The sequence below is a fragment of the Populus alba genome, chromosome 1 (assembly GCF_005239225.2).
Source record: "Populus alba chromosome 1, ASM523922v2, whole genome shotgun sequence".
In the NCBI taxonomy this organism is placed as follows: Eukaryota; Viridiplantae; Streptophyta; class Magnoliopsida; order Malpighiales; family Salicaceae; genus Populus; species Populus alba.
This window is the reverse complement of record NC_133284.1, coordinates 50,162,543-50,306,721: the sequence shown is the minus strand read 5'-3', so window position 1 is coordinate 50,306,721 and position 144,179 is coordinate 50,162,543. Positions and strand designations below refer to the sequence as shown.

At 32.0% G+C, this 144,179-nt stretch overlaps 8 protein-coding genes, 1 long non-coding RNA gene and 1 pseudogene across 19 annotated transcripts; 6 read left to right on the top strand and 4 right to left on the bottom strand.

The window, feature by feature from the left end:
* Window positions 1–31,252: 31,252 nt before the first annotated feature.
* LOC118037828 (protein MOR1) lies at window positions 31,253–50,608 on the top strand. Its single transcript, XM_035043935.2, has 54 exons — window positions 31,253–31,596; window positions 31,697–31,802; window positions 31,895–32,018; window positions 34,010–34,089; window positions 34,176–34,353; window positions 34,460–34,524; window positions 35,011–35,093; window positions 35,182–35,267; window positions 35,395–35,508; window positions 36,322–36,441; window positions 36,626–36,728; window positions 37,185–37,321; window positions 37,695–37,760; window positions 37,846–37,963; window positions 38,085–38,125; window positions 38,752–38,823; window positions 38,942–39,049; window positions 39,148–39,253; window positions 39,944–40,056; window positions 40,160–40,247; window positions 40,435–40,535; window positions 40,683–40,790; window positions 40,906–41,011; window positions 41,108–41,187; window positions 41,271–41,420; window positions 41,524–41,599; window positions 41,726–41,850; window positions 41,940–42,050; window positions 42,148–42,297; window positions 42,384–42,458; window positions 42,551–42,632; window positions 42,736–42,851; window positions 42,929–43,030; window positions 43,115–43,189; window positions 43,279–43,374; window positions 43,463–43,564; window positions 43,668–43,769; window positions 43,906–44,088; window positions 44,171–44,282; window positions 44,467–44,543; window positions 44,611–44,690; window positions 44,987–45,049; window positions 45,131–45,257; window positions 46,052–46,174; window positions 46,300–46,377; window positions 46,568–46,726; window positions 46,805–46,963; window positions 48,381–48,478; window positions 48,635–48,791; window positions 48,875–48,991; window positions 49,131–49,226; window positions 49,388–49,459; window positions 49,539–49,824; window positions 49,934–50,608. The coding sequence occupies exons 1-54, from the start codon at window positions 31,437–31,439 to the stop codon at window positions 50,203–50,205; spliced, it is 6,084 nt and encodes a 2,027-aa protein (XP_034899826.1). The 5' UTR covers window positions 31,253–31,436; the 3' UTR covers window positions 50,206–50,608.
* A 15,314-nt stretch (window positions 50,609–65,922) lies between these two features.
* LOC118037830 (uncharacterized) lies at window positions 65,923–70,281 on the top strand. 3 transcript variants are annotated; one of them, XR_012171276.1, is made up of 8 exons: window positions 65,923–67,039; window positions 67,298–67,682; window positions 67,790–67,840; window positions 67,934–67,978; window positions 68,425–68,511; window positions 68,812–68,925; window positions 69,037–69,854; window positions 69,993–70,281. It is a non-coding gene; the product is annotated as an uncharacterized lncRNA (long non-coding RNA). The 3 variants fall into 3 exon arrangements; XR_012171275.1 differs by having other exon boundaries at window positions 67,790–67,853; XR_012171274.1 differs by having other exon boundaries at window positions 67,790–67,978.
* Window positions 70,282–71,550: 1,269 nt separating this feature from the next.
* On the top strand, window positions 71,551–81,497 carry LOC118037831 (vacuolar protein sorting-associated protein 54, chloroplastic). Of its 3 annotated transcripts, none has more exons than XM_035043938.2 (19): window positions 71,558–72,493; window positions 72,818–72,880; window positions 72,974–73,053; window positions 73,767–73,884; window positions 74,250–74,324; window positions 74,821–74,977; window positions 75,138–75,226; window positions 75,615–75,871; window positions 76,844–77,015; window positions 77,095–77,178; window positions 77,273–77,697; window positions 78,017–78,170; window positions 78,565–78,646; window positions 78,789–78,868; window positions 79,115–79,276; window positions 79,724–79,791; window positions 80,579–80,659; window positions 80,778–81,030; window positions 81,246–81,497. In XM_035043938.2, the coding sequence occupies exons 1-18, from the start codon at window positions 71,741–71,743 to the stop codon at window positions 80,911–80,913; spliced, it is 3,036 nt and encodes a 1,011-aa protein (XP_034899829.1). In that variant the 5' UTR covers window positions 71,558–71,740; the 3' UTR covers window positions 80,914–81,030; window positions 81,246–81,497. The 3 variants fall into 3 exon arrangements, with proteins under 3 accessions (XP_034899830.1, XP_034899829.1, XP_034899828.1); XM_035043937.2 differs by having other exon boundaries at window positions 74,247–74,324; XM_035043939.2 differs by lacking the exons at window positions 79,724–79,791; window positions 80,579–80,659; window positions 80,778–81,030; window positions 81,246–81,497 and having other exon boundaries at window positions 71,551–72,493; window positions 74,247–74,324; window positions 78,796–78,868; window positions 79,115–79,253.
* A 1,177-nt stretch (window positions 81,498–82,674) lies between these two features.
* LOC118037832 (alpha-glucosidase) lies at window positions 82,675–86,528 on the bottom strand. The gene is made up of 5 exons (XM_035043940.2): window positions 86,194–86,528; window positions 85,067–85,779; window positions 84,470–84,700; window positions 83,685–84,331; window positions 82,675–83,598 (listed from the first exon to the last, which is right to left on the bottom strand). Exons 1-5 carry the CDS (start codon window positions 86,472–86,474, stop codon window positions 82,801–82,803), a joined length of 2,670 nt encoding a protein of 889 aa, XP_034899831.1. The 5' UTR covers window positions 86,475–86,528; the 3' UTR covers window positions 82,675–82,800.
* Window positions 86,529–88,296: 1,768 nt separating this feature from the next.
* Window positions 88,297–94,144, bottom strand: LOC118037818 (alpha-glucosidase-like; annotated as a pseudogene).
* A 3,728-nt stretch (window positions 94,145–97,872) lies between these two features.
* On the bottom strand, window positions 97,873–101,580 carry LOC118037833 (ACT domain-containing protein ACR10). 5 transcript variants are annotated; one of them, XR_004685674.2, is made up of 7 exons: window positions 101,088–101,579; window positions 100,586–100,804; window positions 100,069–100,174; window positions 99,257–99,590; window positions 98,801–99,085; window positions 98,313–98,531; window positions 97,873–98,214 (listed from the first exon to the last, which is right to left on the bottom strand). XR_004685674.2 is itself a non-coding variant. In XM_035043944.2 (7 exons), the coding sequence occupies exons 1-6, from the start codon at window positions 101,242–101,244 to the stop codon at window positions 98,391–98,393; spliced, it is 1,242 nt and encodes a 413-aa protein (XP_034899835.1). In that variant the 5' UTR covers window positions 101,245–101,580; the 3' UTR covers window positions 97,873–98,254; window positions 98,364–98,390. The 5 variants fall into 5 exon arrangements, 4 of the variants coding, with proteins under 4 accessions (XP_034899835.1, XP_034899837.1, XP_034899833.1 ...); XM_035043944.2 differs by having other exon boundaries at window positions 97,873–98,254; window positions 98,364–98,531; window positions 101,088–101,580; XM_035043946.2 differs by having other exon boundaries at window positions 98,364–98,531; window positions 101,088–101,580.
* A 17,128-nt stretch (window positions 101,581–118,708) lies between these two features.
* On the top strand, window positions 118,709–126,464 carry LOC118037834 (vacuolar protein sorting-associated protein 2 homolog 2). The gene is made up of 11 exons (XM_035043947.2): window positions 118,709–119,016; window positions 119,357–119,401; window positions 119,544–119,578; window positions 119,675–119,725; window positions 120,220–120,324; window positions 120,421–120,492; window positions 121,385–121,456; window positions 121,705–121,785; window positions 121,873–121,908; window positions 122,008–122,066; window positions 126,238–126,464. Exons 1-11 carry the CDS (start codon window positions 118,983–118,985, stop codon window positions 126,296–126,298), a joined length of 651 nt encoding a protein of 216 aa, XP_034899838.1. The 5' UTR covers window positions 118,709–118,982; the 3' UTR covers window positions 126,299–126,464.
* Window positions 126,465–128,691: 2,227 nt separating this feature from the next.
* On the top strand, window positions 128,692–132,943 carry LOC118037835 (protein LSD1). 3 transcript variants are annotated; one of them, XM_035043950.2, is made up of 7 exons: window positions 128,692–128,847; window positions 129,018–129,157; window positions 129,929–130,039; window positions 130,825–130,937; window positions 132,301–132,375; window positions 132,483–132,554; window positions 132,682–132,943. In XM_035043950.2, the coding sequence occupies exons 2-7, from the start codon at window positions 129,046–129,048 to the stop codon at window positions 132,721–132,723; spliced, it is 525 nt and encodes a 174-aa protein (XP_034899841.1). In that variant the 5' UTR covers window positions 128,692–128,847; window positions 129,018–129,045; the 3' UTR covers window positions 132,724–132,943. The 3 variants fall into 3 exon arrangements, with proteins under 3 accessions (XP_034899841.1, XP_034899840.1, XP_034899839.1); XM_035043949.2 differs by lacking the exon at window positions 128,692–128,847 and having other exon boundaries at window positions 128,891–129,157; window positions 132,501–132,554; XM_035043948.2 differs by lacking the exon at window positions 128,692–128,847 and having other exon boundaries at window positions 128,891–129,157.
* A 1,111-nt stretch (window positions 132,944–134,054) lies between these two features.
* On the top strand, window positions 134,055–135,043 carry LOC118037838 (CASP-like protein 1B2). Its single transcript, XM_035043958.2, has 3 exons — window positions 134,055–134,339; window positions 134,441–134,564; window positions 134,647–135,043. The coding sequence occupies exons 1-3, from the start codon at window positions 134,110–134,112 to the stop codon at window positions 134,890–134,892; spliced, it is 600 nt and encodes a 199-aa protein (XP_034899849.1). The 5' UTR covers window positions 134,055–134,109; the 3' UTR covers window positions 134,893–135,043.
* Window positions 135,044–135,418: 375 nt separating this feature from the next.
* LOC118037836 (G-type lectin S-receptor-like serine/threonine-protein kinase CES101) lies at window positions 135,419–138,875 on the bottom strand. The gene is made up of 7 exons (XM_035043951.2): window positions 137,495–138,875; window positions 137,260–137,367; window positions 136,986–137,164; window positions 136,685–136,895; window positions 136,328–136,565; window positions 136,067–136,217; window positions 135,419–135,973 (listed from the first exon to the last, which is right to left on the bottom strand). Exons 1-7 carry the CDS (start codon window positions 138,705–138,707, stop codon window positions 135,656–135,658), a joined length of 2,418 nt encoding a protein of 805 aa, XP_034899842.1. The 5' UTR covers window positions 138,708–138,875; the 3' UTR covers window positions 135,419–135,655.
* Window positions 138,876–144,179: the final 5,304 nt, after the last annotated feature.

Sequence of the window (144,179 nt, the reverse complement as noted above, 5' to 3'; positions counted from 1 at the left end):
AAGTTGTGATAATTACGAGGTTTCTTATTATATCAAAACATTTTTCATAGTGCTCCTAGTTAATGCTTTATTAATACTAGAAATTAATCAAAGTTATTAAGATGGATACATATTTTATTAAATTTTTTTTATAAAATGAAGCAATTGTTCTACAAGGTTGAGGTGTAAATGATATCTAAAATTAATATTTGAGTGTTTATTTAATGAAAAACACATTGAATTGACTTGTAAAAGAAATGTAGAGAGAATTTATTCTTGAAAGGAGTAGTGAGAGGAAAATAGAATTCGAAGAAATTCAAGAACTATAAACTGGCATCCAATTAGAACCCAAGCTCAAATATATAGCACTAGATGCTCAGCTTAAAGATCAAGAAACATAATAATTCCATAGATCTGATAAGAGATGTCATATACCAATGAGATATGGATTTTTCATAGAAGCTAAAAATGATAAGTTGATCATACTTAATGAGCCTACCAATTACATAAAAGCAATATCTAATATTGATTTCATGAAATGACTCAAGGATATAAAATTCTAAATGGATTAATTATAACTTGGTTGATTAACCTGAAAGGGTAAAATTCATTGGATGTAAGTGGATCTTTAAGAAATAGATTAATATTAATGACAATGTATAAAGCCAGATTAGTTGTTAATGGTTACAAGAAAAGACAATAATTGACTTTGATGAAACCTTCTTGCTATAGTTATATGCTAATATTATGAATTCTAGCAAATAAATGTCAAAAATGCATTCTTGTATAGGAATATTCATAAAGATATGCATATTACACTACCTAAAGGTTTTGAATCTAAATAATTTTTCAAAAAATTATGCAAGCTGTAAAAAATCTATTTATAGACTTAAACAAGATTCAAGGAGTTGAAATATCCATTTTGATAAGATAATTTAAAAAAATGATTTTATTAAAAATATTGATGTCCTTTAAGTTTATAAAAAATTTAGTTGAAGTTGAATAATTTTTCTAGTGTTATATGTAGATGACATATTTTTAATAGGAAATGATATATCTTTACTCTAACAAGGAAAGATTTGCTTCACCAAGAATTTTTTTTTTATGAAGGATATGAGTGAAACAATCTATATAATATGAATAAAGATCTATAGAGATATAAAAGGTTGTTTGGCTATCCCAATTCACACACACACATAAAATGTTGAAATGATTTAGCATGAAAGAATTTAAATGAGGATACTCACCTACTTCACATAAGATTGGTCCCTCTAAAGATATATACTCTAAAACATAAATTGAGAGAAAGGATGGAAAGGATTCTCTATGCTTCGACTATAAGATCCATCATATATGAAATGTTATGTACATGATCAAATTTGTCTTATATTTTGATCATAACGAGTAAATATTAATCTAATCCAAGTGAGGATCACTAAAAATAGTTAAAAATATTATCAAGTAGTTAAAAAGAACTAAGAATTTCTTTATGATCTATGAAGGAGATGAACTGGTAGTTTATGGATATTTGAATTCTAGATTTAAATTAGATATTGATGATAGCAAATCCTAATCTAGATATATTTTTACTCTAAATGGTGGTGATGTTATTAACCTGTAGAGTTACATAGTCATATTTTTATATATTTTGATGATAACAAAAGAAAATGGACTAATAATGTGCTTGGTTGAAAATAAGCTTTAAACATGTTTCATATGAAGAACACATCAATAAGCATGAATGATTTGATGAAAAATCAATCAAAAAGTCCAAGAAGGCAGCAAAGTGAAAACTTAGTTTAAGTATTCATTTTAGTTCTTAATTTGTAAATCTTTATATCTTACTTGATGGTACAATTAAAATGAACTCACACACATCACTCTGCATATATTAAATGATTGATATATGAGATGATTTAAGATAGATGGTTCTAAGAATTCACCTAGATTAAAATGGTTGAATATGGAATTATGCATGAACCAGACGACCTATTGTTCATCAATGATGAACACTTAGGAATTCTGCAGGAATCGGTTGATCGATTGGCTTGACTAATCTGAACTGGTTGATCGTTTTACTCATTATTGGGGTTCCAATGGATAGTTTTTCTTATAAACATTTATATAGCTTGTCTAATTGAAAAATTAGCAAGGGATTCCGATAAAAAATTCTACTCCAAGATCAAAATAACAACAAAATTATTAATCCTTAATCATACTCTAACTAGTGCTTTTAAACCATCATATTATAGCACAAAGAGTACACATTTCCATTCTCATTACACTTAAACACTTTTAAATCCAATAAGTGCTACTTAGTAAGTTATAGAGATACTAGAACTTCATTTGTACCATCCACTCTATTGAAAGAGTTTGTTGTAAACAAAACCATACTTGTAAAACTATGAGAGTTAGGTACAAACTCTTGGTATTAATAAGGGAATATCACCAAAGTAAAATCTTAAAGAGGGTATATCTTCAAGTGAGAAAAATCTTGAAGAGGATTTCAAGTGGTGTAAAAGTCTTGGTATGGATTCATCAAGTGGCTTTTGTACTCCTGAACTTAGACTAATAAAAAAATATATGTTAAACCTTGAAAACTTATAATTTAAATATGTGAATGTGTAAACTTCCATGTAAATTTAATACTGAAAGTGATATGATCTCGATGAGTGATGGAAACCAAGATAAGAAATAATATATAAATATGATATACAATGGAGGGGATGACCTCCATAAAATGAAATTTGGTTTAGAATTCATAAGGACAAATAAACTAGTAATGCGTCTTGATGGATAAAATAATGAGGAAAATGATATGTTTCTAAGGAAAGTGAGGTAATAAATAATAAATTATAATAAAAGACGGTACAATGAAAAGGGCAGGACTGAAGGTGCAAGCACCGATTAAAAATTAGTGACTTACTTTGAAATAATAATAAGTCTGATAAATAAATAAAGGTGAAAATTTTAAAATGAATATATTCAAAATTAATAAAATGACCTTAAGGGTTTATAATGATAATTTATATGACTTTATGTGAAGATTGAACAAGAAAATTTGGATTGTTGATGAAAAGTCATGAACTGGCCAATTTTACATTAGAAAGCAAGAGCTCTCAATCCAATCGTCGGATTAGGATGTAATTTTACATGAAATCTATTAATATGTTTTCCTACCTTGGTTAAAGATCTCATCCCAATCAGAGTTTGGTAAAGACTAGCGATTTAAGTAGAAAACAAATTGAATAGTTTACATGAAAAATAAAATAAAATACATAAAGGCATAAATAAGGGATAAAATTGTAATGAATGGAAAATATACCTCTAACACAACAAAGAGCCCACCAGCCCAGACAAAAAAAAAATGAAGTGAGAGATAATAGAGAAAATTCAGCTAGAGATAGAAGTGCAAAATTTGGAGGAGCCAATCCAAAAAAAAAAAAAAAACAATAATGCTTCGGTGGCCATATCTCTTGTATCCACCATTGGATTGTGCTGTGTTTTCTATATATTGCTCTTTGCACAAGCCTATACTAACTGACCAAAGGGATCGAAAAGCACATATTCCATTTGTCAAAAATCATCATTAAAAGTTTATTGGAAAACAAAAGGAAATACACCTACATAGCAGTTTTGGTCACCAACTGATTTCTCTCTCTTCCACAGTTAAATCATGTTTATTTTTGGATATGTGGTATGCCTAAATGTTTCCTTCATTATGGATGGGGTAGATCGGAAAAACACTCTCTGGTAAGGTGTTGTTCATGTTGAACAGTAGCTTGTCAATGTTCAGGTTAGCTTGGTTTTATTCAGATCTAGGGAGATTTAATCAATGGAGCATTCTGATTTTGAGATATATTATGCATGACTCTAAGGACTATATTCTGATCGTTGGGTTTGAAAATAAAATCTATGGTGGATGACTTATTGCTTTTTGAATCTATTGCTAGTTTTGGCAAAATTTAGGAAACTTGATTAAATACATGCTTTGATGAAATTAGAATTATGTGGGTGTTAGGGTTTATGAAAGATGTAATGATAAAATATGTTCTTGTTATTAATATTGTTATAGATTAATTGTGTCTTCTTTATATGAGGGGAAGAATGATTATGGTGTAAGAATGGGAAGGAACATTACTACATGAACTTGTTGATTGAATAAAAGGGTAACTTGTTGGTTTTGTGGATATGAATGGGGTGAAACATGAAGAAATTGAAATGAAAGAAATTTGGAAAATAAAACATATTTAAGGTTGGCCATAAGTATATTTTTGGCAAATTGACTAATTAATAAAGATTATCAAGGATTCCAACTAGTAGGGTGAAATTATTATTGTGATAATGATATAAGAATATTAATTGTTAAGGTTTGTCGCAAATATTTAATTGCACAATGAGAAAGTAAAAGAAAATGAATGGTTTATTGTTTTGTTGTATTAATAATGCTAAACAAGATAATAACATATATAGTATGTGTAAAAAAAAAATGAGAAATTCCAAAGGGATGAGTTTCCTTATTTTGATCTAATCTTGCTATATTGTAGAGGTTTGAAAATTGTTTGAATGTTTTGTTTTAGAATTGGTTTAAATTTATGATTTAATGATGTCAAATGACCTTGGATGATGTTGCATATGCATGAAAATAAGTTTGAAGTTGAAAGGGATTTCCAAGGGATGAAAATCATCATTGTCTAAAATTTTAGCTATGAAGGAGGGGCTATTATGATTGTTGATTTTTAGCCTTAAAACAAAATAATTTGGAGTTGATTTCTTTCTAAAAGTTGTATTTCTATGTTTAAGCATTTCATAGAGACAAATCACGCCCGAAACTGAGTTTTATACTTTAGTTATGATTAAAACACTAGTTAGTGTTCTAGGTTGGTTAAGCTAAATTGATCAGAATTAGACAATTTTTAATCTTTACTTGGAATTGTTGTTAAGTGATGGTTTTAATAACAAAATTATAAGATTGAATATGAACATGAAAATGGGTAAGAGTATTAGATTCTAAGGAAATTCCTCGTGGTTAGTTTGAGAATCCTAGTTGAATGAGAATTAAATAAAGTTGTGATGTTAGTTGTATTTTGATAAAAACTAAATCCCTAGTGGTACAACAGAAGATGTGGGGACTAGACAATTTCATGGAGTGGTAGCACGCACATACTCTAGGTAGGTGCATCGCACCTTGCCTTTTTAAATTGTGTAAACTTATTGATAAATTTTAAAATTTATTGTTTTATTGCTTCGATAATATTGGAATGAATATGAGTACCTTGCGTGCTTTGATGTGTATTGACTAGTTATAATATAATTAAAATGGATATGAGTACCTTACGTACATTGATATGTATCAAACTTGTGATGATATTATTGGAATGAATAAGAATACCTTACGTACAATGATATACCTCTAATAGTTAGGATAATGTTTGAATGAATATGAGTACCTTGCTTGCATTGTTATGTATCAAATTAATTATATTATTATTAGGATGGATGCAATTACCTTATATTGATAGGTATGGAATTAACCATGATAACTATAGAATAGACGTAATTATCTTACATACCTCAATATTAATTGGGTATACATAATGACTTGAAGATTGAAGAAGAAGTGATAGATAATTGGTCACCATAGTGTTAGTGGCTAAGGATACATTACAATGATACTTAGCACCATAATAAAGGTGGCTAAAGGTATAAATTGATACTTGGCACTATGATGAGGGTGACCAAGGTTATGTAAATGATGTTTAGTGACTATAGTGTTGATAATTAAGAATGTGTGCAAATGATACTTGACAACCATGGCTACAATGCATAAGATGTTAATAACAAAAACAAAAAGGGATCGGTATGAATGGAAGATTCAGATGACATTGATTAGCTATCCAATTTTTTATTGCTAATGGTATCAATGGAGTTTCATTGGTACCAGCATTTCAAATGACATTGATTAGCTATCCAGGTTTGGATAAATAATGGTATCAATGGGGTTCCATTGGTACCGGCATTTCAAATGACATTGATTAACTATCCAGGTTTGGATAGCTAATGGTATCGATAGGGTTTCATCGGTGCCGACATTTGTTTAATTGATTAGTCGATTCTGAGCAACTAGGTGACTAATGATGTTAGTAAATATTACTAACATTGTCATGGTTACTCCTGGTTAAGTGAAAAGAATAAGTTGATTAACTATTCCAGGTCAAGAATAATTAATCGGGTCAAGAATAGTTAATGATATCAACGGATCACATCGATATCAGCAATCATTTCTAGTGTGATTAGCTACTCCAGGTAAGAAGGCTAATGATGTCAAGGGTTCTTGACATTGGCAACTTTGATGGTAAACCACATATGAATAAGATTTGATTAACTATTATAGGGAAGGAATAATTAATGATACCAATCGGTTGTATTGATATCGGCATATGAATGTAATTGATTAGTTTAACCCAGTATTGGGAGACTAATGATACTAATGAGATTCATTAGTATCAACAATTACCTCCCAGGAAATGAGAGGGAAAATATTAATTAGTTATTCCAAAAAAATGACATAAGCTATTGATACCAAGAGAGGAATATCTTGGTATCAAATAAGAATTGATTTATAAGGAGATGGTGTTCAAAAATCATTGAGTTGTGTTGAGATTTTTAAGATGAAATTATTCTCGACAAATGGGATAGGATATTTGATGGATATTGGTAATAAATGGAAAATGTATGTTGTAAAAGAGGTTTATGCCTAATTTTATGTATCAAAATAAATTTCATGGAGATTATTACCTGTCATTGTTATTGTTTGTTACTACTTTTTTATATTTATGTGTACATATTAATTTCTATTTTTACGTCCATCAAGCTCTTCATCAAGAATGATATTGGTTTAGTTACCTTTTACCTTTGACCATGTAATTATTTGTAAATTAAGAGATTTATCTCCTAAAACTTGAAATGTAATATTAATCTGTAAATTTGAATGTATAACTTTAATCCAATGTTTGCAACTCTAAGTACCTATTTAACCATACATATTTATAGTTGAAATCAAATCTTTCACTTGAATTATATTATATGAAATTCTCTCCAAAAAAAAAAAAGTATTCAAAGGAGTAATACTTAATTGAATTAAGGACCCTCTCTCCCTCTTGCAAGGATCAAACTAGAGCTAGCATCTAATAGTAACTTATGACTATCCTTATGATATTATCCATTAAAGCTAAAAGAAATTCTTTACTTTAAATTTGATTTGCCAAAGAAGGCCAAAGCTAAAAAATATTCAAACTAAAAGGGATCTTGTATTTCAAATTTGATCTACTTTCATTTTTTTTTCTTATATTAACATATAAGGCTAAGGGCTTGATGAATGGATCAGCAAAAATAAAAATATCAGCATATATAAAACATATTTTTATCAAAAAGAAATCAACCTTTCAAATCAAACATGAAATTTCTAATAATAATAATAATAATAAGTTGCAACTTGAGTAAATAACTTCATCCTGGATAGAAGTACACTAAACAAGACATAATAAACAGTTATTCTATCTAGATTTTGTAGATAGATAGATAAATAGAGAGAGAGAGAAGGATAAATTATTGTGTTTTAGAATAGTTCATTAAAATATTTGGATTAATATTTATTTCATGGTCACGATTCTTGTGTAATATTTTATATATTATTAAAAGGTGTACACTCTATTTTGGATTAACTAGGGAATTTATAAGAATTTTATTTCTCATAGACTAACCATACAATTGAATAATTAAAATATACGAAAAGGTCTTGAATTTTCACTATAGCAATGAATAGTGAAATGATGTGGCCCTTTTAATTTAATCCTCAAGTTTTTTTCAAGTTCAAACTTTTGTTTTTGCAATTTCATCATTCAATGTTGGGTTTAATAGTTATTGGATTTCGTAATTTGGTTCAATTACTTCTTCTAGTCTCATTACCCAAGTTTGGTAGATTAATTTAGGTTGATTCGAGTCATTTTTTGTTGTTTTTTTAGTTGATTTTCTTTTTAACTTCATCCTTCAATTTTAGGTTAATTGAGAATTGGGTTTCATATTCATTTATTTTTACTAAGAAATTATCATAGTTTCATGACTTAGGTCGCAAGTTTTACATGTTAGCCAAGTTAACTTGGGTTTTTTTAACCTTTTTTTATTTAATTGAATATTCTTTTTCAATTTCATCCTCCAACATTGGGTTTATTGAGAATTTGACATCATAATATTTTTTTTTCTGTAGATTTATCTCGGTCTTAAGACCTGAATTTGACAGGTTAACCTGAGTTGACCCGAGACATTTTTTAATTGACTTTTTTTTCACTTTATTCCTTAACATTGGGTTGATTGGGAATTGAGCTTTTTAAATTTTTTATTTATTTTCTATTAGTTTATCATAGTCTCACAATTCTAGTCGCGGGTTAGCCCAGTTGCCTTATTGTTTCTTTTTTTTTTTAATTTCATCCTTCAATATTGAGTTGATTGAAAATTAGGCTTCATAATTTTATTTTATTTTTTTTCTTTCTTTAAGGTTATTACAGCCTCATGACTCGGGTCACGGATTTGGTTAGTTAACTCGGGTGGTTTTTTGTGTCCTTTTTTAATTGATTTTTTTTTTTCAATTTCATCATGCAATATTATTGAGTTGATTGGAAATTAGGCTAATAATTTATTTATTTTCTATAGGGTTATTAGAGTCTTATGACTTAGGTCAAAGACTTGGCAGATTAACCTAAGTTGATCAGAGTAAATCCAAGTCAATCCAATATATTATTGTCTTAATATTTTCTTTTAAAAAAATAACATTGTCTTAATTTTTTTAGTCATGTTATATTCTTACCACTTATTTAGATTGTCTTTGGATCTAAATCTAACTAATCACACTTTTCTTAAATTTACTTTGCTCAACCCCTACATCGTTTTTTTTTTTGCTAAAAAATATGTTAAGTGTGTTTAGATATTTTTTAAAAAAAATTAATTTGACTCACAGCGTCGCTCAAGAAAAAGGGGACATTTCTCTTAACATCATACAAATTCTTGTAGATTTATAGTATTTAGAATTTAAGAGGAATTATGAATATACAAATACGCTTAGCCTTGCAAATAATTACATAATAGCTTCATTTATTGAAGATGATTTGATTAAAATGACTCTAATTTCTGTAAATTTGAATGTATGATTTTAATTTAATGTTTGTAACTCTAAGTATATATTTATAGTTAAAATCAAATCTTTCACTTGAATTATATTATATGAAACTCTCTCCCCAAAAAAGAAAAGTTTTTTTTGTATAGAATAAAAAAAGGAGTCTTCAAAGGAGTAAATAATTAATTGAATTAAGGACTCTCTCTCCCACTTGCAAGGATCAAACTAGAGCTAGCATCTAATAGTAACTTGCGTATGACTATCCTTATGATATATCCATAAAAGCTAAAAGAAATTCCTTACTTTAAATTTGATTTGCCAAAGAAGGCCAAAGCTAAAAATATTCAAACTAAAAGGGATCTGCATTTGAAATTTGATCTACTTTCATTATTTTTTCTTATATTAACATATAAGGCTAAAGGCTTGATGAATGGATCAGCAAAAAAAAACATCAGCATATATAAAACATATTTTTAGCAAAAAGAAATCAATTTTTCAAATCAAACATGAAATTTATAATAATAATAATAATAATAATAATAAGTTGCAACTTAAAGTCATCCTGGATAGAAGTACACTAAACAAGGCATAATAAACAGTTATTCTATCAAGTTTTATAGATAAATAGAGAGATAGACAGGCGGAGAGAGAGAGAGAGAGAGATTATTGTGTTTTAGAATAATTCATTAAAAATGTTTGGATTAATTTTTATTTCGTGGTCAGGATTCTAGTGTAATATTTTATATATTGTTAAAAAGTCTACACTCTATTTTGCATTAACTAGGGAATTTATAAGAATTTTATTTCTCGTAGACTAACCATACAATCGAATAATTAACATATAATAAGAGGTTTTGACATTTTACTAGAGCAATGAATAGTAAGATGCTTTGGCCTTTTTCAATTTAATCCTCAAGTTTTTTTTTTTAGTTCAAACTTTTATTTTTTAATTTTATCCTTTAATATTGGGTTTAATGGGTATTGAATTTTATAATTTGTTTCAACTTACTTTTTATTGAGTTATTCTAGTCTCATTATCTGGGTTTTATAGGTTAATCTAAGTTCATTTAAGTTATTTTTTTATATATTTTTTGTCATTTCTTTTTTCTGAACTTCATCCTTCAATACCAGGTTGACTAGGAATTAGGTTTAATATTCATTAATTTTTTCCTATGGAATTATCATGGTTTCATAACTTAAATCACGAGTTTTTTTAATTGATTTTTTTTTCAATTCATTCCTTTAACATTGGGTTGATTGAAAATTAAGCTTCATAATTTTTTTTTATTTGCTTTCTATGGGTTTGTCATGGTCTCATGATTCTGGTCACATGTTAGCCAAGTTGCCTTAGGATTTTTTTTTTTATCCTTTTTTCAATTGAATTTTTTTTTAATTTCAACTTTTAATATTGGGTTGATTGAGAATGGAGCTTGAATTTATTTTATTTTTTTTTATTTGAGGTTATCTCAGCCTCATAACTCGGGTCACGAGTTTGGTCGGTCAAATCAGGTAGACTCAGGTCCAGGGTTTTTTGTGTCCTTTTTTTCTAAAAAAAATTCAATTTCATCGTATAATATTGAATTGATTGGAATTTTAGGTTAATTTTTTTTCTTATTTGTCTTCTATAGGATTATTAGGGTCTTATAATTTAGATTGGAGACTTGACAGGTTAACATAAGTTGATTCGAGTAAATTCAAGTCAATCTAATATGTTGTCGTCTTAATATTTTTTAAAAAAATATATCTTCATGATTTTTTTTAGTTAAACTATTATTTTACCACTCATTTGTATTGTCTTCAGATCTATAAAATCAACTAAATCACTCTAACTCCCACAGTTTTTTCCTGCTAAAAAACATGTTAGGTACACCTAGATATTTTTTTTACTTTTAAAAAAATTGATTGGACTCCCAACCTAGAGCAGAAAATTTCGTAGTGTTGGCTAAAAGGGAATATTTCTCTTAACATCATAGAAATCCTTTTAGATTTATAGTATTTAGAATTTAACTGGAACTATGAATATAAAAATACGCTTAGCCTAACAAATAATTACATTGTAGCTTTATCTATTGAAGATGATTTGATTAAAATGACTCTAATTTCATCAGTTATTAAGTAATGGGAAGGTCTGTTCTTACTATGAATTTCGTGGATTTTTGGGCTTTCCAATAAATAAAAAAACCATAAGTGATATAATAAAGAAGAAGAAGAAGAAGAAGAAGAAGAAGAAGAAACGATGGTGTAAAGATCAAATTAGGGTGGTGAAAGCTAGCTATGCACTGATAAATCCAACTTTTACAAGAGTACTATTATTTAGACCATTACCCTACTTTAATCCACCAAACACAAAGAAATTTTATTCTTGTGAATTTGTAGCTTTTACATCCGTATCAAATTTAAGGTAAAAGTTCAAAATGTTAGTTATCAAGATTAAAGTCTTAATTTAATTTTATATATGTATTATTAAGAAGATTTTAAAACTAATTATTTTTCTATTTGACTAATAAATTAAAACATCATAATCTTTTTAATAATGGGTATTTGATCTGTATTTACAATTATTTAACCCCACAACAAGATAGACTTCGATATAAACTTGCATACAGAAATTGAGTGAGTCTGGTAGGAGAAAATAGAGATTAAATTGAACAAATATTTCACTTTCTTTCTTCATGAACACATAATAATATAATATAAAAACAAAAACAAATAACACAAGAATGAGTAGAAATACACACCTTGTAGTCGAGACAGGAACGATCGGAAGATTCACGATCACGGAAATATAATGTATGTAGTGGTGCTATAATTATGATCTCTCAAGGTTTTTTTTTTTTTTTTTCTTTTTGAAAATGATGATTAGGGGAAAATAACGAAAGGAGCTGAAAAGAAGACAACAATTAATTAAATGAAGAACACTCTCTGGCACTTCCAAGGATGAAACTCGAGCTATATGATTGTCCCTATATCCCACTCAAGGAATATGATTTGCCCATAAAGAAAAGAAAAGAAAAGAAAAGAAAAGAAAAAAGACATTCGTTGCTTTAAATTTGGTCTACTTTTGAAGTAAGCTACTGACATCAACATTTGCAGGCTAATGGCTTTAAAGAGACATTCTCATTTCATTTTTTTTTTTTTTTTTTTTTGGGTGCATGCAGGCCAATGGCTTCACGGGTAAGCGAAAACATTACTGCTGCATGTACAATAAAATACAGAGGAAATAAGAAAATTAAAAGCACACAAATTAATTAGACGTCTGCCCCTGTATTATGGAAGTGAAATAATTTTGATTGTTTAACTATTTATATATTATAAATTGTTTGGTAATTTAATTATATTATCGTAATTGTAGATGTATTAATTGTTAATTATAATTATTTCTGTTTACATTGTTTCTATTGGGTTTAATCAAAAATAGTAATATATTTACAGAAAAATTAATTGCTAGTTATTTTACAGTTGCTTACAAAACAAAAAGGTAGGTTTTAGGGTATTTTTAAGTGAGAGAAAAGAGAGTTCGATTAGTGGTGGTTATAATTAATGGCTATTTTACTCACTCTTTGCTAAGGACCGGGTATTTTTTTATCAACAAAAAAAATTAAACATATAAAAGTTTTTGATATATTTTCTTACATAAAAAAAAATCAAGTGTAAATTAAAAAAAAAATATATGCATCTAATTAAATAAATTAAGAACCATCTATTTCAACAAATAAATAAATAAAACATTAACAATAACTAAATACAAATCTGGAAAAGTCAAGGGGCGGATGTAGATTAAGATATTTAATCTCGTAATATGGTTCATTTACCTGATTGTGTTTAATGACTTTGATTATTAAAATTAATTTTTTGTTTAATCAAGTGATTGTAAAAATAAACATACATAAAATTGATTGTATTAAATTAAATAAAAAAATATATCTTGCAAGGTTGCACTCATTAAAAATATTATCCAAAAATAAATATTTTTATTCTTAAAAATAAAGATAAATTAGAAAAATCTCTTTAAAAATTAAATACTTACAAAATACTTAAAAAAACAAGAAAATTAAAAAGGCGATTTAAAAAAAGGCTAAATGAAAAAAATTCAAAGAGAAGTATTAATATTTTAAAAAATAACATTAACCACATTTCTAAATAGTCCCAAAATATTTTAAAATAATTATTTGATAATTACTATAAGTAAACACACCATAACCCCCCATTGCTATCAACATTTTCAAACTTAATTTATAAATGCCACTTCATCAAAACTTTATTTGTTTGTATTAGAATGTGTTTGTTTTTTAGGTAATTTTTGTGATTTAAAAAAAAATAAGTTTTAAAAAAGTGTGGTTAGCTATGACTAGTTGGGTTTAGATACGTGTTTGGTAAGTTTATGTGTAGCAAAAAAATATGTATAAAATATTTGATACAAATGTGGTTGCGGTTGCTTTTCAAAGTGTTTTGTACTTGGAAATGCACCAAAATAATTTTTTTTATTTTTAATATCAGCATATCAAAATAATTTGAAAACACCAAAAATATATTAAGTTGAAGCGATAAAAAAAATTTTAATTTTAATTTTTTTCAAAAGCTGATGAAAAACAAATGCAGCCTTACAAGATAATTTTGTGTTAAGATAACTCTTTTGTATTAAAAAAATGATGTAATTAAAGAAATTAAAAAAAATCATGTAAAAATTAATTAATTTTAATTAATTCGGTGTGCAACATGTTCTTAGAATGTACTCTTATTTTTTGTTACATGGTAATATTTTTAAAAACAATTTATATCTTGACATATATGTATCTATTTGATATTGTGTTTTTAAGTGTATTTGAATGTGCTTTAAAAGTAAATTTATTTTTAAAAAAATTAATTTAATGTTTTTTTCTAATGTTTTCTGAAGATTTAAGTTAAAAGTTTGCAATTAATCATTATAAATTTTTATGGTGATTAACAAACGATGATTTTATTTTGATTTTTTTCAAGTTCTAATGGAATTTAAATACAATTATATTTAATATTTATTTAAAATCTAAAAAACAATATTTTGATATATTTCGAAATAAATTATTTAAAAAAAAAATATTATACATTATCATATGAACGCGTATGTAGTTAATGGAAAAATATCAGTTATTTAGCGCACATTTAACAAAAACAAGATTTAAAAAAAAAAATTGATGTTTTGTTAGTAAATGATAAGTAACTCTTAAATCATTTATTTAATAAAAAAATTAATAAACTTAGATTATTTTTAAAATACATGAATTGTTTTAATTAGTTTACTCCAAATAAATTTCTCATGATATAGACAAATTGCCTAAAGATTTTGATATCAAATTAAAGGAGTTGAGTTGATCTATTCAAGGGAGCAAATTCATAAATATAAACGAAAATAATTTTTTATATATATGTCATAATTTACTCATTCCAAGTCCCTAATTTTTTCTCTTTTTTTTTTCAACAAACTCCCTCTTTCTTTGTTGCTATTGGCTTCTCTTTTGATATGTTAGTCCCAACAGATATATATATATATTCAAATAAAGAGCAGCGCTCTCTTTCAACGACAAAACAATTTTAAAAAAATGCCACAAGAAGTGCCGGCTAAGCCAATGAAGGTTTTAAGAAGTGTTTAATACATCAAATTCTTGATCAAGGCACGGTTAAATGAACTTCAAGATCAACCATGGATCACCAACTGCTGATCACAGCCATTTAATACATCGAATCATATCCTATCAACGGGTCCAAGAATGTTCAGCAATGCCGTCCCTGTGAAATGTGTCGTAGAGAATCATCCATCATCACTTGTATTTATAATAACCCGCTCCCGCAGTGCTTATATCTGGGACCCACATTTCAGGTCCCTACAAGAAACACTGCTCAACAACACTGTCCAGGTCCAGAACAAACCCAATCCCACGCGCCCACGAATTGAAATTACGCTTTTGCCCACATCTTGAGACTTGTGCTCAGTTTGTCTGCACAATTTTTTTTTCTTTTGGTTTCTGGCTCATAGATGATTGTTTTTATTATGAAAAATCTTTTAAATGAAAATGGAATTATTATTTATAATTTTTATATTTAATATTGTAGAATGTTATCCTAATACCGAATTAAAAGGGAATATATGTGGTAATAATTAATTTGAAAGAGAAAAAATGACGCTATTTCCAATTCTTTCATGACTATCATCATAATTTCTGAAATGATTTGAGCTTTAGATATCCAAATTCATTTAACTGTAAAGTAATGTGAATAACATGATATGAATGCTTTTCCTGTACAACTTCGTGTATCTTGCATTTAACTTCTGGTATATCACTAGATAGTTGTTTTAAGCTATGTTGAAGGCTAGATTATTATTTTTTAAAAATATAAAAAAAAGTCATGCATAGCTAATATTTTGTAGTAAAAAAAACTAAATTGAATGGGAGCTGGTCCGATGTAATTCAGTCAACTTGAGGAGCTCAAAAATAACTTAGACAACTGTGCGAAAACATAGTTTGACTAAAAATGATTCAAGACGACATCCTTTAAAAAAAACATTGAGACGACAACATATTGGATTGATCCACGTTAACCTTTCAAATCCATGACCCGATCATAAGATTATGTTAACCCCATGTAAAACAAATTAAAATAAAATATAAAGTTTAATTCTCAATCCACTTACTATTAAATGATGGAATTGAAAAATAATTAAGAAATAGACAAAAAAAAAAATACAAGTCGGCTTTCCAAATCCATGACTCAGATTATGAGACTAGGATAACCCCATAAAAAATAAATTGAAATAAATTATTTTGTATAATTCTCAATCAATTCAATGTTGAAGGAATAAATTTAAAAAATGATACAAACAACAACTCAAGTCCACTCGGGTTAACCCACCAAACCCATGATCTGAGTCATGATAGCAGGATAAACTCATATAAAATAAATCAAGAAAACAACTTGAGTCATTCTAGGTTAACTTGGTAAGCTCGTAATCGAGGTCATAAGATTGATATGGCCCTATAAAAGCATATTGAATAAATTATGAAGCATAATTTACAATAAACTCATTGTTAAATGATGAAATTAAATTAAAAAAACACAATAAAATAACCTAAGTTTACCCGGGTTAACTCGCAAAACTCGTGACCCAGGTCATAAAATCAAGATAACCTCATAGAAAACAAAGTGAAATAAATGACAAGGTCTAATTCCTAATCAAACCTAATGTTGAAGATGTTACATGATGAAACTGAAAAAAAAAAATATTATTTAAAAAAAACTCGAGTCAATCTAGGTGACTCGTTAAATCTATGACTTGGGTTATGAAACTAAAATAATCACATAGCATAGCACTAAAAATCATGAAATTCAATCTTCAATAAATCAAATATTGAAGGATGAAATTATATATATAAAACATATATTCAAAACATAAATTATACAATATACTCAAAGGGATCAGTGCCCTTGCTACTGTTTACCAAGACACAAAGTCTTGTGGATTGGAGTACTGTAATGACACAGCAGCCCTTGCAGCAGAGAGTTGCAAGGACTGTAAAGGGAGGATGAGGTTATCTTTTTTATTGAGATGAAATGGCATTGAAAGGATAGTTAGGGAGAAAACAATCAGTGCAAGTTTTGGCAGGCTGTAGGACCCAAGCTGCTGACACATGGTGCTAGGTTGCCATGCTCTGAGCACTAGGGCCAAACCCGCGCGCCTAGTTACAAACCCAGGCGAGTGGGTCTGTAGGACCGCGGGCGATGCAAACCCAAGCAAGCAAGTCTGTAGCATCGCACGCTAAGGGGTTGCAGACCCGCACTGGGTGCAAACTGACACGACCACAAGATTGATATCTTCTCCAAACTGCAGGAGTGTCGAAGTAATAAATAACCCGGCAAGACCGGGGTCGAACCACAGAGAGGTTAATTGTATAAATTATAAATAACAACACAACACCAACAACAACAATAACAACAATAATAACAATAGTAGTAGTAATAGTAATAATAATACTCAGTACGTGGCGTTGTTATACCTTAGAATGATCTAAAAGATCGGGTCATAGGTTTCCAGCCTTTATACTGAGTTTATGAAAAGATCAAAGATATATATTATATAATATAAACAGATGTAAATAATAATAATAGTAGTAGTAGTAGTAGTAGTAGTAGTAGTAGTAGAAGAAGAAGATGAAGAAATTAATAAGAACTTTGAGATGAAAGATTAATGTAAGGATTAAACAATGATAAAAATAAATGTCAAGGTTAGAGGATCCACTAATGGTATTTCAAACAAGTATAGTATAAACTCTTATTATTCAATTTGGAAACCACACACAAAGGAGGTTCCAATCGGATGATTTCTCAATAATAGCTCATTATAAATTATTAACATGATCATATTAATTATCTTATTTACATAATACCAAACTTTTAAATATTGTCAGGAATTCATGATGTTAACTGATGTTAACAACAAATCAAGTTCTTTTCATAGCCCAGGTGTAGGTAATACCATACTGTTGGGCTATGAGAGTGTCAAGCATTTGTTGTACCAAGTGTTATATAACACAAATCTAGATTAACCATTTAACAAGCAAGGTATTAAGAATTAGTAAGATAAAAAGATAAGACATGTTAATATTAAACATTAAGATCCATGTTGAGTTTACACTATATTTATTCTTACACCATTAGTGTAACCTTTTCACCTTGACATAATAAACTTAGATAAACATAATGAAGAAGAGAAACATAAATAAACAAAACAAGAACATAAAAAAAATACAAGTTAACTAAGTAAAGAAAAGGAAATGAAAAGCATAAACAAGATATTAATGAAAGCAAAACTTAAAAATTACAAAAAAATATAAAAAGAGAAATAAAGAGCATGAGCTTGATCTAAAAAACCAAGCCAACCAAATAAATGGCAAATTCCTCCTTTTATAGGCCAAAATTCAGAATTATTGATTTGATGATTAATTGTTGAGTGGGTGGCCAACTTTTAACTTGGTGAAAATCCTTATCTTCTTGTCTGAATAAAAAAAAAATGCTACCATCCGAACTGGGTCCACTTAAAAACATGAAAGTTGTAGGAAATTCTCTTAGCTTTCAAGAAAAAAAAAATGGAGGTCATTTGGACTTCTAGAACTCCAGATATGGGCCAAACACTGAACAGTGTTCGGGCTGCAGGACAGATTCAGACTTCTCCATTGTTGCTATAATTTGGACTTGACAACGGCCTTCTTAGATCTTGATGTCCAAATGAAAGTTGTAGGCCTATGTCTTACTGAATCTGTGTAAAAATTGGAGGTCATTTGGATATCTAAAACTCGAGATATGACCCAATTACCGAACAGTGTTCCAGTTTGGACTGCACCAACATCTCTTTTCTATGTTTCACCCTCTCTTTATCTTCACAAATTTTAGTAGTTGAATTCATCAATCAATCCTTTGATTTATGTGATAGGCCTGCATTTAAGATGAACAATTACCATATATTAGGGCATTTTATAGTATTAAACTTGTTATTATAAAACATGCTTTAGTTAAGGAGTTATTGATACTTTAAGTGCAAAATGATGATATAAAACCTTGATAAATATGCACTTTTAAGTACTAATCACAAACCCAGGCGAGTGGGTCTCCAGCATCACACTATTGGGCAACAGGACCCAACGCTATTGGAACCTTCTTGGGTCTGGCTGGCAACAAAGCCCAATATCCTTAGGGCTGGCTATGCAGCCATCCTCAAGGATATTAGATCTGAGATTTTTCTTTTTTTTTTTCTATGATTTAAATTTATTTTTTATACAGTCAGGAGAAAATAAATTGAGGGCACTTTTTTAATATTGTAAAAAAATTAGGTGATGATAAGTATTTTTTTCGTTTCAGGTTAGGTTGAATTTTCTTATTAAGCATGTTTGTTTTTATTTTACAAATATGCAAGATCCAATGCTTTCAAATTTTATTTTTCTTTTCTCTTATATAATTTTTTCCATGTAGTAAAGAGAAAATAAATTCACGGAAATTTTTTTATATTGTACAAAAGTTAGGTGATCATAAATGTTTTTTCCTTTGAGGTTGTGTTGAATTTTCTTATTAAAGCATGTTTGTTTTTAAGTTTTAAAAATTCTTTGAAAAAAATTTGAAAATTTTTAATTTTGTTCACTAATATTGTCCTATTAAAGTTGATGGAGTTTTCAATAATTTTTTTATTTTTTTCTTTACTTCAAATTAATATTTTTTTAATTCAAATTAAGATGTTTTTGTATTATTTTGATGTGATTATATAAATAAAAAAATATTATCTCAATATATTTTTAGAAAAATATTTTAAGATAATTCCAATTTTATTTTTTTTCCTCTTTAAAGTTTTTTTTTCTTTTCTCTTATTTTTTTGTTCATATTGTAAAGAGAAAATAATTTGATGTGACTTTTTTATATTATACAAAAGTTGGGTGATGATAAAAAAAAAAAAATTCACTTCAGGTTAGGTTGAATTTTCTTATGAAACCATATTTATTTTTGCATTTCAAAATAACTTTGAATTATATATATTATTAAATACATAAATAAATTATATGTTGGGTCCTGCCCCAAGCAAAAACCATTAGAGTTGGGTCCTGCTGCGAGCAGGACCTAAAATAGCTTTGGGTCCTGTCAGAAGCAAGACCTAAAAGGGATTTGAGTCGGTGGGGCACAGAACCCAAAATTGCTTTGGGTCCCGTCAGCTGCAGGACCAAAAATAGCTTTAGGCCTTGCTGGTTGCAAGACCCAAAATCACTTTGGGTCCCGCTGTTTGCAAGATCTAAAATTGCTTTGGGTCCCTCTAGGCGCAGAACCCAAAATCGATTTGGGTCCTGCTCTTGGGTCTAGCGTTAGGAGCAAATTAATGGGTCCAAGTTCACGACCCAATTCTTTTGGGTCCTAGCCTTAGACCCATTAGTATTGGGTCCTGCTCTTGGATCTGGGGAGGATCCACTTAAAGTGTCCAGCGTGAGGACATAAGAGAATTGGGTCCTCACGCAAGACCCATTAACCTTGGGTTCTACTCTTGGGTTCGGCAGAGGACCTAATTATTTAGTCCAGCATCAAGACCCAAGAGAATTAGGTCTTGAGGTGGGACCTATTAGCCTTGGATTTTGACGTAGGCCCCAAGGTTTTTAGGTATTAGGTTTTTAAATATTATTATTTATGTTATAAATATTGTTATTTTTATTATAATTAAAAGTATTAATATCAAAAATGAATTTGTATTTCTTTTATAAATACTATTATTTTTATTATATTTAATATTATTAATAAAATAATTAATAAATTTTAAAAAAAAATTATTATCAATATTGAAAAAAAACCTTGGATTTAATTTGAAGGATAAAATTAAAAATTATTATTGTTATAATTATCATTAATAAATTAAAAAAATACTATTATTACTATTGAAGAAAAACCATATTTTTTAAAGATTAAAAAATATAAGAATTTGGACAGACAAGTTAAATATTATTATTTATATTAGAAATATTATTGTTGGATTTGGCATTGTAGCCAGACTCATGCTCTTGGGTCCAACATTGCAGCCAGATGCAACACTTCTATTCTTATATTTTTTTTGATATTTTTTATAAAAATAAAAGTTGGCCCGCACTGTAACAAGTCTATAAATATACAAAAAATAAAACTCATGTTAAACATGATTTCGACATAATTATAATAAAATAATTCAAACTTTTATATGATGTAACACCAAAGTACTAGGATGCATAGCAGCAGCAGCAACAACAACAACAACAACTATGCTTATATTAAAATAAATAAGGGTTCTTACTTGTTGAATGCACTTTAAAGTAACGAAACTTTTGTTGTCGTCAATGATAAATCATTTGAATTTATTACTTCTCATTTGTGCAACTAAGATGTTTGTAATATACTTCCTAAGATTTTAACAATAACATCTTAGTTTAGATACAGTTTTAAACAAGGTCTTTAAACTAAAAATTATGCAACTCAAATATTTCTCAACAAAATGAACTTAAGTTCTAGATTTTAGAAAAAAAAAAAACAAAGCATAAAAAAACAATAAAACACTAAAATATAAGGTTAGAAAGAGTGTATAAAAAATCTGAAAAACATTGTTTCAAATTCTTGATTCACCTTTATTTTTTATAGTGAATTTGAAAAGTTAAAATATTAAAGAATTAATTTTCACCATTCAACCTTTGTTTAGCTACTATAAATCAAGAATTAAATATGAACATGGTGGACATAAATTTTAATTTTTTTAGCTTAAAAATGTTCAAATTCAAATTTGTATAAAATGCTTATGGAAAAGACTATTAACATTCTTGGCTGGACTTGAAAAAATAATGGGTTGGAAGAAATAATTCTCCATGGACTAAACCAAGTTTAAGTTTTATGGACAAAAAATAATCTTTTGTGGCCTAAATTATTATTTTACAATAAATCCTAACCTAGACCTAGTTTGAAGCCCAAGCCTGCCAAGCGTGTGGGTCTAACATGTAATCAAGAGTTGGCAGCATTAAAAGATATATGATTTGGATTTCAAGCAACGAATGAGTAACATGCAAAAAACTTATTTAAATTGTCATAAATTTCATATAAAAATTAAATTATAAAATGTAAAAGGACATCAATCTAATATAGACATTGTTTGAGCAACTCAAAACAAAAAGTGGCACGATGAACAAAAAGAGTATAAAAGCTCAAGTTTTGAGTGAAAATTGAAGTCCCAACAACTGTTAATAAGTAAAAAGTAACAAATGCTTGTCAACTCCTTGTTATTGCAAAAACCTGAATAACTTAGTTAAGTGTTTGCAAAAATATTTTATGTATCCATGTATTTGTTTGGATTTAATGTATAAAATGAATATGATATATATTTCAAACACTCACCTTAAAAGGTAAATTTTTCCCTAAAAGAAAACAACTTAAGAACACCTAAAGCCTTTAAACGTTTTTGGACAAGCATTGGCCAAATAGTTTCCTCCACTAGATTCTTCACACACACACGTATAGAAAAAAACTCCTACATGTAAATCAAAAAACTTATGCATACATCTAATTAAACAGTCAAGCGAAAAACAAGCAAAAAAAATGAAAATCAAGATATCTAATATTATATCATGGGTAATTTACCTGGTCATATTTAATAAATTTCCTTGCCAAAATAAATATGTAATAGAAAAACACATAAAATTTGTAATAGAAATCTACACACACATAAAATTTATTGAACAATAATTAAAAAAAACAATGCAAAGCTGCACATATAAAAAAATCTTATAAAAAAATTAATATTAAAAAAATTAATTTATATAAAATTAAGAAAATACCACAGATGAATCATACCTACCTAAACATAAACCAAGACTTTATTTGAAAAATATATACACATATAATGCATTATTTTTTAAAAAAACTTCTTAAATTAAAAAAAAAAAGAGAATATAAAAAAAACCAGGTAAGGCACTTGCGGGCCTGGTAAACTAGTCATTTGGGTCTAGCAAACATGCTTGACACACTTTAACGTGAGTTTAACAAATATGCTAGACCCACATTATTTTACTAGACTCACGTTACTTTGGACTTGACTGACCACTAGGTCCACACATTTTGGACTTAGTTGATGCTAAGTACAGATGCCTTGGATTTGGCAAACAAGCTCAACTCACATTTACCCGGGTCTGTCAATCATGTCTGACCCATGTTTACTTGAGTCTAGCAAGCATGTTAGTCCCACATTGCTTTGGACTTGGCTAACCACCATGTTCATGCATTTTGGACTTGGTTAGCGCTATATCCAAGCGCCTTGGGTCTAGTAAACATGCCATAGCCATTTCTTATTTTGTCCTTATTCCTTTTATAGAAGTTTTGTTTTTTTTTTTTTTCAATTTTTTCATTCAATTACAATTTCTTCTATGTTTTGTTTTTCATTTCAGTCCTTATTCTTTTAATTTCTTATTTTTTTATTCCTTTTTAGTTTTAGTCCTCCTAAATCCGTCCCTATTTTTTATTGGTGTTTCAGAATCCATCGTTTTTATTTTGGTTTTTTTTTTTTATTTCGGTCGTTTTTCTCTTTTATGTGAGTTTTATTTGTTTACAATATAGCCCTTCAATTTTAATTTATATTATGTTTTTCAATTTGGTTCTTCTACTTTTTATTTTTTATTTTTTTTCCCTTGGCTCTTTTCTCAAAGTTCTTATAGTTTTTAATTTTACCCTTCAAATCAAATTTATGATTTTTTTCAATAGTAATAATATTGTTTTTTTAAATTTATTATTATTAATATAATAATAATAATAACAAGTAAATATGCCCGATTCACGTTTACTTGAGTCTGGCAAACATATTAGATCCACTTTACTTTGGACTTGGCTGACCGCCACATCCACACACACTGGACTTGTTGTCTTGGGTCTGGCAAACGGGCATGCCCATATTTACTTGGGTCTATCAATATGTCACACCCATGTTACTTAGCTTTGACAAACGTGTCAGACCCATGTTATTTTGGACTTTGCTAACTGCTGGGTCTATGTACTTTGGATGTGGCCAACACCAAATATAGGCGTCTTGGGTCTTACAAACATACTTCACCCATGTTTACTTGTGTCTGGTAAACATGTCAGACCCATTTTACTTTGGACCTAGCTAACTGCCACGTCCAAACATCTTGGATTTGACAAACATGTCCGACCCATATTTACTTAGGTCTTATAATCATGCCTGACCCATGTTTTTTGAGTCTGACAATCATATTTGACTCGTGTTTTTTTACAATGGACAACATAATTTTCTAGAAGGAGAGAGGAAGGGAGGGAAGTACCCCCGACCGAAGCTCCTTTATGAGTTGCCTCAGCACATATGCCTAGCCACTATGCTTAAGGTGGCGAGGCACAGTGAACGCCACCCTGTAAAGTGGCACCACGTTTCTGTTTTGGAGTCGTATGCGCCACTTGAATGGTGCGAACGGTGCCCACTCGCTGGCGTGTGCTCAACACATATCAACTATTTCTGAATATAAATAATACTTTATGTTGTAACCCATTTTTGGGTCCCCGCATAAAAAATAATAAAATACAAAAAAATTAAAAAATATATTATAAAAAAAAATATAACAGTGAAAAAATGTCAGAGCGCCCTAAACATGCGAAAAAAAAATTGTTTAAGGATTTTCAAAAATATAAAAATTATTTTTTGACAGTATATCATTGACTGATGAGAGCCCCGATGATAAAGAAAATTCAATTTGAGGAAGAAAAATGCAAAATCAGAAGTTTATGGACTCAATTAAATTTTATTGAAGGTTTAATTGAATTTATGGAGTTTTTAATTGCAAGAAAAATTGATTTTGGAGTTAATTCGGGCTTTAATTGGAAGAAATTGAAGTTCTGGGGTCAAATTATAATTTTTGGAAGTTAATTTGGTCAAATCAGGGGCTTAATTGCATAAATATTGAAGTTTATGGCCAATTAGGGACTTAATTGAAGAAATCCGAGACCAAGGACTAAATTGAAAAACGCGCGCAACTTAAAGGCCTGCTTTGAATCACGCGTTTTGGCGCCTTTTTCTTTTAAATGAAACGGCGCGTTTTGACCAAAACGGCACCGTTTCATGCACTGTTGAAAAAAAAAAAAAAAAAAAAAAGGAAAACGCAAAACGGTGCCGTTTTGAGACGGCACCATCGTCTTCTTCCCTGCGCACGCAGAGAACAGGGGAGAAGAATTTTTTTCTTCTCCACTTTTTGCCGAACTTTCTTTCCCATTTTTTACGCAATAAGACGCCCAACATTCGGCGCCCACTTGCCTCCTTTTTCTCAACTGATCGATAGTGGAGGGGGCGGCCAACAGTGGCCGCCCCACCGTGACGTCCTTCCCCTGTTTTTGCCTATAAAAACAGGGGAAGCAGACCAAAGAAAAGGGGGGAGACCAAGGGACAGAAGGGAGAGAAGGAGAGGACCGAGAGAGAGAGAGCAGAAGAAGAAAAGAAAAGAAAAAAAAACAAAGAGGTTCTCACCTCTGCACCGAAGAAGAGAAACAGGGGAGAGGCTGCCACTGCCATCGCCAGCACTGTCTCCGCCTCCGCCTCAGCTGCCACCAGCAGTCACCGACATCGCCGCCTCTCCAGGTAAACACTGCCCCCTTTTACTTTTATTTTCGTTTCTTCCCTCGCCATGCAGGACGTGCACGGTGCACGCCTGCAGGCGAGGTGAAGCTGCTAAGGTGGGTCGGGCCCGAGCCCAGCCCATGCATTTGGGCCAGGTTCGGCCCAGCCCACTGAAATGGGCCGGGTCCGGCCCATTTCAATTTTTCTAATTTTTTTAATTTTTTTTTATATAGAATTTTGACAATTTTTTCCAGCACTTGTTTTTATCAACCACCTTCAATATCGATCTGTATTTTACATCGTAAAAATACAAATCCGGTATTAAAATACCCGATTTTCGGCAAAAACTTCCAAAAATACAAAAAAAATAAATTAAAAAAAAAAGAAAAAAATGTTTTTGTGCATACGGCCAAATATCTCAAAAGTTAAAAAATTCATTTTGTATTTTTCATACAAAAAAAAAATGTTTTAGCATGCATTTTGACTTTAATAACCAGTTTATAAAGTCAAGAGAATATTGGCCAAAATTTCAAAAAACACAACAAAATATTTTATTTTGTTTGATTTTAGTATCAAGGATTATGAATTTATACGTAAATCGTATTCCTGATATTAAAAAGATATTTGCTTTTGATGACTTTGAATAATTAGTTTTTTACCCGATAAAGATAAGGATCTCCTTACAGAGGAGGACTTTTCGTAAACCGTAAACGAACCAACAATTACAAACCACAACAAGACTTTAGATTTTATCAGACAAAACAATGCAGCTTACCTTAGGTAGGGCGTAGTTGGGGTGCTAATACCTTCCCTTTACGCAACCAGTCTCCGTACCCGATCTCTAAAGACCAGTTAAGGTTCCTAGTAACCAGAATACTAGGTGGCGACTCCCAGTCCATATTTTCACATATAGAGACAAGAATTCCTTGTCTCTCCGTATTTTCCAGGAATAAATATTCCGATTATTCCTTGAGGGTGGACGATCGCCGCGTCGCCGCACACGTGCGACACTTTATATACATACAAATACTCAATTACCCATGAACCCACATGATATTTACAATAAAACCATATGGAAACTGTTGTTACCCAATTTTTGACTCACCGTTTTGATAAAATTTTCAAAAAAATCTAAAAAATAGCAAAAAATAATGAAAATCCAAAAAATATATTTTTAATATATTTGCATCATTTTTAGCATTTTCAATCTCAAAAGAATTTAATTTTTCAAAGATCTTTGGAACGCATTCGACTTTTCACGTGTTATTTTTAAAACCAATGATTTTCCTCATTCAAGTTGATGTTGATAAGAAAAATTCAAAAAAAATAAGAAAAATCAAATTTACAAAAAAAGAAAGAAGTTTGGGGACCAAATAATATTTTGCCTATAAATAGTAGCCTTCAACACACAAAAGGAGGAGACAATTTTGCACAATTAAGGGGGAATCCAAAAAAAACCCTAAACCACAAAAAACCCTAAAAACCATAACCCTTTTTTTCTCTCTAAAGGAAGCTGCCGCTCACTACCCTTGACCTAAGAAAACAAAATCAGAATCGACTGCCCCCTTTTTTCGTGCAAAAAAAAAAAAATAGAAAGCATAAACGTTCTTCCCTCTCTCAGTCGTCCCCTTTCATCTTCCTCGCTCACAACCTCTCATCTCCAAACCACAGTCACCCTATCTTCTTCTCCACCAGAGCCACCGCTCATTGGCATAGGAGTCTAGCCCCACAACGACTCCTTTCTTCCTCAGGCTAAACACAGTGGCAGCCCCCGCTATTTTCTTCCTAGTTTTCTCTCAGTCTCACCATGAGCGACTGCCTCCATTGTTCCCTCTCTCTAGATCTTGCCAACCAGCAACGACAGCAAAGATGCGACATAAATCCCACCTCCAGCAGTTCCTTGGTTAAACCGCCGGCCACCTGAAAGAGAGAAGAAGATGAAACCCATACAGACTGACCCGCAATGAAATAGATTCGAAGAAGGAGAAGGGAGAGAAGCATATCTAAAAAAAAAAAAAGAAAAATTAAAACCAATTGCCATTTGTGCTTTTTCTTAGATTTGCAGGTGACGGGGATCCTCACCGCCAGCAGGGAAGGGAAGAGAAGAAGAAAGGAAGCCAGACTCCTTTATTTCCTTAGTTATCTAGCGGCGGCGCATGGGTTTAGCGGTGGCTCCTAAAGGAGACGCGTCACCACTGTTCTTGTAATTCCATAAGGCCATCCCTGCAATTCCTGGAGTTTTAGGGGCTATTTTGTAATTTTTAAATTGTTTAATGTAATTTTTTTTAGTTTTGAATTTTTATAATTTGTAGTGTGGATGTAAAATATATATATATATGAAATGAATGTGTTGTTTGTATTTTTTTTATGGATGTTTTTTTTTTATGATTAAATTGCAAAGAATAAAGAAGAATTTAATATTTTGATTTACTCACAATTAAGGATTATGAATTTACACGTAAGTCATATTTCTAATATCCGATGAAAGAATAAAATTTTTAAAACTTGTTTATAACATCAAAGTCACGAAGTAGCTTACCTCAGGTAGGGTTCGTTAGGGGTGCTAATACCTTTCCTAACCACAACCAGTTCCTTACCTGTGAATCTCTGACAAGACTAGTACATCCAGGTTTTCTAGTAACCCTCAATGAAATATTAGGTGGCAACGCTTAACGAATTAAGCAAATGAGTGAAAATCATCAATCGACGCCACGCGTGTGACGTGCGATGGAAACAACGAAAACACCTATACATGCAGCCTTGTTTTTGTTGAAACCCAAGGGTAATTTCGTATATGAACTATTTCAATAAAAGAAAAAACCAGAGAAGCTCTTTAACACATGCATATTTCCCCCTTCATGAGCATGGTTGTATCTTTACTGTTTTTTTTTTTTTTTGTGAAAAGACAAAAGAAGCCCCCAACCCAAAGGTTAAAATTTTGTGTTTTGAAGGTTAAATCAGTATTTATACTATAGCCCAAAAAACCTGAATGAACCATTTTATCCTTAATCATTTTTTTAATGTCAAATGTATCTTGTGGAAAAGACAATCCTACCCCTAACTGCATGTTTAGTAAGTTTCTTTGGTAAGGACAATTCCGTCATTACACTACTTTAATCTACAGTAATTTGTATTCGGGTGAATAGTAAAAGAGTGAACAATCATACACTGAGCTCTTTTAGTATTTGTTATAATACTACGTATATATGGGTCTTGTTGTGATATGATGAACAAGTTAATTTGGATTCATAAAAGTAAAAGGAACTTCATTATAAAATCTTGCATTACTATTATTGACTTGGTTTTACTACCTGGTATCTCTCTTATGCACTCTTATATGTGAAAATGATTTGTTCCACCTAAAATAGAAGCATTTGTGTTGCCAGTGATACCTGACAAATTAGATACCAAATACTCATTTATATGAGAGGCATTATCCAAATAATTGCAAGATTTATACCTTTTATGAATTTCTATAGCTAAAATAGTGTCTCATCTCTTTCTCAATTGATTGGGGGAGGGGGCACTATTTAGGTGACTCCTGCTAGCTTATGCTGAGGAATATAACATGTTTTGGATGATGTAGCTACCTAAGAACGACAATGTACTAAATGATGTTGCCTTGAATGGGATATAATCCTTTTCCTTTGATTCTTCACAAGATAGCTAATCGAGTTAAGTATTAATAATCATTTTATATACACCAAGAATGATCTTTTGCAAAACTAGGATGGAAGAAAGCTCTGGCCTAACCCACCTAGAAGCCAACTAGCTACTACAAGAAGTGTAATATATATGAATCATCTATAAAAAGCTAGGAAATTTCAAGAATTAGTGGTGCATTCAAAGACCATTAGGCTAAGTTCTTATGCTCTTTTCTAATTCCTAAAAGAATCAATGAGTCAAAACAAGGTGGAGGTGCTTGAAATAAAAAAGGTCATGATCATCCTTGTAAGATCAGTTCGTTTGTGTCTTCTAAAAGACTTGTTTTTGTAGATGCTTATGATTTTTAGTAATTTTTAAGTCCAACAATTGATTTTTAATGTTTCAATATAATTATTACTTTTAAAGCTTGTTTGAAGGTGAGGTAGATATTATTTTTTAAAGTAATTTTTTACTTAAAAGTATATTAAAATAATTTTTTTAATATTTTTTTGACATCAACTCATCAAAAAATTAAAAAACACTAAAAAAAATTAATTGAAAAATATATACTTTTTAAATCTTTAAAAACACTGCGATGCTTTAGAAAAGCCTTAACTAAAGAGAAGTTCTTCGAACCTCATCACACCTCAATTATATTCTTCTAATTCTTTGTAGTCATCACCTTCTCTCACATCCTTACAGCGGCTAATGACTTGGTTGATTGTCTAGTAAAGGAAAGTTATATAAAAAAAAACCTTTTACCGTGGAATGTGATTAGTTACTCAAAAAAGAAAAAAAAGAAAAGAAAAAAGATAAGATAAGATAGTGTTTGCAATGCAATGAGATTAGTTACTCAAATATGAATTTTTTACTATTTAAATAATATTTTTTCCTTCTTTAAAGTAATAAAAAACTTTTTTTTTTGTCAAGACTATACCTAATTATAAATAACTATCATAATTATAAAGCAATTAGCTAATTTACAAAATAAAAAATAATACAAATTTTTACCGTGGATTAAGTCGATCATAATCACTTACTTACAAAATAAATAAAATTTATTTTTTTATTGAGGAAACAAGGCACTCTTTGAGTTATAACTGTACAATAATGTAGTGAACAATATAGTTAGTTAAGTTATTAAATAATAAAATAATTTACTATGATATAATAAATGAATAAAAATATTAAATAATTTATAACTTAAATTTACTGTAATTATAATGCCTTCAAACAATCATATAAATTGTCTATTATATTTAAGATTAGGAGATGCAATTGAACAAATAAAAACAAAGATAGATTGAAAAATGTGGGATCCCTCCTTCTCATGGTCTCTTTGCTTTTGATGTGAGTTTTGAAGAAAAATGCTATTTATTATCTCTTTTTTAGCTAAGATGTTAGGAGTGCATGCCAACTTGAAAGTTTTAAAAATGCAGGTGTTAATTTAAGAGATAAACCATGCGATACACCTGTAAGAGAGTGTTTGGCATTGCGTTTGTAACTGCGTTTCGTCAAATTTTGAATTTTTTTTTTTTTTTTTTTGCTAAAATTGAGTTCGGTTTGTACTTTTTGGATCGTTTTGATGTGCTGATGTCAAAAATGATTTTTAAAAAATAAAAAAACATCATTGGCATGCTTTTCGGCACGAAAAACTATTTGAAAAAGCAACCGCTACCACACTACCAAACACGCTCTAAAAAAAACATGGATAAAGATATTTGAAAGTATGGTTATAATTATTATTTTTAAATGTTTTTTATTTAAAAATATTTTAAAATAATATTTTTTTTTATTTTAAAAAATTATTTTTGATATTAACACATTAAAATATGCTAAAAACATAAAAATTATTAATTTAAAGTAAAGATAAAAATAATTATTTTTTAATTTTTTAAAATATTTTTAAATCATAAAAATATTTTACTGTATATTTTATAAACAAAAACATTTTAATTTTGTTTGGTTAGGAAAAATATTTTACAATGATATCCCTTTAAAAATTTATAATTCTACTCTTATTAATAATAACGCATTTTCTCCATCAATCAATGTCTTTTTTTTTTTTTATAAAAAACTTAAAATAAGAAAACCATAAAAATACAAAAAACACACCTTAATAAATTTATTTCAAAACCATTAACGTTCTTTCCATTTTAACAATTTTCCCAAAATCACTTCCCTTTTTTACCCCACCATCCCCTCCTCCCAAACAACCGTCACCCCCTAAATCCCCTTCCCTCAACACGTGCATTCAACTCCCCACACCGCGCGTCGAAAAACCTCTCCAAATTCAAAAACGTACATCTCAAAATAGCCCTGTCACTCTCATGATTTTTGATTTAGCAACATTAAATAAATAAATAAAAAAACTTATCGTACTCTCCCCCTCTCTAATCCATACCCTGATTTTGTCATTTCTCCTCCAGCCTCTCTCGCCGGCGAGAGGAACTTAAAAAAGAAGAAGAAAAATATTCAGAGAAATCGCCGCAGTGAAATTGCGGGAGATCTAAAAGAAAGAAAATGTCGGAAGAAGAGAAGTTGTTAAAGGAAGCGAAGAAATTGGCATGGGAAGATCGGTTGTTACACAAGAACTGGAAAGTTAGAAACGAAGCCAATATCGATTTGGCTTCTCTTTGTGATTCCATTTCCGATCCTAAAGACTCCAGACTTCGTGAATTCGGTTAGTTAGGGTTTCTAATATTTTTTTATATAATTTTTAGGTTTCAGATCTGTTATTTGTGTCGCAAATGTGGATTCATTTTGTTGCGGTTTTTTGTTAGCTCCGTTGTTTAGGAAAACGGTTGCGGATTCGAATGCGCCTGTACAGGAGAAAGCGCTCGATGCTTTGATTGCGTTTTTACGTGCTGCTGATGCGGATGCTGGAAGGTGGTGGAATTTGTTTTTATTTTTTTTTTGCACGCGTTTTTTTTTTTTTTTTGTGGGTTTTAATTTGTTGTTGTGGTGGTGGTGGTGTGTAGGTATGCGAAAGAAGTGTGTGATGCGATTGTGGCTAAGTGTCTTACTGGTAGGCCAAAGACTGTAGAGAAAGCGCAGGCAGCGTTTATGCTGTGGGTGGAGTTGGAAGCTGTGGATGTTTTTTTGGTGAGTGATTTTATGGTTTTTGGTAAAGAGTGAAAATGCGTGTTGGTCTTGGTTGATTTTTTCTTAATTTTTTTTGCTATGGTTTAGTGTTGGAATGTTTCTCTTGTTTAATTGTTTGTTGATAATGAATGAATGAATTGTTATAATGTTTACCGAAATTGAACAAATTTTGATAATTTTTTTTAAATGCCTGTACTAAAATGGTTGATGTTTTTTATTGCTATTTTACTGTTTTTACTGTTTTGTTGACATTCCAGTGTGTAATGTTGGTATTTGATTCTTAATTAGTTGTAGGATTTATGGTAGCTTCGTGTCCATTTCACATATCAGTGTAATAGTTATCACCATTCTTCAGTTGGTTTCCTATTCGTTCCTAAGTTTATGATGCTCTGGAGATTGTCAGCTAAAAGTCTTCATTTTTATTAGCATTACTAAGTGGATTTTTTTGGAAAATTAACCATGCCAATCTAGTGTTGTAAATTAGGTGCTGGATTTAAATTTAGTTGGTAAATAAATTAGAAATGACCGTGCCTAAATATCCAAGGCGCCCTAAGCATAACAGGATAGGCTTGTTGATTATGTAGAGGCTGACTAAATGGTGTGAGCTTGTATTTTTATGTTTATTCAAAAGCAAATGTGGGAGTTAGCAAAGTCATACCTCAAATTTGTACTGCCACACTTAACAGAGCCAAACCCAACTAGATTGTCACTGAGGGCTTGTTGTTGGTGTTCTGAAATAACAGGAGATGATTTTTATTCTAGGATGCCCACTGTGGGAAAAAGTTGTGCTTCTACAACTCTCTCAATGTAGTGCTCTCATCCACTTTAAGAATTGTCTAAAGGCATAACGGAAGTTAACTATGCAATCTACTCTAGTACATCATATGGACATAATTGAGAAAAAGAGCAAAAAATGATCAATGCAGTGCATCTCTTAGAGGGTATAACGAAGCTGTTTCAGGCTCACCTTTCCTCTTCCATTTCTAGTTGGGCTTCCTTTGACAACACTGACCTTTGTCTACTGTAGCACCTCAAAATTTTGGAGGTTGGTGATGTGGCTTGTCAAGGAGTGGGCGTGGTGCCTTTTATTAATTAGTTCACCTTTTTCTAGTTTAGGTATGCTCTGTCCTTTAGGATCATTTACATGAGGTGATTTACATTTCTACTTGCATCAATATTCATCTCATCTTACCTTTAGTTGTATACGCTCATGTACTCAAGAAACAGAAATGAAAATTGAAGTTCTTTGATGGTAAATTGGGTCTGTACTACATTAACTTTCTTGTGCTACCTGATCTTTTAATTATTAGTTTTATTGATGAAACTTTCTTAAGTAATAATTTAAAATTGTAACTTGCCTCTGCTCTCTAGTATTTGAATCTCCATATAGTAGGAAAAAAATTAATCTATGTCCCACAAAGGCTGTGTGGTACATCAGTGAGCCTTAATTTATTGAAATTAAGAATCTTTCTTGTTGACTGTATGATCGCGCTCTGGTTGGGAAAAATCAACTGCAAGCTTTGTAATCTCATAGTAGCAGTTAGAATTTGTAGAACTTGCACAAGTAGCTAGGCTTTAAGATTCTTTGAATACACTTGAGTACTCTTGGAAAGTGGCACAAAGTTGGACAGTTACTTTTACTGTATATTAAAATCCCTGATATTGAGTGTCTCTGACTGTCCTGTATACTCTGGTATTTTGGAATGTGAATCAGCGCTTGTAGCCTTTCTTTTGTTTTGCTTCAGGATTTTGTAACAATCAGCAGTTTTCTGTCTCTGTCTTCTCTCTCTTTTGTTTTCCATTGTCTTCTATATTCTTTTTACTTCCTTCCTTCTTGCATTCCATAAAATTTGCCATCTATGTTTGTTTAGCTTAGTTTCTAGCTGTTGCTTGTTGTGGAGGCCTTTTGCTCACCAAAGTCTAAGAAATTCTAGCATGAATAAACCTGATTATTTTTTTTCTGAAGATAGTTAATTGTTTGGTGATTGTAGGATGCAATGGAGAAAGCAATTAAGAACAAAGTTGCCAAAGCTGTGGTGCCCGCTATAGACGTTATGTTTCAAGCCTTAAGGTTTGTAAGCAATATTTCTTTGTTGTAAAGTACTGATTCTTTTATTTGTCTAAGTGTCCCTGTTGTTTTGTTCTGTTTGCTAACAGTGATTTTGGAGCCAAAGTTGTCCCCCCAAAGAGGATTTTAAAGATGCTTCCAGAATTGTTTGACCATCAGGATCAAAATGTCCGTGCATCATCTAAAGGACTAACTCTTGAGCTTTGTCGGTGGATTGGAAAAGATCCTGTGAAATCAATTCTCTTTGAGAAGATGCGAGATACCATGGTACAACAAATTTATTCATTAATTTGCATGACATTGTCACTGTCATTTTACCTATACATTATAATGGACATTTTTTCCCTTTGTCCCCCCATGTTCCTGCTTGAAGAAAAAAGAATTGGAGGCTGAGCTTGTTAATGTTACAGGGACAGCTAAGCCATCCCGCAAGATTAGGTAAATCTAGACAAGAGCCTTTTTCTACTCTTTCATGCATTTTACTAGAGGTGCTGTAGTTCTCCTGAGATGTTTCCTTAGGCTTTGAGCTTGCATTCTTCCAACATTACCATGCTTTGAATTGATCATATGTTTTAAGTTTCTTTACTGTAATTTACAACATTGGTTTGAAGCTTGTTGTAATGTTTATTGATGTACCTGATTGGTTTGAAATTATAATTTTAAGGTTGTAATGTTACAATTGTTAAATCTGTCTCCTTTTTCTCAATGATTAATTTGTTACTTATCATTATCAATAGCTCGGGTTGGTGCTGGTGTTGTTTTATTTATAAACCTTTGCAAGTTTGTTATTCTAGATCCGCTGCTAGGCAATGCTCAGTTTTCCTTCCTTTATCAATTAGTTTAAAAAATAGGATATTTATCTGTTGGAAGTCCATTCTGTTATGCTTTGGTTGGAATGTAGAGTTAACATGCTTATGTGATCAGATCTGAGCAAGACCAGGAGCCAGAGCCAGAAGGGGTATCAGAAGTTGTGGGTTCTGGTCCATCTGAAGAAGTTGCTGCTGAAGGTATGTGATTTAACATCTCCCATAGTATTTTAACCATTCATTCTCAATTGACTAATATGCCATTACTGGTATGTGTACCGACTGTCAGCTCCTCAAGAAATAGATGAGTATGACCTTGTAGACCCGGTTGATATTTTGGGTCCTTTGGAGAAGGCTGGATTTTGGGATGGAGTGGTCAGTGCTCCTGCTTCTTTATTTCATGTTTTTAGTGTTCTGGATTTATCTTACTTCTTATTTTCATCTTCTAAATATTCAAGTTTTGTTGGTTACTATTTTTTAACATCTTGCGTCCACCTCTTAGAAAGCCACCAAATGGTCAGAAAGAAAGGAGGCTGTTGCAGAGCTGACGAAGCTTGCATCCACAAAGAGGATAGCACCTGGTGATTTCTCTGAAGTTTGTCGGACTTTGAAGAAGGTAATTTTTTTTCCTTAAAGTTGGAACAACCATTTTAAATTACCTATAATCATCTCCCTTTTTATTGTTACTATATTTTTTGCTAGAATTTCTGTGTTCCTTTCCATTTTTTTTTATGTTTTTGCTTTCTTTATCTCCTTTTCTGGTAAATGAGGTTATTTTTGTTAAAAAAAAAACAAATTTAATTGGGTGACAAATAGTTGACTTTGATTCTGGTGAAGTGCATTTGTTTGGTCAATTTGTGGAAGAGATGAGAACCTACATAACCCAAATATAATTAGGAACATTAGTTTTGAAATTTGGTGCCAAGTCAAATACTTGTCATTAGCCTTACATGCAAGGTTATTATGAGGTTACATAATTCTAAGATATTTTATATGGAGATTGTGGTATGCATTTCCTGCATAGCCATCGAATACTATTGAATTTCAATATGGCAACAAATGCTTTTGTTTATTATTTGTGTTGCTGATTTATTGTGTCCAGGGTGACTTATTATGATGCTTTCTTATCCTTCTTGTTGTATCCGTGATCTATTTTACCACCGGAAGCATAATTCTTCCCCCCCCCCTTCCCCCCCAATTAAAAGAGCTTCACTATGTATAATGCATTTGTGTATAGCCATCGAATACCATTGAATTTCAATATAGCAACTTGAACCTGGTATAGAGCTTTCAACTTGTAGGATTACAAATGCTTTTCTGTATTATTTATGCTGCTGGTTTATTGTGTCTATGGTGACTTTTATGATGATGCTTTCTTATCCTTCTTGAAGTTTCTGTGATCTATGCTTCACTATGATTTTGCCTGCAGCTTATTACAGATGTGAACATCGCTGTTGCAGTTGAAGCCATACAAGCTATTGGCAACCTTGCACGTGGTCTAAGAACCCATTTTTCTGGGAGCTCTCGGTTCTTATTACCTGTATTGCTTGTAAGAGCCATATACACTTCGATGATGACACAAATGTTCACACAATAATGCTTTTCAAACCTTGGTTACCCGAGTGTGTTGAACTGGTCCACATGTTCGACTTGTGTGATAAATGAGTTTTTAATTTTTAATACTACCTGTCTAACTCTGACAACCGTGCTGTTTCTATGGTTTCCCTTAATAGGAAAAATTGAAAGAGAAAAAACCTACACTCACCGAGGCACTTGCTCAAACTCTGCAAGCGATGCATAAGGCTGGATGCTTAAATCTTGCGGATATCATTGAAGGCAAGTTCGCCATTCATTCCAACTACTTTCATATTCTGATAAACTCTGTTACGTTGTTTGAGCCTTAGAGATTGTACTTTTAGTTTTTTGTATTTGGTTTAACCAATCCCTGCTCTGTCATTTAATCCTTTATATTTCTGTTTGTTTTATATTTCTGCTTGTTTTGGATTGGCACCACAAGTTTGTCATCATTGTTTTTAATGCATTTCATAACTGATGTAGGCATAGTTAAAACATAATTAGGCTTCTTGGGGAGAAAATCATGCATTTTCGAACTATTTATCTTTTGCGGATTCTTTTCATAATTGGCGTTTCTTTTCCCATATAGTTTTTTCTTTTCATCTATAATGCCCTGATTTCCATTTTTTAGGCATATAGGGTAAATTGTTTGCCACTATTGGCTCATGGTTTATGGGGTTACGTGGTTTTGGTTCTGAATGATTTCTTTTACTGCAGATGTCAAAACAGCAGTGAAAAATAAAGTTCCTCTAGTGCGCTCATTAACTTTAAACTGGGTGACATTTTGTATTGAAACAAGTAACAAGGCTGTTATTCTGAAGGTGCACAAGGATTATGTCCCTATATGTATGGAGGTTAGTGCATCCATTGCTCTTACAGTAATGCGTATAATCAAATTCTTCGCATGCTTGTTGCTAGTGTCCATTTCATTTTCAATGCATTGCATTTCATATTCAATAGCTGGTGTTTATTTCAGATAACAGAGCTTTTCTCTTTGGTCTATTATAAGATTTTGAAGGAGAATTAGAAAATCAATCTTTACATTGTGAATTGGAACTGGCCTATGGTTCTGACTATTCATGGATCATCATCTATTAATTTTTTTGTTATGATGCATGGAGCTATAAGATATGCAGCTGTTGGAATGCACAGATTTTGCTTATCTGCTGCCACTTTTCCTGTTTTTTTTTTTTTTTTAGTTTTGAATTAAGTGATTGTATTTTGCAGTGCCTCAATGATGGGACTCCTGATGTGAGGGATTCTGCCTTTTCAGTGTTAGCAGCAGTAGCTAAGGTAGTATTTCCATTCAAGAAAAATATTGAAAATTTATTGCTTCACTTTTAGCTACTGCTATTGTAACTCTCAAATTCTTGCTTAGTCGGTTGGGATGAGGCCTTTGGAGCGATCACTGGAGAAACTTGATGATGTGAGAAGAAAGAAGCTGTCTGAAATGATAGCAGTTTCAGGAGATGGTGTGCCTGCTGTGGCATCCTCAGGTGTGCACACCTTTTTATGTCCATGATGCTATCACACCAATTAATTTAGGGTTATAAAATCTTTAGCTATATTTATTTTTGTATTTAATTTAGTTGATCATGCTTTTTGTGCCATGGCCAGGTCCAGTCCAAGCTGTTCGTGGAAGCATGTCATTGGTAGAGGTAGGCTGTGACTTTTATTTTTTGAAACTTTATGATTCTTGATTTTGTTATTAGATTGTCTTTATCATTTGCAAAAGAGTCATTAATTACATCATAACTAGAACTGTCTTGTTTGTACCATTAGAAACTTTGTTGATTAGACTTCTAGAAAAAGCTGTTTTAAGAGGTAGATATGTGCGATGTGCACCATGGAAGAGTGACATTTATTTTGAAATCTCCAGCTGTGGTTAGTCATATAATTTCCTTTAGGGGAAGGGCCTTATGTTTTGACCATGGTCCTTGTTTCTAGGTCACTAAATTCAGTGAGCATGATCCAGCTGCTCTTAATTGAAAGATGAAAGGAAAACATCTATTGAGTTTTTTAATAATATTGTTATTTTTGGCTGATTTCTAATGTTCCTTGGTAAATTGTTTTCATTCCAATGGTTTCTTTATTATAAAAATAGCTGACTTATCCACCTTTCTGCTATATTTCTAGTGGTTTATTTCTTAATTTCTCGTGTGTTAGTCTCAATTCCCTGTGTGTTTTCTATGCACCTCACTTCGATATTTCTCTAAGGGTTGGCCTTTTCAGTTTCACTCAAATCATGATCTTAAGAAAGTTTTTTGTGTAAATTCTTTTGCAGACATCAGAAGGCTCATTTGTTAAAAAGTCGGCGGCAAGCATGCTTTCTGGGAAGAGGCCTGCACCAGTTGCTGTGAATTTCTTTTACTTTTTTCTTTTGTTTTTCTTATCATTCACATTAAATTTTGCTCTGCTCAAAGGGACATTATCACTATGATGGTTCCTGATTGTGCTATTGTTCCTTTTGTCAGGCTGCTAACAAAAAGGCAGCGCCGACTAAATCAGGGGTTAGCAAGAAAGGAGATGGTGCTGGGCGGGCAGAATCTTCAAGAGCAATTGAACCACCTGAGGATGTTGAGGTAGGCGAATGCCTTTGTTTTTAAAAGTATTCTTTGTTGATTGTCAGTTGTATTCATAGTTTTTGATACATGATTTGCTCTCTGTTTGATATTTGCAGCCAGCAGAGATGAGTCTTGAAGAAATTGAAACCAGATTAGGTTCTCTCATTCAAGCAGATACTGTTTCCCAACTGAAGAGCGCAGTGTGGAAAGAGCGGTTGGAAGGTATGTTATAAGAACCTTTTGCTTGTTTCATGCATAGATTGAAAACTGAAGGTTTACGAAGCTGTTGTTTCTGCTACTCCGATGCCATTGCTTACTCTCAATTTCAAAAACTGAAGGTTGATTGTTTTTGTCTATCAGAGGTTTTAAATGCTCATTGTTTTCTTTTACTATAGAAGTAAAAAGTTGAAACAGGACTACAAAAATCTATTAATTTGATTTCAGAAATCTTTAGTTGCAAGCTGCTTGTGACATTTGATTATGCTTTAGGGTGCTTCACTGTGAACAGGTTTTCTTCTAACATAAAGATGGTGAAATATGGTGACAGTTTTTATGCTACTGTATTGTTTCAGTAGAATTTACCTCATGCTATGTTGGTTGTGGGTAAATTGCTTGGATATAGATATTTTTTTCCTGACATGTATTTAACATTTTCTTTGGCTGTTTCTTGTAAAATTGTTTTGATTGTAACTTTATGAGTAGATATATATTTGTGTTTGTATAAATTTTCTTTAATTGGGTGGTTGATTAGAATGCTGTTCTTTACAAAGAGATGATGTGTTCTTGGTCCACTTAACTATGCTAATTTATATGTTGGTGCAGGGGAGTCTATTATTTATTTTTTATACCATGTTACATAAGCTGCATTTAATTGGTTAATTTTTCTTGTTTTTTTCATTTAAATTGCTGCAGCAATATCCTCATTTAAACTACAAGTGGAGGGGTTACAGAATCTTAATCAATCTGTGGAGATTTTGATTCGTTTACTCTGTGCTATTCCTGGATGGAATGAAAAAAATGTTCAGGTATTTAAATTTTTTTGATGTTTTACATTTTTGTATGAACAGATTGATTTCAAGCTCAATTCTGTAATGGTTATAATACTAAGAAATACAATCAAAAGTGCAGGTTCAGCAACAGGTCATTGAAGTCATTACTTACCTAGCTTCAACTGCATCAAAATTTCCGAAGAAATGTGTAGTGCTCTGCCTTTTAGGTGGGTATTAAGTGCTATTTGTCTATTCTTTTGTTTGAAGCTAGAGCTATATTTTGTGAAAGATTGCTTGTATTTTTTCTATAAATGCGAACACTCCCAATTCTGTGCTAAGTTGATTTTTCCTTTTTAACCCTGTTAGTGAATGGATTGGATAAATTACAAAGTTTTTTTTCATACCTATTCGCAGGTATAAGTGAACGGGTTGCGGATATTAAAACCAGAGCTCATGCCATGAAGTGCCTTACCACTTTCTCTGAAGCAGTGGGTCCAGGATTTGTTTTTGACCGAGTAAGTATACTTACAGTTAGGTGCTTGCTTTAACAATTTGCTTTACTTTTGGTCTAGTATAATGTAAAGACTGAGCCAGATTTAGAGAGCACTATCACCATTTTCTTATTTGTTGCTGAATAATCTGTGGAATTTCATCTTTTTCAGCTTTACAAAATTATGAAAGAGCACAAGAATCCAAAGGTTCTTAGTGAGGGAATAATCTGGATGGTTTCGGCAATTGATGACTTTGGCGTGTCACATTTGAAGCTTAAGGTTCTTCTGTCTCTTCCTCCCAATAACTCTTCCTCAACATACTGAAGATTATCTTTCTATTCCTTTTCTCATCCTTTGTTGCAGTTTTTAAGGAGAAATGCAACATATCTTGCAGGATTTAATTGATTTCTGTAAAGATACTGGGCTACAGTCGAGTGTAGCCGCAAGCAGAAATGCAACTATCAAACTTTTGGGTGCTTTACATAAGTTCATTGGTCCAGGTGTGTGATTATCTTATTTTTATTAATTTTCCACATGCCATGAATCCTTGATATGTATTTTCTTTTCTCTCTCTCTCTCTCTCTATCTGTTTGCAGATATTAAAGGGTTTCTTGCTGATGTCAAACCTGCACTGCTGAGTGCACTTGATGCTGAGTATGATAAAAATCCATTTGAGGTAATGGGAAGCTGAAGATCAAATTCCTTTCTCAAAATGTTTGTTTTATATGGTTTACTTGATCCTTTTACACATGTCTCCAGGGTGCTTCCGCCGCTCCAAAGAAAACGGTCAGGACATCAGAATCCACCTCTTCTGTTTCTGGTGGCGGGCTGGATAGCCTGCCACGTGAAGACATTAGTGGAAAGATAACCCCTACTCTGATCAAGAGTTTGGAAAGTCCTGATTGGAAGGTATGCTGTTAACATTGATGAAGCAAACTCACTTAATGTTATGATAACCTTTGTGAAACCCTCAGTTATTGTTATCATCTTGACTCTTAAATCCATGTTGCAGGTTCGACTGGAGTCGATTGAAGCTGTCAATAAAATTTTAGAGGAGGCTAATAAACGCATTCAACCAACTGGAACTGGTATGCATTCAATTTAAAATGGACTTGAATAGTTAGAAAGCTGTATTAAGACATGCATAGTGTCATAATAACGTTTCTGTTACAACTAGCAATGTGTTGATCATTAATATCTTATTTGGTTGCCAGGTGAATTATTTGGTGCCCTTAGAGGGCGTCTATATGACAGCAATAAAAATTTAATCATGACAGCTTTGACTACCATTGGTGGTGTTGCTTCTGCTATGGGACCAGCTGTTGAAAAGTCAAGCAAGGTTGGTCTACTCTAGATGAGCGTGTTTCTTTACATTTACATTTGTTGCCCTGAAAAAAGCTCAAGTTTACTGTTGGCTGGGTTTTGCAGGGTGTTCTGTCAGATATTTTGAAATGTCTTGGGGATAATAAGAAACACATGAGGGAATGCACTCTGAATACTTTAGATTCTTGGGTTGCTGCTGTTCATCTTGATAAAATGGTAATTTTTCATGCATTTACTGATAACATGTCTTATTTTAATTTTGGGGTATTTTGGTTTCTTGTTGTTTGGTATAATGACATTTCTTTGTTTCTAGGTTCCTTACATCACAGCAGCTCTGATAGAAACTAAGCTTGGTGCTGAAGGCCGCAAGGATCTTTTTGATTGGCTGTCAAAGCAACTTTCTGGATCAAGTGAGTTTTCTGATGCCATACATTTGCTGAAACCAGCCAGCTCTGCTATGACGGTAGGTTCTAGTTTAGTTTTCTTGAAAAAAGACATTTCATGACTCACCTTCTGCATTCTTGACATTTCCTCTGGGATTTTTGTTAGGATAAATCATCAGATGTTCGAAAAGCAGCTGAAGCATGCATCTCTGAGATTTTGAGAGTTTGTGGACAAGAAATGGTGAGCGCTTTATTATTATTCTGGTGTTTTTTTCTCATTCACCTGTATTGATTGATCACTAAACTTCCTAATATGTGTACCCTCTTTCTTAGATTGAGAAGAATCTGAAAGATATTCAAGGGCCAGCGTTGGCTCTTGTTCTTGAACGAGTGAGACCTGCAGGTGGTTTTCAAGGTCTGTCCTTCGGTAACTTACATGACTTCTTTTGTGTCTCTGCATGCATGCATGTGCCTCATGTTTTGAGATTGCATATTGAAATTTGTTCATGGCTTATCAGAATCGTTTGAATCTACAAAAACAATTTCAATGGGGCCATCATCCAAAACAAGTGTAAAAGTTGGAAAAGCTGCTTCCAATGGCATCTCAAAACATGCAAATAGATCTATATCTGGGGTATGTTTCTCCCATTTCATTTATCTTTTTTGAAATTCAATGTGGAGATTGATTATTTATGGTCTTGGCTTTATAAGAGAGTCATACCAATGAAAGGGTCAAAGCCAGAGCCAACTATGTCTTTTCAGGACAGAGCTGTTCAGTCACAAGCATTATTGAATGTCAAGGACTCAAACAAGGTAGTTGATATGACACATGGAATTTTTCATTAGATGTAAATAGCATTGATTAAACATTTTCCATTTGCACTTGCCTATTCACAGGAGGATAGGGAGAGAATGGTAGTACGGAGGTTTAAGTTTGAAGAGCCACGGATGGAACAGGTTCAAGATCTTGAGGTCTGGTTTTATACAGTGCTGCTTGTAAAATATATTGGATTTCTTTTCCAGCGTTTTGAGATTTCTCTTGCCATACTCCCAAATTGTAGAGTGACATGATGAAGTACTTCAAAGAGGATTTGAACAGGCGACTTCTAAGTCCGGATTTTAAGAAACAAGTCGATGGGCTGGAGATGTTACATAAGGTTTTTGGCTATTTTCTTGACTATTGGAGATTACTCTTGAGCATGGCACAGTGTTATCAAATTGAAACTGATATGTATTTTTTTCCAGGCCCTTCCATCCATTGGAAAGGAAATAATTGAAGTTCTGGACATTCTTTTGAGGTGGTTTGTTTTGCAGTTTTGTAAATCTAACACAACTTGCCTATTGAAGGTATAGTTTTTTTTTTTCCCCTTTTGTCATTGTAGACACTTCATGTTTTGAGTATGATGCTTCATGAGATGCGATCACATGAAGTTTGACCTGAAATGGACAGGTGCTGGAATTTCTCCCTGATCTTTTTGACCGGCTCCGGGATGAGGCCTACACATTGAGTGAATCTGAAGCAGCTATATTTCTTCCATGCTTGATTGAGAAGGTTCTACTAAGATCTCCGTAGCATGAATTTTCATGCATCTGGGAAAATATTCATTATTTTTTTCTTGGATGCCATGATTCTGTTCTCTGATGGGAAATACTTTTAATAGTTTTAACATACTATATTTGAAATGCAGTTGGGGCATAACATTGAGAAAGTGCGAGAAAAAATGCGTGAGCTTACCAAACAAATTGTGCAAGCATATTCAGCAGCAAAATCTTTCCCTTACATTCTGGAGGGTTTGCGCTCTAAAAACAACCGTACTCGAATTGAGTGTGCAGATCTAGTTGGGTTCTTGATTGATCATCATGGGGCTGAGGTATAATTATATATTTTATGCCGTCATTGTCTTTCACTTTTTTTTTTGCTCACACTTATCCCTGTATTTTTTTGCCCTATAGATAAGTGGACAGTTAAAATCCTTGCAAATTGTTGCAAGCTTGACAGCAGAGCGTGATGGTGAAACTAGAAAAGCTGCGTTAAATACACTGGCTACAGGTTACAAGATTCTTGGTACGTGCTGATACCATGAAATAACCAGTCACATTATTGCTACAGTAGGATTGGTAATATTGAAAGTTTAGTGTTAGGAATCTCCATTGGCTTGGCACAGATGCATATTATGTTCTCAAGTAACAGTAATATCATTCCTACTTTCTCACTTCATGTATTAATTGTTGCTCTCTTACTTCAACAGGTGACGACATTTGGAGATTTCTTGGGAAGCTGACAGATGCTCAGAAAAGCATGATAGATGATAGATTTAAGTGGAAGGTGAGTGTATATTGGTGCTTTGATCCTTTTTCCATCTTCAGTGCACTCATCATGATTTTTTTGGTAGGTACGAGAGATGGAAAAAAGGAAGGAAGGTCGCCCTGGTGATGCTAGAGCTGCTTTAAGGCGCTCTGTTAGGGAAAATGGGTGTGTATCTTATGATACTTGCATTGCATTTCTATTGGAGTTCTGTTTTGTTAGTATTATGATTTATGAATGTGACCTATTTAAGATTATTACTGTGAAAAAATTGTTTATTTGACCTTTCTTTTATTGACCTTTTTTCTTCTACTGGTATTGATATAACATCTATCCAGTTTTTCATGCCAAGTGAATGTAAATCGGAAGTTGAAAATTATGACTCTTGGCTCAGAAGCTGCTGACTTGCTTAAATTTTGACTTTGGTTATATCTTCTGACCTTAAATTCCTTATTTGTACTCAGGTCTGATATAGCAGAACAGAGTGGGGAACTTTCACAATCAGTCTCTGGTCCTATTATAGCTAGGTATAATCATTTTATTTTTCTTCGTTAATGGCATTTTGAATTTATAAGTTCTCTCCTTAAGTATCAATTGTCATTTTGCAGGAAAAACTATGGGACTCAGGAGCTTCATATGGAGGGACATATGATGCCCGGGGCACTCGTGAGTGCCAATGGCCCTGCAGACTGGAATGAAGCTCTGGACATCATTTCTTTTGGTTCCCCGGAGCAGGTTTTCAGCTGATTTCATTTCGATCCTTTCTAGTCACTAGAGTGCATTATTTCAAGTTTCAAGCATTGTCCTGGAGTATATGTGATTTTTGTGGGGAATGTGCGGCCAAGGTTGTGTTTCTAGAAAACCAAATTTGGCAGGAAAGAACAATTAGCCTAGATATATGAATTTCAGGATTCAGTACTTAATACAACAAGATCCACACAGATTACTGTTTTATCCTTTGTTTCTTGAGTTCTTGTTTGCGTGAGTTGCATAATTTTATCTTATAGCCAGCTCTTTGTTGTTTTTTTTTTTTTTAATGGCTTGAATTTGCGTAGTTGCATATGCTTCATAGATAACTGGTTCTGCCTGAACACTTACTCTTTCAGGTCTGACAAAGTCTCACTCCCTCACTTCCATATATTGGTCATATTTGGTTTTGCAAAGTTATTGCTATTTAAATTAATTTTTTCTAGGTTAAGAGTACTGTCATGTTGAATGATGTGTCCAACTGTCTTATGCATGTCCATCTCCAACTCATTCGTGTTCTCTTCACTTGCCTTGTAATTAGGTGATTGTTTACAGCTAGCTGATTTATTCTTTAATATGTCTAAAATTAATTATATATTCTTTCCAGATGTTATTTGGTTTAGTATGTGATGACAATCTGCCATGGGAATTAAAATGTTATGTTTTCATTGTATTCATAACATAGTTTCTTTATTATTTTTTCCAATGTGCAATTGTTTTGCATGATTGTTCTATTGTTAGATGAGGTCCTGAACCATATATTAAGTATTTTCTACTTGCAGTCAGTTGAAGGTATGAAAGTTGTTTGCCATGAGTTGGCACAGGCCACAAACGATGCAGAAGGCAGTGCTATGGATGAACTTGTGAAAGATGCAGATAAACTTGTTTCATGCTTGGCAAACAAGGTGACTATTGTTTCATGAAAGTTGTCTGATATCTTTTTCCTCACAATTAGATGTGAACTAGCTTGTTTTAATACCAGCTTGGTCGGCCAAAGCTCACTTGTTTCCTTGTTTTTTATATTGATCAGGTATCGAGGACTTTTGACTTCAGTTTGACTGGAGCCTCATCACGGGCTTGTAAATATGTACTTAATACACTCATGCAGGTAATTTTTGCCAGGAACATCCCTCTACATAACCTGTACTCTTTATTTCTGAGTGTGTGGTGGTCTGGATGGTGAAAGAAAGGGAGAGCCATGCTGCCTCAGAATGATCCTTTTCCTCCCTCTCCACAACCCCATCCATCATCAAGATCTATTTCTTGATAAAATTTTAACTACGTGTACTTTTCTGCAGACTTTTCAAAATAAAATTCTTGCTTATGCTGTCAAAGAGAGTACTCTTGACAGTCTGATAACAGAGCTTCTACTTTGGCTTTTGGATGAAAGGGTCCCACATATGGATGATGGCAGCCAGCTCCTAAAGGCATTGAATGTGCTGATGCTTAAGATTCTGGTGAACATTTACCCGATGATGTGCCTACTTTTTGCCTTGAAGAAGTCAATTTTTGTCAACTTACCATCATATGTACAGGATAATGCAGATCGAACTTCATCCTTTGTTGTGCTGATTAATCTGTTGAGACCACTGGATCCCACAAGGTGGCCTTCACCTGCATCAGCTGAGACCTTTGTTATCAGGAATCAGAAGTTTTCTGACCTTGTTGTAAAATGCCTTATCAAACTCACAAAGGTAATATATTTGATATTTCAGTGCTTGATGCCATCTTCCTGCTGACTTCATTTAGAACGCAAATTCTATTTATTAAATAGATGTTTCAAAATTATGAGTGCATTTGAAAAGGTCTAGTAATGCACTGTCTGTTTGGTCAAAATGATGTATGGGCAGTCTTGAACATTAAGTAATTAGATTGGATGAGTGCGACTTTGCCACCGTAACTATAATAGTGCTGACCTAGCTTGTCATCATTTGGAAACTGCTCACATTTCAATGACATTCTGGGGTTCTTGTAGCTTTTCATTGCTTCTGTTAGATCCAGCCACAATTGTTTCTGACATGGAATTTATTTCGAAAACAGTTGCTCACATGGCAATAGAAGTTAGACATCGGGTGAATCCAACTCTCGCACATCCTGCATGTGATTTCTGAAAAACTTATCTGAAAAGTTGTTTCTGGTTTGGTCTTGTGGAAGCTCGATTATAAATTACATGGGAGATAAAATCAGCTGATTTAAGTTTGGTTTTTCTGATTTTCTGTTGGATGATGAGAAAATGAAATATGTTTTGGGCAATAACATAAACTAGTATCATCTACTGTAGTAGTTGTAGACAGTTTACCTTTCAATTGGTATTAATTCTGGCAGCGAATGGTTGAATAGTAATACCATGTTCTTGCTTCTTTTGTTTTTCTATTGGGGGATGTTACTACAATTTTTGAGGTGCTTAATTGGTGAAATTTGAGCCAGAAGTGTAATTGCCAAAATGGAACAAACTTTGTAAGAGATAGAAAGGGAAAGAATGAATGGAATATTTTCCAGCTACAAATATTAGTTCAATTGTTTTTAAATCAGCAATTTCCCCTTTCCCACTCTTGTTTTTTGTTTCCTTTTCCCAAATCTAGTCATGCTCGTGGTATGTGCGAGTAGTTTGGGAGGTAGTGGGTGAGACCCAATTGGCCAAGTGTGAACACCATTAACATGTTAAAAAGAGATTTGTGAAATAAATTTGATACCAAAATGGTAACCACCGAGTCTAACATGTTATCACTTCACTCATGTTGTCCAAAACCGGAGAAATTTGCAAGAAAAGAGTTCAATTAAGTAATTGGAATGAAGGGGTGAATTGATTTGTTTGGTGCCATTAAGAACCGTCATATGTCCCCTTTTGGAGTTGATCGATGTTTTTAGCCCATTATTTTTATTTATGGTAGACTGAAACAGTGTAGCACCCTATTTTGGAATGTTATTTACCATCTATGGAGTTGGCAAGGGTGATATCTACCCAAACCTCTTCCAGTTGCAATTTCCTGAACACTATTTTTAGCATCTGTGACTTCACTTGTACCAGCATGATTGTGTTTTTGACTGTTTAGCTTGTTAACCATTGTTTATTATTCTTGGATATGTCATAGATTGATTTTTGTTACTCAGGTTCTTCAAACTACTATATATGATGTTGATCTTGACCGCATCCTTCAGAGCATCCATATTTACCTACAAGAATTGGGGATGGAAGAAATCAGGAGAAGGTATGTTTTATTGACCCCCCCCTTTCCCTGATAATGCTTGGTTCTTGTTAGATTGTGTCATTTGATTCCTCCAGAGCATCTATATTTACCTTACCTTTTGGTCTCTTAATTGATCTGACTTCCCTCTCTCTATGTGTTTTCTGAACTTATAAACAGAGCTGGAGCAGATGACAAGCCTTTGCGTATGGTGAAAACTGTTCTCCATGAACTTGTTAAGCTTCGTGGAGCTGCAATAAAGGGTCACCTATCTATGGTTCCTATCGACATGAAACCCCAGCCAATTATTCTCGCCTACATTGATCTTAATCTTGAGGTACAAAGTTAAGAAATGTGCAATCCTGCATTTATTCAACTTTGTTGTATATTTACTCATCCTGCTTCTTTGTGTTTTTGTAGACTTTAGCTGCAGCAAGAATGTTGACCTCAACAGCTCCTGTGGGCCAAAATCATTGGGGTGATTCTGCAGCCAACAATTCATCACCTGCCACGCATTCTGCTGAGGCTCAGTTGAAGGTATCAACTTCCCAGTTTCATCTCAAACAATTTGGCTGTCTGCACTTACTAAATCAAACTGGTTTTGTTTGCTTTCATCCACTCTCTTTACCTCTCTATGTATCTCAATAATACCTATTTGATTTTACCATGACTGCAGCAAGAACTTGCTGCCATTTTCAAGAAAATTGGTGACAAACAAACCTGCACCATTGGTCTATATGAGCTCTATCGCATCACCCAGTTATATCCTAAGGTCAGTAATTGATGTTTTCGTGTCTATTGGTAGAGTGATTGTACTGTTTTTTTTCTGTTTCCTTGAGATAATTAGGGGCTTGCTATGGTTATTACTCTGGCATTGGGTCCGTGAGCTGCTTATTCATTTCAGTTTTTCCTCTTCTTTTTTCCAAATCATAGGTTGATATATTTGCTCAACTCCAAAATGCTAGTGAGGCATTTCGCACTTACATCAGAGATGGTCTAGCTCAGGTATGCAATTCCTCGATCATGTCATTGTGTGTGGACGTTTCATAGATCAAGTTGCCAACAAACATTGCTTTTATTGCAGATGGAGAAGAATACTGCTGCTGGAAGGACACCTTCTAGTTTGCCAATTTCAACCCCCCCACCATCGGCCATAAATGTTTCTTCCCCTGATTTGCAACCCCTTTCCCCCGTGCATACAAACTCCTTAAATGATGCTAAACCATTGCATGTTAAACCCGAAACAACAAACTTTCATCTTCCTCCCTCGTATGCTGAAGACAACAGAGCAGTTAGTGCCTTTTTATCTAGAGGTCTCGTCTCAGAGAATTCTTTGGGTGACCAAAGAAATGAGAAGCTTATTGGTGGAGGTAAATTCACTTACTCCCTCTCTCTCTCTCTCACACACACACACAAAAACACAAACTTTATATTTTTGGTTGTTTTTATTGATGGAACCCATTGTGTTGACGTTTGCAGTAACCAGTGGGACATTAGATGCAATTAGAGAGAGAATGAAGAGTATGCAGTTAGCTGCTGCTACTGGGAATCCCGATTCAGGAAGCAGGCCATTGATGTCTATGAATGAGAACCTAAATAATGGACGGTCAAGTCAGATTCTTCGTGTGCCAGACTCGATGGGTATGGAGAATCCTTTACATAGCGGCGTTCTTCCCATGGATGAGAAGGCATTGTCTGGTCTTCAAGCCAGGATGGAGAGACTTAAAAGTGGATCTCTTGAACCCATGTAGATAAGTTAAACAAGTTTACATGTGATTCTCTTCGGCATCATCTGGTTTATAAGATTTGAAGGAGAGTCCTATCACAATTAAATGGGAGCGATTTCTGGTAGAGTATTATCATATAGAGCTCAGAGTACATTGGCAACCGGCAGGGAGTTTGATTTCCTTGTAGTGGAATTTTGAAGAACTAATCTCGAGTCCGATGCGGAGTGGCTTGTTGCTTTCTAGGTTGCTTTATGCTACAGGCATATGTATATTGTAGGCTACCTTTTCTTTTTCGGCATCTTTGTTTGATTTTTTTAATTTAATACAATCATATACCCTTTTCGGAGATGTGCTGTATGCAATTTATGGATTGGACCATGAAAATGTTGAAGCTGCATGTCAATATTCAATTCCAATTTTTGCATCACTTGCTAGTGATTTCGGTTTCTGTGAAATTCTGACAGTGATGTGGTAACTTGACACTAATTTGGGGACAACATCTTGGATGCCAAGCGCGAGTCTCATGCTGTGGGAGATTTGTTTGCCATTTAGAGGCATTGTGTTTTAAAAATGTTTTTAAAAAAAATTAATTTTTTTTTTTAGATTAATATATTTTTTCATGTGTATTGATATGAAAAATAATTTTTTAAAAATAAAAAATATATTATTTTAATATATTTTAAAAATAAATTTTTTTAAAAAAATAATTACAAATCATTTTCTCACGTGCTGCTAGCAAAATGATCCAGTCTGAGGTAAAAACTTGGATGCTTAACATAAAGTATTAAAGGGGTGAAATCATAATCGAATTGACGTTCCCTCTTTTCTAATCTAGTTGCATATTAGATTTCTTGTAGAGGTCGTGTTGATTGCCTTTATTAACGTAATTGATGACTAGTAGTAACTCTACTTTCTTTCCAACAAGAATAGTTGGTAGGCAGTGGCATGGATATATGGCGACATAGAAAAGAGTTGGAGCATCTTTGAAGAGATTTTGACAGCTCGAAGCTTCGTGGATTTACTAATACGTTGTAAAAATAGTTCTCTTATCAACACGCATGCACCCCATATTTGGAGAAAGAATGATCTCTCAATGTTCCCTTCATCATAATTATAGTTTTCTTTTTTGAGAAAAAAAAGAAAGATGGATCTTCATCAACCCAAGAATATAGCATGACCTAACACATCAGGGCAGCTTGCTAAAATATGTTCTCTCTCTCTCTCTCTCTCTCTCTCTCTCTCTCTCTCTCTCTATATATATATATATATATATATATATATATATATATATATATATATCCTATTTCTCATATTTGGAATTGAGAAATATATTGACATGTGTATTTTCCATTCAATAATTGCTTAAAAGTTGATATATTTATTAGTGTTATTTAACCTAGTAGATTAATCTAGTGATATAGACCGAGCATAATTTCATATTAAATTACATAAAAATTAACCTGAATTAAATCTGATTGATCTTATGGATTAAGTTGTGACTCGGTTGAAACCTAATTTAATTTGTTTATTTTTTATTTTTTTTCAATATGATGTTTTTACTTAAATTTTTTTTTGAAACGATACCATTTTTTATTAAACTGTATCAATTTATCTAACCCATGATGCAATAATAAAATTAAAAAAAATTTAACATGCATTGTAACTTGAAAAGACATCTAGTGGATTTTTCACCTTCTTATCATTTTGAGAAATTTCTTATAAATACATTAATTTAAAAGGCAGGACATCTGTCTAAAATATAAAATATTATGTTAGTAATCATCTCATACTTTATATATATATATATATATATATATATATATATATATATATATATCATCTTATACTTATATCATAGGAGAGATAGACACAAAAAAAAAATTAAAAAATTATATCTCATTCCTTAAAAAAATGATAAAAACTCTTTTAAAAGTGTTTATATCTCATTACTATTATCATCTTATACATAATAGTAATTGTTTATTTTTATAATTTAAAAGTTTTTTTTAAAAAAATTAATTTTTTTAATTTTTTATTTACTTTAAATTAATATTTTTTTTGGTGTTTTTATATTATCTTTAATATTTTTTCTCTTCTATTTTTTTTCTGCGTTTCTCTTTCCATACAACAAGTAAATTGTACTTATAATTTAAGCATCATGAGATTTCTCCTGCAAAACGTGATATATGAAATTTAATCTCGATTCCTGAAAATGTTTTTTTTATATAATAGTAGCTATTTATTTTTGCATTTTAAAAGTATTTTTTTAAAAAATTAATTTTTTAAAATTTTTTATTTACTTTAAATTAATATATTTTTTAGTATTTTTATATTATTTTGATATGCTAATATTAAAAAAAATTTAAAAAAAATTTAAAATATTATTTAAATACATTTTCAAATAAAAAAACACTTTAAAAAAACAACCACAACTATAATACCAAACACCCTCATTAAATAAACCGTTAAAACCACAGCATAAGAAAAGTACAAAGATTAGGTTAAGAGAATTCTTTCTCTCTCTCTCGCACGGATATTGTTGGTAGAACAGCGGTACCCTACAGTGTTTCATCAACGTGCGCAAGTCACGGGGCGAAAATATTGACCGGAATTTATGTGCTCTTCTTCCTTTTCAAACAATCTGAATCCGGCCCAGCACGGAAAAGGACACAATTGAATTGTCAAATTTCAAGGGTGAAAAAACAAATACATGAGCCCCACGTTTCATATTCAAATATTTACCAAGTCTTCGAAATGTGAAATCAACTGTGTTCACATATAGTATCATCTATTTCTATATTAAGAAATTAAATTAATTGTACCACAAATGATTATATGCAATATTAGTGGATATTATAGAAAAACTAAAAGAGCTAGTAGTTTCATAAAAAAAAATATATTATTCACATACTCAAGATTTTAATAATATATATATATATCATTTTTGCACTACTAGATTTAATAGTTTTTTCAATAAAAATTATGTTGGTATTTACACTCATAGTCTGTCGGCACGTATTTTACTGATGAGCTCATGGATAAAAATAGTTTATTGAAAAAACTATCATCAGTAATTTGTGGTTTATCATTGAGTCCATCGGTAATAAATCTGTTTATGGATTTACAAACAAACAAAACGCGCAAAATTGTTTTTTACTCATTTCATTTAGTTGGAATATCCATCGATAAATTTAACATATCATTGATAAAAAAATTGTATTTAATTCCATTGATGTTTTTTGCTTTTTGTCGGTATTACATATGATAAATATAGCATATCATCAATATAATACAACTGTTAAGTACGTCGGTGATATAATTTAGTAGTGACATTTATAGTAATTCTTTTCTAACTCTCTAGAATATACCGACAAATGTGTTTCGTTGGTAAATCTATTAGTAATATTTAAAAAAATTTATTGAATAGAAGTAGAAAAATAAATAAAATAACTACAAAATCATATAAATTTTAAATATTTATTATTAATTTAAACATTTGTACATTCAAATACAACAAATCTAAAATAGAAATGATGCTAGAGGAGAAGGAGAAGGAAGAGATTGGTCATAACTGGAACCGTGAAGCCAATTTAAAGGATAATATAAAACACTCATATGTGATCTTATCTCCATCAGCATTCAACACATTTCGACCATCTTTGAAATGTGATTGGAATCTATTATGATCACAAATAGTATCATCTATTTCCATATTAAGAGATTAATTTAATTATACCACAAATGATTATGTGCAATATTAGTTTATATTATAGAAAAAAACTAAAAGTTGTAGTGATTTGGTAAAACAATATTGTTCACATACTCACAAATCATTGTGGACTTCAATAATATATATATACACTATACTATTAGATTTAACAGTTTTATAAAAATATTTCTTTAAGTTCTTTTTTACGAAATTGATAGACATAGTGAAAAAGATGGAGAAAATAGGCAGTGGTTTCAAAATAAGTGCTAGAAAGTTCAGTTTAGTTCTACTTTTTAAATGATTGTTTTCCAATCCCTTTAGTTTTCTAAAATTCAAGTTTGATAATTTTATTTTTTTTAGTCCCTCGTTTAAGAGAGAAGAGAGAGTGTTTTGTTGGATTCTGGTGGTGAAGAGAAAGCCTTGATTGACAGTACTGATTTTGATTATTAAAATAGTTATTTTTTGCGTCATTAAATTTCATTTGATGAGGTGAGTTTCAACGAAATGTTTTTTAGCATTTCTATTGCCTAGATTATAGATCTAAGTTCAAGAAGATTTTTTAATTTAGGTTAATTTTAGATTTTTGAATCGACTTTAGAGTTATTTAAGACCATAAATAAATTTATTAAGATTTCTAAAATATTTTAAATAAATAATAAATTAAAAATAAATTTTTAAGCATGAAGCATGAAAAACCCTTTCCTTGATTTTCTAGAGATCCTCTGGTTATCAAATCTTAGGGCTGCGTCGATTGTGTTTTTAAATAGCAGATGAAATGCTATCCATCTTTTAATATAAAACAAATTATGATGCATGGAGAGCTGGCAAGATCTCTTTTTTATGGGTAAGTGTGATCCATTTTTTTAATGCAGGGAAAAAAGTTGGAGATATTATTATGATTTAATATATTATATTATATTTGAGTTATTATTTAATTATTTAATTACTTTAATCTGCTCAACCTTCAATTAGAACATTTTTAGCAGTTCTTAACACTAGTTCTCAAATTATTTTAATAAATACAGACATCATTTTTTCACTTAATATTTATAATTATTCTGATGATGTAAAAGATATTGCTATAATGACAATATTGTTTTTTTAAATGACAAATCATTTTTTTATCCAAGCTGCCCATGCATGGGGCTAGTATTTTCCATTTTGTAAGTGGGTGTGAGCTTAGTATTTGGTTAAACAAACAATGAAAGTGTTTTTTCAACATTTCTTTCTGGGTTCCTTATTCTCGAATAAAAAAATATGAAATAAATTTATTTATTTTTATTTTTGAATTGTTCTATGTGCTTTAATTTGATATATACACAAGCCCTTATTTATATATGAGCATGCGTGTGGTTTTCATGCATGAGCCTCCATAATGTTTCCGTAACGACGTCGCCTCACCCATGAACAAATATGATGTAGACATGAGATATTCTCACAACAATGACAGGAAATTAGTCGTGCTGATAAAAAAGCTGGGAGTTAAATATTTTCCAGTGCGTTTTAAGTTTAATGAAACTAGTCGTGTTCATAAAAAAGTAGGACTTAAATATTTTCCAGTGCGTTTTAAGTTTAATGAAATTAGTGGTCTTTGAAACTATTTTATATTTTTTTAATAAAATATCATTTTCATATTTTTTAATTCAAAAAACATTTCCTACTGTATCAATAAACACACTGATTAATTAATCATCACAATGTAAAAAAATATTTTTTTAATTTTTACCTCTTACAATCTATTTACAACTCATTCCCTACATCAACACCATGTTAATCGATCCCTCCCTCCATCTATGGAATATATATATATATATATATATATATAGAGAGAGAGAGAGAGAGAGAGAGAGTAACAAATAGCTAGTTTACTACAAATATTGATGTTCTTCCGTAGTTGAGGAAAAAAAAGGTAACACTAAAAAGCACAATGGAGGAATAAAAACATTAGCAAATTGCAATGATGCTCTCTCCGAGCCTTGAGAAAGTAGTTCTTGATCAGAGCATGGCCCTTGAGCTTTTCTGCTGCATAGATTGGTAGCTAAGTGGGAATCGAATCATCAAATTAAAGTTCATGGAGAAATATATTCCTTGCAAGAAGAGAGAGGCCACACCATCAATATTCCTCTCTTAATTGCGATGATCATGTGCTGAAACCTGATAAAGAAGAACACTGCTATACATGTATGCTTTTCCAGTTAGATCCAAATCAAGAAAAAAAACAAAAACCCTTATATCAAAAGAGCTTGTTCAATGTGGGTTATATATATATATATATATATATATATAGTAAAATAATTTAGTGTTGTCTAAGCAATTAACACCATATTTAAAAAGCAAAACAACTACAAGAAATAAACTTATCAAGCACAAAATTATTCATCATGATAAGAATTAAACAAGTTATGTTTAGTTAGTGAATTAAAGACATGATTTTATCCCAATTACCTCCATCTCTACTCCCTCAAAAGAGTAACCGAACATTTTTTTTTTTTAAAGAAATAAACTTACCATTTAATTTGCAAGCAGTATACATGTGAGTTCTCTTAGACCTGATGCACATGCAAAGAATAAGCAGTGATCTAGGGCATATACTATATGTTTTGAGAAACAAAATTCTGGTGATCAATGGATACAAAAGTGCTTCTTGCTTTCATTTTTTCGAACAAAATAAAAGCCTTTCCTGTATAATTGATCATGCCTGATTTTCAAGATGAGAAAATACTCTATGAACAAGGGAAAATAAATATCAGAAGAACATGTAGAAGCATCGAAGTAATACATAAAAGTTTAGCAGAAGAATGATCAAACGCACGCATACACACAGATAGAGAAAGAGAGAGTATGCTTGGCTCCTCGCACGCCACCGGCAACAGCCAATCTAAAACAAAAGATTGGTCTTTGCTTGTGGCATACAGGGAGCCAGGCATAACCCATGTCACCTTCTTCTCTGATGCATATATCTCCCATCCCTTTCGAATCCGTTTCTTGCTTCCATTGATGAGTGACTCAAATATTCCTCTATTGATCTTCTTGCAAAGAGAACGAATAATCTGGTGAAACACAAGGCACACAACCACACAAATATATAGAGATAGAGAGAGAGAGAGGAGAGAGAGAGAGAGATGGACAAATTCAAACTAAAGAGGTGAACGTAGAAGGCTTCTATATATAGAATATAGAAAGATATATAGTATGGAAAAAGGGGTGGGATTTTGTTACCATATGAGAAAACTGCCTCCCATGTATAATGCCATAAATCCACTATCAACAAATGCATTTTCTTTAAAATTAATATCTCAAAAGTGAATCCTAATTAAAGCAGATTTTTTTAACGTACACTATGGCCTCCACCGCCACACCAACCACCACTGGAAACTTTTTTTCTCGTCTTTCTTTTTGCAATTCTCCCTCTATCACTTTTTGCTTAAGAAACAAATTCCACCCATATGGGTTTGGCTAAAGCATGCATCATTATAGGGTTTTATATTTGACCCATGGTGCTCAATTCTCTAAGAGTTTACTTTTCCTGTATTAATTTTTAGGCGACGTTAAACATGTATATATGATCAATGTATTTATACCATATGTTATTATTTCAAATCCAAACTTAAATAAGGTGAGTATAAGATTATTTTTTGAGCAATCTGCTGAATTCAGAGTGGATTTAGGGAGGAAATACTTCTATTTACTCGTAAAATTTCTCGATAAATACAAAACAAAGAAAAAAAAAGTGTAGTCTAGGATCTACCACATATATGAGCAGGAGATTCCAGATAGGGATTAGTCACCCTCAAAAAAGAGAGCCTCAGGGCCCCCTACTCTCAACGATAGATGTGTACATGTTTAGTTTCTTTTACAAGCTATACATGGTCAGCCATGAAAAGCTTTGATTCTACAGGTCTTGCCTTTCCCTTTCACTCTCAAATAAAGGTGATTAATGCTTTTCCCTTCTGGAGCCAGGCTTGTCGGGATCCCTTTAGGAGACTTTGGGATTCTTTTTGCCAAGCAAAGTCACCAAATGAGACATTGAATCTGAAAACCCTTCGATGCACTATTTTGATCTCTATACAGTTCCGTCCCCTGTTTTGCCTGTGTTCTTTCAGTGGTCCAATGCCCACCACTTCTTTCCTCATCGACTCTACACGTTCAAATTATTAAAACCATTCTTTTAGGGGAAAAAAGATTGATGGCCATGCATTGTTGATGATGAATGCTCTCGGTAATTGATATGGTACACATCAACCATGTACCACTTTTTTACCTGGAAATAATAATAATTAAATAAAAATCATATTCAAATTTGTAAAAGACATGAAAAAATGAGGATGGCGACATAATTAATGTTTAGCATGAAATAAACTAATTTCATGTGAGCTTGGACTGTGCTTGAAGTACTTTGCATTGGGAAATAATCTTTTGAGAAACAAATGATTTTTGTGCATTTTCCACTATAAAAAGTATGTCACTGATTATACATATGATTATCTTTTGTTTTTCACTCTCGAATGGATTATCTAAAATTAATACTTCAATATTTATATCAAAATCAAAACTTCAAGTATTTTCACGAATCAGGTTAGCGAGGAAATAGGAAAGGTAAGGGTCTAATAAATGGCTTGTTATTGTAATAATTGCATGTGTAAATTAGAGTTATTAAATCAATTAATGATCCGGTCTAAGAATCTAATTATGAATTAAGTGGATTAACTTGAATTGATTTAATTTTAATATTTTTAAAAAATCAAAACATTATCATTTTAAAGAATTTTTTTTAAAATATAAAACTAGGTTTAACAAAATTTTGATCGGATTGTAGATTAATTCATATGATTGACCGTGCAAAATCCAAGTTGATTTTTTTCTAAACCCAGTCTAGGATAGGGGGTTGGGTTATTCACTTTAAGTGTATGTTTGATAGTAAAAGTAAACTTGTTTTTTTCTTATATTAAAATTTGATTTTTTTGCTATTTCAAATTAATTAATTATTTTAGTATTTTTGAATTATTTTGATTTACTGATATGAAAATATTTTAAAAATATTATTTTAATATATTTTTAAATAAAAACTACTTTTAAAAAATAACTTTTACCCCTCTACATCACTCCTATAGTTATAGTGTAAATAGTATGAGCTTATTCTAACAGTATCAGACTATCGGTTATTAGGCATCTACAACCTTTTCTCAGATTCCTACAATATCACTGCTCAAGCGGAAGAGTCAATTTAAGAACAAGACAATCACGTGGTAGACATACCACTGTTTCCACATTACATGTCCCCACTCCTTAATCCCGAATTAGTCCTTCATTATTGTTATTATTATTATTATTATTATTATTATTATTATACTAAAAAATGGTCTTTCACGTAGGCATGACATCATTAAATTTTTTCTAAATTTTTACTGTGGCAGGACCGTAGCAAGTGACAAATTTGTTTTTCTTATATGTTTTTATCTTTATAATTGATATTTTTATCATTTTATACTTATTTTATTTATCATAAATTTTTTTATCTTTAATTTTTGTAATATTTTTTAATTTTTTCTTTTTTTTATTCACATTGTTCTTGAAAAAAATATATTATTTTTTATTCTTTACGATTTAAATATTTATTATTTTACATTTGACATATTTATACAATTCTTTTTGTTTTTATCTTCATTCTTTCATAATTTGTTTTTAAATTTTTTTCTTTAATTTTTTTTAAAAAATTATTATAAAAAATATTATGAAAATAGTGTTTCAATATAGTAGTTGTAACATTGTTCTATTTTTCTATTATGTTAAAATTGAGTTTGAGATCTTATTTATTTTTTATTAATGCATATGATTTTTTTATTTATAGTTATATTTTCTTACTTGTTGTAAAAAAAAAAACATTAATAATTCTTGCACATTAATTAACTTGCATTAGAAAAACATTTATTCCATGTGCAAATGGGCAAGTCAAATAAACATGTTAACATTCTTGTTTTGTATTTATTGTCACAAATAATTCTTAATTTATTTAATTAAATGCATGTATAAACTTCTTTTATTTATAATTAGCATTTTTGTTGTAAAAAAATATTTGAAAAGCTTGCATATTTTGTTTTGCTAAAAAAATTATTCGACTTGCGAAGAAGCCCCGTCAAATTAAATAACTAGTATATTTATTAAAAGAAAATGTTCTTTTATTCTAGAAATGGCACAATTGAAGTTTTCTATGGTTTTGTTTCAACTGTAGCGGTGGTGACAAATCTATCATGTAACCATAGAATAAATTTATTAATGAAGTTTTTAATCTTATATTAAAAAAATTAATTTTTTTTTTGATATTTATATAATAAACTTTAATATTGTCTAACTAACAAGAAAATGATGGAAGCTCACACATATAAGGTTGGAACAAAGGAAAAACCACATGTTTGATGTTACCTCCTAATATGCGAGACAACATCTATACTTTCTAGATCTTCTGTCTTCACTCCTACCTTTCTTAAATTGTTGTCACAGCTACATGTTACAAGTTCGTGTTACAAGACAACTCGATCTTTAATCCTGCCATTTATTTTTTTTTACTAGCTGTTGTAGACTATATTGCCATTTATTTAACCTCTTATACCTAGCTAGTTCCATTTTTTTTTTTTTTTTTAATTCATTGTTTCTGTTTATCATAATTTTCTAACAAATTTATGGCTGGGTTTTTTTAGTGAGTAGACTTGAACCTTGAACCGGAGACAAATCCGAGTGACTCACTCGTCAAATACTATGCCCTTTGATGGTCCCTAGTTGATCATCTTTCTTTCTATCACTTTTGGTGATGCTCTTAACACACCTGATCATCAGCTTTGGATAGACAAGAAATCTTTTAAGTAGGACCCATTCTAGATGGTCGGTCTATCTGCTAATAAGCTTCATTTACGCCGGTTTTGTGCCTGTGCTTTCTACATTCAAGTGATCTTCTTTCTCCTGTGTTGTTTGATGATGATGATGTGCTGTCTCTCTTTGTCTAAAAGTTTCTTTACTTGTTGTGGCATACAGTCACCCACGTCCATATGATGTTGGCAAAGCTTCTCTGGGTATTTGTAGTGTTATGGATATGGTAAAAAGAGTTGGGAAAACTGTAAGAGTGCATGTGCTTGGTGTTGCAGTCGAAATGCTTTTGAAAAACTTTTCCGGACTGAAAAAACGAGATGATTTGATGTTTTAAGGTGATGATTTCAATATATGAAAAAACATCATAAAATGCATTATTTTAGTTCGTTTATGCACATCAAGCACTTGTAAGTTGTGATATTATACATACTTGAGGTGGTGGATAGTGTATCAATATACAAGTGAGTTCATTTTATACGTTAAAATTTCAGAATTTTGTGTAAAATATTATATGGAAAAATATATCTTTAAAGTTTTTTTTTTTTATGTTTGTTCAGTGTGAAATATTAAAAAAAAAAATCAACGTATTGGAGGATACACTAATTGTTAACATCCAGTCATAAGAATCACATGAACAAATTGGAGGATTTATGAGCAGCCAAATTTGAAATTTACTTTGATCTCGACACATCAAGAATGCGTATCATACCATATCTTGGCTTCCCTCTCAAATATTGCACATGGAAATTCTACCTTGAATGCTAAGAAATGACATAACAAAAAACATGGGAGGTACTAACACCCAAGAAAACAATTGTGGGCATTGGAAATTTAGACAATTATGCATTAAAATCATGTATTAACGGTCAACCGATTTTAATGACTATCATTAAGTATACAAGAAAAAATTAAAAAAAAAACTTCTATAGAAATGGTTAGCCAAGAAAAATAATAATCTTCTTGTAGTCAAATCAAGCATTAGTCAAGAGAGAAGAGAAGAAAAGAACAAAATACAACTAAGATGAGAGAAAACATTCTTTTAAACATTGTTTTTAAGTGGGTCAATATCATATGAATTAATGCAGCAAGAATTTTGATTTAGCCCAAAGCTCCTCAGCTCAAATCTGATCTCTTGTTACCATGGATCTGTAACATTCTGTGAATGGTTTCATCAATGTTTCGCAGTCCATGGATATATGATCATGTCGAACATGCTAAAAAAATCTGCATAATTCTGAAGCTGGGCAGACCAGTAGATCGCATGTTTAGCCGAGTGTAATATGAACAAGATGGAGAAGAGAGAATGGGATAGTTGTGCTTGAAGTGACATAAAATGAATCTAGGAGTTCACATTGGTGGAAATATGTAATTTTCAAGGTGATTTTAACAGTGAAAATGGAATAATTGCACTTGAAGTGACATAAAATGAGTTTAGGATTGCACAAGGTGAAAATATATTGTTTTGAAGGTGATTCTAGCAGTGGTTTTATTAAAATTTGATTAAATCTCATGATTTTGTTACTTTTTTCACACCAATATACAATATAAAATATAAAATCGATGACCCATAAATAATAATAATAATAATTTCTCTATCCTAATTGCATCTTTTTATTTCTTTAATGTGTGTCCAAAAATTAATTAATAAAATATAAATAACATTATAAAACTACTCCGACATATATTTAGAATTAATTGGGTTTAGATATGTATATTTTTTAAAAAAACTAATGATATAACTTGAACTTAAGACTTCCAATTAAGTTGAATAAACATTTTCCTTAGTATTTAATTTAAAACTCCAGTAGCCCTTGCCACTAAGTTAATTACATCTTTATATGAACAAATTAAAGCTATGGTTAGAGTCTCGAGGGTCATCACGCTCAATCATTAATAATTTGAAATTAAGATATCAGGATATAATTGCACAAAATTAAAAATTCGAGGACTTATGCTAGCAGTACAATTAAAAGAAATTTGATAAAAGCAAAATCGTCTTTTAAGAAGCAAGGCCTTTCATTCCATCGGCAATGCAATGATCATTGATATTTTGCCGGCGACTCAAGCATCGGAAAAAATGGAACCTTTACATTATCTGATCGGAAACTCAAGTAGCTAGCTAGACAGAGGCGATGGGTTTTCAGTTTAGATATGTCTAAATATATGATGAACTGAGAAAGTACAGGGGAATTTCCTGTTTAATGCACGCTTTAGGAGGTAGGACCAGCTGGTGGTGGGTTTTGCCATGAATTGCGAACAGAGAATTAATCCAAAAAGCCAGCTAACTAGAGCTTAATTTACTGGTCAAAAGATGAAATTCAAAAGACGTTAACTTTCTTGGACATTGATTAAGTTACAAGTCATGAACACCATGATTGCCTTAGACCATAATCTTATCTTACACAACAAAATTAATCATGAGATGTTTAGTCATTAGTAGTAATGCGCAGAGGTAAAGATTTCGTTTGTGTTTGATTAGCATTTTAAGATAGAAGAAATAATAAAAAAATGATATATAAATATATATTTTTTTTAAACAATCATCGAGAGTATATTGAAAAGCCATAAAACCAATAATCAAAGTAAAATATAATGGTAAAAAAAAAAAAAAATTTAGAAATTTTTTTTTGAATCTATTATAGCGAAGAACAAAAAAATTATCTAAGTGATATAAAAATATTTAGTTGGAATAACATAGACAAGACAAAATAAATATATTTTTAAAATAATTTTAAAATAAAAGGTATATTCTCCATATCTTCATCTCTTCTATTTTAAATTAAATAATAACAAAATGATACTACTAATTAATGAGCTTAGACAATGTCATGTATTCTCGATGGAAAAAGTTGTTGAAGACCAAGTTGGTGAAATGTGAGATGAAATTGCTTTAATTTTGCAGTGGTGTCATTTTATATCTTAGACTCTACTGCACGCGTAATAATTTATATAAAACTATTCTATAGTCTAATTTATTAAAAAATATAAACTATAATTTTCAAAAACATAAAGAATAAATATAGAAATAACTAAAATATAGTATGGACCGAATAATCTTTCCAATAAAAAAAAGCATATTATGATTTATTATTTAATTAGTATTTTAATGTTTTATTAAATAATTAGTTTTCCAATAGTGTCATCGAAAACTTTTGCTAACAGCTTATGATTTATTACAATTAAAAACTTGAAATAATTAATTTGTAATAAAAAAATAAAGTTGAATTAAGGAAATTTAGTTAATTATAAAAGAAGAAGAAAAAAAATCATGATTAAGAGAGGGAAAACATTAAAAACGCAAGAAAAAATTGATAGTATTATGTGTTGCTTCGATAAGGATTTTTTTCTCTCTCCAAAATTCTATTAAAAAAATGAAATTGTCTGGGCAATGCAGAATTGGTTTAATAGTATTAGTTTGTGTAATTTATTAATATAAAAATTCTTTTTTTTTTTTTCGCCAAGTTCCTTGCTTTTAGACATACATCTCGTTCAAATCATCTTTAGTTTTACAGATCTTACCTCATTATTTTATTTTAAATTTAATGGAGTCAATTTAGAACAAATAATAAAATTTATATTTATATAACCTTTTAATAATATTTTCTTCCAAGTTGAGTGAATCATAAGTATTTGATTTTGAGGTTTGCTCTCTATCTTATCTCATTTTGTGTTTAAATTTTAAGGAATTTTGTAGTGTTTATTGTTTATTCGTTTTGAATATAAATGAATTTTATATCATCAAAAGAAGTACTTAGTTTTGATATTCTAAATTAATATAAAGTTTAATTTGAAAAACCAATTATGTGAATTTAAGGAGAAAAACATCTAAGTACACTATCTTGACTCATATTATTAAATTATCATTTTATTCTTTTTTTTTTCATTAAAAAAATAATTAAAAAAAAACAGTGTGTAAAATTCAACATGGAATACTAGCCCAAACTCAAGTTCACAAACTCATTAATTCAATTGTTGTTAAACTCGGAACTAACTTTATGGATTAATCTAGTAACACACTAACTTGAATTTGATCTTAATTAAGTTTTATATCAAATAATGTTGGAGTTTTTCCACTCAAACCTAGCTAGTAAACTTGATAGGTCAACCTAATCAAAACTAGAGTTAAATTTGATTTGATTTTTTTAATTTTTTTAAAATAATTTTATTTTTATTTTTAAAAAAAAATCTTAAAAAAATATCATTTTGAATTAAAATAAGTTGACCATCCAGCCTTTAATTTAAATCTTAAACTAGGTTGAGAACTAACCGAGTTTTATAACTAGGTTCCAAACTATTCAAATACATTGAAAAATAGTCCATAGAAACTATATTGGAAATCAATTCATATCAATCAAATCAGTTCTTAAATATTTTGGAAGATCAAACGGCCAAATGGAGAATATTTTTTTTAATGAAAATAGAGAGAAAAAAGTGCTAGCCAAATTAATGGCTAGAAAGAAATATTCCTACATTCCATAGGCTAGGCACATTTTAAGAAACAAGAGGACTTTGGTTTTGCAGTTTTGGACATAGCAAGAACTGCTGTAATGGCGATGTTTGTCTGTTTCAAACATTTGGTCTCCATTACTCCTCTTTGGTCTCCATTTCCACATCATGAGGCCTCCCAAAGCAATGGCCCAGGTGAAAACCTTTCTACTCATTTCTTAGTCTACCTTTATTTTCCATTTTTTGAACGTTAAGACGACTGTTATTATTCAATATCATGTCACATTCTGGAGGAAGATATGTCTCTTCTGATCGAATAACTTTTTGACTATGCCTTCTTCATAGATACATTACATCGCAAAACGAGGTAGGTAGCCAGTAGGAACTAGGAGGTAGTCTACAATGTCAGACTAAAAGTTCAAAACAAGCATATAGAATATATTGACAAGCATATGATCCTCCCTTTCAATGGTTGCCAATACGTACGCTGATCATGGTATTTATCAGATTCATAAATCATACACCAAAGTGTATGTGCGTAGGAGTATTCTCCATTTGAGCATTTGTTAGCAATTCAGATTAGATTTCGGACGTTTTAATAATTTAGCATCTTGTTCAAGATATACTTCTTTTAGGCTGATTTAATTTTCAATTAAACACTTTGTAAAGGAACCTAGACTTGAAGGTTAGTGAGTTATTCTTTCAAGAATATCACTCATTTTGCTCAGAAGCTTTGGAGGTTTGCCAAGATTTCGTAGCCAATAGGCCTGTCCATGCATACCAGGCTAGTGAATGAACTTGCTTCTAGAGGATCAAGATCAAGTTGCCGAGGCAACATCTGAAACATGATTTCTCTCCCCCTCAGTAGTGTCCTTGTCATACAAAGTTCTTTTTTTGTTCGATTGTTGATGCACATCCTCTCTCAATTCAGCAGCCTGTGTTGAAAGGAAAAATAGACGCGGTATAAGATCAAAAATCAATAATATAGAGTTAAAAACTCAAGAATAAAAAGAAGATTTTGAGGAATGTATATTTTTAATAGAAATCAATTTATTTTTAATAGCCTGCCTATGTTCTTTGAATAAACCTCCTTGCATAGAGAAAATTTCCTATGGGTGTTACTGTTATTGGAGTGTAACAGGTATTAAGACAGTGATGGTGATGGCCACAATGATGAGAGTAAATGGATACAAACATATTTTTATATGATACAATATTGTCCCTTTTGTTGAGGCTGGCAGGATTCGTACAATCGTGGCCAAGAGCATCCATTCTTTGCTGGTCTGTTAAGAGGTAATGAAAGTGGCAGCCGGAGTATTTCTCGTTCAACATCAGATATTGGAGATTTCAGAAGTAAAAATTTTTCAGATATCTCTGGAAAGTCCAAGGACTTGCCAATAAAGGATTCTGTCTCAGACATTCTTGAACCCTTCGAGCAGACTGCATTTGGGACATTGTGGAAGATTCCTACATCAACCTCTTTCGAATTCCAAAGTTCTCAATTTGATTCCAGCGTTGATTCAGGCGGTACAAATGATTCAGTGAAAGCATCCAGTCCCGATACCTTTGAAACAACTGAAGCACACCAAAGTGTGCCTGTCCTAGCAAGACCAATAGCTGAAAAATGATTTGTTCTGAACTAAAGGAAATCGAACCTGTCAAAGATTCCGCCTCCTCAGTCAGCCGCATCATTTTATAATGGATATTCCCCACAATTTGAAATTTTGGAATCATGTGACAGCACTATGAGGCTAAATTTATACTTGAAAGCTAGAAAGAATGATGTGAGTGCCGGTGTTCCGGGAAAATTCTTGCATGCTGTAATTGGCTAGGATGTTTCAGGTAATTTCCTTTGTTCTACTCTGAAGACACTCTTTACTAACCTCTTCAATTCTTGACCTTTTCTCTCCCAGAGCCCTGTCTTTTACTTGTCATTGGCTTTTAAGATTATGCACTATTCTTCTGCATACACGGAGATCTTTGAGTTAACTTAATCTCTTCCTTCTACTTGGTTGAAGCTCGGGTTTGGACAATTCTAAGCTATTGTAAAGAGCATGTTATTAAGATTACAATCCATCTTTCGTTTTCTTTTCTTTATAGATGTTGGATCCTTAGCTTCAATCATCATGTATGCTTTCTACTTGAACGAAACACTCGAAAGTGACGAGTTCTGCACTGTACCTATCATTAATATGAAGAGGGAAGACCTAAGTTCTCATGCGAACTAAAATGGTTGCTGGATTCATGTCAGTTTGATGAGTCACCTTAATCTTTGTAGATGAGGTATTCTTTGTGTCGATTACATTGCTTTAAATATATGTTTCCTCATTTTCCCATTCTTCAATATTATCCTCTAGTGCTGCAGAATCAAGCTTTTAGTTGAATGGCTGGTTACATTGAGCAGATTGATCTGTCATATTATGATCTGTTTGGGTGTCTCTAGTTAGATCTACGAAATGGACACAAGCTCCAAACAAGACAAGTGGTAGTGATTCTTTGGAAAAGCTTTTTTTTTTTTTTTTTATTTATTATTATTATAACAGCCATTGGTAAATAAGAAAGATATTTATTTCACTTCCTTCTTTTGAACAGACACTAAAGGAAGCGGTCGTTGAAGTATTCAACTGCAGAAAGGCGCATTTTGTGAGCTCAGGGGGTTATTTCTTGACATTTCTCTTCTTTCCAAAGGTTTTCATAGAGTGAAATGACTAACATGCCTGTCTTTCTGTTTTACAGGGTGAATCTGTGTATCCTTGGGTTGAGAATGTTACTCTTGGTCAGGTATGATGCGGGAAACTATGCATTTGCATTGCTTTTTGTTGCGGAGATGTGATGAGTACCGAGTCTGACTGCGTCAGTTTCATGCAATATGAGAACTTGTTTTCTTTTCTAGTAAACTTTCAAGTCTTTGTTTCTCCTATTTTCTTCTTGTCTTCCACTCCAATTCACATTTGAAGATTGAAAGCCTTCCAAATCCTGATTATTAGTCTACTTTATCGACCACGAATTCATATGTGAGATTAATCCTATGCACTGAAGTATAGAATTGGAAGGCATTCTGGAAAAAAAGAATGCCATCCAAACTTATCTTTTTTTCACAAGTTCCAATCAGGACAAGTAAGATCATAATGCTTTCTTCTGTGCGATTGTTTTCTGCCATTTTCATACTTTAATTTCACTGTTATGACTCTCAACAAGTGTGTGATTAAGCTATTGCGTCTGTGCAGGACTGCTCATGCTGTACCCTTATTTCTGAAAAGTTGTTCTTGACTTCACCTGAGCTATTGGCCTGGCAAGGATTCAGCAGACTATTGGTATCTACTGCTCCTAAACTCAGATAATTCCATTTTCTTTTGTTTTTCTGTTCAATCATGATCTACTAATTAGACCTTTTTCTTTATATATTTCTCAAATTTCTCTTTTAGTTTCTTCACATATATCAGTTGAATTTAATCAACTTCTTGGACAATAGTTTCCTGTTCTTTTCAATTGCATTTATTTTCTTTACTTTCTGGTGGACAAAAGTTATGACTTGGACAAATATATGAGCGTTTCTATTCAATCTTGACTTGGAACCAAATTTCTCTTCTTATATCTGGCTGTTTTTCGATCAGTTAGCTGACATCCTAATGGACACTGGAAATCTTACTATTCCTCATTGCACATTAACGAAATACAAGTACATGCTACTTTGTTACTCAATGGTGCTGGTCGCTTTGGATCCAATGGTTTTTACTAGACCTGGAACTTCTATTTTTTATACAAAGTTTTCTGCAATTCAAAGCTTGTGTACATGCAGCTTTTCCCCTAATCTTTGAGCTAAACTCTTGCTTTTGCAGTGAGATACAAAATGCATGATATCTCTGATCTTAAAGTAGTCGACATATTGCGCAAGGATTTTAAGAAGTGGACAAGAGGAGGTCTCGACTTTCACTACTCTCCATATCTGTCATTTAATATGCTACTGATTCATTGCAGGGCCAGAACAAGTATTCATTATTGGTCTGAGACATATTAGAGAATGTAGCAGTTAGTGAAACTGTTCACCTTGGTTGTAATAAATTATCCCAGTTTGTTCCTTATGCTTTGTCATGCAATTTACCAGGGAAGCCAGATGCAACTGGTTCAAGATTGATAGTGTCAAACATTGGGATGAGTTCCATAGGCATATCAATAGAGCAGTTTCTTGCTCACGAGCTTTCTTCAACAGAAGAAATCAAATATTTCCAGCGAGAGTAACTAAGCACACATTAATGCAAATGCAGAAATGCTGTCTGCTCTTGTGCTTTGTCCTTTTTATTATTAGCTTTTACAATGTCTTCTGGTTATAAACATTACCTCCATTACTTTATGTGATGGTGTTTGATTACAACTTGCTAATTATAATTTTTTGCTAAATCTCAAGTGTTGGAGAAGCTTCGGTTGCTCATGATTGTATCGGGGTATTATGATGCTGAAAAGAACTTCAAGCTCTAAAGAAATTATTGGTTTTATTATTTTTGTTTTTTATTTACTGAATTTCTGCTTATGCATATTTTTGCTGTAGCTTAGAGGGAGATACTGGTCTCTGCTGAAACTATGGAACATATGAGGAATCTGCTCTCCATCTTAAGTTCAAATGCCTCCCATCTGCCACTCAAAGCTATGCATCAACCAGGTTAGTTTTTCTGCATTCTATGGAGACCATTAAGTTATAAATAGCAATTATTTCTTTTTCATCATTGAATGCAGGTCCACTCTTATACACTACTAAATCTTATACACAAAAACCCTGTGTCGCTTGTTGATCATGCAGGTCTCAGAGTTGACATGAAGGCATTTGAGATTGACAAAGTTACATCAAGAAAGACTATCGAGCGCCTCTTAGAAGAATTTGGCGGGGCATCAAAAGGCTAATGTTGTTCATGGACAAGAACACAGCAAGAATGCAGATACATATTTGTTACTCCAATGTGGAAATACCTAAACCAATATGGTGAAAATTCTAGTAAATTCAAAGAAATGCATCGGGCCATGGCTGCAGAATTCAGTATGATGTATATTTTCTAATGCATAGATAAAGCAAGTCTTCATATTTTTGTTCAGTTAACGCTCTTTGAATTTGACAGATATTGTTTTCTCTTGCCAAGCTTACCTTCAATCCTGTCACTACAGGCTCGTCCTAATATAAACATATAAGGGGATTTGTCTTCATAAAGGAATTTGATTTCCATGGACAAACTAATGAAGTCCTGTTGCTTGGAGGAAGGGGATTCTTTTCTACTCTGCAGTTGCAGTTGAAGATCCTGAATATTTTTTTTTTTCCCAAAGCATAGATTTCAGAAGTGGTGGTAGAAATCTCAAGTTCTAATAATCCACATTCATCAAGTCCTGAAGTTTCTCAAACTCTTAAGCATCCACAAGATCCTCAGCTTTTGTATTAAGCAACTCACTTAACTTTAGAGATTTGGGCCTTAGAAGTCGTCTGTGAGGAGGAACTCACTCATTGATCTACCTGAGCCTCTGTAGGCCCTTTTTCTGCTTCATATAGTCGCATGGATGAAGCGAAGGTTTGTTTCAGCCATAATTACAGGCTAAGGGACAGTTTGCTTTGACATGTCTTCTTGGTTGCCTGGGTGCATTACATGGGCAGTGAAAGCCAGAGCAGAAGTTCCTTGCACTAATTCTTCAGGAGTCTTTTGAAGGATTCCCTCAGGTTCATGATGTGATTTTCTTGAATAATCTCCCTGAATTCATATGGCTAATTAAAATTATTTTTTATTTAAAAATATATTAATATAATTTTATTTATAAAAATATATATTTTTAACATCAACAAATTAAAATAATTTATGAAAATATTTTAAAAAAATTATTTTAAATAAAAGAATTATTTTTTTTTAAACACGGGCACCTATAGATCCTATTTGTTTTTACGTGTTTTAAAAAATTTTTTGAAAAAAAATAAAATTTTTTTATTTATTTATTTTAAATTAATATATTTTAAATATTTTTAAATTATTTTGATATGCTGATGTTAAAAAATAATATTTAAAAAATAAAAAATATATTATTTTAATATATTTTTAAATAAAAATAAAAAAATAATTATAATTATAATTATATTCTCAAAGTCGTAGTGTTTTTTAGGCTATGTCTTGAAGTTCGGACTTAATATCTAGTTACATGTTGATTTTTTAAGCGAGTATATTTTAAATAATAATAAATATTAATTTTTAAAATATTTTTTATTTGAAAATTTATTAAATAATATATATTTTTTTATTTTTAAAAATTTAAACAATTAAAAATGAAAAAGATTTTAAAATTATGGTTGTATCGCTGGCCAAGCAGACCGTAACATTGACTGGCCCAATCAGTCACTCTCACTCACATTCTCCCTCCAGTCCACTCTATAAATTCCTTCTTTTTTTGGGATCCCAACCAAATCCCATTCCATTCAGTCCAATTCCCAGCACTGAGATCCAACACTGGAATTCAATCCCATTTCCCATGTAATATAAAACACTCAGATCCTCCTAATCCTAAACACAGAGCAGAGCAATGGATTCTCTTCCTTCTTCTCTGTCAGGAAGGCTACCCAACAATTCCAATACCATCCAAAACCTCTCTTCCGTCCTCAACAACCCTCACTCCTTCAAATCCTCCTCCGATCCCTCCGCCTGGATCGGCTGGTGGTCCGTTGCTCCTCCAGATTTCACTCCCGTAATCACCAAACACCCACAACCCGATATCTCCCGATCCGATTTCCTCCCCTACTTGTCCTCCATCTCCGACATCCACTCTCGTTTCGAAGACATCAAAAACCACACCAAAAACAACGAGCAGGAATCCAATTTGGACTTGGATTTGGATGCTGTAGGGCAAGGCGAGGCGCTTGTTGCGTGTTTGAGGGAAGTTCCGTCGCTGTATTTTAAAGAGGATTTTGCATTGGAAGATGGGCCCACGTTTCATGCGGCGTGTCCGTTTACGAATGGGGTGGCGAATTTGTCGTTGCAGGAGAAGTTGACTCAGTATTTGGACGTGGTGGAGGTGCATTTGGTGAAGGAGATATCGTTGCGTTCGAATTCCTTTTTCGAGGCGCAAGGGCAGTTGGAGGATTTGAATGGGAAGATTGTTGAGGGGTGTGAGAGGATTAGGGAGTTGAAGGAGACTATTAGGGTTTTGGATAAGAATTTGGTTGAGTCAGCAATGGAGATTCATGAGCTGAATGTTAGTAGAGGGAATTTGGTTGCTTTGCAAAATAAGTTGAGCCTTATTTTGTATGTTAATCAGGCTCTTTCCACTCTTAAATTGGTAATTTTTTTGCATGCCTTTTATTGAAATTTGTTAGCACGTATGCTTAATTGTTGTTTTCAGCTAAATTATGTTAGTTGCACAGGCTCCGTTGCGCTTAAATTTGTAATTAGCATTGCCATTTTGTTTGTTTTGGCTTGTTTCTTGGGCATGCGTTTAATTGTGTTATATTGGATATTTGAGAGGGAGTGATGGTTTTATTCATAAATAAGCGTTTTAGGAAAATTATGTTATATTAGTGTTGCGCTTGGGGTTTAGGCTGTGGTTTTCTTGATGATTTGTAATGCAAGTTGATTTTCTTACTCTTTTTTTGGTGGTACACAGCTTGTTGCATCTGCAGATTGTGCCGCAGCATTGGATGTTACTGATGATTTGCAGCAGTTGTTGGTATATTTTGAATTCTGGTGTAATTAGAAGTTTTGGTTGTGGTAAATGCTTATTCTTTTGACCTAAATCGTGTGCATTCTTTGTCTTTGATAGAATGCAGATGAGCTGACTGGTCTACATTGTTTTCGTCACCTACGGGATCATGTAGCAGCTGCAATAGATTCCATAAACAGGTATCTTTTTTTTCTTCTTCTAAAAATATGTCTGCATCAGTTATTTGCCAATTTGAACTTCCATTTGCATTGGCTGTGTTATTTAGCTCTTTATACTATTCATTTTGTTTGAGTTGCAATATTGATCATGGGAAATTTTTTACCATATGAGGTGATGTGCTGTTGTGTGCTTGATGCGAAAATATATTGAGGGAGTTTTAGAATTTATTCTGATGAAGGTATGGGCAGGAAGTTCCCTCAATCCGTATTTTACTTGTAGATATGGTTTTGGGCACATATTTGGTAGTGGGGAATGTTACGACTAGAGGCACAATTGGTGGTTCTTAGGTTGAACTCTGAGAAAGCTTATGACTGAATTAGTTTGAGTTTCCTGATGAGGTCTCCTGAAAGGATGGGCAGTGTTAAGAGGGACGAGGTGAATTAACAGCAATTGCTGTTTGGTAAGCTTGGTTTTCTAGTTTGCTTGGACTTCTATTTATGGGTTGACTTAACTTACACTTAGTGAGATTGGTTGGTCCTAGTGCTTTGTGGATGGTGCCTTTTTCTTTTATTTGTATTTGCAATTTCTTCAGTAATCATTTCAAGTAGGTAATAGTGATAAATTTATTGGTTGTTATGTAAAATGCAATACAAAATGTCATATAATTTAATTTAGAGAGGAAATGTATACCATTTTGTTTTTCTTTTGTAACTTATTACATTTGTTTTTGTAGCATTCTTTCAGCGGAATTTATGCAAGCTTCAATACATGTTGCTAGGGATAAAGATTTGCTTCTTTTATCGAAAGCAAAAACCAGGGATTCCATGTATATGAATGGAAAAGATGAAGAAGTAAGCTTAATTTCACTTATCCATTTTCTTGTTTTGACAAAGAACATGTTGCTTTTTTTGGTACTCTAGTATGGCTATATTTATACACAAGAAAGCATCTTTGAATTTCATGTCATCCAAGACATTTAATACAGCATGTACTATCAAGCGTATAAAGTTGGAATGAGTGGCTGTTGTTGGTTTTGCCCTTAACTTATATTAATTGTACCTCATCTTCCTGATGCTTGTGTTTTTGCATAATATGATTTTTCTAACTGTTCTTTCAAGGACTTTTTAATGACTTGTATTTCTATTTTTGTTTGTCTTCTTTATTGAACTTCTATGAGTAATATCTGCTGTTCTTTGGAATGGATCATGTTTAGCAGGTTAAGTTGGATGATGAAGAGACCTCCAATTTTCGAGATCATCTTCTCCCTCTCATTGTTGGGTTGCTTAGAACTGTGAGTGTTGCGTCTAGTACTTTTTCATGAAAATAACTGCCTTCGTTACAACTTCTGCTGTTGTTTGTTCTTAAATATTTGTATAATTTTACTCTTGCTGTTGATGTATACTCTTTGATGCCATATCTTAGTTCTTGTTATAGGAATTTATGTGAATTATCCAACATGAGTAAAATTTAAGTCATTCATGCTGATAGAAAAGTTTGACTTAACTGAAATAAAAGTCTGGATGATGTGAGCTCATAAGTTCAAATATCAGAATTCAAATATTTTTTCCAGTGTTGGTAGGATAAATTTCTGATTGAACTTGTTTCCAATAAGATCCTTTCCCAGTTATGGTCACTCTGAAGTAGGATCCTGGTAAGGGACTGTAGGTGAAGGTCCCATCCTGCAGCATCACTGTAAGATGTTGCTGCTCTTAGTTGGTAATTTGTTATTAGGACTGCAATTTGTGCTTATCAGTGCTGATTATGTTAAACCAATTGATTGGTATCAGGCCAAGCTCCCCTCTGTGTTGAGAATATACCGAGATACTCTTACAGCCAGTATGAAAACAACTATTAAGAATGCAGTTGCAGAGCTGCTTCCTGCCTTTTCGGCCCAATCTCTGGAGTCAGAGCGAACATCTGCAGAGCGAACAGCTGATACAGATGGTGAGTACAAGCTACAAGATTTTTTAAAAAAATTTCGAGCTCATTAATTTGCAAGTACTTGTCTATTTTCTTTAAGGTGATTTTTTTATTGGAGATAAGCAACTTGTTATGAGTTTCTGCTCCATTTTCTCTCCTTTTCTTACACTTATGGGTGACTCAGGTGGAGGTTTATCACTAGCGAGCAAGTTAAGGAGCTTGTCATCTGAAAACTTTGTGCTGCTTTTAAGTGCTATTTTCAACATCGTGCAGGTAATGTATAATTCACAAGTATTTTTCCTGGACACAAAGTTTTGTAAGCTTCTTGATGATGTACTGGACATGCTTTGATTTTTCCTTTAACTCAGATATACTGGGCAGCTGAAGCCTGAATGTAATGAAGGTGGATTGTTGCCACCAAAATCCATTTTTTATTTTTTATGGGGGCATAGTTGCTAAATTAAGCCTTGCTCAAGAGAATTTGTGGTTTACAAGACTCCTAAACTTAGGTTGTTGATTTGTTAGTATGCTTTGGTGGACATGACCTTGATTTTTGGCTGCTTGATTATCATAGAAATGATTTGATTGCTTGATTCAAGCCTTTAGTTTTCTTCATTATATGCCATTTAAGTAACAAATAATTTCATTTTAGTAAATGCAGGCACACTTAGTGCAGGCTGCTGAAGTGAAAAAGGCAATTGAGTGGATTATGTGCAGTGTTGATGGACACTATGCCGCTGATTCAGTTGCTGCTGCAATTGCAGTTGGTGCAGCTACTGCTGAAACAGCTTATGAGAGTGGTAGCCAAGGCAGTTCACTTCTCCCCTTTTCTCCACAGAGAAGTACTTCCACGCTTACATCATCTCAGCTGAAACCAAATGATGCAGCAAGCCCCTCAAATATTTCGAGAAATTTTAGGTGAACTCTGATCCCTTTGTTGTGATAGTTTTAAAATGTTACTTGCATGATGTTTACCTTTTATGTAAGAGTAAACGCTATATAAAAAAAAATTGACATAGCAGAAATCACTACACAACAGAAATAATGGCTGGGATTATAAGTTTGTACAACTCTATGGTTATTTATTTTATTAGTGCTTTCATGATATTTTTCTTGTGACCAAATTTGTTGTAGTTATTATTTATCTTTGTGGAATTTTGTGGGTTGTTTTTATTCAAGACCCATGTTCCATTGCAGTTTTTTTTTTTTTTTTTTTTTTGTGCTATTTGTTTATTACTACTACATGTAATAAAAGGTGCAATCCACTTCTTTGTTTTAGTTAAAGAATAATTGCTTGGCAAAGAAAAGATTTAAAATCTGTTATGGAATTCTATATAATAAAAACCAAAGAGATTTAAACAGGACTAGTTATGTTTTTTCTTTGCCCTGGTCAATTTTGGAACAATATAATTGAGCCTGCATTTACTCGGTATCCCTCTTTCACAACTTGAACTGAACTGAGCATCAAGTAACTTCCTGTTTAGTGTGCTTATAAAAAAAAAAAAAAAAAAAAAAAGATTGTCTGATATTAGTGTACTTTAAGAAGGTAAGAACGCTATCATGTTTGGAGGTAATCTCCAAATTGCTGATCATGATCAGAAGCTCTGTTGTGATGACGGTTTTTTAAGTTGCCCTTGTTGTTAATTAGTCACTGCCAGTCTGTCTCATCTCTCTTATAGGCTGGTTTTTTGACCAGCTTCAGATCCCATCTAGCCAATTTATGTCAGAACAATTCCTGCAAAAATAAGACCTGCAATGAAGGTGATTTTGAACCTTCAGTTGGGTTTTCCAGTTTGCATCTGCAAATTAATGGTGTTGATTCATTTCTGATTTACATTAAAATTTGGTTCAACTGGTGTAGTTTTCTGAACAAATTGTGATCTTTGACAGGGCTGATGTATTGAGAGAGAACACAGAAGCTGTCTTTGCTGCTTGTGATGCTGCTCATGGAAGATGGGCGAAGCTCCTCGGGGTCCGTGCTGTTCTTCATCCTAAGCTGAGATTGGTGGAATTTTTAAGCATATTCAACATCACCCAAGAGTTTATAACTGCCACTGAAAAGGTTCTATATAGTTTTCTGTATCATGAAAAAAAACTTTCTGTTCATGTCTGTGATGCTATTTGTACGCTAACTTAAACAGATTGGTGGAAGATTGGGGTATAGTATTCGTGGAACAGTGCAATCACAGGCCAAGGGTTTTGTTGATTTCCAACATGAAATGCGAGTTAGTTTCCATTTCCACTTTCCCCTTTATTTAGTTTGTTTTTTAAGACACTTTCAGTTTCTCATCTGGCTAACCTTTACATTGATGGATGTAGATGACAAAAATTAAGGCAGTGCTTGATCAGGAGACATGGGTGGAAGTAGATGTCCCTGATGAATTTCAGGCTATTGTAGCTTCATTGTTTTATTCTGAACCATTGATCTCTGAGGCTCTAAATGATACTCAAGGTGAGATGACAACAAGCTATGGTGAAGTGGGAACAAGCAATGATGGTTCACTTGTGATTGACAATGAAGCACAAAATGTTGCTCAAAAACTAGTGAGAATGAACTCTACAGAGGTGTCTTTGCAAAATTCTGTGCAAAAAAAATCGACTTCCTCAACTGAGCCAACTGAAAGTAATAAAGTCATGACTGCAACATCTTCAGCTCAGCGTAACAACCATAAGGTAAAGGAGCGCGGGAAATCCACTTCTCAAACTCTTTCTTGTGGAGGTGTTGGTTATCACATGGTAAACTGGTTAGTTTTCTTTTTTGACCTTTTTATATCAGTTTTTTTGCATGTGGTTTTCTGTGAGGTCATTAACAACATTTTCTTTATTTCATTTAAATCTTGACATTGTGTCTATAGTTAATGTCATTAGTTATTGCCAGTGTGGCTAAGCAATCCCCTGCTTGATGACACTTTATTTTCTGTTGTATGTTTGACAGATTATAATCTAAGAATTCCTTGTTGTGTTTTGTTATTTTCATTTTGCAAACTATTTTTAATTTTCAGCAATCAAAATACTTTCTGAAGTGAACAATTGCTGATGCCGTGTGTGTTTATTCTTTCCCAGTGGCTTAATATTGCTGAAGATGTTGTCAGAATACATGGATATGAATAATTATTTGTCAACGCTATCTTCAGAAGTTGTTCATCGTGTTGTGGAGATCTTAAAATTCTTCAATACAAGGACTTGTCAACTTATTCTCGGAGCTGGTGCCATGCAGGTACAAGTTTCTAATCGTTAACATTTGCTTTCTCCAAAGTGTTGTATTTTAACATTCTAAAATCCAAAAAAGGTTTTGATTTTCTGGTTGACATGTCATAAAAGGGAACCATTCTTGTCTTGCATGCTTTTATGATATTTGGTCTGTGGGTTATCCCAATTTTAGCCTCCAAATCCTTGATAGCTGTGAAGTGCTCCACCGAGTCTCCAAACACCAACATCACACCCTGAATGTTTTCTTTATCTTTCTTCCTGCCAACAAACTGATAACCATTATTCTCTCTTTTTGCTTGCCTTATTTTCAAATTATTTTCTTTGCTCTTTTATTTATAATCAATTTGAAGCAAGCTCAGCTGTTCATTTAATTACTAACTTTGGTCTATGCAATGCTGAAGGTGTCAGGTTTGAAATCTATTACATCGAAGCACTTGGCCCTTGCTAGTCAAGTCATCAGTTTTGTATATGCTATTATTTCTGGTAGGTTGATATACATTTAATGATTGTTCTTGTTTCAAATTGTTAAGTGCACTGCTTAAGACAATTTTCTTGCCGCTCTTATTTGCTAGCTCATCATTTTCTGACATTTCTGAGTTTCTTTGTGCTTGCTGTCTGGGCTAAGAAATCAGGCGAGTTCTTTTCCTTAAAGTACCTGAAGCACGGAAAGCATTACTATTGTCAGAGATTGATCGAGTAGCACAGGTATATAGCTGTTTAAGCTGCTTCTCATGCTAATATTGTGATGTGTGCAACTTCTATTTAATTTGCTGAGCTCTCTTGCTACTGATTGATGGCATGCATGACAATGCATACAATGCGTGGAACTTCTCTTTCAATGCCTGTTTGTTTTTGGGATTTCTTGTAGTTTGGAGCTGGTTTTGTCTGTGGATGAACAGGCTTTTATGCTGTTTAGTTTCAAATTTCACATGGTTTTATTTTTGAACTCAGGATTATAAGGTTCATCAAGAGGAGATACTTACAAAGCTGGTTCAGATAATGAGGGAAAGGGTGTTGTATCATCTACGTAAATTGCCTCCAGTTGTCGAGAGCTGGAATAGACCCATAGATACTGATTCACAGCCTAGTTTGATTGCTAAAGAAATTGTAAAGGTAACTAATTGTAAATTGGAATGTTCCAAATTCCAAATACACTAGAGGCTTTTGTGGTGTCCTCTTACTGTGGATCTTGGCAATTTGGAAATGCCAAACATGCCTGCTCTGAACACTTTAGTCAAGTAGATAAACTTCAGAGTGGGCTGACATGGCCATATATTATTGTGGTTGATGTGCAGATGTCTTTTCATTGCATACAGTTGTTTGGTGAAAATCTACAGCATGTTAACAGTCCTCAATCTGATTCCACTCATGACATAAACTTTGTCTTTGCTTTCTTAGATTAAGAACTTAATCTAAAAAATTCCTGCTAAATGTATGAACTCAAGTAGCTGTTATAATCATTATAATGTTAGGATTTGGGAGGTGGTTTCTTTCCTTATGGTTGTTCAACCAAAATTATCCTTGGAGAATTGGACCTGATTAGCCGTTCAACTTTTGCAGGAGGTTAACTACCTACAACGTATCTTGTCTAGAACTTTACATGAGGCGGATATTCAAGCAATTTTCAGGTGAGTTCTAAACATAGCTTGGTGAATAATACTCAGTTGCTTGCTGCAATATCAGCATATACTTTGCTGTTCCATGCGACAAAATGTAGAGTATGACTTTGATCTCATGGTTATGTAATGCATAGTCCAATGATGACAAAAATCCTGAAGTAAAATGGCTTGAAGTGGATATTGAGGCATATTTAGTTGTTTATCCCTGTGTTTTTTATTTTATTTTTTTTGTCTTAAAACAGATTATTTTGAAGTTTTTCGTTAGCATTTCTAGCGATCACTAGTGAGTACAGTTAGATTACTCAATTCAGTGCAGTGGCTGGCAGCTTAGATATATAATTGTAATTTGCTAAGCAGTTTAGCTGTTGTTGAATTAACGTATGCTGTATTTTAAACGGACAAAAATGTTTCTTTGGCATGTTTCATATGAAAATTGTTGTTGCAATCTTGTAATGGAAAAACTGCTCAGTCGAAATAATTTGTGCAAGAGTTACCCAAAATTTTCAGGATTCTTTCTATCTAATAATCTTCTTGAACCAATATTGGCATCACTCTGTGGCCAGGTCTAAACAAAGAAATTGTCCTTCCTTGAATGAAATGCATCCGGTGTGTTTAGTCTAACTTATTTTCTAAGAAACTTATTGACGTTAAATACTTTCATGGTATCTCTGGAACCATATTTCTTGATGAAAAATGTATTCTCATGAAAACAGAGCAAAATCTCAAAAACCCAGCAGTTTTTTTCTCTTGGGTTTTGATGGAAACGCTTATCCCTGCATTGCAATGATTTTTGCAGGCAAGTGGTTATAGACTTGCATAAAGAAACTTCAGAAGCATTTTCACGGTTTGAGATCAGCAGTCCTCAAGCAAAGGGCAGGTACTGCCTTTTACTATCTTACAAGAGCATCCACAACTGTTTTTCTGTTTTGCCTGCTTCTGCATGGAAATTCATTTTCTGGAGCTCAAGTTGTTTTTGTTTGTGTCCCATATATCAGACTTCACCGGGATATTACACTTATCCTTGGATGCATTAGATCATTACCTTCTGGTAGCTCGAGCGAATCTGGTACCCTTAACTGGGGACAACTTGATGAGTTCTTCCTACAAAGATTTGGGTCTGAAGCTGGCTGAAAAATGTCGTCTTCAAGGATCAAATTGGTTGCTCATAGTAACGAGATTTTTATTGAAGATATGGGATGATAGGACCAGTTCTCAACCTATACACCTACCTTGTAGCATATATTTGAGGTAATTCTCTATTCTGTGCTGTCAAATTCTTTCATCCACCACTTGTTTTGTTTTTCAGCCTTCAGAAAAAAAAGAAAATCAAGTTACTATAAACATAGAAAAACCATCAGATTACATGGATTTTCCATCTCCTACTCGCAATGAATGATTTTCTGGATCAGATTCTTGTGCATGAAAAAGTTTTTCTGGTTACTAATCACTGGAATTTATTCCAGGTGTCTTGGTTGCTTTTAGGTAAATAGTGGACAGCTTATTTGTCAACATTGAAGTCTTGCGGAAGGAAGTGTCTTTAAAGCAGAATTTTTGTAGGAGTTTACAGATATTACAATTTTTTAATTGTTCGAAATATTAAACAGCTGGTTCTAGTTATCAAGTTCTTCCATGTACCATTATTTTCAGATGCACTCAATCGCTTCATCTTCAGATAATTGTATTCTAGCGTCATTAATTCGATTTCATTTCTCTGACTTCCATGTTCTTTCTTATCATAAGCCGTATTGTACTACTTCATAAATTAGCCTGAAAATATCGACAACGTTTAATTTGCAAATTCTTACAGGGTAGGCACAATGTCAATATGGTTTATAGATGCCTTTTTTTCTTCTTCTTTTGGTAGCAACTAAATGGCATTGTGCAAAAATTAGGGATGAGCAAAAAAATCAGTAAACTAAGTAAATCGAAAAAACCAAAAAAAAATTAACAGAAAAAAAACCGATTAGAATATTTTAAAAAAATTCTGGTTCGGTTCGGTTTTTGGTTTTGTAATATAAAAACCAGTTAATCCGGACCGAACCGAACCGGTTTAAAAAAAGTCCCTAACCACCACTGGTATAAATAGAAACTTTTACCCGTCTCTCTCCTAACCTTATTAGACTACCAGAGGCTAAAAAAAAAATCCCTGATCAGAGCAGCCATCCTAGTACTAGAGGCTCTCCCTCTCACCTCTCCAATCCAAAATATTTTAGCCTATAGGACAAGTTCATGACAGAACTCAAACAAGTTCTTTTGTTCAATACAAGTACATCATAGAAGCATCAATTTCCTCTCCTCGCCTTTTGTTTTTTGGTGATGGGTTTTTGTTAATGAGGTGATGGAAACAAGGTTACTGATAAGATCTGTTGGTTTTTGTTTATGAGGTGATGGACTGATTGGTGATGGGTTTTTGTTTTTGGATTATTTGGTTTTATTTTCGGTCTCTAAAGCTAGAATTCTGCTTTACATCTTCTATAAGATCTGTTAGGATTAAACAATCCATGGACCACACTGCAATTGAGTTAACAGGAAGTGAACCAGCAACCGTGATGCAAGTAACTGATGAGGAAAGTGGGCATAAAAAATTGCATATAGGTTTTTTTTAGTTTTTGGCATTAAAAACCAACCCGAAACCAGTCAGTTTGGGCCGGTTTTGATTTGATTTCGGTTTTTTTTTTTTTTGGTTTGGTTGTTTCTTAAAGGTAAAAACTAAACCGAGCCGAAAATAATCATCCCTAGTAAAAATATCTTATTTTGTTTCATTGGGTCAACTTGCGAGTCATTCAAGATGACTAAGTGATGGGCCGTTTGAAATTATGTTTGAGTGTAGTTTGATTGATGTTGATATATTTGAAAATATTTGATTTTGATGTCTTGATGTTAAAAAAAAAATTAAAAATAACATTTTTTTTAATATATTTTTAAGTAAGAGCACAGTTAACATTTCTCCAAACTGGCAATTACAGTCTTATTTTTTTTTCCACTTTCTATTAGACAGCAGTGATCATTTCCTGCATTCTAAAAGGTCTTCTCCAAGTTGAACTCTTGTCCGAGAGGCTGAGAAAGCCCAGATATCTCAAGTACATCAAACTGCCCTTTAGTTTTCTCTAATCCTAAGAATGTCACTTTCTCTATAATCCATTTTTGACTCACAGCAAATTCTCCATTAATGACATTTGATCCAACTACTACTCTATTCCCTACTATTCCACCAGAAAATTTCACCAAACTCCAATTCTGCCCCACCCCTCCCATGTCCACACTCTCCCCATCATCCAAGAAGGATTCCCCTGTGCTGTTTCCACTGCTGCTCAGAACCACTAAAAGATGGAATGCTGTTTTTCGAGCTTCTTTTGTTGTCATGGCTTCTTGTTGCAAGGCCAAGATGTTTCCTTCGTGAACATGAACATTAATATGATCTGCCGGTGCAGCAAGATTGATGTACTTGCCTGAACTTACAGAAACTGAGTTAGAGTAGTTAAAAAGATCAAACCAGTTTCCTGCTGGAAAATATGCATCGACTGAAGTAGCTCCTGACTTCAATACTGGTGATACCATTACACCTTTACCGATAAGAAACTGTGAGTTGACTTCATAACTTTTGATGTCTCGAGGAAATGAAAAGAAAAGAGGTCGCGCTATTGGGGTCCCTTTAGTGTGAGCCTCATACATTAATGTGTAGAAATATGGAAGCAGCTGATATCGGAGGCCAAGCACCTTCCTGGCTGTTGCTGCAACAGAATCCCAGAGATAAAGCTCTTGACGCGTTGTGTCTATTGACGAATGATCTCTTGCAAAGGGGTAGAAGGCACCTAGCTGCATCGGAATAAAAATTCAACATCTAGTGAATACAGAAAAAGAGTAAAACACCCTGCAACATCCAATTACAAGAAACAATTTACCTGAATCCAACGCCGGCAAAGCTCCTCAGTTGTGTTTCCTGAAAAGCCACATATGTCAGCACCAACCATTGGAATTCCAAACAGTCCAAAATTCAGAATTGATGGTATAGAGTATGCCAAGTCATCCCATGTAGCAGCATTGTCTCCAGTCCAATGTGCCGTATACCTTCCAGAGCCAACAAAAGTTGATCTAGAAAGCACGAATGGCCTTTTACCAGTTGAATTGATCAGACCAGCATTGGTGGCTTTTGATTCCAAGAGGCCATAGAGGTTATGAACATTGTACTCTGTCATGGTATCAAAGTGTAGAGATGTTGCTGGAATAGTTTTATTATTAATTGGCCGACGAACACCAGCATTGTTAATCATGTAGGGTGGGTTGTCCAGGGTAGAAGATGGGGTGGGTGTGGGATCGATGAAATTTGATATCTCATTCATGTCAATCCAGAGACCATCAACAGGGAGAAGCTCTCGAAACATTTTTATCTCATTAACCCAAAACTCTAGGCCAGCAGGATTTACAAAATCAGGAAAATAGACTTTTCCAGGCCAAACTTCACCCAGGTACGGAATGCCATTGCGTTTAATGAAAATATCAGCCTGCATTCCTCTGATGTAAGTTTCATATGATGAGTTCACACTGATGCCTGCAGAAAATTGGAGGCTCAAAAGAATTTACCAGAACCATTATATCTTTCTTCATTTCTTTTCTTTTCTTGTTTTTTCGCAAAGCCAATTAGAAAGAATTACAAAGAGAACTTTTGTTTCTTCAAGTTGGAACATACCAGGATCCAAGATGAGCACATATTTCTGACCATTTTGGTGAAGGGTATTGACAAATTTCTTCATTTTTTCCAAGGGAAAATTTGTAGGATGAAATGTGAAGTCCTTGTATGCATCCATGTAATCAATATCTGTCCACATGACTTCAAGAGGTATACCAGCTTTTGCATATCCAGCAACCACACCCTCAACATCAGAAATGTTCTTGTAACCGTATCGGCATTGATGAAACCCTTCACATTGTGCCAAAAAACAGGAAAGAACCAAAGGAGTTGTCAGGAATAAAAGCTACCCAAATCTAAGAGCATGGCTAAATGAAACCGGCAAGAACAGCTCATCATAGCTGCTCAAGGAAATGTTTATACAAGAAAATCTTCAAAAAAACATAGAATTGTAACACCTGATGCGTGATATACATGGAACAGACATTGTTCAACAAAACTGAGATATATAAAATAATATGGTCCATACATATCGCCAATTATTGAATTGATATTCAATTATCATGCAATTTTGCAGACCACAACATGTTTAGTTGCCAGTAAGATTTGCAAAGAAAAATAGTATAAATCAAGGAAGGTAGAGACAGTGCTGCTTACCGAATGACCAATATGGCATTGGGGCAGGCCGGCCGATCAGCTCAGTATACTGCTCTATCACCATATCCGGCAATGGCCCAGCGAAAAAGTACAAATCAATAATGCCACCAATAACCTTATAAGTTATCCTATCACCTCCATAAACTATGTCCATGCCATTACTATTAAACAGTAAAACACCATGAGTAGTCCCTGCCTTTACTTTGTCATTAGCGGATGCTGATCTTACATCGATGTAGAAGGGGTGAGAACCGTACAGATTAACATCAATATTAGCACTGCCCAGGTCAGCATTCCACAAGGTGAATGCGTCTTTAGGCTTCAACTTGAAAGTGCTCTTGGTGTGCTCTCCTAGACCGTATAAAGACGACCTCTTTATAGGGAGCCTGGAAGACAGCTGGATATACTGGTCCTTAAAGACCAAGAAAGTGTCGGGATTGGACGTGTCCGGCGATGTGTCAAAAAGAACATCACCAGAGGACTTTCGGGTGATGGTGAAGCCGAAAGGGGTGGTGTTGTGCAGGGTAAAAAGCAGGTCCGAGTTGGGGTCAGAGAGGAGGTTGTTTTCTAGCAAGACTCTATGCTTTAATGGAGAGTAATGCAGGTAGTTTTCCGGAGAGTGGTCTTCCCGGGGAACGATGTCTTCTGGGATCTCCCATCTTTGGTTTTTGGAATCTGTTATTCTGACTCTCAAACGATTCTTAGTTTCAAAGCTGCGTTTAGGAGGCAAAGCATGTCAAAGCATAGAGCAGGAAATATGCATGTCGGAAGACAAGCCATGTCGTCTACTTGTTTAAGTGTGTGGTAGGAACATAATTCTTTGAAGAGGGTAAGTTGCTCGCATAGTCCTCTTAAGTTTTTGAAGTTATTCATATTAGTCCCTCTATCATAATTTATTAAAATAGATGATGAGAAATTTATTTTCCCTTCATTCTAAGCAAAGATAAGATAAGAACTAACCATGCCACAAGAAATTATTAAAAAGAAACAGCAAAATTGTTCATCCTAAAAAAGCCATTGACTTTTTGGTTTCTGTTTTTCAAGAGCATTTGATAGTTAGATAAGATTAATGTTAGAAAAATCATCCTTAACATCAAAATAATCAAGAAAGAAACTAAACTTCTTACCTAGCAACAAGACTGAGATGTTGGATATCATCTCCATAAACTGAGGATTCCTTGATGAGAATAAGATCAGCAGTCAACGACTTGCCTGTGAAACCAGAGTTAACAGATCCAACTCTGTAGCCATAGCCAACGACTTCTTCTTTCACTTCGTTTCCACTAATCAATGGCACCCAATGAACCAACAAGAAGAAGATAAGTAGAAGATTGCTGTTAGATTGAGATATTGCTTTTGGCTTCCTGCTCCCAGTCTTGTTTCTCTCTTTCTCCATTCTTTGTGTCATATGAACAGTGGAAACTCAGAGGTATTTACTAGATGTCGGTGGAATATACTTTTAATGTACTCTAAAAAAATAGTAATTATTTGAAATCCTATTACTCTTCCTCTGGTTGGTTCGAGGCCTGCGGTCTTATTTTTATTTATTTTTTTCATTCCTTGGTTTTCACGTTTGAAATCTAAATTTTCAAAATAATTCTTCAAATTATTTTTTTTTAATTTAATTTATATTTATTTCATTTAAAATTATTTAAAAACTAAATTTTTTTCAATATCATCCTTTTTTTTAATTTTTTTATATATTAGAATTGATTATTTTGATTATTATTTGTTTTGTATTGAATACTTTTTTTAATTAAATTTATTTTTTAATTTTATCATTTGATATTTTATTTTTATATCAAATTGATACTTATCTTTTTATTATTATTTGTTTTACTTTGACAAATCTTTTAGATTTAAATGTTTAAATTTCTGATTTCAATCATCAACATTAAATTGATTGGTAAATGATTTTCTTGATTGAACCTGAATCTAGAATTTTATAAATTACAAGTTTAGAAAATGAATATTAATTTAAGAGATTCATCCAAAGTTGTTTGGTTTTTGTTTTTTATTTTTTAAACTCATATTTTTTCAACTTCATCCTTTAATATTTTTTTAATTAGAAATTAGACTCTGTTAATTTTTTTATTTGCTTTCTATAAGATTTTTCATTAATTTTAAAAATAATTCTAATTATCTTGAGTCTTTTTTATTTTCATTTTTTGTTAACTTTAGTTTTTTTAAAAGAATTTTTTAATTTAATTAAATAAATATAAGCAATAGATGTTCATTTTATGATATTTTACTTGGTTTGTTTTCCAGATCATTGCTCTAACAACGCATATAGCTTTTTTTAGAGTCACAATGCAGCTTTTTTCACAGTGGTGTTAGAACCATTTCAGTGAGTTTTTTTTCTAGGGTGGGGTGGTGTCATGATAGAATAATAATGAGTCTTTAACAAGTTTTTTTTATTTTTCTCTCAATTATGATATTGTCGACTCAATTTTTATAATTAATTACTGATATTTTTTGTTTTATTTATTGTCAATGTCTTTTTTAATTATATTAATAATCCAACTAACCTTATTGAATCTAGGCAAGTGAATGGCTCATGTCCCAAATCCCAAACTTCTTTTTTTTTCTTAAAAGCACTGATATTGCTTGAATTTTTTTTTTTTTTTGTGTGTTACAAAAAATTTAATCTAACTTGCAAAGATAGCAGGCACCAATCTAGTAAGATATAAAAGGAGGTTTTTTTTTTTTTGAAAAAAAAAAAAACAAGAAAACAATTGTATGTATGATTGGAGATAATTTTAACTTGAAACTTTCTTTTCTTTTATTTCTTTGTTTCTTTTTTTCTTTTTTCGTTTTGCTTTGTCATGATCAAATGGTAAACCTTGTTGCCAGGGAAACTTGTACTATCATTTTACCAACTGGAATTTCAACATTTGCAATCTCTTTTTATATATTATTATTATTATTATTATTATTATTATTCTTGCCAATTTTCTGGTAATTTTTGGCTGTCAATTCTTATCTGCTTAATTTCACCTTTAACTTGAACTCCTCTCCAAGTGACAAAGAGAAGCCTGACTTTTCTAGCTTATCAAATAGTCCATGGCTATTGAAGCTTGCTCTTATGCCTGAATTTCCACTTTTTGTTTCTTTACAAGTCTGCAACTCTTACCACTTGAACCCCTTAGTCTTTTATAACCCTATGAATGTTCCTTTACTTCCAATCCATTTTTTACTTAAAGCAAATTCTCCATTTACGTTGTTTGATCTTACCATGTCATGTCTCCTATTATCTCACTACAAAATTTCACTAAGCACCAATTCTTTCCCTCCCCTCCCATCTCCACACTCTCCCCATCATCCAAGAAAACTTCTCCTGTGCTGTTTCCAGTGCTACTAAGAACCCAAGAGATGGAATGCTGTTTTTTGAGCTTCTTTTGTTGTCATGTCTTCTCCTTGCAAGGCCAAGATGTTACCTTCGGAATCATGAATGTTTATATGATATGCAGGTGAACTTAGTTCTATGTATTTTCCTGAATCTACACCAACTGAACTAGAGTAATTAAAGAGGTCAAACCAGTTTCCTACAGGAAAGTAAGCATCTACTGGAGTAGCTCCTGACTTCAGAACAGGTGATACCATCACACCTTTACATGAAGGCTGAGAACCTTCTTAGCTGTTGCGGCAACAGAATCCCAGAGATAAAGCTCTTGCCATGTTTTGTACATATCCGAGTAGTCTCTTGCGAATGGGTAAATAGCACCTAGCTGCATTGTAACACAACTTCAGAAACAATTGTCTAGTGCAGAAAACTTAAGACAATTCGTCATGCTTTCGAAATCCAATCCAGAGAAGCAAAACAAAAATGTAACAACAAATACATGAAACTCAATGTGTTCCAATGCGCATCGGTCTGAATTATGACTAGGACTTCATAACATCTGTAGATGCGCAAAAACCAATGATTTACCTGGATCCAACGACGACAAGTTAAGCTCTTCATTTGTGTCTCTAGCAAAACCGCAAATCTCAACACCAACCATTGGAAATTCCAAACAGTCCAAAATTCAAAATTGTTGGAATGCTGTATATGCTGGATCATCCCATGTTGCAGCATTATCTCCAGTCCAATGTGCAGTGTACTTGCCAGAACCAACAAAAGTTGATCTAGAGAGTACAAAAGGCCTTCTACCAGTTGCAGTTTTCAGACCACAATTGGTGGCTTTAGATTCCAAGTAGCCATGAAGGTTATGAACATTGTCTCAGTAACGCTACCAAAATGGTTTTTAGAGATGTTGCAGGGACAGTTTTGTTATTAATAGGTCGTTGAATACATGCATTGTTAATCCTACAAGGAGGATCATCAAGGTTAGATAATGGGGTGGGAGGGGAAGTTATGCAATTTGATGTCTCATTCATATCAATCCAGACGCCATCAAAGGGAAGAGGGTCTTGGAATATCTTCATCTCATTACTCCAAAATTCTCTGTCAGCTAGATTTACAAATCAGGAAAATAGACTGAATCCAGGCCACACTGCTGTGAAGCATGTTACAACTATATATTTATGAAATAAATAGATAAGACCAAGCCTAGAAAGCAGTCCGTGAAGAAGCTCAGAAGTATCTAATATCAAACTTGAAGTTGTTGTTTTAATTATTTTTCTAGTTAATTTTAAATTTTAATTATTTGTTTTTAATTAGTATTGAAGAATCCTAATGTTAGATGGATTCTAAGGATTTTAGTTTTAATTAGAAATATTTTTTTTTCCATAAAGAATTTTAAGACTAATATAAATAGAGGTGTCTAGTTTATTTTGAAATAGAGATTATTATTGACACTTTTAATAAAACACATGGAGTTTTTTTTTTTTTTTTAATTTCTCTACAATTGAGGTCTGAAATCGTAAGGCTTGAGAACCTTAGCTTCTATACATGCTACACGTCGCGTCAATTGGTATCTTGGCCTCTTTGGTGGATGGAGATGGTAGCAACCCACTCTGTGATGCGAGAGTAGAGGCTCTATAGGGTGTTGTGCAGGCTTAAAAGCATAAACTAAATTGTTTAGAGCAAACCATAGCAGATCTAACTCGAATAATGGGTAACACAAATAAGGATCGTAAAGAGGAGATAAACTTTCCTGGAGACATGCCTCGAGATAGGCCGAATCCCAAACCTATTCCTGAAGATCCACCTAGATAACCAATTGCCTATATAGGAGGTGATGGTGGAGATGAATTTGATGGGGATCGTAGGGCCTTAGCATTCCAAGATAGACCATTGTAACAAACACATTATTTTTGTATCAAGATAAAAATCCCGACATTCAAATGGAGATTTGAACATAAAATAATTTCTTGATTTGGTCATTGAATATGATAAAGTTAAGGAGTACTCAAGTTTCTCGAAAGAGAAAATGGTGAAACTGGTCACATATAACCCAAAAGGTGGAGCTTTTTCTTAGTGGAAAAGTCAGACAAATACATAGTTAAGAGAAGGAAGACGAGCTATTACATCATAGACGTACATAAGGCAGTTGTTGCATTATAGATTCCTTCATCTTGAATATGAGAAATATTTGTTTCAACGATATCAGGATTGTTCACAAGGTAATAAATTTGTCAATGAGTATATCACTAAATCCCAAATGTTGGCAGAACATAACAAGCTCCAAGAGACAGAGAATCAGCAGATTGCAAGATTTATGAGAGGATCAAAACTAGCAATCTAAGATAAGATCGAAGTGTAAATGTTATTTATGCTCTCTGAGGTGAGGATTGAGGCATTAAAAGTTAAGATACTAATCAAAGAGAAGGCTAGTAGTAGTAGTATATTTGAGAGATCTGATCCTTTTAGGGGTTTGTATAATAAGAAAAACAGATTTAATCCTATTAATAAAGGGAAGGCAATACAACCATCACAGCCAACTTTAATGAGACCCAATACTACTAAACTTGACAAGACTTCAAAAGAACAAGTTGAAATGAACAATTTGAATAACCCTTATATCATACTAATGATTGCCAAATGCTTTAAATGTAGAGAACCAGGACATTGCTCTAGTGATTATGGGAGATAAAAATCAATCAATTTGATCAAATGGTAGTATGAGCCACAACCCTCCAACAAAGAGAGCAAGCGGTGTGAACTTAATGGGGGTGACCGAAAACATTTGTATAAGTATGACAATAATGATGATGATGATGATGATGATGATGATGATGAAAGACAAAACTATGTGATTAAGAAAATGATGCTAACACCAAAGATTATTGAGAATTTGTGACAAAACAGGTTATTTTTACTTGTTGCACCATAAATAAGAACTTGTTTGATTTAATTTTTTATAGATGGAGTTGTAAAAATATTATTGGTAAACATATTGTTGATAAATTGAAACTACAACTAGAACCTCATCTTAAACCTTACAAGATTAGAAGGATTAAGTAAATATGTGATATAAGGATAAACCACTTGTAGAGCACCATTTTCCATTGGAAAATATAGGAATGAGATGTATTGTAATGTGGTAGTTATGGATGCATGTAGTTTAATCTTTGTTAGGCCTTAGTAATATGGTATGAATGCAAAACACCTGGGTGGAAATATTATGTACATGATTAAAAAAAATGGTTACTCTTATACCTTTAAAGGGAGAATTCAATCCTAAAGCTTTTAAAGTATAGGGAAAGGCTTTCCTTACAATAACTAGTTCAAAACTTAAGGTGCAAGTAGAGGTACAAGAAACTAGGTAAAATCATGTATTGGTTGTGAAAGTATTAATGAATGAACAAGCAAAGAAGAAAAGAGTAGGCATTCCTAAAGCAAGTAAGCTTTTATTTGCAAAGTTTGAGGAGATTATACTTGATGAATTGTTAGATGAATTGCCACCAATGAGAAACATCTATTATATTGATTTTATGTCAAGAGCTAGCCTTCCAAAACTATTACATTATCAAATGAGTCTCAATAAAGGTGAGATATTAAAGGAGAATGTGAAAAAGTTATTGAGAAAGGGGCGATCCAAAAGAGTTTAATTCCTTATGAAGATCTAGCATTATTATCTAAATAAGGATAATAGTTAGCGCATATGTGTGGACAGTAACACGATTAATAAAATAACAATGAGATATAAATTTTTGATTCCTCGATTAGATGACATACTTGATCAATTCCATGGGGCATCAATCTTTACCAAGATTGACTTAAGTGGTTATTATCATATTCAGATTCGATTGGGTAATGAGTGGAAGACAGCTTTCAAAACAAAAAAGAGATTGTATAAGTGGTTGGTTATGTCTTTTGGGCTATCTAACCCACTGAGTATTTTTTAAAAGGGTGATGAATCAGGTCTTACATTCTTTTATAAATAAATTTATGGTTGTTTATTTCAATGATATATTGATTTATTGTGGATCTGAGATTGATCATATTGAACACTTGAGAAAGGTGTTTGGGGTGCTTGTGGAAGATAAATTATATATGAATCCAAACAAGTGTAGTTTTATGAGTGATAAGCTATTATTTTCAAGATTTAATGTTAGTGTAGAGGGCATATATGTTGATGAGGAGAAGGTTCAAGCCATTGAGATCAACTAGCTCCTAAAACAATTATTGAGGTTTGTAGTTTTCATGGATTAGCTACTTTCAATCGGTGATTCATTAGAAATTTCATTAATATTGTGACATATATTATTGAATGCAAAAGGGAAAATTTGATTAGAGAGAAAAGACAGAAAAGAGCTTTGCATTAACCAAAGAAAAAAATAAGTAATGCTCTAATTTTGGCACTTCTAGATTTTGACAAACTATTTAAGGTAAAATATGACGCTTGTGGTGTTGGGATTGGTATAGTTCTATCCTAAAAGAAAAGATGCATGGCATTTTTTAGTTAGAAATTGATTGATGTCAGGTTAAAATGGTCTACAAAAAACAAAGAGTTCTATGTTGTTTTTCAAACTCTTAAGAAGTGGGAGCATTAATTGGTTGGTAAGGCATTTGTGTTGTATTAAGACCATGAGGTGTTGTAATTTTTACTTAATCAGAGTAGAATAAGTAATGACATGCATGTAAGATAAGTCACTTGCCTTCAATGGTTTATATTAGAATTGTGTATAAAGATAGAGTTCATAACAAAGTTATTGATACTTTAAGTAGAAGAGTAGCCTTACTGGTTGCTCTAATGGAAGAGATCACTATATTTGATTATTTGAAAGATTTGTATGAACATGATGAGGATTTTGGTGAGATTTGAAAGAAGTGTCAGAATCTTCTTGTTGATGACTTTTAAATTTATGATGGATTTCTAATGAAAAGTAATCAACTTTACATTCATCAATCTTCATTGTGAGAGAAAATGATTCAGGATTTGTATTGAGAAGGTTTAGCTAGTCATTTATGGAGACAAAAAACTACTAATGTTGTAATTGACAAATATTATTGGCTTCATTTAAAACATGATATAGTGAATTTGTGCAAAAAATATTGTATTTGTCAAACTGTTAAGGGACAAGCATGGAATACACCTATATGCCTTTGCTTATTCTTATAAGAGGACTTGTCTATGAATTTTCATAATGCTTATCAACTTACCTGATAATATGATTATTTTCATAATGTGTCAGACATTTATCATTTTTATAATGATTAGCCTTTGTATTCAGAGTTTGGAAATGGCTCGAGGTCAAGTCTTTCACGAGTAGAGAGGATTAATGTGGAGCTTGTTACAACTATATTTATGAACAAGATAAATAAAATCAAGTCTAAAATGAAATCCATGAAGAAACTAGAAACATCTAGCTTAAAGTTGTAGTTTTAATTATTTTTCTAGTTAGTTTTGGATTTTAATTATTTATTTTTAATTAGTATTTAGAAATCTTAATGTTAGATGAATTATATTCAATTACATAAATTTTAATTAGAAGTCTTTTTCCATAAAGAATTTTAAAATTAATATAATTAGAGATCTCCAATTTATTTTGAAAAAAAAATTATTATTAAAATTTTTAATAAAACATCCTAGAACTCTCACTTATATCCATGCTATATACCGCCTCAAATTCATCAGTGTAAAAGTAGCCATCACGTTTAACAAAAATATTAGCCTGCGTTCCTCTCATGTAATGTCATCACTTATCGAACACATCAACATTTAACTCAAAAAAAAAAAAAAATCAACATTTAACTAACAAACATTCACTTAAATTAAAGATCAAACACTCGATTGTGAAAAACAATACATGTACGGCCACTCAAAATGTTACAGCAGCAGCAAGTGTAGCTAAAAAAATTGAAATGCCACGTCGACGATCCCAACTGAAGATAGATACCATGTCGACGATCTGATATGTTAACATCTCTCACGTCAACTTCAGGCAACCATACAGTATATGAGGAAATCTTCCTTCAATAGTGAGACATCTGGAATTTGAAGATAAATATCATGCTTGGACAAAGTATTTCTAGCTATGGGAAAATGACAATTAGTGTATTAGGATATCAAGATATTTAGAATATATATTTTTGTAGCATAGTTATCTGTTTAATTCTATTAAAATCTCCTATGATACATTTTTTATGAAGATCTTGTGTTTTTAATTAAGATAATTAGATGTTTGTGATTTTATCATCGAAGCCCCTTCATCCATCCATGGTCAAGCCGGTTTTCTATTAATTTTGAATTTTAAATAAAATAAAAAGAATGTGTTATCGTTTTAGTTTTAAAATAAATAAAATTATAAATTCAAAATAAAATTATATTATAAAAAAAATTAATCTTTTATTATTAATATATAAGCTACAATTTGTAATTTTTTAATTTTTTTTTTCAAATTTTAACTACAAAAATTAATACAATATCAAACACATATTTAATAATTATTAAGGCGGAAAAAAAAATGATCGGAAGGACTAACTTGATCATCTTTTGTATGGGGTGTAAATAAGTTTAATTTCTAGCGTTGGCTAAAGATTGAATCGGTGACATCTTAATTTAGAAATTATTTTTTTGTTTTCAAATTTATTTTTTAAACAAAAAGTTATCAACTGAATAGCTAGCCGTTTGTCTTACTTTAAATTATATGAAACGGTTAGATTTAAAAACATCCAACCAAGGACACTCATCCATGTCCACAACTTGAAATGTCAACATCTTTCACATCAACTTCAGACAACCATACAGTATCCGGGGAGATCTTCCTTAAATAGTGAAACACTAGATTTGTCACTTGTGTTTGGCTATGAGTAGAGTAAAAATTTTTATATATAAAAAATTTTATTAGGGTAAAATTTTTTTTTAATTGTGGGTTATTAGTTTAAGTGGTAATTTAAATAATATAAAAAAATACAACAAGAATAAATAAATTAATAAAAAACAGAAAAAAAATAAAAAAAATATAGAACTTTAAATCATTTGGGTTCAAACAACTTAATGATAACCTAATAGAAGACAAACCTCGAAAATAACAAAGAGAAACTAAAAAAAATAAACAAACTCAGGTGAACTTTCCAAACGTTGTCTAATTTATAAACATGTAACTTGTTAAATCTTATATCCAACTCAATCATAAAGCTGAACTTTTAACCAATTTAACTTTGAATGATGAAATTGTTTAAAAATATTAATGAAAAAAACTTACAAAAGCACAGAAAAAATAGCTAAAAAAATAAGGATAAAATTTGAGAGAAAAAACTAAGGATGATGAAATTTGAAAAAAAAAAACAAATGATTCAAAACAAAATAAATAACAATTAAAAGAATGAGTACAAAATTTTAAAAGATTAAAAAATCATAAAGAGTGAAATTAAAAAAAAAATTATAATTTGATAGATTATTTATAGATTAAAAAATGATAGGTGTGAAATTTTAAAAAAAGTATACAAAACTAACCCAATAGAATCAAACCTAAAAAAAAAAGATAAAAAAATGAGAACACATCAGCTTAAAAAAAAAAAAGTAAATCTAAACGAATCTTCTAAACTTGATCTAATCTCTAAAACCTAAAATTTGTGAAATCTTGAACCCATGCTCAATTAAGAAGCTTAACTCTTAAAAAATTTAATTTTAAAGGAAGAAATCGTGAAAAACATATTAATAAAAAAAACATACAAAAAAAAAAAAGCAACAATAACAATAAAGATAAAATTTGAATAGGAAAAAATCCAAGGAAGATGAAATTTGTAAAAACAAAAATAATTAAAAAAATATCTCAAATAAAATAAATAGCAACTAAAAAAAATGAAGATCAAATCTGAAAAATAAAAGAAGTATAAGAGGTGAAATTGAAAAACATTTGAATTTGATAGATTATTTATAAATTAAAAAATAATAGGAGTGAAATTAAAAAATATTTGTAAATTGATATATTATTTATAAATTAAAAAAATAGCAGGGGTTGCAATTAAAAAACATTTATAATTTGATAGATTATCTATATATTTAAAAAAATATATAGAGAGTGAAATTGATAGATTATTTATAAAAAACACTTGTAATTTCATAACTTATTCTAAAATATATAAAAATAAAAAATAAAAAGGATAGAGACCAAACATGAACAAAAAAGAAATTGAAGGGGTTGCTCTGAAATTTTGTATAAGTTGCCTAAATTTCAAGGTAAAGAGAGAGAAGAAGAGGAAATAATGATCTCTAATGCCAAACTAGTAGCGCTTCTAATACACATGTTATACCAGCATGTAGATGACATTAAGATTTTTCAAACGACACCCTGAAAAAGTCATATATGGTGATCGGACGATCCCTCATGCCCTGTCTAAATAGCATGGGGGCCTACCATACATGCCAATAAGTGTTTTCTAAGAATATTTAATATATACCAATTACAATAATATCCTTGAGCAACCTCAAAATCTACAACAAAACCAATATAAAATGATCAACATACCATTATAAGAGCGCTATATTGTTTTTTTTTTTTTAATCTTAAAAGGCATCAAAGTAATTTAATTATTCTAAAAAAAATAAAAGGACAAAAACACTCACAAGGCAAAAGCATAAGATTTTTTTTATTTCAAGGTCAAAGTAGTAATTTTATTGTGCATAAAAAGAGGAAATGACAAATATAACCCCATATAATATGCTAAAGATAATTATATCACGATGAAAAGACAATCTTACTTACCCCAAAACTTACTTCATTATCTTTTTTTAAGGGAATAATTGTAATTGTAATATTATAATTAATAGTAATTTGTGTCTTGATGCATAGTAATATTACTAAGGGGATTATTTTATTTTTTTTTTGGATAATTTGGAATTTGAAGAGAGGGCTTCTGATCTCTGACTTGCTTGATTTTGATTGAGATAAACATCATATAGGGGAAAAAAAAATACTTCACTTGCAAAATGACAACTTGTGTTTTAGTATTCCTAGATATTTAGAATATAGATGTTTATTTTATTTTTAATTCTTGATATCCAAATCATATACTATTTGATGTGACAACGATATTTTCTATGTAGGAAACCTTATTTAATAAGATGCACACAGGAACCAGGGCATTCCTTGGAAAACAGGGCATCAGCTCTGCATTAAGGGCAAACAGACGACCATAACAAATGAATTGAGCTTAGGAAATAGTATACAGAGAAAATGAAAGAAAGATGACCTTGAAGCAATCTCCATTAAGCCTTTCTTTTTTCCTTTTTTGATTATGCCATTAAATTCCTTCAAGGAGATAAGGTTAACACAAGCATTTTCTGTAGAGACGCAATAGATGGATGTAAAAGGATAGGCAAGCACCTTTGAGAGGCAGAAAGCATTGTTAGGCTAGGAGGAAACAGGAAGAAAATAAATCTGCTAAAACAGCTTGTGCACACATTGGCCAATGGAAGAGTAAGAAACAAAACATAGGAGATTAATATACAAGAATGTGCTGCGCAGCTGATATGCTATTAGTTTGACATGGAGAGATTCTGTACTGCTCCTTCTATTGGCACAACAGACTTCAAAACTACATGTTCTACATACAGTTTATGTACAGAGGGGACTCTAAAAGAGTACTGGTAATGGTTTTGAACTGAGCAAGCTGTGAAGGAGAGGAATCTGAGTTACAGCAAGCATCCACCATCAGAAACGCTTCTTGCATGCCAGATTGGTAATGTTATGGCTCCGTATTTTTGTCTGCGACGATGCGTATAATACCATGTCAGCTTCCCTCTTCCTATCTCCTGCCAACAAGTTCTCCTCGTTTAGTTTGCGTTACAGGAGCTGCAAATATTGACGTATAACAACATAAACTTTCAATGAGATATAGCCCATGATTTACAGTGCATAAAAGTCATTAGCAGGGGAAGTACACTGCACAATAGACCGTCACCGTGCATGGAAGGATATCCAGAATTGTTCATTGCTCCCAACCCATTAACTTCTTCCAAACTTGTTCCTCAATTTTGCTTCTAGGTACAGCCAAGTCTTCCCCTTCATCAAGTAAGACTCTGTACACTTCGAATTCCCGATCTCCAATCATGCGCCTTCTAATCTCAGCCTGGAAAGACAAACAGGATATAACATTTCCTCTGGAAGAACAATAAACAATAACTACTTAGTTTACAAAATGCATATATATATACATATATACACATACACATTCCCACAGTTTCAGACATAATGCATAGTGAAGTTCAGAAATCTGGGGAAAGCATCTCATATGAATAAAGAAAAGATGCCTCTAGTTATTGACAGGGAAAGGCCAAAAGTGATATCATGCAGGAATTGCCAAGACTATCTGAGCTTATTCAGCAAGTGGAAAAGTACCGAGAAAATGCATGTGTTAAGCATCTTCAGGGCAAGAGTGATGTCATGAAAAACAAGAGGCCGGCCCTTGCCAGATAACTCCACAGGATTCGCCACCAGCAGCTCAGTATCAGGACCACGGCTAACAGTGGCTACTCGGAGAGGGCGCACTAGTTCCATCTCCAAACGAGAGGACAATGCTTTCTGCTTTTTAGGATCAACTATCTTCTTCCCATCGGTTTGCATGAGAAACAAGTCAATATCACAGGCCCTACCGTGATTCATGGAAAAACGCCCATATGAAATCTGGTCATACAAGCAGTAATTAGTTTCTCCGGAAAGATTCAGCAAAAACATTAGAAAAACAATGCAAAAGGTGTTTCCTCCAAAGAGAATGAAGCATCTGACTTGCGTGAATAGCAAACATGACAGAGTTGTCCATTAATGTATTTTCAAAATCTCATATCAGTAGTCTACCTGTATATTACAATCCTTTAGAGTCCTCATTATGTCATAAAGAAGACCTTTGTGATCTTGGCACACGATTTGGACAAGGGTGTGACCTGGACTCAGCGAGTTGTCCATATTGACAGAAACACTGGTGGAAGTTAGTGAACTAGGGAGTTCATCTGGCATTTCCAATGGGAGAAAGTTTTCTGTGATTGCAGTTGGAAGAAATGAAGATTCCGCTGAACATGCAGTAATTTCAGGGCCAACAATTTCTATTTCACAGCTTATCATGGAATTTCCCGTAACAGCTTTTAAGTGATCGTATGTATCCTCCTTTCTCTTATTTGTATGCAGGAGCTCCCTGATAAAGAAAGACAGTAAGAAATATTACTTTGACAAGAAGATAATCACAAGTTCAAGTGGTTGCATGGCTATGCAAACGGGATTTATAGAAATGTCCATTTTGATTGGTCACATCTTTCTATGAACACACACACAACAAAAATGATCTAGAAGTAGGAACAAAAAACATGGACTGGGAGAAGATGCACCTCTTACGAAAATTTCTCTTCTGGACCCACTCAAATCCTCTGAACGCACAACTATTACAAATCTAAAATGTATAAAATATGGGTATGACAATAAAATTTTCTCAAAAGTCATATCACTAGATGGCAGAATCAGCCAATACATATTGTTTTATATTCAAAATCAGCCGTAAAAGCCAGACATTTTTTCAGTCAAAATTGTTAAAAAGTTGAATCCACATCATGTCCTAATTGCAAAAAAAAAAAAAAAAAATGGCGTAGTTTGGAGGAGAGATGTCGAAAATTCAAAACCTGGTGTCTGTAATGAAGAATAGGTCGATCACTCTCCCATCTGGTGTCGTGGATACCTTCACTTTTTTTATAGTGAGTTCAAGCTCACAAAGCACACTGGTCACATCTGCAAAGCAAACCCTCAGGAACTCGGTAACCAATTAAAAACCAGAAGCATTCCAATTTTCTAAATTCTCCAATAAAACATGAAAATCACAAGGGGGGCATGCTAGTATCTGACAACTTTATGCCAAATGCCAAGTATATGCAAAGGTTTTTACAGGGAACATGATTCCTTCATATTACATATGATTGCTGAATTTATAGAATATGAATCGCAAACGTGGAAACACGTGACAAGCTAAGCTTTTTGAAGAACAAAAGGCAATTAAAAGTAACTATGAATCAGAACCCCTCGGCAATCACCTTAGCATCACAAAAAACATATATGAGCAGAAAAATAGACAATCAAAAGATTGAACAAGGAAGATCAAATAGAGAAGAATCGAATCCAGAAAATCCAAGAAAAAGTCAGTACCATGTAAAAGCCCTCTTCTGTCTTGACAAGATAACTTCAACAGAAAGACATCAGGTGGTCTTGGAGGCTGCAATTCTGAACGGTAAAAAGACAACCCAGAAGCTGAGGAACATGAAGGACATGCCTCTACTAGTCTCTTCTTCAATAAACCCCACCTTGTTGTTGATTTGCCAACCACCCAAAACACTAAGTAGCACCATTTTCCATCCGTAGACACATCTTCACCACATCAAAAACATCCAAAATCAAAACAAAAATCAGGTTATTTTTTTACGCAAACTCATCCCTACCAGAAAACTAAGAAATCACACTTTGTTTTTGACAAAATTGGAGGCTAAAAGTGTGAAAGAAAAAAAAAGAGTAAAAGAAGCTCAATTTAGCATCTGGGCTGCTTACAGAACAGCAGAAAAGAAAAAGAAAAAGAAAAGGAAAATATTGAGCTGAAGAAAACTACTACTAAGACAAACTCTAAGAATGGAAATTTTTTCCCTGTGGTCCTTACCTCCTCTAACAATGCTGAGACCAAAGAAGAGAATGATACGGCATAAATCACAACCAAGACCAGTCTTGTCAGGACAATTCACAGTGATAACAGTAGGGTCTCCTTCTTTCTCTGATTGCCTAATTATCACTACATCGTCATCATATAAAATTCCCATTTGCTGGTCTTCTTTCTTTCCCTTTTCGTCCTCCTCTTTCTTCTCTTTCTTGAATTTGAGAGTTGGACTTTGTTGCTGCTGCTGCTGTTGTTGTTGGTGTTGGTGGTGGTGGTGGTGGAGGTGGTGGTGTTGGTGGAGGCGGAGGAGTTGTACAGAGGAGGAGGAGGAAGACGAGGAGCAGGTAAAGGAACAGAGAGAAAGAGAGGCAGAAGCCACTGCTGTGTTCGTGTCTCTATCTGCTTTACTTCTGCTTCACTTGTTCTTGTTGTTGCTGTTTCCTTGTCTGTTTTTCTCTTCTTCTCTCTCTCTCTCTCTCTCTTTTTAGGTTTGGTAATTTTGAGGATGGATTGATTGAGATATTAGACACGAGATGATGAGACAGTGGACCAAGATTGAGAAGAATGACAATTTGTTGTCCGAATTTGTTGTCCGTTACATTAAAACTCGTGTTTTTTAAAAAACATTTTTTTATTTATAAATATATTAAAATATTTTTTATTTTAAATATAAGTAAATTAAAATCATAAAACTATTACAAAATATCAATTTAATATTTTTTTCAAAATAAAAATAAATAAGTATATTTGCTCAGTTCATAGAAATTTTTTTCCTAATATCTTCTTTATAAATTTTTTTAGTTTAAAATTAATTTTAATTAGCAGATAATATGTTGATGATTTGTAATGTTTATTTGTTTTTAAATTTTTTATTCAAGATTGTGTTAGGTTAGTATTCAAATGATATATAATATATATAAATAAATATGGTTAAAAAGATGAAAATAAAAATATTAAATAATTCTAAAATGAATTTATATAAGATAGAAAGATATATCTCATTTATTATTATTATTCATGTTTTTTTTTTTTTTTAATCTTAATCAAATGCTACTTGAATGAGAGGGTGAACTTTGGTTGAGAACAAAATAAGAGAAAAAAGAGTGTAATTAAGAGAATGAGGTGAAAAAGAAGAATCAAAATCTTATTATTATTATTATTATTATTATTTTCTATTCACTTTATCTCCCCCACTTTAGATTAGATTGATAAGCAATAAAAAGATTTCTTTTATATTCTCTCTTTTCTCCTTTATTTTTAACTAAATAAAATACCATGAAATTAATTTATATGTTTTCTTTCCTTTTATATTTTCTCCTCTACCAGCACAACTTGGGGGGAGGAAAAATAATAAAGGCCTCTTTTATGGTATCTCATAATAATAAATGAATGAAAACTATAGAATTAATATGAGGAACACATCATTTTATTTTACTGATTCAAAATTAAAGGTTAAATTATAAAACACCCTGTTGAATGAAAAAACAAATACCCCTCCTTGATAAAAAGCAATCTCTAATTTTCTACCCTAAATTTTATAATATTTTGAATATGCCTCTTAATAAGAACAACAACTAATAACGGTTCATACTAAACCAAAAATTAATTTTTGAAATGCAAATTCACACATAAATCACCATTAAAGAAACAAAATAAAGAAAAAAAAAACAAACAAGATGGGGTGTTTTTTCATGGTTTTCTTATAAATGATTTTTAAAATTGAGGTTTTTTTAGATTTATTTAATTAGAATTTTCAATTTAAGTTTATTGTTTGGCTTCATAGGACTTTCTTTGTTTTTTAGTATCATCGTGCATGATATTTTTTAAAAAATATTTTTTACTTAAAATAATTTTAAGATGGTTTTTTTCAGTTTTTTTATTTTTGATATCAATAAACTAAAATTATCAAAAAAATACTAACAAAAACATCAATTTAATATTTTTTTTTAAATAAAATACACTTTTAAAACTTATTAAAAAAAAAAAACCCTCTCACACTCCCAAGCACTTCATTAAAAACCAACACACAACAAATCCTCAGACATAAATATTAAAAACTAACCCTAACTTGGTTTATTTCCATGATATATAAAAATTATTTTTAAGTCTTATTTATTTTTATGTTTTAGAAGTGTTTTTAAAAAAAAATTAAATTTTTTTTTTATTTTTTATTTTACTTCAAATTAAATTTTTTTAATGTTTTTAAATAATTTTGATGCCTTGATTTCAAAATAATTTTTTAAAAAATAAAAAATATTATTTTGATATATTTTTAAATAAAAAAATACTTTGTGTAATTACATTTTTAAAAATACCAAAATCCTTCATAAGTGCAAATAAACCAAAAAAAAAAATCATCTAATGTAACAAGTTTAAATGACTCTTAGTACAATTTATTTTCACAAAAACAAAACACAGTCAGCAATTTATAATTTTCTCCAATTTTGTTATTTTTTCTCAAAACATGATTGGATTACGATCAATCCCTTATCTCCTCCTTATCTGAAAAAAAAGGCAAAAAATAAAAAATAAATACCCTGAAGAACAACTTGACGTGGAAGATCCAACATTATTGGACGTTATTGTATATATAATAAAATTTGGTCGGTCCATTGCTTCGAAAAGTCCAACCTTTTAAATACTCGTTTACGGAGAAGCTGGAACTTAAGAGAACATCATATGTCGCGATAAAGTAGATAGTATATCGTCTGCGTATGATATGATATTTTGTCGACGTCTGATTGCGCAGTGAAACCACTCGTGAGTAGTGAGTGACAGCCGCCACCACGTGTCTTATTTGTGGAGGGTCCCTTTCACGTGCTTATCTTAACTGAGCCTCCAAGAAAGAAAAGTCACTTATCATTCTTTATTTTTTTTTTTTTTGTTTTAAACTCTTTCACACCTCTTTTTCAATTCTACCTGTCCTTGCCTCACCTAATCCTCAGCATTTTCGTTTTTTTTACCTTTTTTTTTTAAATAATAATATATATCATTCTAGAATAACTATTACACTCTTATAAGATCAACCCATGTTACTTATAAGGTGAATTAATATAAAAAATTATCATTGTAGCGTATTTGAAAATATAATTATTGTTATTAAAATATAATTATTGTTATTTTTTAAAATAATTTTTACTTAAATATATATTAAAATGATTTTTTTATTTTAACATCAACACATCAAAATAATTTAAAATACAAAAAAATATATTTATTTGAAGTAAAGAAAAAATTAAAAAAATATATAATTTTAAAAAAAATACTTTTAAAATACATAAAATTAATCCAGTCACATGAGATTAATTATATATATATATATAATACAGCTGAGATTAGACTCTAAATTGACTAGTTCATCAACTTATCAAACCTGTAAAAACCGAAAATCTTATAATACTTATTAATTATGTTTACTGTAATGGTAAAAGGATGTTTGATAGCAAGTTTGTTTTATGCTATATTCAAGGAATTCAAAATTATCTTTTGTATAATTTGAATTTCAGCTTCTAAATCGTTTTCTAAAACACCTTTTATAATCTTACTAAATATTTTTTATTAACTTTTAAGGCAGACAAGCTCCAAGTTTTATCAGTGAAACTGTGAAACATATTATACTGGATTGATGAATTTATAAGAAATTAATTTATCAAACGTTTTTTTATACGAATCCTAAAAATTAAGGTAGGGACTATACTATTTACCAACTAAGTTCAACTTGCAAATTAAGAAGCTAATTAATAAATAATAGCATTAATTAAATGTGTAAATTACTTTATTCATTCCACACTGTAATTAATAACAAGAATAAATTAGACAATTAGCATTTAAAATATAATTAAATTCTGAAATAGCACATGATAAAAATATTTAGGTGAAATAGTATAGTTTGAGGATATTACGGTTTAGAAACATGATATTTCAATAATATCATGGTTCACAACCGTGATATTAATGAAATATGCTGGATTATTTTCAAAAACACATCTAGCAGACTATCTAACTTAAAAATATATTAGTTTAATTGTATTTTTTAGAGTTTTAAGAATACTAAAAAAAATACCAATACAACAAATCCACAGCTACATGTGAGGATAGCATCAAAATTTTCTAGGAGCGTCAGATAAAGTATCGAAATCTCCCTATAAGGTCGGTGAATAATTAACTACCAAATAGATAAAATATATATGTTATGGCATACCTGCAACAAAAATTAAAATCATTATAATAATTAACGCAATCATAACAAATATTTAACACATTTAAATCATAATACACTACCAAATATGGACGTTTAACATGAGAAGACAATCTATCACCTCAAGTGTGTGACATTCTATGTAATAGTACATGTAATTGATGTGAAATTATATAAGTTTAATTTGCTTAAAAAATATCATAATATGTCATAACATGACTTAATAAATTATTATACATATGTTGTCAATTAGAACATGTTTTTTTATTATGCCTTGTGTCATTGCATATGTCATACCTATAATATGTATAACCTTCCTTTGCATCCATTTTATTGTGCAAACGAGTAGACATTCGTCGACTACATCCTAATTTCCATCTAGATAAGTATACTTCAACTCGAGGTCTAATGCAATCAATTCTTTCTAACTCGTCTAGTAAAAAACAAAATGGCATTCCATATGCTAACTTGTATCTCTAAACCGTGTAATAATAATCAACAAACTGTATGAAGTCCAAGTAATTCTCAACATTTCTTATTCTAACTTGTATGTGAGTTGTCTGTGTTCGATTTATTTAAATTTTAATTAACATTGCGTTTGTGAAGCATGATATTTAGTTAACGTTGTGCTTCAGAAGCCCAACATGCAATAATCAAGCTTTAAAAGCGTGATATTTAGTAGATGTCACGTTTCAAAAATACAACACAACAACGTCAAACTATCCTATTTCATTGATCAAAATCTTTTTTAAACAATATCATTCTTCTAGATTTTTAAATTTACTGTGCTAGCCCGACCAAAAAAAAAAAACTAATAACAACCGCCAAGTATGTGGACATTATAAAATGTTACAGGGTAATGAGATCATGGACACCATGTCATCAATCTTGGTAGATTCCAATAATTTCATTGTTTATGGTGTCCAAGTTTGAGTGGACGAGGAGGACTTGAATCTTTAGAGTATGCACCACGAAGGAAAAGGAATAAATGGTATTGGCTTGTAGCTCAAGGCATATAATTGATTTGGGAATCTTCCAAAAAAGTCAATAGTGGATTCATACAGTGCCTGGCCCCCTTTGAGCTTCACAGGACATTGTTTTTGAATCGCGTTGTTAGGAATAACACAACACAACCCATAAGATTGCTCTTTTATAAACTCTAACACTCAAAATTTGTGAGGTTTAGAATAAAATAATCTCAAAAGTAAATAATTAAATAACAAGTTAAATTAATTCTAATAACATGATATTTATATTTTAAGAAAAATTGAATTATGTTATTAGGAGCAACACAAACTATAGTCTGCCACTATTTTTAAGGGAATGTTGAGAGTTTGATAACAATTATTTTTTAAATTGTGTTTTATTTGGAAATGTATACAAATAATATATATTTTTTAAAAAATTATTTTTAACATCAGCATATTAAAATAATATAAAAATATTAAAAAATATTACTTAAAAAAATATATTTTTTTTAAAAAATACGATTAAAATATAAAAACAAATAGGACAACAGTAAAATTCATTAATTATATTATTTTCTTTTTTTTTTCTTTTTTTTTTTTTTTTTTTATATCCTGTGCTAGTTTTGAAAAACTTGTAATAGAAACCATATTTATGGTGGTGTGTTAGGAATTGTATTTAATTTTTTTTTTTCATTAAATGAAAAAATAATATTTTTTTTTATTTGTATTTTTTTATATGGTAACTCCTGTGTTAATATAACCATTCCTAACTATTCTCTGAAACGTGAATTAAAATCATAATGGACAATGACAAAATAATATTATCTAATTGATATAAAAAAATATGATATATAATTATATCTATATATCATAACACTATATAGTGTAAATTCTGTATATATAGCATTCCATTCTTGTACAAGATAATTAATTTTTTTATATAAGTTAATTACTAAGGATTATTATTATAGACTAGATATTACTTAAAATAATAATAATAATAATAATAATAATAATAATAATAATAATAATAATAATAATAATAAAAGGTTGAATTTAAATTCCTTGAATTTTACTTAATAGACTGTAATTTTATACGAATTTTACTGAAAAGTTTTTCTTAAAATCTTAGTTATGCAAAAGCTATTATTTATAATTTTTATTTTTTTTTAAATTACAACAACAAAAATATCACAATACAACAAACAAACCAATTGAATATTTATTGACAGGGCAAATCATAAATTGTGAAGTTTCACGGCATCGAGACCACAATTGACGGCAAAATAATTTCATATCAAGGAGGTTCACATCATGGGCCTGACAATGCCATGATTTTCCAAGGGCTTCATTGATTTGCCCTATAAATGGCTGTCTCATATGCCTCCAACAAAGCAGACGGTCCCCTTGAAGCCACGTTTTTTCCCAACTTTGATTTTGTTTTTTGTTTTTACAAGGGGTCAATTCAATAATAATTATGCGTAATTAGGGTGATCATGACCCTTGAAACCACAAGGATAGATAGGAATAAACTGTAACATGTTGCTATCTCTCTATTAAAATCCATGAAGTTATACATTATAGAATAAAATAATATTAAAGTTGGTATGGTGAAACATTTGTTGTCAAATAACATAATATATGGACAAAAACTAGTTATGATTGAATGTTGATATGTGTTGCAATTTTTAGTTTCTATGAAAAAAAAAAGTTAGTGAGTGTGAATAGACATTTGAACTGCTTAAAAATGTAGTTATAATTCTAATTGTGATTATTTTTTAAAATATTTTTTATTTATAAATATATTAAAATAATATATTTTTTATTTTTTAAAAATTATTTTTGATATCAGTACATCAAAATCATTTAAAAAACATAAAAAAAATATTAATTTGAAATAAAAAAAAATAAAATTTTTTTTAATTTTTTTCAAAAACGCTTTTGAAACGCAAAAACAAATAGGGCTCCCCAAATATATATATATAATTATATATATATATATATAAAGAAACATTTACTAATCTACATCTCTTTAGCAATTATTTCTTTATTGATTTTATGATTTGAACTTAAAAAACTAAAGAATCGAGTAGATTTACTTAATTACTAAACTACAAGAACAACCTTTTAAGATTAATAAAAAGAGAGGAAATTGAATAGTATCTTTAGTAAAAAATTGTGTTTAGAAGTGCCTTTAAGAAGCTTGTTTACAATCAATCAATACTCTTCATTAATTCAGTTTCTTATTTTATAATAAAATTTACTATAGATTAATAAAAAAACATTATCACGAATGAAAATACAAATCAAAGATACTGTCCATGAAAGAAACACAACAAGAACTCGGTGAGTTGGGAAATAGGTCGAAAACTTCATTGACTTTGCTTCGTAGTTTAGGGCATGAAAATGAAGCCACACTTGTTGAGTCAAGTAGCCTCCTTGCTCAGCTCACACACGCATCTAGAAAAGTAAGCAATTCTGCTTTGCACTCTCAATATATTCTTGATTTGTAGCAAGAGACATGGAATTCTTTGAAAGCTACTTTGCCTTTGCTGCTTCCTGCCACCTTCCCTATTGTCTGGCTGCTTCATCGTCTTTTGTTGACAAGTGAACCAAATTCTAAGTGCGATAATTGAGCACATGATTTCTCCATAGTCAATAAACACTCAAGTTTTGGAGCAAAATTGTCTACTTGCAACCTTCCTTTGTGTGTCCATTTCGAAACTCCCCATCTTCTTAGAACGTGCATGGAGTCGATATAGATAGTACCCTACATGGTTTTTTTTTTTTAATATCTTTTTATTGATTTTTATATTAATTAAAATAAATAGTTTAAAGAGAGGGAATGGTTTAAAATATTGAGAAGTTAAAATGTATTTATGTAGTAAAGAACTTCTTTCTTATTCATGCATTTTTGTTTGGATAAAAAATGTCTCCTTTTTATTTATCAACATTATGGAGAAAGCAAACCGGGGAATTAAGCTACAATTTTGAAGGAAATTCAAGGTTTAATTGTACCCTATTATGTCTAAAAATGGAGAAAAAAAATTGTAAATTAAAGGTCAAATTAAATGATTATTAGATGAATTTGAATAAAAATTAAGCCCAATGACATAATTAAATTTTTAATAGGCCAATTTGATTTAATAATGAGCCAAATTGAATTTTAATTATGTTTAAGAATTAATTTGGGTCCAATTGAAGGATTTTATTAAGTGCAAGGACTTAATTATACTTTAAATGGGTCAAATTAATTTTATTTGGGGCTTAATTGGTGAAAAATTAAGTTTGGGAGCCTAATTTGGGCTTAATTGAAAAGATTAAAATTTTAAGAGATCAAATTTAATTTTTACCAAGTTAATTGATTGAAATAAGAGACAAAATTGCAAGAAAATTGAAGTTTTGGGGTCAATTAAGGGCTAAATTGACAAAATTGCATTAAATCAAAAGTTTAGGGTCAATTAAGGGTTCAATTAAAACAAATTGAAAGCTAGAGGACTACATTGAACTTAGGCAAAATCCCTAATTGAACAGTGACGCATCGTCTAGTCACTGTTCGTTATCTTCTTAATTTTTTTTCGAAAAAGCTGGTTCAGTTACCTACTTTGCATGTGCATTTAATGAACCTAACATCCATCAAATTTGACAAATCTTACACAAAAAAGATTCTCTACACTTTCTCTACAATCCCATATGGCCCGTTCATGCTAAACGTCAATCAACGTTGGCGCCGGTCTAAACATGCTAATTCAAGCAGCTTTTTTCTACAGATTTGAAAGTGCACCGTGTCTACTTTGAGCTAACGGTTGGGACTATACTACTTACCAACTAAGTTCAACTTGCAAAGAAGCTAATTAATAAATAATAGCATTAATTTAATGTGTAAATTACTTTATTCATTCCACAATGCATTAACAACAAGGATAAATTAGGCAATTAGCATCCAAAATATATTTAAATTTTAAAACAGCACATGATAAAAACATTTAGGTGAAATAATATAGTTTGAGGATATTACAGTTTAGAAACATGATATTTCAATAATATCGCAGTTCACAATCGTGATATTAATGAAATGTGCTGGATTATTTCAACAACACGTCTAACAGACTACCTAACATTAAAAACATATTAGTTTAATTGCATTTTTCAGAGTTTCAAGAACACTATAAAAATGCCAATACAACAGATCCACAACTTCATGTGGGGATAGCATCGAAATTTTTCAGGAGCGTTAGATAAAGCAAACGAACATATCTCCCTATAAGGTCAGTGAATAATACATTATCAAACAGATGAAGTATATATATTATGGCATACCTGCAACACAAATTAAAATCATTATAATAATTAACACAATCATAAAAAATAATCAACACATTTAAATCATAATACACTACCAAATATGAACGCTTAACATGAGAAGACAATCTATCACCTCGAGTTTGTGGCATTCTATGTAATAATATATGTGATTGATGTAAAATTATATAAGTTTAATTGACTTAAAAAATATCGTAATATATCATAACATGACCTAATAAATTGTTATACATATGTTGTCAATTATAACATGTTTTTTCTAGCATGCCTTATGTCATTGCATATGCCATACCTATAATGTGCATGACCTTCTCTTGCATCTATCTTGTTCTGCAAACGAGTAGACATTCATCAACTATGTCATAACCCAATTTTGGTTATTCCCAAAAAATCACTTTTTTTTTTCAGAATAAAAATAAAAAAATAAAATAAATGATGGCAATGTGGACAAAGCAGATTAAGGAGGACTACGAAAATAGGAAACAATCAAGATGTAATTTTTGAAGGAGATTCAAGGCCTAATTATACCCCCATTATGCCCAAAAATGAAGAAAAAAAAAATTCAAGGTCAAATTAAATGATTATTGGATGAATTTGCATAAAACTTAAGTCCAATGACATAATTAAATTTTCAATAGGCTAATTTGATTTAATCATGGGCCAAATTAAATTTTAATTATGTTTAAGGATTAATTTGGGTCCAATTAAAGGATTTAATTAAGTGCAAGGACTTAATTATACTTTAAATAGGTCAAATTAATTTTAATTGGGGCTAAATTGGTGAAACATTAAGTTTAGGAGCTTAATTGAGAAAATTAAAATTTTAAAAGACCCAATTTAATTTTTTTTTCAAATTAATTGATTGAGATTAGGGGTTAAATTGCAAGAAAAATGAAGTTTTGGGGTCAATTAGGGGTTAAATTGACAAAATTCACAGTCAAGGACCAATCTGCAAAGGGACCAAACTATAGGGGCTTAATTAACAAAAACCGGGGGTGAAATTGAAAAAATTAAAAGTTTAATGGTCAATTAAAGGTTAAATTGACAAATTCTGAGACCAAGGATCATATTGCAAAAGGCGCGTAAATCCAAGGATCAAACTGTAATTTCACAGAGTCCTAATTGCATTAAATCAAAATTTTAGAGTCAATTAGGGGTTCCATTGAAAATAATTGGTAGATGGAGGACTGAAATGACATTTGGCCAAAAAAGAACTCAGCACTGTTCATTATCTTCTTCATTTTTTCAGAAAAAAAACTGGTCCAGTTACCTACTTTGCAGCTGCATTTAATGTACCTACCAGCCATCAAAGTTGACAAATCTTGCACACCAATGATCCCCTACAGTTTCTTTACAGCTTCAAGTAAACAGTTTAGTCTGAATGCTAGCGAGACAACGCCGACGCCGGCCTAAACATGCCAACTTAGACAGCCGTTTCTGCAGTTTTGACAGTGCACCATGTCTACTTTGAGCCAACGGTTAGGATCCTTTCTAACTGAATCAAGGGCTAACATTTTTCCTCAACGTTGACAAGATTGCCCTATTCCACCGCCTATAAATAGAGGTAGATTTGATGGCCTGAGGGAGGAGGAAATTGGGTCCAAATATCGCAAAAAACCAGCTTTCCCCCCTGTTTCCATTTTCCTTATTTCCCCTTCAGCCTTCTGCAACTCTCTCCACCCCTTCCACAACCACCTTCTTCGGCTACAATGCCAACAAACCCAGCCTATACACCACCACGAACACCAACTTCACCATAGGAAGCCAACACAACCACCAAGCAGCCACCACGACCCTCCCTTTTTTCTCCTTCCAGCATTTCTCTCTCCGCTACACCTTTTTCCTGCCGTGACCTGCAACCAGCTCCAATCGCCGGCCACCAACTCTTCCACCGTCCTCAGCCAGTCCAGTGACGGCAGCCACCACCACGCCAGGTTGTCCACCCTCTCTCCCCTTCCCCTTCCTTTTCGTCTTCTTCTTCTTCCTTCCTTACTCTTCACTGTGTGAACAATAGGCGTGAATTATAATTCATGTCCTACTTTTCATGCAAGACGTGAATTTTATATATATATATATATATATATGTGTGTGTGTGTGTGTGTGTGTGTGTGTTATAATATTTTTTTTAAAAAAATTCAAAATCATTTAAAAAAAAGATGTGATTTTCTTGCATATTTTTCTACCAATTTTGCATAGTATTAGGTTTTATATTTATACTTTAAAATACAAATTCAGTATTAAAATACTTGGTTTTTTCTAAAATATTTCAAAAAAAAATTCATAACATTTTCAAAAAATATTTGGTTGCATACGGCCAAATCTTGAAATTTTTCTAAGCATATTTTTCATAAGAAAAAAAAAACCAAAATTGCATCCTTTTCATGTTTTAAAAAAAAAAATCTAAAAATGGATATCATAACCAGTTATGATTATCCATTAGGATTTGGCCAACATGTCAAAAAAAAAAAATTTAATTTTTTTTCTAGGATCCAGATGTAGACTCTAATATTTGTGGGCTGTAAAATTACACGATAAAGTACACTCTCAGGTATTAAAAATACAAGGTGTATAAATACGATGCTAAAATTCAGACTTTAGAACGATTAAGATTTAACCCAATAAAGTAGAGACTTTCTCATGAAAAGAGATCTGTCTTGAACCTTAGAAAAGACCAACAAATAGTAACCCGATTTAGAAAAAACAATCAAACAACAATGCAGCTTACCTTAGGTAAGGTGCACTAGGAGTGATACATCTTCCCCTTGCACAACTAGTCCCTTACTCAGACTCTAGCAGACCATAGGTTCCTAGTGACCATAATACTAGGTGGCGACTCCTTACCATTAATCATAACTTTATGATTAAATAAAAAAACCATTCCCAACACACAACACCCCTTACACATGAGGCACGATAAAGAGCCTTCGCCGTCGCCCCCACGATAGGATGGAGCCTTCGCCGTCGCCCCCGCGATAGGATGGAGCCTCCACCATCGCCAAACAACGTCGCGCCCCCGCGACAGACTACATCCTAATTTCCATTTAGATGAGTATGCTTCAACTTGAGATCCAATGTAATCAATTTTTTCTAACTCGTCTAGTAAATAATAGAATGACATTCCATATGCTAACCTATAGCTCTGAACCATGTAATAATAATCAACAAACTATGTGAAGTCCAAGTGATTCTCAACAATCCATAATCTAACTTGTCTGTGTGTTGCCTATGTTTGATCTATTTAAATTTTAATTGATATTGTGTTTATGAAGCGTGACATTTTAAGTTGTCATGCTTCAAAAGTAGGATATTTAGTTAATGTTGTGTTTCAGAAGCTCGATGTGTAGTTATGAGGCTTCAAAAGCGTGATATTTAGTAGATGTCACGTTTCAAAAATGCAACAACGTCAAACTATACTATTTCGTTAAATCTTTTTTAAACAATATCATTCACCTATAGTTTTAATTTGACAAAAAAAAAAAAAACATAATGACAACTGCCAAGCATGTGGAGATTATAAAATGTTATAGGGTAATGAGATCATGGACACCATGTCATCAATCTTGGTAGATTCCAATAATTTCATTGTTTATGGTGTCCAAGTTTGAGTGGACGAGGAGGACTTGAATCTTTAGAGTATGCACCCGGAAGGAAAAGGAATAAATGGTAGGTCAAGCGTGTAGCTCAAGGCATATAATTGATTTGGGAATCTTTCAAAAAAAGTTAGGTCAATATTGGATCAATACAGTGCCTGCCAACCTTTGAGCTTCACCGGACATAGTTTTTGAATCGCGTTGTTAGGAATAACACAACCCTTAAGATTGCTCTATTATAAACTATAGCTCAAAATTTGTGAGGTTTAGAATAAAATAATCTCAAAAGTAAATAAATAAACAACAAGTTAAATTAATTCTAATAACATGATCTTTATATGTTAAGAAAATTGAATTGTGTTATTAGAAGAAACAAAATCTATAACCTGCGCTATTTTCGAGGAAATGTTTGGAAGTGTAGTATCAATTGTTTTTCAAAAATATTTTTGGTTTAAAAATACATAAAAATAATATTTTTTATTTTTTAAAAATTATTTTTGACATCAACATATTAAAATTATTTGAAAAAACTAAAAAAAATATTAATTTGAAAAAAAATTAAATTTTTTTTCAAAATCAATTTTAAAATATAAAAACAAATTGGTACTAACAATGAAATTCATTAATTGTATTATTTTCTCAAATATTTGTTTTTTACTTATGCTAGTTTTTAAAAAATTGCAATAGTTTCAGGTGTGTTTGGAATTATACTTTGGGTCTCTCTCTCTTTCTTCGTAAAATGCTCTCTCCATCCCTCATTGCCTTCTCTTTTTATTTTTATTTTTTTTATATGGTAACCCCTGTGTTAGTATAACCACTCCTAACTATTCTCTGAAATGAGAATTCAAATCATATTGGACAATGACAAAATAATATTATCTAATTGATATTTAAAAAATATGATATAATTATATCTATATATCATAACACTATTTGTATATATAGCATTCCATTCTTGTACAAGATAAGTAATTTTTTTAATTATAAATTAATTACTAAGGAATTATTATTATAGACCAGATATTACTTAAAATAATAATAATAATAATAATAATAATAATAATAATAATAATAATAATAAAAATGTTGAATTTGAATTCTTTGAATTTTACTGTAAACTGTGTTTGTTTTGTGAAAAGTAATTTTTAATAAACTAGTTTTTAAATTTTTTTTGTGTTTGTTTATTATTAAAAAAATTAATAAACAAAAAATATTTTTCAATTAAAAAAATATTTTTTTAATTAAAAAAAAATTCACATAATAATAATTGACGGCAAAATAATTTCATATCAGGAGGTTCACATCAGGGGCCTGGCAATGTCCATGATTTTCCAAGGGCTTCATTGATTTGCCCTATAAATGGCCTGTCTCATATGCCTCCCGCAAAGCCAACGGTTCCCTTGAAGCCACGTTTTTTCCCAAACTTGGATTTTTTTTTGTTTTTACAAGGGGTCAATTCAATAATAAATAATAATTATGCGTAATTAGGGTGATCATGACCCTTGAAACCACAAGGATAGATAGGAATAAACTGTAACATGTTGCTATCTCTCTATTAAAATCCATGAAGTTATACATTATAGAATAAAAATAATAACAAAATGGTTATGGTGAAACATTTGTTGTCAATAAAATAATATATGGACAAGCTAGTTATGATTGAATGTTGATAAGTGTTACAATTTTTTAGTTTCTATGAGAGAAAAAAAGTTAAGTGAGTGTAAATAAATATCCATTAAAGCATGTTTGGAAGTGTAGCTATAATTACATTTTAAAATGTTTTTTATTTAGAAATATATCAAAATAATATATATATTTTATTTTTTAAAAAATTATTTTTGATATTAGTGCTTTAAAATAATCTAAAATCACTAAAAAAATATTAGTTTAAAGTAAAGAAAAAAATAAATAATTTTTAAAATTTTTTCAAAAATATTTTTGAAACGCAAAAATAAACAAGATTAATTATATATATATAAGAAGCATTTTATATCTCTTTAGCAATTAATTTTTTATTGATTTTATGATTTGAACTTAAAAAACTAAAAAATCGAGTACATTTACTTAATTACTAAACTACAAGAACAACCTTTTAAGATTATATAAAAAAAAAAGAGGAAAATTGAATTAATGGTATCTTTAGTAAAAAATTGTGTTTAGAAGTGCCGTTAAGAAGCTTGTTTACAATCATTCAAAACTCTTCATTAATTCAGTTTCTTATTTTATAATAAAATTTACTATAGATAATTAAAAAACATTATCACATGTAACATCACTAACTAATGTAATTCCTTTTATTTGAATATTTATTCTATGCCATTTATAAACCATTCAAATAGTAACAGAGGCTGAAAAATACATGCGCAAAAATACGTGACTACAATAATTAATCTTTCTCCATGTAGGATCTCCATGGAAGAAAAGGAAAGAAAGGAAGAACTCCTATATATCCTTTTCTTCACGTGGAAATTCAAATCTTTGACGAATACAAATCAAAGATACTGTCCATGAAAGAAACACAACAAGAACTCGGTGAGTTGGGAAATAGGTCGAAAACTTCATTGACTTTTCTTCGTAGTTTAGGGCATGAAAATGAAGCCACACTTGTTGAGTCAAGTAGCCTCCTTTCTCAGCTCACACACGCTTCTAAAAAAGTAAGCAATTCTGCTTTGCACTCTCAATATGTTCTTGATTTGTAGCAAGAGACATGGAATTCTTTGAATGCTACTTTGCCTTTGCTGCTTGCGGCCACCTTCCCTAATGTCTGGCCGCTTCATCGTCTTTTGTTGACGAGTGAACCAAATTCCAAGTGCGATAATTGAATACATGATTTCTCCATAGTCAATAAACACTCAAGTTTAATATCTTTTTATTGATTTTTATATTAATTAAAATAAATAGTTTTAAGAGAGGGAATGGTTTAAAATGTTGAGAAATTAAAATGTATTTATGTAGTAAAGAACTTCTTTCTTATTCATGCATTTTTGTTTGGATAAAAAAATGTCTCTCTTGTTTTTTTTATTTATCAACATTATGGGGTTTATATATATATAAAATGAAGGCAATTAAAATGATTAGTAGTAAGAATCTCAATGTAAATTAAGAGAGATAATTTATTCCTCTAATCAAGATTATTTCTTTTTCTTTTTGTCTTAAAAGAATATATCTTTTTATATATGAGATTCATATATAATTTATAGTAATTAATATTATCATAAAAGCTCTAATGTTATTTTAAAATAATGACATAATCAAATGATTTTTTAAATATAAATTTACTTATGCATATTAGACTCATATATAATTTATAGTCATTAATATTATCATAAAAGCTCTAATGTTATTTTAAAATCATGACATAATCAAATGATTTTTTAAATATAACTTTACTAATTTTAATTAAAAAGAATTTTATTATAAAAATTTAAAATATAAGATAATTAAATAAATAAAAAAATGGGTGAAGGGTCAAAAAAATAATGTCATGAAGCACTTATAAGACCAAGCCCATAATTGTGTATTTTTTTCAACTTAAACTTATAACATATTACTAGTTTTAATTATTTAAAAAAATAAACAAACAACACATTATCTATTAGTAATGACGTGTTGTCCAATATAACTAATGAGATATTTTGGATTTTAAAACTCAAATTTCAATATATTTTTAATTTTTTTTTTTATAATTTTTACAAAATATCATTTAACAAAAAATACAATAAAAATAAAAATAAAAATAAACTTTTCCTAATGCATATCTACTTTTTTTTTTGGCTTGATTAAATGCCCAGACAATCTCAATCAAACTCCTACTTGCAATATAAATTTATTAATTTCAAGATTGATTTTTTTTTTATGGTCGAAAATGGTAGATCAAAACTTCTATTTCCTCTCTCAACTCTTAAGAAATAAATAAAAAAAAAGTTTTAGAATCAAAATATCAAAACCCAACATTATAGAGATCAAAGATAAAAAAATAAAAAAAAATTCAAGAATCAAATAAGTGAAAAACATACAATAATGTGTTAGTCCTTTTAATTTATTAGTTAATGTCTCGAAATGAGTTTGCAATATTTTGAGGTATTTAAGCTCAACTTTATTTGTGTGGTTGGACTAAGTTTTTTTTTAATTTTTTTTTAAATTTTAAATTAGTATTATTTTACATTTTTGAATTGTTTTGAATACTAATATTATACATAAAAAATATTATTTTTATATATTTTTATATATAAAATATTTTTAAAAATGATTTCCACCACAATTTCAAACCGTAAACTTATAGAGCTACAATAATTATGTATATCAAAAGGAATGTTAAGACCCGAACCCAAGTATTGAAAGTGGGAATTGAAAGTTTTTACCTCACACGCTTGCATAAAAAAAAAGTGCGGGTCACTTTTAAAAAACTATAGAAAGAAGTATTGTAGAAAGTGATATTGGAGAAATATAAGAAAATATTTTCAATGAAAAATAATACGAAGGGCATTATAGTAAGTGAGGGAATTGTAACGGCTAGTTAGTCTAGTACCGTTGGATGAAGATATCTGTTAAAAAAAAAAAAACACGCAAACAGCACGCTCCCCAAAGCAGCGGCTTCTCTCTCGTTCTCAATCTTTCTTCCCATTTCTTAATCGGAGAAAGAAATGAAAATTAAGCAAAAAATGGAAAACAATCTACTTTAACTACATTTTCCACTCCTTTCTTTAACTTAACACACATTTCCCATACATGGAAGAAGGGAACCTACTGGCGTGCTAGGGTTTTTTCTTTCTTACAGGACAACACGGGTTTGTTTTGTGTACAAGGTTCGGTATTTACAACAATGAATATCTTCAAGAAAAAAACTTCTCCTAAAGGTACTTTTTTTTTATAAAGACATTTTTAAGTGGGTTTTGTTTAAAATTAGTGATTGTGTTGTAAAATCTTGAACTTTTTCAGTTTTGATGGAGTGGAGGGTGCTCTTGTTTATTTGGGTTTAATGGGCTGCTTTGAATATGTTGCTGGGTGTTTATATATTATAATCTAATGTCAATGATTTTCTTGTTTAGTTTAAGTTTTTGAATGGAGGATCAGAGTTTAATTTGTTTGCTTTGCTAGTTTTGATGCTCAATTTGCTTGTTTTGGGTTTTGAATATATGTTGTAAGTTATTGAAAAGTGAGATTTATGAAGGCTTTTTTTTTTTTTTAATTCAACAGAGGCTCTCAGGACTAGCAAGAGAGAAATGACTGTTGCCACAAGAGGTATTTTTGCTGTCATAATTTTTTTTAGTCTAATGTTACCAAGGAGAATGCATGATTGCTTCGGTCAATTGATTTATTAGCATGGTTGGAAACATTCTTTGTTAAAAGAATAACAAACCCATCATGGGTTTTTGATTTCTAGGGATTGAACGTGAAATTGCATCTCTTCAGTTGGAGGTATGTCGCTGTTTCTAGAATGGTTTTGGATAAAATTTTACTACTGGTCTATTTTTTTTTATTTTCTATAAGCTGAGCTTCGCAATGGATTTTCAGGAGAAGAAATTGGTGGCAGAGATAAAACAAACAGCAAAAACTGGAAATGAGGCAAGTCTGTTAAATGTTCTTTGTAGTTATGAAATGGACAACGGATGCAGATAGTTATAATCATGGGCTGGGGTTCGCATTATTGACCTACTGTGATCAGTTCTCAATCTTGGGCTACTATTATTTTCTAATGAAACTCATTTTATATCATGAAAAAATTGCTCACTATAAGAAGTTGCAGATTTTAGGGAATGAAACGGTTTGTGATTTCAAGACTTGTTAGGAATAAAGTTTTACAAATTGGAGTTTGTCTGTAGTCACTGCAAAATAAAAATTATTGTAGGTTTAGGGAATAAGATGGTTTGCAATAATCAAGGCTTTTTGGTAAAAATTGTTCAAGAAATTTGATTAGTTTGTAGTTACTGCATGATAGTGTGCGTGTGATCCATCAAAAGTAACTTGGTTTGCTAGAAATCTTAGCTTGATTCAGTTTTGAGGATCTGTTCTTGAATAGCTTCTTTATAATTTAAGACTATCGCTCAATATTTGTATAGGCTGCTACTAAAATCTTAGCCCGGCAACTCGTTCGACTTCGGCAACAAATAACAAATTTGCAGGGGAGTCGTGCCCAAATCAGAGGCGTTGCTACTCATACACAGGTCACTTTCTATCCACAAAATCTAGTTAGTGAGATTAGAAGGATCTGCATTTTGTCCTTGTTGATCTGATGTTAGTGCCTTGATCGATGTTCACAGGCTCTGTATGCCAGCACTTCAATTTCGACTGGGATGAAAGGCGCAACTAAGGCAATGGTGGCTATGAACAAGGTATCAATATTGATGCTATTGTAGCATAATGGTTTTTATCATTAATCCCATCCTATTTATGAGAAAGACATTCATAAAAATGCATAATTTGATAAAAATGTTGCAAGCTTTGGCTGCTAGAGTACAAAGAAATGTTGGAAATGTATGAAGAATCAAGTACTGTTAAGTTATGATCTGTCCTGTGCTACTTCTTGGATAGAGGCATTTTAAAATGGGAGTCATTCATACTCTATGAGTGCTTGATACAGTATAATGTTCAGCAGTGATGTACCCTTGAATTCGATTTTAGTGTCGGCTATGGTTTGTTAGAGATGATTAAGGAAAAACCAAGTAGTACAAGTTATGATCTGGTTTTTTGCTACTTATTGACAGAGACATTATAAAGCTCAAGTCATTTATACTCAATTGTTGTACTGGTAACATGTTCAATGGCTACATATCCATGATTTGGCTTGTACTGTGTTGATAGAATGAGAATGTTAAAAATAACATAAAAATATAAATGAGAGTACTAGATGAGCTAATGTTGTGTCCCAGTGCTGCTTTGCAGTAGAAAGGCGTGAAACGGAGCTGGTTGCCTAGATTGCAGTGTGTTCATCAAAGTGCTGTCATAATTCATTGGCTTGTAGTGCTTATTTTGAAAGGCTAAACGTTAAATATAGCATAAAAATATAAATGAGAGTATTAGATGAGCTAATGTTGTGTCTCAGTGCTGCTTCGCAGTAGAAAGGTGTAAAACGGAGCTGATTGCTTAGATTGCAGTGTGTTCATCAAAGTGCTTGCATAATTCGTTGAGCTTCTAGTGCTTAACTTGAAAGGCTAATCTCCTGATATATGTTAAACCATTCTGTTTAGTGGACTGAAATAATAGCAATACCTTGTTTTCTTACAGCAAATGGCTCCAGCAAAACAAGCTAAAGTGATCAAAGAGTTCCAGATGCAGTCAGCAAAAATGGACATGACGGTAACTCTGTTTCTTTCCTATAACTTCCTCCTTGTATAGTTGGTGTTCCAATACTTCTTCTAGCAATTTAATGATTATTCCAATATTTTTTGGACGGATCATGGTGACAATGTGCAAAATGTCCCTTGGCATCAAAATGTTGAATGGATTTGAGTCATTGTATAGACTGAAGTTTTCTCTCTGACTCTGATTTTGTTAGATAGTTCTTTATGCTGGGAATTCCTAATATCTTATTGAATATTTTGCAGATTGAGATGATGTCAGAGGCTATTGATGAGACTTTAGACAAAGACGAGGCTGAAGAGGAAACAGAGGAACTCACTAACCAGGTGAAATATCAATAGCAACATTTTACTTTGTTCTTACTTTTATTTTTAAGCTGACTAGTTCACCTCTAATTCAACTATCTCTTGTAGGTTCTTGATGAGATTGGTGTGGACATAGCATCTCAGGTTTGTTTCTTCGGGATTAAATTGTTTCATATAATTTATGCTTTCTTAATTTCTGGGATGTCCAATCAAATGTGTGATTCTGGTCTTTGTTTTCAACAGTTATCTTCAGCTCCAAAAGGTCGGATTGCATCAAAGAATGCTCCTAATATTGTTTTAAGGTACGATACAACACTTCACTTCCAAGTAACATCCATTATTTAACCAACCATGTTGAATGAAAAAAATGATCCAAGCAAAATTAGTATTTGGCATTGCTTCCTGAGTGAAACTCTCAAGTTGGTGATATCGTACGTACCTTACTCCTCAGTCCTCAGTACACATGAGTCCGTGGCAAGCATGTGTTGAATTCCAAGCTATTTTATTTTAAATTAATTTAAAATATATTACATGTATTATTTCATTAAATTCTTAAATTAATTAAGGATATATTTTAAATATTATTTTATTAAATACCATTCAATTTTTACATTTTTTTTTTTAAATTAGGTTATAACAGTCTTTTAAAAATATTAGTAAGCATTCTTTTGTGCAACCAACCATGATTTTTTTTTTTTTTTCAGTTTTATTAGATTTTTGCGAGCATCTATTTTATTATTATATAATTAAATAAAAAATAGTTTTCTTAAGAAATAAATTTTTAACCCATGTGGATCTACCTAAGTTGCAAGTTTGACGGGTTAACACAGATCGATTCAAGTTATCGTTGTATCAATATTTTTTTAAAAAAACTTCATTTGAAATCTCATTTTTAAGCCAAATAGGGTTTTAAACTATTGCTTGGGTTATTTTTTTATCCCTTAAGTTATCCATTCACATCAGATTGAATATCTAAATTTGTGTTTGTTTCTCAGCTTCATAACTAGGTATTTTGTTAGCATTAACAATTATTTTTTAAACATTTATTAGCTCATATGATCCCATCTATTTAACTTGCACATCAAGTTTTGAGTTTGGAATTAATATTTTGTTGTTGCTAGAAGCACATTAGTGACGAATAAGTATTATTTTTTGTTAATGTAAAAAAAAACCTTTGTTGTGACCTGCAACGTAGCATAGGCTAGTTAACTAGTAGACAACGAAGTCCTTTTTATAAATATAAAAAAGCTAATACTGAAGTTAGGCTGTCAATGACTTGAGTATTGATCCACCCCTTTGTAACATTTTGAATAGTCCATCATGACATGCCTACAATTTTCAATTGGTTTTGGGAGGATAATGTTCAAATATAAATTTTATCATGATATAATTTCTAACATTAAATGCATTGCGATGCTTATGTAAATCAACTTGAAGTTTGCATTGTGCATTACTTGCTTGAACCTGTTATATGATATCAACATGCAAATCATGAACTGTACATGTAAAAAAATAGACATGGGAAGTTGTAAAGGCTTTACAGATTTATAATACTGAACAACTTCAAATGAATTCATGCCTATAGACCTATTAACCGAGTTATTATAGGCAAACCATAGGTAGAACTAAATCTCGATTTTTATTATAGTAACTTACCAGACACCTTAAAAGGTATATTAACCGAGTTATTATAGGCAAACCATAGGTAGAACTAAATCTTGATTTTTATTATAGTAACTTACCAGACACCTTAAAAGGTTGACTAAGCTTTGATTGAACTCTTTAGTTTGACTATCTATTTAGGGGTGGGGTGAGCATTAGAGAATTTCAACTTGTGGTATCAACAATATATCAAAGGGTCTTTAAAAAATAACTCATAAATTACACATCCTTATAAGGTGTCCGTGGTTTTGAGGAGTCCATACAATTTGATGATTTCATCAAAATAAGATTTAGCATCTTTATCTGTGGTCTTGGTATAGGTAATTAAGTGGGCAATAAACGAGTAACAAACACATATATAGAATCATGCTAACATCTATTTAGGGGTGGTGGGCATTGGAGAATTCCAACTTGGTATCAACAATATCAAAGGGTCTTTCAAAAGTAATTGCACGTATGAGACTATGGTTTTGAGATGTCCATACAATTCAATGATTTCATCAAAATAAGATTTAGCATCTTTAGAGGTATCTATGGTCTTGGTAAGGAATTAAATGGGCGAGAAACAAGTAACAGACACAAATATAGAATCATGCTTATATCTTCCAAGGACAATTGGGTACAAGAAGAGACTAGTGTAAAGACTGGTTTTTTTTTCTTCTACATTTGACATTGATTAATCGACCTGACAATGTCTTTTTTTAACATAAAAATTGATGTTTTCTCTCCCAAAAGATCTCCTCCATGAGTCTCCCAAATCAATAAGTCACGGACTAATATTTGCAGGATACAAAAGTTTATTATCCTAAAACAAATACTCTAATTAGAGGTAGTAACTATTTACAACAAGGTGATGTCTTTCTTTTAGAGCTATATATACCTCCCTAAACTCTAGATATGATTCATATCCCTTTTCAAGGCTCTTAAACTCTTTAATTTGAATGCCTTTTCAAATTAACATTCCTTTTCTTATATGGTCTTATTTCTTCCAAATCAATATCATGCACATCATGTACTAATATTTGTGAGATACAAAGTTTGTTATCCTAAAATAAATACCTTTAGTGGAGTTTGACTCGTTCATTTGAAGAATTATTGCAAGGTTCCTCTTCAATTTGTTCTTCTTCTTTAACACCCACATTTGTCCCTCAAGCTCCTCTCCTCTAAAGCAAGCGTCTCATTGTCAACCTAGTGTGTTTCTCTCCTAAAAAAATCATTAACATGCATCATTCTCACAAGTTTTGAAAGAATTTTTTTAAGTGATTTTTGAAAAGAGACAAGAATGAAGTCCCTCTTCCTTTATTGGCTGTTGTTCTGCGTGAACAATAGCTGCACACTAGATAAGGTTTAATTCTGGATCAATTATCATTTTACCCTCACTAATGCTCCCCCAATGCTAGTTTGTTGTACTGACTCGTCATTGCCCTCGAATTTTAACCTAAGATGAAAAATATGTCAAAAGACCTCTAGTAAAATTTTAGTCTGATCCAATGGTTGGATTTGGAGATATTGTCAATATCATAAAATTGGATAATCGATAATTTCACACCAAAAATCTGAATTTAACATGCCATATAATTTACTCAAATCATCATGGGTCTTAGACTAATTTGTTGGAGATTTCTATTCATAAAATTTTCCTTGGAGTTTTTTTTACTGCTTTTGGTCCCAATAGCGCGATTGTGCTCTAGATTTATACCAGAAATTAATGTTTCTCACGCAGAATTTATTTGAAACTTCCTTATATTTTATAAATAATTTCACCAAAATTTACAAAATTCTTCTTTAAATCATTGTTTTATCTGATCATGATTTATACTATGCACTCAACTCTCTTAGTAATGTTGGTCATTTAGGCCTGCATGAGTTGTGTTTGCTCCTAAATGGTTTTAAATGCATCATTTAAGGTCAGTCAATCGAACAAAAAATCACAACATTTTATAAGTTTAGGCGATCCACATTTAATAAAAAAAAACTATTTACTAAATATGAATGACAAAGTTAGATGATGGACAAAAATATAACAAGAGTGAGAGGGCAAGATGAGATTTTTTTGGATTGCTAGGTACAAAAGTAATAATAATGACAATATTGAACAATAAGCGATGTATTGGATTATACTAAAATAGGATAAAACAAAGTTCAATGACGAAACCAAATAAAAATCTAATACAACCTACCCCAACGAGTGATGTATTGGATTATACTCTGTCGTCTTTGACCATAATGTGTGTGCACGGTCCGGTGTCTCCACCAATCCTTATATTAACATATTGTCCTCTAGGATCATGGTGCATTGGGATGATGCTAGTTGTGTTGGTGGTGATGGTGGGGTGTGAATGTAAGGAAGAGTGATGTGGTGCAATTCGTTGGGAGGTGATGTAGCATCAGTTTAGCTTTTATCATGGAACACCGCCAAGGGTATCTTTCACGGGCTAAGTGTCTGAGATAGGTGTTTATTGAGATTTGTCCAGAAATTTGCTCAATCGAACTTAATCAGACGGGGTTCTGAATCCGTGGGGGGGCACTGTGATGATAAAAACATTCTCCGTTAACAGTAGACTGGTGAGAAAGCTTCAAGCCAGCACCTGAATGCAAGTTCTGCAAAGCTGAAGTTTTACATTGACGGCAAGGAGATGTAAATGAAGTCTTTGCTCATCACTAATGATTTGGTGTCCTGGATATGTTCTTTGATGGAAAAAAAGAAAGAAAAAAACTTAAGACTAATAATTTTGACATTTTGGTATTTGTCTGCTGCCCACCACAAGTTTGTTGCCCTAATGAACTCTTTTTATTTGAATTTGAATGCAGCCCCGAGCCTCCCAATGTTGATGATCTTGAAAAAAGACTGGCCTCTCTTCGACGCGTTTAATTTGGAAAACTTGGAGCAAAATCTTGTTGGGTGTAAATTATTACAGAAAGTCATATGATGAAAATGCCAAGAGTATTAGTAGCGTTGTTTGTGTTACACATATTCCACTTATGAGAAAAAAAAAAAAGTGTGTTTATTGAAAGATATTCTGATTTTGTTCTTGCAATTGGTTCTCTCTGCATCATTTTTGAAGCTGAATTCTTTCTTTTACAGCACTCTTCTGGGCTAGAATTGGGTTACAGGAGTGAGTGGTCGAAAGGCCAAGAACGCTTAAACACCACCTCAATGCATGAACAGAACAAAAAAAGTTTTAAGCACTGGTAGTGTTTGGGAATATGGTTAAAACCGTGTTCTTAAAAAATTAAAAAAAAAATTTTTTTTGCTAAAATTTAATGCAGTCTATGTACTTTTTGATCGTTTGATGTATTGATGTCAAAAATAATTATTTTTTTTTTAAAAATATATCATTAGCATGCATTTCGGCACGAAAAGTTTTTTGAAAAACAATCAACTACTACACTATCAAACACATTCGTAGTCTCCCCTTGATATTGTGTTTTATGTTGGACAATTTTTGTTTAAAATTATTTATTTAATATTTTAAAATTATTTTAATTTGTTAATATTCAAAATAATTTTTTAAAAATAAAAAAATATATTATTTTAATATACTTGAAAAAAAAAACATATTAAAAAGTAACTATACTATACTTCTAAGTACTTTTTTAGTGTTAGAGCCACTTGTTTTTGAACGATAGCAAATCTAATAACCCTTAATATGCCAACATCGGCACTAAATTAGTTAGTGATCAATGACAATATATAATATGTGTGTGTTTGGTTGAAGAAACAGATTTAATGTAATATAAAATAAGTTCGTTTTTATAATTTTAGAGTTAATTTATTTAATTTCAAAATATAGAGTACATAATATTTATGTCTTTTATATTTTATATTATAAGATAGTAATCTGTATATATTAGAAATTAAGTACAAAATTAGCATGTTAATTCATCTTTTCAAAGCTGGGCTATTCCTAACAATGCCCTTTTTCTTCAACACAAAAACTTTATGCACAAAGCAAATTCTTGAATGTAATACAATTGATATAACTCAGCTATCTTTTGATGATATATACATATACATATACATATACATATACATGTACATGTACATATTATTTTAATAATTTAAAAACAAGTTTTGTGTTGTAACTCATTTGTTGAGAGTTGGAATCTTAGTGTAAGCTAATAGATATTTTTAGTTTATAAAGAATGTGGTTTCGTGTATTATTATTCTCTTGTTTCGTCTCTTATAAAAAAAATTAAAAAATAAAGGCTTAAATATGCAGGCCTCTTCTCAAACCCACACATCTAAGCTCTTAAAACAACCTCATGGTTTTTTCTTATTAGCCATTTGAATTTTTTATCTCTTAATTTATTTTTATTTATTTTTAATTTCATTATTTAATATGTAATTTTTATTTCTTTTGGGTCTCCTTCCTTTTGTCCATTATTTTTCTATTATTTATTTTAGGTTTTATTTAATTTTATTTTTTAATATTGAGTTGATAGTAAATTAGTTTTTATATTTTTTAACATATAATAATTTTGGAATTTGTTTTGATTTTTTTTTAATTTTATAATATGAAGTTTTTAATTCTTTTAGTTTTTTTGACTTTTTTCTAATTTTATATTTTAATATAAAATTTTTATTTTTTATTTTATCTTTTAATATTAAATTAATTTTTTTTTCTTTGAACTTACTCAGTAATGATGGTTGTTTCAAAACAACTCCCACACTATTTTTTCCATATTGTAATAGCGGTGATGATTTAAAGTGTTTTTCATTTAGAAATGCATCATAATATATATATTTTATATATTTTAAAAAATTATTTTTGATATCAGCATATAAAATAATCTAAAAATATATATAATTTTTTATTTTAAGAAAAAATCAAATTTAAAACTTTTTTAGAAAACGCCGTTTTTACCACATTCCCAAACACACCTAATTTATATTAGAATTATTCACAAAAACTAATCTATATAATATATAAATTGCTTTTTATATTATAATTTTCAATTCAAATTCAATAAAATATCTCAAGATTGAAATTTCTTATGAATGTATAGTTAGCACACATATGAATAATCCATCTAAAATCTAATGAGAGAGTCTAAATAAAGAAAGTTTTCGAACCAATAGCTTCTCTGTTGAAAAAAAGAAGGAAAAAGAGGTTAGTTCTTGAAATAAAAAAACATTGGGGCTTAAAGAGAAAAAATGATAATTCATACCGTTGACAGGTTCTATTCTCTAACTACAGTCCTCAAATATTTGACCATATTCTTCACGACAATTACCAAAACCTCCACGACTTTTTTTTTTTTCCTTACCCAAATCCGAAATTAAAATCAAAATCCATTCAATTCGCCTCCTAAACAGCTTTACACCCTCGATTTCATCAATCAATAAAAAAACTTATTTTGTTTTTTTTTCCTCAAAAAATCCAATTTCTTCTTTCATTTTTTTTTGAAGCAATACAGGTTATTTATTTTTTTTTTTAAATTTTGACTGCCAGTTTTAATTGATATTCTTGTTTAATGTTAAATTCCCGCCTTCCCTTTTTTTTTTTTTTTGTTAATTTTCTTTTTTGATGTTAAAGTTTGGTTCTTTTTAATGTTTCTGACATGGGTTTTTTGATGTTTTGTTGTAGAGAGGAAGAGGAAGATAGACAGAGAGAGATGCAAAGCCAGGTGGTGTGTAGAGGGTGTACAAGTGTATTGTTATATCCAAGTGGAGCTACTAACGTTTGTTGTGCTTTATGTAGTTCTGTTACTTCCATTCCTTCTCCTGGTATATAATTCAATTCCCTCTCTTTTTGCTTGTCTGTTGAACCCGTTAATGTTTATGTTGTTATGTGAATGTTTTTAGCTTTTTTTAATGTTCACCGCAGGCACAATGGATGTTAGTTTATTTTGAAAATTTGGGTTTTTTGTTTTGTTGCTGTTTATTAATTGGTAGCGCTATGTTAAATTTTTTCCCCTTTTTTCTGAAATTTTGTTTTAGTGTGTGTGTTCTAGGAGATGGTTGTTTTGAAGAATTGTTGATCGAAAAGGTGGGAGTTGTGGGTTTTAGACGAGATAGTTGATTTGGGCTGGTTTTTCAGTCGATGTTTTTGAAGGCTGATTCAGATTTGAATTGATGATTAACTTTGGAGTTTAGAGTTTCGTCGAAGTTGTTGCACTTAATGTAGTTTACCACAGTTTGGTGGACAAATTGGATTGTTTCTGCATGGTGAAGTGCCATCTAAGATATCATCATAACCTTCTTCCCTGATTCTTGATATGAATGGACAACTTGTTACCTATTTATTGTTAGAATTAGTTATGAAAAACAACCAATCCCCCAAAATGTCCACATTCCATATGTACAAATTAAAATAGTTATGAACCGCCCCCCCTCTTTTTTCATGAGAAAATGCCTCAGTTTTGTTTCATTCTCTTTTGGGACAAATCAAAAAAAGAAAAGTAAAACAAATCAAGATGTGGAGAGAATTTTAATTAAGCCTGGATATAATCAAAATGCATGGTAATAAGATATTTGGGTCCAACTGCAATCTTGCAGGGATGGACATGGCTCAACTCATATGTAGAGGTTGCAGGTCATTGCTAATGTATCCACATGGGGCAACAACTGTGAGATGCTCCTGCTGCCATGTAGTGAACGTTGCACCAGGTAAAATGCAAAATTTCATGAATAAGATATGTAAAATTATCTCAGGACATTTGGCTAATTTGAATTGGTAATTTGCAGATTAACTTATTTAGTCTGCATCATAACAACAGATAGTCTTGCCCTGTTTTTCTTTCTATGGTATAAAGGTGTAGGTTGGTAAGATGTTTGAATTTCTCTTTTCCTCGGTGGACATTGTCTGTGCTTTAACAGAACATTTAAAAAAAACACTAAAAGAAAATGTTATAGAACTATCAGCTAGGCAGTGATCTTAGTTAATTATATGAGCTGACTTGAAGATGTAGTGGGAGGAATGGTGTCTTTTAATTGGACGAGAATGTGTTTTTAAAACTCTACCTCACTTGATTGCTCATTATGCCGTATGCATTTCTAGCACTTGCTTTCTTTTAATAGTTGTTGACAGTATTTTTCTAGATTCTTTTTTATCAGGCAACTGCTATTAAGTTTTTAAAGTTGATAACATTTGGAAAGATTAGTAGCAGTTGCATTTATGGCTATTAAGAGTGGTGGCATGGATTTACTTTGATATCCAGTTTCTACCAATTTACCTATTGTCATTGAAACTGGAAGCTGTCTGATAAATTTTCTCTGACATGCACTAGATTTTGGGGAATGGGCTCAGGAAACATTGCTTTTATTGGCTTCATTTGCTTGCTTTGTATCATTTCATTTCTAAATTGCATATACCGATTCTACTGAGTTTCCTTTATATTTCACCTGTTTGGTGTACTGATTTGTTCTCTCTGATTTTGCGGCCATGTGAGAAGTATATAACCAGGCCGCTCATGTCAACTGTGGGAACTGCCGGACTACTCTTATGTATCCAAATGGATCTCCATCTGTCAAGTGTCCTGTCTGTCACTATGTTACTAATGTTAGTGTAAGTGCATCGACGCATCGACTATATTAGGGCACCAGTCTTTACCTAACGAGTGGTTGTGAAATCTTGAAAATTATCACTAGTTTTGGCTCAAGTTTTGAGCTTCTGTTATTTAAGTTAATTTCATTTTCCTGATATGAACTTCAGTACTTCACACACTAATCTTCCATGGAAAATTGCTCAAATTTATGAAAGCTTAACAAGTGAGCTCTGCCCTTGAATTTGTGCACATTGAATCAAGATTGTCTCCTGTTAATGTTTTCTCATGAACAAATAGTTTTATCTAATATTCCAATGCCTACAAATTATACGGATCTATATTTAGATTATACTTTTTTTTTTTTAATCTCTGGATGTCTGTAATGATCTGTACTGTCTGGTTGAGATATTTGAATTCTTAGGTCAACCAAGATATAAAGGGAATGGATGGACAGTGGATTATGTTCTGTAGTCATAAGGAGTTTATCTAACATGATTAGTGCCACTCATTTTATGGATTGCCTTTACCATCATTAGATTTTACAAATTTCTTCCCATCCTTTCTATTTCCTGCTACATTGCATTATTCATTTCTTGGCAGTTGTTGCCAACCACCAACTCTCATTATGAAGCTAAAGCCTTAAGGTATATAAGCATATGAGGATCATAAATCTTTTATTTTGTTAGTTGAGGACACATAACATGTATCAAATGGGCTTTTCACATGCCATTGCAATTGACTTATAGCTCCTCCTTTTCCAGTTCTCTTTGCTATGTCAATATCCAGTGTCTTCACAACTTAACTAAGTTTGTCCATATTGACCCAACTTGGAAATCTTTCAATGGTTCTAAGTGTTTGCTGATACAGTTTGCTTAGTGCTGTGTTGCACGGCTAACCTTGACATTTTCTTAGTTTCTTTCCTTTTTTTTTCCTGCAACGATTATAAATGTGTTTTATTCTTTGACAAAAGTGTCTCTTCGGAATGGATGTTAGCTCTTTTTACTTGCCAGACACCTCTTGATTCAATTGGAATAGTCCAAAAGAGCTGTATGTTTTTCTAATTCTTGACATGGATTCGATCCTCAGTATTTCTTGATTTAAGATCATTATAAATATAAACAAAGGAGCAGGATAGCTGGCTTCATGAAATTCAATTTTCTTCTCTTGGTGCGTGTGTAAAGAAAAGACTTGGGATTGTATTTCCATGAACTAGACAATTCCCTAGAGTGTCCATGTTACCATGAACAGATACCATAGCTTTGCATATACATTTCTGTTTTTGGCGTCTGAATGATTTATTTGATCGCTTCACTTTTTCCCCCTTTGGTCATTGTGTGAGCAATAATCTTTTCACTCCCTTGTTCTATATTATGTGTCTTGCAGATGGCTAACATGAGAATTCCGCTTCCAGCAAACAGACCTAATGGTATAGGTGGAACAGCACCATCTACTTCAATGGTAAGCAACTGGACTTTCTTTTCTTTCCTGGTGGCAAATGCCTCAAATCTTGGTTATTTTGTATCTGGTGCTAAGTAAATCTGCTGTTTTCGCTCTCTTACCTGTAGCCATTGCCCCATTCTCAGACTCAAACTGTCGTTGTGGAAAACCCCATGTCTGTTGATGAAAGTGGCAAATTGGTATAGCTCAGTTTGATTACTCCAACTTTTCTCGTTAGAAAAATCTTTTTTATTTTTCCTGTCCTTTGATTTTCCGTTCATTCCTTTGGAGTAGAATATGTGCCGATAAGATCTCTATCAATTGCAGGTCAGCAATGTTGTTGTTGGTGTCACTACAGAAAAAAAATAACCCGGCGAGATTTTGAAATCTTGCTGTATATTTGGTAGGTAATGGCCCAGATTCATGCTATCGCTGTGAAGAAGGATATGAAAATTCGTTGTGTATATTTTGTTTAAAATAGCCATGAACAACATTTGTTCAAAAACCATCTAGAATACACAAACTGTTGGAGAAATTTGACGTGTGGATGTGTACATTTTGAGGATATGAAATTTGATTCATTTGTATATTTTGTTTTTGTCTCCTTGATTACTGAACCAAAACATTGTTAGGTTCATACTGATATGAGTGAATGTGCTTGTATCTTTTCAAAGTGAACTATCAAATGCTGTATGCAGGGAAAGTATGCTTATTTGTACTTCTGGAACCCTAGATTCTTGAAGATAAATTCTGTATAATTGAATCTAGCTCTATCATTAGAATCCAGTTTGAGACTTTCCAAGTAGGTTGTTTTAGCATTATGGTTTGTTTCTCAACAAGGTAATGACTTCAACACACTACGAAGTAAATTTGTCTGGCAAGTTATATTCACTTGCCTAAACTCTTCGAGAAAATGGCTGTGATTGTTCCTGTTCTTTAAGTGGGCTGATTGGACTGGGTTTTATTTCATGAATGGCAAGCCAATGTTTCTCTAGCTTATGCTGAAAGAAAAATGAGAAGACAAGCTCTCCATTAAGAAAAAAGTAAAATAAAATTGAAAGAGATCACCATGGATGACATCTCTGTAAATATAAGGAATGTTTGGTATTGTAGTGCATGGTAATTTTAAAAAGTGTTTTTTACTTGAAAATACATCAATTTTTATTTTTTATTTTTGATATTAATACATTAATTTAATAAAAAATATTTTTTTAAGTTAAATACACACAGTATATCATAGCTTATAGCTTGGAAGTTTGAAACACAACAAGCAGAAAGAAAAAAACAAAAAACTGGACCTATTGACATGGAGTCCATTTCCCCTCTGAAGAGCGAAAGCGATCCCTGTCCAAGTACAAATAAATAAGCCACTGACATAACCCAAGTTCTTCTCTTGGTTAGCCCCCAAAGACATTCTTGGGATTTGTTGAGGACAAGAATCCTCCACAATTCCAACATAAGCAAGCAAGTGGCATAGAAAATTATGAAGCTTGCCTTTGGTGAACAAAACTGATATCTACTGAAAGGGAAAGGAGAATTCCTAACCACCAAAACCAAAAATGTGAAGATTAAGTTGATGGTTAGACCACCCAATGAACGAAAGCAGTACCTGTGGCTTACTAGACTCAACAAAAGAATTTGGTCATCTATTTTTGTTCTCTCTCTTAAACTATATATAATGCCTTCCTTGTCTAGGCCTAACATCATAGTTGCTCCATTCATCCTATCCCAATCTCTAGATTCTCTTTTGTCAGCATGGCTTTGCAAAGTGAAGAAAAACTTGAGGTTGGATACTCTAGCTTACAGCCAAAGACAAGGAAATTGGTTCTTTTGATGCTAAGGGTGCTTGCGTTTTTTGCCACAGCAGCTGCAACAGTTGTGATGGGACTCAACAAAGAAACTAAAACTCTTGTGGTTGCCACTGTTGGGAGTACCCCGATAAAAGCCTCTCTCACTGCCAAGTTTCAACATACCCCAGCATTTGTGTAAGCCTTGTTAACTCATTTACTTTGCAAGTACATAAACATAGGAATTAGGATGGAGATGTTCAATATTCCTAATTAAGTGTCTAAGATATGGTGTACAGGTTCTTTGTGATAGCTAATGGATTGGCTAGTGTCCATAACTTGGTGATGATTATGGGGGACCTTTTTGGACAGAAGCTTGATTACAAAGGGCTGCGCCTTGCCGTGATTGCCATCTTAGATATGGTAGTATTCTCAGAACATTTCTCCTTCCAAAAAGAGAAAAACTGTTTATTAACCAAAATATATCTTGCCTAAATGTTTGCAGATGACAGTGGCTCTGGTTTCTGGAGGGGTTAGTGCTGCAGCTTTCATGGCTGAGCTAGGCAAGAATGGAAATTCACATGCAAGGTGGAACAAGATCTGTGACAAGTTTGAAACCTTCTGTGACCATGGTGGTGGTGCACTCATTGCTTCCTTCGCTGGTCTTATTCTCACGCTAATTATTAGTGTGATGTCTACCATCAAGCTTCTAATTAAACCAAAAACAGATAGTACGATTGTAGTCCCATAATGTAGTGGACTACGTGAATCCTTTCACTTTTCATCATTTTCTGTTGTGTGTGTATTACTCTTGAGAATAATCAAGAATGTAGCCTCCAACCTTCTTTAGTTCCAAGAATTGTTACAATGGCCAGAGAAATGCTATCTAGTTGCTTTTAACAACCATGCGAAAACGATACTTCTGTTGGAACATGAAAATGGCCTAATTCTAAGGCTAAGAAAGATCTTCTTTTAACAAGCTCTTGGACTTGCACTTGTGAAACGCGTCTGCGTCAATAAATATTACTGGAATACAAGTATGAGGTTGAAGATTTGTTCGACGTTATAGTTGGCCGTCGCTGAATCGATCACACAGTTATGTATTCATTCATTAAGCATTTCTCCAAATCCCATGTTCTATGTGACATGCAGATGAGTTTGAGCCTGCGGCTCTGGTATCTAGAGGGGCTAGTGCCTGCAGCTTTAATGCAGAGCTAGGGAAGAATGGTAATTCGCATGCAAGGTGGAAGAAGATTTGTTAAGTTTTTAAAACAAAATTCTGAAGTAGCTTTGTAATCATTAAACAATAAAGAACGTTATCCTCCCAGCCTTATTTTTAGTTTCAAGAAGTATAAAGTGGGCTGAAATGCTTAGTTCCTTCAAACAAAAATGTAAAAAAAGTTGAATTGGCTGGTACGAAAAAATTCTCTGGTGCCAAGACCAAGAAGAATCTTCTCTTATCTACTCTGTACAAGTGAGTATTTCAATACTCTTACTTGATAAAATCTTTACCTCTATCGTGCTTCCATAGACGACATAGATACGTAATTTATGGAACTCCCCTCTGCCTTGCCCTCTGCATTGCTTGAATTCGATTGAGTGTCCGTACTATATGATGCACATGAAAATGCTGGCTGTTTGAGCAATGGTAATTGTGCATCACTAGTTAACATCGATAGAACATCTGACATTGTAGGCCTATCGTTCACATTATCTTCTACGCATAGCAAGCCCACATGAATGCATCTCAACACTTGGTCTTCAGAGCAAGAATCCCTCAATGTTGGATCCACTAGCTCAAATTGGTTACCTTCTTTCCATAGCTCCCACGCCTGAAAACAAATTTAGTTAGTGCAAACATTGAAAGCTTACATGCAGAAGTACTATAATACCATATGCTTTTGAACAACAGGAAATGAACTTACATATCCCACAAGGTTGAGAGGGGGATCCATTTGAAGAAGGCCACGATTTTTCCTACCGCTCACAATTTCCAACACCAAAACTCCGAAGCTGTAGGCATCAGATTTCACAGAGAAAACGCCATCCATGGCATACTCAGGGGACATATAGCCACTGTGTTTGCCAAACAATTGAATTGTTAATCTACTGAAGAGTGAAGATAACTGAATGTTTTCAGTTAAAAAAAGAGCAGAGAAACATGAAGTTGTAGATTCATTGCTTACTAAGTTCCAACGATGCGGTTTGTGTTTGCTTCCAATTCATTAGTCTTGAAAATTCTTGCCATACCGAAGTCTGAAATTTTGGGGCTAAGATCTTCATTTAGTAGTATGTTACTGGCCTTCAAATCCCTATGAATTATCCTTAATCTTGAGTACTTATGAAGGTATAGGAGACCTTGAGCTATCTCTTCAATGATTTTTAAACGTTTCTTCCAGTCCAACAGCTCCCTCCTTGATTGATCTGTATTCCAAAATAAAGGCAAAAGTTAGAAGATTCCAACAAGCATAATGATCAACGTCTAAAAGCTTTGAATTTTACGTTTTGAAACATGTGAAAAAGCTCTTCATAGTGCTGCTTACCAAAGATAAATGAATCCAAACTTTTATTAGGCATGTACTCGTACACTAACATTTTCTCTTCCCCTTCAACGCAGCAGCCTAGGAGCTTGACAAGATTCGAATGTTGCAGATTAGCTATGAGTATAAGTTCATTTTTAAATTCCACAAGCCCTTGTCTTGAAGTTCTTGATAGTCTTTTTACGGCTACTTCTCGACCATCTGGCAATTTTCCCTGAAATAAAATAGATCATTAATCCTACTTCAACATAAAATCAACAAGGTTTTCTTAATCCATTTCTTGGATGTTTTTTTTCAAGACTACCTTGTAAACAGGTCCAAAACCACCCTGTCCAAGTTTATTCTTTGCTGAGAAAGAATTTGTCGCGGCCATGATTGTTGCAACACTATATACTTTCAAATTATGTCCCTTGTTTCCATCACTTTCGAGCTCATGCGTGTCATTCATCGCATCCAATGTCATTAACCCATCCAGATACTTCTCTGCTTAGATTGATATGATAGATTAAGTTAATCTAAGAATTCATGAAGTTCTAATGGTTATAAAAATTGTTTGTTGTTTAAAAAAGGTTACGTACCTCTGAGTCTTTGCCTTCTCCTGTACCACAAGACACCTGCTAGTGCCATTAATAGAACAAATGCCACAGAAACTACAATCCATATCCAGATCCTTTCCCCTGATTTCTCTGGAAAATTGAAGAAGAAAAATCAATGAATTGTGCTATAAAAGTCAAAACAATAACGAGGAACATGTATGGGGATTAAAAAATCTTGCAGATAAAACAAAATCTGGCCTGGTCTGAAGAGCATTACTTGCTGCTGGTATTGTGTCCTGCACAATTACAAAGTATTGAATCGAACTAGCACTCAGGTCTTTTGTAAAGTTTCCATACCAAAATGTGCATCCAGTGTTGTTGGCATTACTGCCTCTGATATTAATGCCTGCACACTTACAGTCTTTCCAGCAGATTTCCCTGCAATCACTAATGCTGAGACTAGCATTGGTATCATTAACTGCAACACCTCCCTCTACCAAAAAGTCACATGCTCTCAACTCATATCTGTCCCTACTGCGGCATGTAGGTTCTGAATCCCATTTCACACACCCCATTTCCATGTTGTTTCCATTACAGAGGTCGCCTCCAGAAGTTCTTTCATAATTACTTTGCTCTACTAGCCCCCCATTAAATTGCAGCAGCCACTTTCCCGTCTCCGGAGGAGTTAGTTTGTTTCTTGCCACCGTGAACATAAAGTAATCCTCATCAATGTTTGAAACAATAAGAAAACTATAGTCGAGTCCCGGATTTGGCCGAAAAGTTTCAAAGCTGCCATTGCTCCTCAATGGTCCACTAGTCCAATAGATCTCAGCTCGTCGCTTAATAACTAATTCCTGTCTTTTGGGCTCCCACTCAAATGTGAAAGCACCCGGAGCTGGGACTAGGTCACTCATCCATGATGTAAGGGACCGGACTTTACCAGTTCTATGGTCGAGTCCTAACTTCATTCCAGGCATGAACGTGTCGGTAGGATCATCAAAGCTTTGCCATAAAATCTGATCGCTGAGAGAATTTGCATCTTTCAGAACAAAATTACCTGAATCTTCTAACGTAGCTGTTAACTTTGTGGTGGGAGATTGAGTTGAGTAAAAATCAACAAGATTCCCACCTGAGTATGCAACTTTCATGGTTCCTGAATCTCCATCTATTTCAAGAACTCCCGAATCATCTGCTATAGGTTTGTCTCTATTAGCTATCCAGATGGGGTGGATTGTATCATCTTGGTACCATATTCCCAAGTAGCTAGCATTGGACTCAGTAGAGACAAGTCTTACGAATCCTAAGGTGAAGAGCCTATTTTTGGAGAAAAGTTTACTTGAAGAATTGAGGGCATCTCCACCTTGGTAGAGTGTGTCTGCTGCTAAAGAAAAGGTGGGACAAAAGCAAACCAAAACGATCAAGAGGATTTTGGAGGAAAGAAGGCTTCTGCAAGCCATGGAGGAAAAAAAAAACCAGAAAAATCTAGACATATGATAGGATTAACATGTCTTAGTTTATGAGTATTATGTGTGTATGTGGTTCTGGAGGGAAGGTTGAAATTTCCTGAGTCAGTACGTCGAATGGCCTAGTCTCCCCTCCGGTGCAATTTTTCCTAGCTAACAAAATTGACTTTGGGATCCTTCTACGGTGATACCTTCTTTTACCGGATTATGAATCCATAAATTAATCCTTGTTGTAGCTCGACTATTATTTATGGAATCCAATCATGGTCTAGAACGGTTCAAATCCTATGCCGCGGCATTGAATGGGCAGTATTTTGGAAATATTACACCCATTTCGAGCTTTTTTATGATTTAGAAACATTACAAAATATGTTTCAGGAAATTTCTGTATACCATTTTAGAAAATGACTAGATTGGAGGCAATTGTTATGCTACGGGTAGAATTAATTTTTTTGTTTAAATGCTCAAGTGTTTGTAACTTTTTTTTCTAGTCGAAAAAAATTAAATTATATGAAAGTTAATTTAATGTGATTTGATTAATTTGACGGATTTAAAGATAATTCGAATGATAAGTAAAAACTTAGTTTAACATAAATGATATTTTTTTATATATACATCGAAATGATAATATATTTGATTAACATGAGTTAAATGAGGTTAACCTGTTAAATTTGCAATCTAAACCATGACACTATGATAACTCATATAATTCAAATCAAAACAAATTAAGAAATCCAATCCTTAATCAACCCAATGTTTCAGGATAAAATTGAAAAATAAAACTCAAGTAAAAAAGAAAAAAAAAACAACTCAAGCCAACTTATGTTAATTTGCCAATTCCACAACCTGAGTCATGAGACAAATAACCTCATAATAAATAAATAAATAAAAATTATTTCAATTAACTTAATGTTGAAGGATGAAATTGAAAAAAAAATATCGGAGTCAACTCGGGTTAACAGCCAAATCTATGATCGAGGTCATAAGACTAAGATAACCTTATAGAAAACAAATTAAAAAATTATCTAAATCAAACTAGGTTACTATGTCAAATCCACAACTCAAGATCATGAAACTAGAATAATCTTATATAAAGCAAATCGAAACAAATTATGAAGCACAATCCCTAATTAACTCATTGTTGAAAAATAAAATTGAAAAAAAATCAATTTAAAAAAAAACACAATAAAACGACCCGAGTCAACATTAACCCACAAAACTCGTGATTGGAGTCGTGAGATCAGGATAACCTAATAAAAAGTAAATTGAAACAACAAGAAGTACTCTAATTCCTAATTAATCTAATGTTAAAGGATGCAGTTAAAGACAAAAATGTTAATTAAAAAAATAAACCTAAGTCAGTTACATTAACACACTAAACCTATAACATATGTTATAAGACTGAGATAATCATATAAAAAAACAAATCAAAACAAATTATAAAATTTATTCTTTAATAAATTAAATATTAAAGAATATGTTTTTTTAAACAAACCAAAGGCAAAATAATAATAATAATAATAATAATAATAATAATACAATAAATAGTATTTTATGAATCACCACCTCTTTTACTTTTTGTTAATTAATTATAATCAAAGTATTCAATATCGATCTTTGGTTCAATGTTTCTGTAAAATCATGCAAGAATTTTGCCTTCCACGCGATGAATTTGTAGCTCAACCGACACCACGTGTCGTTATCGTGTTCTTCTCATTAAGTCTCATGTTGCAGTTTAAAAGAAATTTGACTTGTTCTCCTATATTATTTGTTTTCTTTCCTTAATTTTTCTTACACGTGGTTTGGTTTGGTAATCTTCTCTGACATTTCAGTCTTTGAATAATCCATGAATCGTAATAATCAAGATGATGTTCTCCTGCCTGTTTCTTTGGAAAAGACGAATACTTGTACAGTGTCAATGTTTAGAAGTTAATTACTTGTCTGAAAATATTATCTGATCATTGCACAAAATATTAAAAAAACACACAAAAAAAAAAAGAAAGAAAAGAAAAAGGAAACGACAATTTTATAGTCAAAGCATCCAATACTTTCTAAAATCATCTAATAAGAAGTATAATTATCAAACCCAGCTAAGGATTAACCCAATTAAAGGATCAAATTGAAATATATCAATTTAAAAATTTTTAAAAATATATTTGAATTTTTAATACCTCACATGAAAAAAATTTTAAAAATAATTTATTTGAATATAATTATACATGTTATAAATAATAAAGTTTAAGAGATTACTTTTTTTAAAAAATTTATTTCATATTAAAAGGATATTATCTTCTTTTTTAATTTGAAATATTTAAATTAAAAATATATTTTTTTATCACATTTTTAAAAAATATTTTTTTTTTGTGTGAACATAGTTTATATATATTAATGTCCACACTATTTTTTTTTAATAAATTTTAATATAAATTAGTATGATAAAAAAAAATATTACTCTAGCATGTATAAAATTAAAACGAGAAAGAGGAAAATCTCTCCCTATATGACGCAACGTCTATTCTCTCCCAAGCTTTATGTTTTTGCCCCTCCTTTGATTTGTTAATCATTCCTTTAGTTTTTTCGGGTTGTTAGTAGCAATCCTAAGCTCTCTCAACCTTTATTTTTGCGCCTCCTTTGGCTGCAACCTTTCAGTTTTCGGTTTTTTAACATGCTTCGGGAAAAAAAAAAAAAAAAAAAAAAACTAACCCCCCTATTCATTCATTTTTTCATTTGTTTATTGATTATGGACATGCTCACAGATAATTTATTCAAAAACAACTGTAGATGTCAATTAATATATCAGGATTTAGCGTTCCCAGAAATTTCTTGGCATGGAAAAAAAATTATAACCAGCTCTTTTACAAGTTTTGCCGAGTTTTTTAGGTCATGAGTTGACTGATAAAACATGCCAACTACATGACAAGCCGGGATAAGACCCGAGTCACATGAATTATAGGAATCATGGTCTTGGATTGTTCAAATCCTTTGTCGCGGTATTTAATGAGCAATGTTTTGGAAATATTTAATCCATTTCGAGCGTTTTCCATGCTTCGAATCATTGCAAAATATGTTTCAGGAATTTTGGTATACCATTTTAGAAAATGATGATCAAAGCTCAATAACGATATTTGGTCCAATGATTCTGAATTATCATGAAAGAATCTTACCTTTCACTTAGTGAATTTTTAGCTCAACCGACGCCACGTATCCTTCTCCTGTTCTTCTCATTAAGTCTCATGTAGGAGTTTAGAAGAAATTTGACTTGTTCTCCTATATTATATGCTTTGTTTCGTTAATTTTTCTTACTTGGTGGCTTGGTTTGGTAATTTTCTTTAACATTTCAGTCTTTGAATGATCCTGCATGCATGAATTGTTACGAGGGTTGTTGTAACCCATTTTTGGGTCCTCCTGAAAAATAAAATAAATAGCCAAAAGAGGTTAGAAAAATAACCGGAGGCAAAAGCGCCCGGAAAACAGTCAGAAAATTGGTCAAGGAATTTAAAAATACAAGGATTGAATTTTTGACAGTATATTCTTGAAGGATGAAAGCCCTATTGAGAAGAAAAATTTGAATTTTAGGGAGAAAAGCCCCAAATTGGATTTTTATGGACTTAATTGGATTTTTATTTGAATTTATAGAAGATTTGATTCCAAGAAAAATTGATTTTTAAGTCAATTTGGGCTTTAATTTGGAGAAATTTAAGTTCTGGGGCCAAAATATATTTTTTAGGAATTTATTGGGTCAAATCAGGGGCTCAATTGCATAAAAATTCAAGTTTAAGGGCCAATTAGGGACTGAATTGTGAAAATCCGAAACCAGGGACCAATTTGGAGAAGGCGCAAAGATAGAGGGGTCTGTTTGGAATTGTTTCAGGGGCTTAATTGAAGAAATTAGAAGTTTATTGATCAATTAGGGGCTAAATTGCATAAATCCGAGGCCAAGGACCAAAGTGAAAAAGGCGGCCAACAAGAAGGGCGGGGACCGAATTTGGAGGACTAATTTGAAGTTTGGCCATTTAAATGAAACGGCGCGTTTTATTCAAAACGACGCCGTTTCATATACAAAAAAAAAAAAAAAGGAAAGCAGAACGGTGTCGTTTTGAACGACACTGTTCATCATCTCCTTCCCCCCCTGTTTTAGCAGAACAGAAGGCAAAAATTTCGAAAATTCTCCCGCGTCTCTCTCCTCTCCCCCACCACCACCGAAAGAGCCGACCAGCCGTGCGTGATTGAAGGCGCACTAACCATACCCCCCACTTGTGCTGCCCCTATAAATAAAGGAGAAAAAACCGAAGAGAGGGTGGTGAAGAAAAACCGAAAGACCCGAAGAGAGAAAGAGAGAGAGAGCGACCCGAAGAGAGAGAGAAGAACAGAAACAAACCAAGAAGAAGGAAACCGAAACAAAACCAAAACCGAACCGAGAATAGGCAGCCACTGAGAACAAAAAAACCGAAGGAGAAGGGAGGAAGAAGAATTTTTCGTCACTGTTGGAAACGGCAGCAACGCCGCCCGGAACCGCCATCTACGAGCCACGCCACCGTAGCCCCGTCAGCCAACCACCGTCTCCAGCCCCGCCAGGTACGCTCTTTCCCCCCTCCCCTGCATTGTTTTTCTTCTCTTCTTTGTCTGCTTAGGTTTCGTCCCCTGCATGCAGAATTCTGCATGCAGGGGACGGGGGGGGGGGGGGGAAATTAATTCCCCCCCTTTTATGTTTTATCTTCTGGGCCAGACTGTTTCTGGCCCAGAAACATGTATATGGGCCAGAAGGATTCTGGCCCAACCCGGCCGAGATCGGCCCAGTTTCTTTCTTGGACCAGAAACATGTCATATACAGACCAAGTTTCTTTCTTGGGCCGAGATCGGCCCAGTCACTTCTTGGACCGAGGTCGGCCCAGTCACCTTTGCTGGGCCGAGGTCGGCCCAGTCACTTGTGGGGCTGAGCCTGGCCCAGTTAATTGGGCCGGCCCACCCCCCTTAATAATTAATATATATAATTATATATATTATTATATTATATATATGTGTGTATATGTATATATATGTAAAATATTTATAAAAAAAAAATCTAAAAAAATCTTAAAAAAAATGTTGTTATTTTCTTTTCATATATATATTTTTTTAAGGGGGTTTGTATTTTTTTTTACATGTAGAGGCATAAATTCAGTATTTAAAATATCTGATTTTCGTCAAGACACCCGAAATTTTCAAAGATAAATTTATTTTTTGCTTTCAAAAATTTCAAAAATTCCTTAAAAATATTGTTGATTTTTTTTGTACATCTTTTTAAAATGACTTAATATTAGTTTGTATTTTTTATGCTGTGGAGATACAAATTCAGTATTAAAATACTCAATTTCGTAAAAAAAAATTATATCGTAAAAAAAAAATATTTTTCTTGCGTGTTGCATACGGCCAATACTCTAACATGTTTTCAAAGTTCTTTTTATTAAAAAATATATATTGGAAGCTTCGAAAGTGTGTTTTCGCATAGATTTCTTAAAC

Coding starts and splice junctions, on each gene's coding strand:
- LOC118037828 (XM_035043935.2), top strand. CDS start 31,437: ATGTCGGAAGAAGAGAAGTTGTTAAAGGAAGCGAAGAAATTGGCATGG. Junction 31,597..31,696: donor CTCCAGACTTCGTGAATTCG/GTTAGTTAGGGT, acceptor GTTTTTTGTTAG/CTCCGTTGTTTAGGAAAACG. Junction 41,600..41,725: donor CATTCAACCAACTGGAACTG/GTATGCATTCAA, acceptor TTTGGTTGCCAG/GTGAATTATTTGGTGCCCTT.
- LOC118037831 (XM_035043937.2), top strand. CDS start 71,741: ATGGATTCTCTTCCTTCTTCTCTGTCAGGAAGGCTACCCAACAATTCC. Junction 72,494..72,817: donor CTCTTTCCACTCTTAAATTG/GTAATTTTTTTG, acceptor GGTGGTACACAG/CTTGTTGCATCTGCAGATTG. Junction 72,881..72,973: donor ATGATTTGCAGCAGTTGTTG/GTATATTTTGAA, acceptor TGTCTTTGATAG/AATGCAGATGAGCTGACTGG.
- LOC118037832 (XM_035043940.2), bottom strand. CDS start 86,474: ATGACACAAAGAATGGAGAAAGAGAGAAACAAGACTGGGAGCAGGAAG. Junction 84,332..84,469: donor TGTGCTCATCTTGGATCCTG/GTATGTTCCAAC, acceptor AATTTTCTGCAG/GCATCAGTGTGAACTCATCA. Junction 83,599..83,684: donor TTTGCCGGCGTTGGATTCAG/GTAAATTGTTTC, acceptor ATTCCGATGCAG/CTAGGTGCCTTCTACCCCTT.
- LOC118037833 (XM_035043944.2), bottom strand. CDS start 101,244: ATGGGAATTTTATATGATGACGATGTAGTGATAATTAGGCAATCAGAG. Junction 99,591..100,068: donor TTCTTCATTACAGACACCAG/GTTTTGAATTTT, acceptor TTTCTTTATCAG/GGAGCTCCTGCATACAAATA. Junction 98,532..98,800: donor TTAACACATGCATTTTCTCG/GTACTTTTCCAC, acceptor TTGTCTTTCCAG/GCTGAGATTAGAAGGCGCAT.
- LOC118037834 (XM_035043947.2), top strand. CDS start 118,983: ATGAATATCTTCAAGAAAAAAACTTCTCCTAAAG. Junction 120,493..121,384: donor CAATGGTGGCTATGAACAAG/GTATCAATATTG, acceptor GTTTTCTTACAG/CAAATGGCTCCAGCAAAACA. Junction 122,067..126,237: donor GCTCCTAATATTGTTTTAAG/GTACGATACAAC, acceptor ATTTGAATGCAG/CCCCGAGCCTCCCAATGTTG.
- LOC118037835 (XM_035043948.2), top strand. CDS start 128,992: ATGGGTTTTTTGATGTTTTGTTGTAGAGAGGAAGAGGAAGATAGACAG. Junction 130,938..132,300: donor ACTATGTTACTAATGTTAGT/GTAAGTGCATCG, acceptor TGTGTCTTGCAG/ATGGCTAACATGAGAATTCC. Junction 132,555..132,681: donor TTGATGAAAGTGGCAAATTG/GTATAGCTCAGT, acceptor TATCAATTGCAG/GTCAGCAATGTTGTTGTTGG.
- LOC118037838 (XM_035043958.2), top strand. CDS start 134,110: ATGGCTTTGCAAAGTGAAGAAAAACTTGAGGTTGGATACTCTAGCTTA. Junction 134,340..134,440: donor CAACATACCCCAGCATTTGT/GTAAGCCTTGTT, acceptor TATGGTGTACAG/GTTCTTTGTGATAGCTAATG. Junction 134,565..134,646: donor TGATTGCCATCTTAGATATG/GTAGTATTCTCA, acceptor AAATGTTTGCAG/ATGACAGTGGCTCTGGTTTC.
- LOC118037836 (XM_035043951.2), bottom strand. CDS start 138,707: ATGTCTAGATTTTTCTGGTTTTTTTTTTCCTCCATGGCTTGCAGAAGC. Junction 136,566..136,684: donor TTTGGATTCATTTATCTTTG/GTAAGCAGCACT, acceptor TTTGGAATACAG/ATCAATCAAGGAGGGAGCTG. Junction 135,974..136,066: donor CTCTCAACCTTGTGGGATAT/GTAAGTTCATTT, acceptor ATTTGTTTTCAG/GCGTGGGAGCTATGGAAAGA.